Here is a 144,179-nt window from a genome sequence, read left to right as displayed (position 1 = left end):
TTTTCCCTATGACAGTGATTCTGTATGTAGGGTCCGTGGGCACATAGGGATGGCACTGTAACATTGGTTCAATAAAAAGTTTTGAGATTCTTTCAAAATATTACTATCAACATTTCTATAAAAATGGCTTGATAGTTATAAATCTGTTGAATACATCTAACAACGTACTACTTCATTAGTTTTGTGTTGTTATTTCACATAACTGAGACTATATAAGTGAAAAGAAGGCAAGGTCAAATTCCTCGATGGGACATACAGTACATGAAGTTATATACTGTGTCTGGTATGGGGTCCTTGACTGAGAAGAAATGGAGAAGTTCTGGTCAAATGCACTCACAAACGTGCACCACCTGTCCAAGAATGCATATTTTCTATGCGCAAAATAAGTTAAAAAGCAAAGAACGAACTAAAAGGAGTAATGATTCATTCATGGTAGAATGTAGAGCAAAAAACACAGGCATACACAGCCAAAGTTTTAGTGCTTAGTTTTGATTCAGCTCTTCATTTGCCACAGGGCCTAACTCCGGTTAGCTCCAGTATTAGGCTCAATTAGAACAAGATCCAATTAGAGGGCTCCTTTCCCCTGGGGCAAGGAGAGGCAGGAAATGGAGACTGAGAAATGTATAAGTCGACAACATGCGGACACAGCCAACATAAACAAACTTACTTTGTTGATCTCTGCTGTTGCTACGCAGGAGTCCTCTGGGAGTTAAAGCCCTGCTAGTCTAAGCTATGAGATAAAACAAAATAAAAAAAAGCCCTGCAGCAAAACATGAACTCTGTGAACACAAGGGCTCCGACACCATGAAGGGAACGTCTGGGCCCAGAAAATGAAAAGCCCACAGGCATTTTCCATTTACAGCTAAAAATCCAGCACTAGCTCCTAGCCAGGGTTAGTATCAGACTCTCAAAATGAACACTTACACTACGGGGGGAACAAATGAGTAGCTTTCTATTGTCGCTCTATTAAATCTGCCGGTTAATAGACATATACCTTACTACTGACAGAAATCGATAATGTACAATAAGATAAAGGGCATGGAAGAAAGAGGGAGAACAAACAAAGGTATAATTGGTGAAAGAAAAAGAAAAAAGACAAAGATCCAACTGTGTGATTCTGAGCTCAGTATTTCTGTCCTCCTATCAGTATGGTTAGAGGTGGTGATGGCGGCAATGTTGTGAGAGCTGTTTGGGCTTGCCCTTGCCTCGGGCTTCTAGTGTTCCTCCCCCGGGCGGTGTGTGAGGGAAATGGTGTGTGGTGCGAGGGTAAACCTTGACCTGCCTGCCAGGAGGCTGCACACCGAATGAAATGAGCACAAACAAAGCAGGGGAGAGAGGAGGAGGAGGGATGTGAGGCAGCAGTGGAGGAGGTATATGGCTTTACTTGTATCACCGCTACACCCCTTTTTTTTCGTTGCTGTCTGATCTGACTCTGAGTGGCAGGATACACTGTGCATCCACGGTGGGTCACACACATCTCTCTGATTGGAAATGTTCAGGTGTTGTGGGTGGCATCCTGGAAACGCTGCGAAGATGGAATGTGAAATGTTGTATTTTCCTTCATGCTCTGCCAAGTTGTGTTTCAGGGAAAGATGGAAATCCCATTATGTCACATGCCTAACTTGGCCCCACAAACTCTGAAACTCATTTGTAAAATTTAGTTCAGGTCTTAATGAGTTGCAAAGTGGCTTTTGGTCTTATAAGTCTGCAGAGGATATATTTGGTGAGGCGAGGGAATGTGCAGCGGATTTTGAGTTAACTATGTAACCCAACTATCAAGCTGGAGACCTGAAGTTATTATACCATTTTGCTTACAAAAAATGCAGTTTGAACATATGAGAATTTGTTCATCTTTATCCAGTAAGGATTAAATACATTTCAAAGGCATAATCACTGTAAACCAGCGTGTTGACAGAAAAGCGTTTGCCGTATCACCCTGCTTACCTGTGAAAAGCCCAGTGAAATCCATTACATACTTTAGAGACGACTCGTGAATGGAATAATTAGCACAGCATGCTTTCCGCCCGGCTGGAAGTCTCTCTCGATAATGAACAAAGGAAAGGAAATTAGCTTTTGTCTCATAAAGTCACAACTTCAAAGATCCCTGCCATTGCATTAATACAGCCATAGCCCGCAGCAGCATGGAAGAGAATAAAATAAGCACTCTCACTCAGACCCCATTCCTATCAAGGTCTTTCTCAGGACAAATACTGGGAGCTTGGCTCTTAAAGACCACACACACATTGGACTGGATCAAAAAGAGAAATTAGTAGAGAACAAATGTATGCAAATATGTCCAAACCAGCTCTCATAAAACAGTTAAATAGCATATTTTCTTTCTGGATTCAGACACAAAACATGGTTTGCATCAGTAAAAAAAACTTTCCAGGTGTAACACAATTCCAATGCATTCTCCATCCATGCAGCTGGATGTACACTTAATCGCATCAGGTCAACACTTGGGCCTAGGGCTTCCCAGCTGTGGCCCCAGCGACCTATACCGTCGTCTCGCCTAACTGCTGTTCCAGTCACTTCCCCTCAGGAGCGTGAGTGGTACAGTGATCTGGTGCTAGGTCATCCTGCCTGGCACTACAACAATACATCACATTAAATAAAGGCCCAAGCAGCCTAATGTTTCTGGTTGGCTGGCGCTATTCATTGTAACTGATACAGTTTAGGTCACAAATTAAATCATAATGTGGGATTTTCCAAAGTTAAACATCTGTATGTTAAATAAAAGCACATTGTGGACAAATTGGAACAAACATGTACTTAAAAATAATATGATGAGAAAATGATTGCTCATTTGTCAACTTCCTCATCAACCCACAGTCTTTTTCAGTTGTTATCACCATTGTCTTGGAGCTAAGGGAAGCAGCACTGGCGACCAGAGCAAGGCGAGGTTTGTCCGAGGCACTCTCTCCTTGCGCTATCTGCTTCTTTATCTGCCAGGATCAGTTGTTAGTGCTGGCAGTTTTCCTCTCCTGTCCTCTGGAGAGAGGTGGCTCTCAGCTGGAGTGAGGCGCCAGAGGCTATGCACTGTCTTCATTGTGTGGAGAAACACATGGAGGACTTGAGAGACTCAGTGCAGGTGCAGAGAGGAAGAGTGAGAGGGAACACACCTAAGGGGCTTGATTTTTTTTTACTCACAAAAGTCAGGCTTGTTTTTTGAGGGGCCTTTTAGGTGCAGGGACATTTGTTGTTGGGAGGACAGATTTACTGGAGGTACACTACACTGGAGGGAGGGAACAGACCCTCCGTTAGAATGCTTCCCCTCTAACTGCGAGAGGTATTTGGTTACAGATGCAGGCTGCAAGAGTAAATAACATCTTCAGCGTTGAGGACAGATGTGCTAAAACAATCTTAGTACAATTATAAGCATTACCTTGTTTTTATGCTCAGTAGGATGAGGTGTTGGACTGTGTGAGGTCATGTTTTCCTTCTTCAATCACAAGGTAGGTTATTGTGTGGACAGGACATGCTCACGCTGTTATCCTCACCTCAGACTGGGAGGTTTCCTGTGAAAGTGATCCTTTTGCTAACTGTTTGTTTAAAAGCTGACAGGCTACAAGAGTCTCAGTGACAGCATCTATTCATCTCAGGGTGTCAGACGGAGAGAAAAAGAGGGAACGAGGGAGGGATAAAGAAACAGAGAGGAGTTGGATGAGAGAGATGTGAGAGAAAGAGTAAATGGGAGGTTGGTGTGCTTTGACAATAGGCTAGATTCACCTTCAGCTTTGAAACATCTTCTGATCATGGTGGTAGCAATTTTAGAATTTCATCTGGCGAGTGACTGAATGAGTACTGATGTTTTCATCACTTTGGTTTTAATTATATGTCTCACTCAGCACAGTCTTCCTTCTACTCGGCTAATTTAGATTGAGATCCTTCCAGGCTTACCCCTATCTTTCATTTCCCTCCCCTCCTTCTCTCCTCTGCATCCCATCAGCCCCTTTGTAGAAAAAAAGAGGAAGGAAAAAAACCTTCATGTCTGTGACTTTCTTGCCCTCGAGCGTATGAAGCCCTCTTTTATTTTGATCATCGCAGCACAATGGATTCATGCCATTCTGGCAACTTTATTCAGTATCAGCCCAAATTTACATACTGCTTAACAAGTTTGTGCGTGACTGTTGATGCCTCTGATCAAAGTGCTTTTGGAAATCTTTCTCATCGGATTTTTTTCCTGTCCTTCATTTCAAATGCATGCTGCAGACAGGCATCTTTAACTCAGGGGCAAAGAAAGGTAACCTTAGTGCTGCACAAGCCCAAATGTCATCCAACAAGGAGGGCTCATGTCCTGGGGATAAAGATAATGTAATCTAAGCAGTATACAGTGTGTGACTGTGTCTTTGAGTGTGTGTGTGTGTGTGTGTGTGTGTGTGTGTGTGTGTCTATGCTAGCCTCAGTGTTTGTTGGAGGCTTGGGTTTGGGGGCGGAGGGAGACAGGGGATGACAAAAGTCAAAGCAGTCATGTGTCATTTTCGGTGCTGAAGGGCTGGGACCTGCCTTCAGGGCTGTCCTCTCTGTCAGACGCACTCACATATCTGCGCTGAACTCTCGCTGTCTCTTTTTCTTTTGCTCTCTCCATCCTTCTCTCCGTCTTTATCTAATGCACATGCATATATGCAGCTGCATTTCCATGCGCTAATAAAACAATATTGTCCTCTAAGTACAGCATGAAGTGACAGGGTAGAACACCATTTGTATAATAGAGTTAATGTAAAACAGCACATTTCAAAACATACTACATTTCTAGATGATTATAGCATCTTGATCTTCCAAAGGGGCAAGACTGTGAGGGACATGATTCGCTCCGTGACCAGTGACACAACATGTAACCACAAACACTGTCAGAGAGGAGGGCGAGTGGGAGGAGATTTTCTGACAAATATCAGGTTGTAAATTATATCATAGATATCAGATGCCACGCTACAAACCAATGGCCCATAAAATTCCAATGAGGATACAATTGGAGTCTGCTCAGAAATGTTACTGTAGTGAACCAATTGCAAGTTACCTCCTTTTATAATGATACAGTACATTCGTAAACATACATGACTATCAGTGCAAACAACCGAATTGAAAACATTAAATAACTGAGAAAGAAAAATGGATTCTAAAATACAATGAAAAGAGGGTGTGGGTGGAAAGAGAGGAATCGTGGGAATGCAAGATTGCACCTCCCTCAGGCAATCAAATTATCCTATGGGCTGATGGTTCCTCCTTATGCGTCGGCTGACATTTTCCTGTAACCCCATCCCGTGTAATGCTATGTGATGTGTGTGACTGGCTTCTGCCACGGCCCTGAGAGGCCATGGAGCCCCGGGGCCATGTGCTTTTGGCCTGCAGCATCCTGGGAATTGTTTATTTTAGCTCTGTCTGCTCCTTTTTGCCTCTGCGTCTCATTTTGCTTTCTCCTTCCTCCTCTCTCCTGTTCTCCCTGTTCCTGGCCCAGTGGTGTCTACTTTCAATTAGAGGAGGATGCACTTGTATTCTCCTGTGAGACAAAACCCCTGACAGGTGACTCTTGAAGGGTAACTTAAAACCATGCCTTTAGTCTCTGCACACAAACTGTTAGTATTCCAACACCTTTCATGGGTCACAAAGGTAAAATACTACCAAATCTGTCAGTGGTATCTGTTACTCAACCGTATACTGTATGCTGCTGTGTAACACTAAGACATCCAGACAAAAATTGTCTGTGAGGGAGAGAGAGAGAGAAAGGAAAACAGATTTAAGGACAGAGAAGATAAGATGTGTGAGATAATAGAATGATATTCAAAATGTATCCCTGGAGCTAGAAGTTAGAAGAGGACATTAAAAGAGAACATAGTTTGATCGCTTATGGATATGTAAACCAGCACACCAATATACCCAAACTTTACTTTATATTCCTGCAGAGCCCTAAAGGGCAAAAGGGAAGGCGGGCCAATCCGCTACACAATGTGTGTAACTGTCGACATGTGACAAGCAGAAAAGGGACAGTGTTGAGAGCGTAGCCTTTTATGACCCAACACACTTTGACAGCTTGGCCATCGCTGGAGGACACAAGCAATGTTGCTTTTTCATATGACAATTTAAAGCAAAACAACTCTCCCTCCATGGATTCAATTGTTCAGAGAGCCTTTGTGGCTGTGTGTTAAAGAACAGAGACGAAAACATGTCAGCAGAACCACAGATTCTGCTCGCTGTTAGCTGCAAGAGTCATACTGTCAATCTGTAGGACGAAAAGTGAGATGAAAGTGTAAGCGATATGATAGGAACACTGCTTCTATGCAACACTGCGCTCTGCTGGTAGAAGGTGATAACACCTGGAGTAATTCAGCAGCAGCGGTGAGACAGTCTTAACAGAAGACTAATGTAACCTTGGTTCCACAGGGATGCAAATGTCTGTGTGCTTTTACCCTTGAAGCAGTTGCCTTATTTGGACCTAAGGACATTCTGCACTGACAAATTTTAAACATCCCAGGAGGGGCATACTGGGAAATATGGCCACAGGGTGGCACATTAGAATGACAAAAATGTAGATCCTCAAAGTGAAATCTGCCCGTGACATGGAAATAAGCTAGAGAGAAGAGTATTGGATATTTTCATAAGAGGGTCAGACTATTGGTGTTAGATGCATCCAAATACTAAAATCAAGATGTAACACATGGAATGTTTTTCCCCCCAGTGTATGTTCGCACAACAACGTAAGAACACACTTTGCCTAAAGTGCAATTGCATGACAGATCAAGAGAAAAGGAGATGTGGGCAGTTTAAAAAAAAAAAATCTGTTGTGTGTTCACATTAATAGTGTTTGCTATGTGTATGTGCAACTGGCCTCTAAGCCGTGTGTGTGTGTGTGCATACAAACAATGCACTCAGTCGAAAGCCCGCAGCACTGTGCATTCTTGCTTGGAGAGTACATGTCCTCGGGCCTCGTTCCTCCGCCGATGACCTCTGGTGAAGCCATTATTTTCTGCATTAATGATGAGCAGCAGCCAGCGATGAGAGAGATGGACTTTGTCCCGAGGCACAGTAGCGCTGATTATGGGCAACAACAATGCCGACAAAAAAAAAAAGAAAGAAAAGAAAGCAAAAGAAAACTCTTCCCAGAAGCAGTTCAAAAGACTAGGAGTCCTAGCAGCAGCACAAAATAAGCTGCCCTTGCACTATTGACAAGATAGATCAGATAACCTCTGTAGCTAGAGGATTACCTAGGATAAACTTTATTAAAGTTTACCTTAAGCTTGTTTTGTCATCTGGTGGATTCAGCACCTCTTTGTCTGCTACCTGAGCATTATCAAACCAGTGCCTGTGACAGTAATCTTAGCAAAATTCTAACTTGAAATGCAGTAGTAGGGCAATTAGTGTAGGGATGAAATGGCTGTAAATCAAACAAACTCCATTTTTATTGCCCTCCTAGGATTTGATGACATTAGTAATATCAGATGCTTAATTGATGCTTTGACATCACCCTAAACAACAACCTATAAGACTCACAAACAAGACAAATTGCAGACAAAGTGCAATTGCTCTAGTCAAGGCATCCAGGGCACCCACTCAGGAAATCCTGGCTTGGGGAGATGATTCTAAATGAAGGACTTTACCATTCACCATTATGTCTTTGGTGAGAGTCAGAGGGAACCCTTGGGGCTCTTCAGCACAGCACGGTACAACTTTTCAAAGGGCTCCAGATTAAAGTCACTGAAAGTTCCCACTGGGGTCTGAGGCCAGGATCCCATTAAGCAGCCCTACCACACCGCCGGCCATAATTGTGTCGTTGAGAATTCAGAGCAGCGGTTGCTTGATAAGCGAATTTAGGGAGAAATAAAATACGAGAAGCAAAAAAGGGGGTCTCGTTGGGCCACCATTAGACACTTCATTCGCTCATCACTAATTTGTTTTAAATGACTGAGGGAGAGGTGAGCACTTTATAAAGCAATCTGAGCTACCTTTTTCCCCCGTCTTCCAGGTCTGTGTGACAGAATGCTGACAAATGAAAACCATTGCACTTTACAGCCACACTGCCGCTAGTAGTGTTTTAAACTGTAGTTATCTTTATCGCAGTACTTGCTTTGCAGTAGGATAATCAATATAGAGGTGGGACCCGTTCCTCTGCCTTAAAGTCCCTTTTCTCTCCTCCTCAAGAAACCAGTCACTGCACCAACAGCTAAGACCATAAGATTCAGTCTTAGGCACTATTTAGAAAAGCCATGTGGCATAACAAACTGTTTGAAATTAGTTTTAGAAATAACGTAAAACAATTTACAAACAAGTCAGCTTTTATTGAGCATTTAGTTTTCATGTTTCTGAATGTTACAAACTGGTTTATTTCAACATTTGAGATTTATCCCATCGGGCTGTTTGGTGTATGATATAAAAACATCCTGTAAGCGTAGTTTAAGAGCTAAACTCTAACTTGAGATCTATGCATTTACTTTTGAAACATCAGTCAAGTCAATAACTGAAAGGATGGGTACTTGATGTTCTTTGCAGATGGCACAACACTTTGGAATAACATGAACAGATCTCAAATTAGGATTTAGCTCTGCACAATGAAATTAGTGAGAGACGTAAACCCTCTAAAGCTTACTAATATCTGCAACCCAAATATTCTATTGTCATTCAAGTGCAATAAAGAACAGGTCTCGGTTAATTGCTTCAGGTGGATTTTTTCTGCTTCTTCTTCTCTGCCTCTTCCTCTTTTTCCTTCTCAATCTCAGCCACCAGGTTCTCAATTTCCTTGGATTCCAAGATCTGTAAATTGATAAGAAAAAGTCATTAGCAAATAAATAAATGTTTTAAAAAATACAAAAGACAATTATAATTTGCAGGAACTCACCTTCAGTGGCTGGTTTCGTCTGATAACAGCAAGTTCAATATTTTTCCCTCCTGACTGGACAACCTGTAATAACACAAATACGTTTAATAAAACATTCACGTAAATCACAAATAAACTACTGTAGCATCGGATTTAAGTTAATATTAAAGTGCTTAACTAATGTAACTATTTCAGTTACAGTTACATTAAGCTTTAGAAGTTGAACAACAGTTTAAAATATGATATTGATGAATTAAACAATACACAAACAAGGCGGTTTTATGGACTGGCAATCATATTCTGTTAGCATGTAACTCTTTGACAAAGTCATGACTATCAAATGAATAAAGTGGTACATGAAAATACTTTTGACAAGACACATTTTCTGTAACATGCTCACACATTAAAACCCTTTTAAAGAAATGTGTCATAAGCTACATAAAGTACATTTAAATTGAAAAATGACTACAACGCTATATATTAGGATTACCTTTGTGCCTGAAAAAGTGAGTTAATTCAAATGAATACACATGCTTAACCTTACCTCGAGCAAAGCTTTGATAGCCAGCTTGATTGTTTCATTGTCCCCAGCAATGGCTTCGTCTGTGTAATTCTTCTCCAGGAACTCCCTTACAGTCTTTGCACTACGGCCGATGGCATTTGCCTGTTTTATTTTTTTAAGTCAAAAAACTGATTATAAAATAATTTCATACTAACTGTTTACTTGATGTATAATGGAATCCAAAACAAAATTATGTACAAAGAGCATGCTCACTGACCTTCCAGGCGTGGTAGGTTCCTGAAGGATCTGTCTGGTACAGCCTGGGAGTTCCATCGTCGTCAAAGCCAACAATTAACGCAGAGATGCCAAATGGCCTGCGCCCATTGCTTTGAGTGTAGCGCTACAAATATGACCGATGTAAAAGACACTTTGTGATTGGTCATTATTACACACCTTAATAACAATCAAATACCGTATGGTTTCAGTTTTGTGAACTATTCTTAGAGCACAAAAACTGAAACTTACGTTATTTTATGATCTCGCCCAAGGAATATTGCCTTTCAGTAAACAATAAATAAAGATGGTAAAATTAGGTCATTTATTGATCCCAAATTGGGATTTGTTTTACCTGCTTCAGTGTAGCGATGTAGCGTGTGATGTATTCCACTGTGACTGGGTCCTCCACAGTTAGCCTGTGGCTCTGGCACTCAACGCGAGCTCTGTTTATCACGATACGGGCATCTGCTGTCAGACCTTTAATAAATAAAAAGAGGTTAAATATCTGTACAAAATACAGGTAAAATACAACAGAAGACTGAAGAGACAAAAACCTAATATCTATGTGTCCTAACGTAGTGGAAATGAGAACTTATCTTACTCCATTAGTCCACTGTGCCATGTTAAATAAGCGAGGAGTATTCAGTTATTATAAAGGTTTTGTTGTTACAGTTACCTGCAAAAGCCATGCAGACATGCTCGTCCAGGGCACATATCTTACGGACAGTCCTTTCTTCCTGCAGCTTTGCCACAGATTTCTTCTCAACACCAAGGACAACAATGTCTTTACCTCTGATTCCCACCTGCAGAAAAATAAATCAAACAGTCAAACAGATAACCAAACAATCTTCACACGGCCCTCTTTGACCACTTCCAAATCATGATTTTAGGCTTGAAGTAAAAGGGGAAAGAAAGAAAAATATGTAATGGTTTTGATGCCCACCCAACGCAATGATTACAGTGAGGTCAAAGTATTATATCTAGCCTTTTGAACCAAATCGTCTTTCCATTATTCAGATTCCCAAACTATTGAGCTGTAAGCTAAACTTTTGGGGGTTTACAAAGGTAAACAGTAAATAAAGCAGGATTCAATAGACGTATTCGACATTACATTGATTTTCCACAACTTCCTAGACAGTAAAAATTATAACTGCAAAAGTTATTTGGAAACAATAAGTAGGCATCTCAGGTATTTAAGACTAAAGTTAGACTAAATTAGTTAACAGACCTACCGTTTAATTGAGTGCCACTGAGGCCGCCAAGTGCATGTACATGGGAATTGGCAAGCATATATAAATGTGTCTTCACTTACATTTTATTGTTTAACGTTACGATATTGGAGAAGCTTAAATATTATTTAGGCCAAGAACAAACAATATAATGTTTGTGTAAACTACCCATACTTTACATTATCACAATGAAAGTGAAACTAGTGTCAGAGTGACACAGCGACAAAATGTTGGCTAGTTCTCATCTTCAGTAAATCTTAATTTTTATTGTATTAGTTACACAAGGAAGTTAAAGTTGAGCAGTACGACACTGTTGTTACAAATCACAAAACTTGAGTGAAAGAGATTTTGTTAAACAACAGAATTAGCTAACTAAATACATGAGTAACAAGCGAGCTTGCTAGTTGCTAGCTTAGCTGGCTGGCTGGCTAACTGACGTGCTAATGTTAGCTTAAGCACTTGTTTAATTTTAGGACTTACAGCTGTGGAACCTTTCTTTACAGCTTCCTGTGCATACTCCACTTGGAAGAGATGCCCGTCTGGAGAGAAGACAGTAATAGCTCTGTCGTATCTTGCCGCCATTGCACTGCAATACAAATACAATCACGAGAAAAAAAGGAGACTTCCACCAAATGATTCAGCTAGTTAGCAATTTGAGAAGCCGCCGTGTGTTGAAAACAGCGCATGCGTATGACCCCTGAACTGGGGCGATACCAACACTGGGGTTCGCCAAAGGAAAGTTGTAAATACAATTTCATAATAATGGTCACTATTTCATTTACCTTGCTGAACAATGTCTTCATCTGAAAGTTGCAATACAAAATGCAACGTTTTTATTACATGTATAGATCGTCAGGTAATGTGCAACGAGGATGCACTGCATGAATTACAATCACAAGCCTAATACACAGTTTTACAAGCTATTATTGGCCGAAACTGCGTGCACTACCATTTATAATGTATAGCAACATATTTAAATTCTGACTGTTTCCCCTTTTTGTTGAGCAGTCCATTTCCCGTGGCCTTTCAGTCTAGATCTAGACTGTTCCACTATACGGAAAATAGGTTAACGTGTAATTCAATTAAGCCAAGGTATTTATGCTTTTAATTGCAGAAATATATGTATTAAACTATTATAATTTATGAAAATGTAACGTAACCGACACTAGTATCCTTGTAGTCGAACTAAAATGATAGCATCAAATATGTTTTCAAATGTGACCAACTCCCCCCCAAAACGGACCACTGCATTACAAAATTGAATCCTATTCTGAACTGTTTGAGCTCTACCGATTTGTTAAACGTGTTAGCTTCTTTTGAATTGTATGCTCTGGTTCACTCTAACTTTGTAGTGAATCACTATGTCGGTGGCGTTTGCACCTCACAGGCAGCGTGGAAAGGGTGATATAACACCCGCTGGAATACAAAAGGTAATTCATCTTTTTTAGCGCGTCTTGGGATGGAGGCAATGGTATCAGACGGTGCTAGCCTTTGAGCTAATCTATGTAGCAGTGCCCATCCATGTCCAACTGTGAATACATCGGGAACAAATGTGCAGGGTCAAAGCGCGGTGAATATGAACCTCTCTGGAGTCGGTACGCCACGTGTCGACGATGGGCTTTAGGTTGATTTACCGGACTAACGTTTAAACGTATTTGAATAGAATGAAGGCCTGTCGTTTTGTTAGCCAAGGACAGCTAACATTAGCTAGCAATATGCGTCTATTGTTAGCTAGAAACGCACACTCGCATATAACAAAACGCCCCCATCCTCCCAATTGTTTTCCGAATAGATCAGAAAGTACAGAGCTTACAAATTAAAATTACGCCGTCTCACTCATTGTAAATGTTGTGTAATTGCGCGTAACCTTAATGAATCTCTGCATTTGCTGTTGCAGTTATTAGACGAGAACAACCAGCTGATCCAGTGTATAATGGACTTCCAGAGTAAAGGCAAAACAGCAGAATGTTCACAGTAAGTCATGAAAATCACCTCTTGCCTGCTTGTTAAAGTCATTTTAAGTTAACCTTGACTTATAACCTGTATTGATGACTCTCCACCTGCCCAGATATCAACAGATGCTCCACAGAAATCTAGTGTACCTGGCCACGATAGCAGACTCCAATCAGAACATGCAGTCTCTCCTCCCTGCTGTGAGTATTGGTCCTTGCTGTCTGTTGTGATTGAATGAACTGTGTATGCCAGTGTAACCTCTCTGCATCATAAGGTAATGTTGAGCTCTTGTTTGAGCAAGGCGCTAACATTACCTAGCAGGAATCTGTTCAGGTAAAGTACCAAACGATCAAATTACATTTGTTAAGATGCTGTCATGTTACACCTATTGAGCGTCTGACATGAGTCATTTTAAATGTATAATGCCCCACACTAAATAACATTTAAAAACTCAACTGTTTAATGCAAATGTTCACCAGTCTGACTCTTGTATCAAAGAGAACTCCATCAGATTAACACTTTGATATCAGTTTGCTTGTCGTAATGAATACAACAGAGCCTGTGAAAACTGTTTTATAATGAGTTATTCTCAGAAGAGTTTTCTAATGTTTGAACAAAAACAACCCCAGTGATGTCAAAGTTATGGAAAGAGTTCAACTTTTTAAGCTTAACAATGAGCTTAAGGCTAGTTGTATTAAAGTGCTCCTCAAGTATTAATGTTTGGTATTGAAGTATCTTGGTCCATATTTATGAATGCACCACCAGTTTGAACGTGTTGTGTGCAAAAATACAGATTAATATTATATTATTTAAACAATAATTGTATTTAACACTTTTTTGTGGTCAGTCCTTATTGATTACTTCAAGTCATCAGTTATACTCGATCATACTTGTTTGAAGAGATCTTTTATCTGCTGCTCTTCTTGATTTTTCTCTTTCCGGTGGATCAGGCTCAGATGTGTTTCAGTCAGCTGATGTGTGTTTTTTTTGTGTCTGTGTTGTGCGCCTGCAGCCGCCCACTCAAAACATGCCCATGGGCCCTGGTGGGATGAACCAAAGTGGACCCCCCACTCAGCCTCCTCATGGTCACAATATGCCCTCTGAAGGAATGGTCAGCGGTGGCCCTCCAGCCCCTCACATGCAGAACCAGATGAATGGCCAGATGCCTGGTAAGTGACCCCCCTCCCTCGTCTTTCTCTTTTTTGCTTTACCCTCTTCTCCCTCAGTCCCTGTCTCACTTGGGTTGCCTAGCAACACCATAGAACTGTGAGGGAGGTCGCTCTGCTGAAGGATGATGTCACCTTTTTGCCAGCGCTGGTTGTCTTGGACTTGTCCTTCATTTGATCGTGGTTTTCCTCCCTTTTCTCAAGTGTCGTAGTTTTGTTTCAGCATGCGTTTTGTTTGTTTGCAAACGTTAACAAATATAAAGACCTTGAGTTTTCTTTGACTGGACTGAATGCGATGGAGTTGGTTTTCCTCTCGTATGGGAGTTTGTTCACTGTTTAGTCATTCGGTGCCACGCTGTTTCCTGGATTTCCATTAAATGCTCACAACAGGGATGATACTTTCTGACACTATAATTAAGAAGATATGATTCCTTAACACTGAGGCCTGTTCTTTTTTTAGACAGGTGTAGGGTATTCATAACAGTTACTCAACGTTTGGGTGAACCCCCTAACCTCCAACATGTCTCCAAGGTCATTGTTGATATACAATCAGAGCCTCAGATGACAGTTACTTACAGAGCAACAGTGTTATGGAAATGACTACATACGTATGTGCACTAAATATTTATGTGGAGAGTCATGAATCATCTTTGATTTCCAGGGCCCAATCACATGCCCATGCAAGGTCCCGGTCCAGGCCCCAACCAGCCCCCAAACATGCCCAGTGGCTCTATGAATATGCCCCCCAGCAGCCATGGCTCGATGGGTGGTTACAACCACACTGTCCCTTCATCCCAGGGCATCCCAGCTCAGAGCCAAATGAACATGACCCAGGGCCAGCCCATGGGAAACTACGGGCCCCGGCCTAACATGAACATGCAGCCCACTCAAGGTAAAATACCCAATTAGTTTATTTCCCCTTGTTTTTACAACTTACCTGATCACCTTTCTTTTTGGTGTGTCCTACACATCATTTGCCTGCATGTGATAAGCCTTACACTGCTAGCATGTTTTTCTCCGTTAATGCAGGTTTATGGTTAGCTGTTATTGTTGTTCCATAGGTCCCATGATGCACCAGCAGCCTCCCGCTCAGCAGTATAACATGCCTCCTGGTGGCGGTGGACAGCACTACCAAGGACAACAGAACCCAATGGGCATGATGGGACAGGTCAATCAAGGGAACCATGTCATGGGGCAGAGGCCAATGCCTCCCTACAGACCCCCACAGCAAGGTATACCCGTCAAAGTGTGTCTGTGAGGTGTGCAAGTTGTGAGTGTCTGCCTTCCTTCTCCCTAACCCTCCCTCCTACAATTTTTTACTCTTGTTCTTCTCAATTTCCACTTCTGCAGCTCACAGAAATCTTCATGACTAAACATGTAACCCAAAGGTTCCAATTATAAAAATTAGTCAAGTGACCAAAAGTAAACTTCCCAACAAGAGCTAGCGACCAGGAATCCATCCTCTCCACTCTTCCCCTCACACAACCGATCCAACAACACCTTGAATCTACTTGTGTGTATGTTGTGTGTATGTGTATGTAGGACCCCCTCAGCAGTACCCAGGGCAGGAAGACTACTATGGGGACCAGTACAGTCACGCAGGACAGGGAGCCTCAGAAGGTAGGAGAACCCTCCAGTCACTTGGAGAAAAATCAACAACCAAATCAAACCCAGGTGTTGTGTTAAAACACGAATGATGCCAAGAGACTGCGACAACGTTTCAGTTTCTTCATTATTTTCTGGGAAATCAAAAGTGACTTTGGGCTCAATCAAAGAAAATAATATGGCCTCTAATTGTGAGGAAACACCCTCATGCCAGAGTGCACGTTCCAAAAGATGCTGCAGTCCTTAGATAAGTGAGCAACTACCCAGTGTCTCCAGTCTCCCCCTATTGTGGCTGTCGCTCCATCTGTTGGTGTGAAAGAAAAGTCAGGGACAGAGTCTTGTGTGAGTCGTAATGGCAAAAGTTGTGTTTAAGTAAAAGGTTAACTCTTCTGAGTGTCGTGGAAGAATGCCATGGGATATTACCAATGTTCACACAGCTGAAGCAGACTGCCATTTCATAGGTGCAAACATTTTGTGATCACTGATTTGCTGAAGAGCTAGTGACTTATAAACAACCAACAATTGTTTTTTAGAAACAGGCTACCGTTACCTTAGCTTCTAAATACAACACTTGATATACTCCCAATTTTCGCCATGTTGGTGTGACATTGCATTAGCATCCATGCTAAATAAACAACTCCTTCTCTTTCTTTGTTCAATTAACATTTATCTTATTTCTATTGTTTTTCTCTACACTGACTGCATTATTCTTTTTTTTCCTTTGAAGTCCAACCATTTGAAAACAATTCGCATGTTACTGAAACATGGCTGGTTTCTGACCTGCTGTATTCTTTGCTGCTGCTCTGAAGTTGTAAACATATTTCTCATGTGTCGTGCTGTTGCCTCTTGAAGGTAATGCCCAGTATGGCCAACAGCAGGAAGCCTACCAGCAAGGCCCCCCCCAGCAGCAGGGCTACCCTCCCCAGCAGCAGTATCCAGGGCAACAGGGCTACCCACCACAGCAGCAGGGTTACGGTGAGTTTCTCTGGAGTAGGGGCACATTTCTTGTCCTGCAGGAGGCGCTATCGGCTCTCTTTCATTTACATGGCTGTTGAATACTGATTCCTCTTCGGTAAGTTGGTGGTTACTGCCCCTTGGAAATGTAACTGTGCCAAATGCATGTCAAGACATCATCGAAAGCAAGGAATTAAAGAAGCACCTTAATGAACGGTGGGGGATTGGAGCTTGGTGGAAGGGAAATTTAATCAGTAGAATGGTGGCTGGCACCACATTTGCATTTCTCCTGGTGCTTCAGTTTGATATGACACACTGTTCTGAGGGAGTGGGAGAGCAGCTTTGGCCGATGGGTACAGGCATTGGGCAAAGTGTGTGTTGACTGCCAGCCAAACATTTTGAACTCATTGCATTTTGGATATGAAGTCAAGCAGAATGTAACCTGTAAATATCCTAAAATTAACAGAAATTTGTAAGGCAGAATATATATATATATGACAGAAGATTGTAACTTTTTATGGTAATGGATTAACTCTTATTAATTGAAAATATATGACAGTCATGGAGAATCATAACAGAAATAGGCGAGCTTAGGTACACATCCAAAACCTGATTAGATAACAGTCTGGGAATCTTAAGTTTGAAATGACTTCCGTATGTATATGTTCAACTTTAGATTACTCACATTGAGTGTGGCTTCAGATTGAACCATCATGAATAAAATAAAGGATGTTAAAAATGTATAATAATTTTGCTTGCAATGTAGCTATTTGGGCTCTTGCAGCTATTTGGTCTTTTTCCTTCATCGTCCCATTTTTCTCTGGAACTTTCCATCAGTTACTGTCTGTCTGAGCACGAGCTCCTGTTAGTAATGAGCTGGTGGAGAGGCTGTGAGGTGAGATCCATCTGGCACACGCGCATGCCTCCTCTCGCAGGCCCCCACAAGGTTATGCTCTACAGCAGAAGACATTACGAGCTCCTAACGATGCTGCGTGGGCCTCATTTGACTTCAGCCACAGTCAGGTTTTGCGTGCTCCTCCTCAGCACCTGCTTAGATGGCTACAGTGAACGTGGGCTGATGAAGTGATGTTTTATTTTTCCCTCATTCTTTTTTTTTTTAATGAAGCCTGCTTCTCTAATGAAGACCAACAGAATCTCCTTGATGTCTTCTTGCATTAGGGAGCCACCACCCGGCTCCAACCTGACTCACCCATTCTCATTTTCATTCATTACGGAGTCAGACATGGAGGCAGCCTAAACAAGTGGGTCTGACATACCCACCATTCTCTCTTTGACATCCATCAGCTTTTTTTATTGCAGCTCATTAGTAATAGTATACTGAGGGATTCCCTAGAGTTCTCAGAGTAAAAAGTAGGAAATGGAAACAGTAAATGAGCAAAACTTGGGCTGTTTTCACACTTGGTTTCTTCATTTGAGTCCAAATCAGAGTTCAGCTGTCCGTCTCATGTTAAGCTGGTAAAAACAATAACACTGTGCTTCCTTTAAAGAAACAAAGAGGCTACACTTAAGTTTATTGACTAAAGCATTTTCATGTTTACTTTGTCAAATTGAATTTTCAATGTTTGTTGTAGGTCCGACCCAAAGTGCCCCAGGACAGTATCCTAACTATCCTCAGGGGCAGGGGCAGCAGTATGGAGGCTACCGCCCTCCTCAACCTGGACCCCCACAGGGCCAGCAACAGCGCCCTTATGGCTATGACCAGGTGAGTATTCCCACAACACCAGACAGTCACAGCGACTAGTTGCTCGAAGGCCGTAGTTCGTCCCGTATTATGTGTATTTTAGACTTAGTCGTATATTTTGTGTAGCGAGACCAATGTAAGTGTTAAATATTAAAGGTAGTTTGTTTTGCATGCTCATCATATTGTGGGGTTGAACCTGTTCTTCCCAACAGAGTTGTATGTGTTACTTTTGTCTTTGCCTTGTTTATTTGAGTCTTAGTTATATATCTTGGCTAATAAGGAATGGCACTGCAGTGAAATATGAGGTCTTTAAGAGAATTCTTCCTTAAACTTGATGCAGACTGCTCCAGTGTTTAAAGGGAGATCCATTTGTTGCCCTGTATTTCCTGTGGTCTTATGTGGGGACCACAGCTATACTTTGATATCTTTATCTTTGAATATTCAGGGGCACATGAGGAAATAAAGACCCGGGGATTTGAACCCCTGACTAGCTCTGTAAGAAGCAAAGGTAATGGTTGCTGTGAAGACCTCAACGTCAAATCTAGACGTTTGACCACCTAGCTTTAATTTGCATTTGTTATGTTTCTTCTATCCCTCTTTCGTCTTTATCTTTACTCCATCTTTCTCTTTTTAAGTTTCTTTTTTCTTTTCTTTTTTTATTAACCAGGGGTCGAATTTTAAGTTATGAGGTCAGAAACACAGCATGCTTAGTCTGCAGGGAGGCAGCTAAAAGCTTACTGCTTTGGCTGTGTCCTCTACTATTTACTACACTGGTTTTAATGATGACTGTGCTTAGGGCAACTCTATGCACATAAAAATTCAAATGTTTTGTATAAATGCCTTTTTTAAAATAAGTTTGTTTTCAAAATACGTGTCCATTGTCATGTCCATCAATGCCATACACATACTTCGACCCCTGTTTTAAAAATGCATCCACTACTACTCTTACCGGTACACTGAATTTGTCCCACTTGAAAACAAGTGTCCACTATCTAATAAGGACTATCCTGGGTCCTCAGCCATGTTGCTGCAGAAGCCTGAAGTAAAAAATATAGAATTTAAGAGCTCTCAAGTTGTGAGGCCATGCTGCCACCTGCTGGTCAAAACCAGCAAATGCAGCCATAGCTCATGGTTTGCTTTAAGATATGGTTGAGACCACAGATGATTTGCACCCGTCTGATAACACTTGTACATATAAGCTTTTAATGTCTGTTTTTTAAAAGACCAGTAACATAAGTCTTTCTCATTTTCTCCACAGGGCCAGTATGGAAATTACCAGCAATGAGAGATGGTCCCAGCAACCCACACCGCTCTGCTCTGATCTGTCTGAGCTTTGACCTCTGGTCAACTGCAAAGCAGACTCAAATGATGGTTGTAGCTCGCTGAGATTCTCTCTGACATGAACATACAACACTCAAAAATACAAGATACGTTTTCCCATCTCTCTGCCTATAAAATGTATTCTTTTTATCATGTACATTGACTTGATAATGTCAAAGTCTGCGATTCACCCTCCAGTCCAGTATGTCTCACAGCAGCAATGCCTTAAAAAATGGAACTGCCTTATCCTTTAGCATTGCAGATTGTGAAACGGACTGACAACATTTTCGATATCAGAGACAATTTAAATGAACAGTTTCAATCTACTGTGGTGCATTGTTTCTCTATCCTTATCCTCGATGTTTATAAGAAGCAATAATGCCAGCAGTAGGGAACTGTGTGTGGGGGCTTGAAGATGAAATAATGCACCAGATGAACTTCCCGCTAGGCCATGGTACGTGTCTTGATGTATGTGATGATGTAAAAATATATTTTATGCTTTTTAGATCAAGCTAACTTTGTATAAGACATTGGGAACTAGTACTAAAGCTGTGTTGTTTATTTCATGAAGTGTATGTGTCAATGTTTTTTTAATGATGATGCCATCCAGCTCATTTAGTTTTTTTTTATGTTGAGTTGTATTCCTATTCAATTGGATCTGCTGCGTCAGTGACGTGTGCGCTGTATGAATTATCTGTGTAAAAATGAAACATTAAATGACTTGCACAGAAAATCTGTGAAGGAAAAATACAAACATCATCCCTGGAATTAGAAAATGAACATAAACTTGGTGGATTCTGTGTTAAGCTGTGTTTTTGAGTCTGAAAAAAGTCTATATCAAATGTTGGTCATGAACAGAATAATGGCAACAGGCCTTTATTTGACAATTGGGTGAAGAGGTGAAATGTAGCAGATGCCACTGCAAATTGTAAGTCAATGCTCTCTGAGCCTTTTTTCTTCAAATCACCACAAATATTTCTGACAATTTTGTTTTGTTAGTCTTGACAATGCTGGAATCCCTTTGAATAAACGTCTAAGTTGATGTCATTCAAATAGTGTTGTGTGTGAATAATAGAGATTGTTACTGTCAAATATGTAACATAAGATGTGAAAATAATGTTCTCAAATGGATTCCTTAGTTTCACAGTAAAGACTGGTTGTGCAGTTTTATATCACTGGCTTGATATCTGTTTTATGGTGCATACTTTATTGATCCCATATGTACAGTGGTGTGAAGAAGAGGAATTCACTGTCCTCCGATATTGTTTATATGGCTGTTTTATTATTTGGCATTCTGCACCCCATCCAAGTGGTCACATTTGTGTCATTGCAATGTATAACTGTACATTACAATAAATTGGAAGAATCTTTAATACAGCTTGACTTGTTATTTATAGCATTTGACCTTTTGTTGAGATTAACTCAAAAGTGCTTAATCATTCATCCTGACGACAACATACATAAACAAGATGTGCACGATGTGTGCTGTCATAATGTGACAGTATGATATAATTGTTTTGTCTTCATCCGGTATCTGGTAATCAGCTTCCAACTGGTAATGACCCTGCGCAGCTCAGCAGCATGTCTGCTTTGTCCAGATGCATCCAGAGAGGTCCAGAGCACATTTACACCCAAAATTACCTTCCGTGTCCCTCCTTCCCCCTCTGCTCCCTCCAGAGAGGGAGAGGGACTACCTGTCACATTGGGGGGAGTGATACAGATGGTACACCAGATGTGTGGTCGAAGCACGTGATGGGAGAGTGGTGTTGGTGTTAAGAGGGCCACAGACTGCTTGGGTTGCCTTGGTGCGGATGATGAGTGTGTGTGTGTGTGTGTGTGTGTGTGTGTGTAAAGGCAGGTGCTTGCAGCTGAAGGGAAGTGTGATTTTTTTTTTAGCATGCCTATGTATAAAAGGTATATGTGCATTTGTGTATCCCTGCACAGGTTTAGTGGCATCTCCTAGTCACCCCACCATCCTGCTGCTCCACAGCTGGCCGCCCCACCCTTCCCAGCTGCCACTGGGGCTCCCCCCGGCCCCTTTGCTTGGCAGAGCTGGCGTTTTGGGCGCTCCCCCACCAGTCCTCCCTGGCAGCTGCTGCCCTCAGCTGCGCTCTCGCAGACGGTATTGGGGTCGGACAAAGTCACTCCTCCTGTGACTGTGTCTGAGGCCATTGGGGGAGGATGAAGAGGTGGCAAGGAGACTCTTACTTCCTATGAAAGATCTCCTTTAAACGCTCATGAATTTAAATGGATGGACACAGAACTAAAAGTGAGGCATAGGAGGAATCCTGCTCAAGTAGGAATTTCTCTAATGCTTTAGTGTAGTCCTGCACAGAAAACATGACTTGGGCTGTGTTCTTCTAAATGAGTTGTTAGGAGAGATACAGGACAGCATTACTTTATGCATGTTCTGAGCATCATTTGAGAGAATGATTATCTTGTTCAATATTTTGATAATTATAATTCAGGGCACCTTTCAGAGAAGGCTCCTAACCACTGAGGAGAAAATGACATTGTGATCATAGCTGGCAGGCAAGATGTGATCTCTCTCTCTCTCTCTTTCCCTCTCTCTCTCTCTCTCTCTCTCTCTCTCTCTCTCTCTCTCCCACTAACTCTCCCTTTCACTCTCTCATACCCACACTCTCAGTGTGACAGAAAGTCTATGGGGAGGTATAAGAGGTAGTTATGGGGGGAATGCAGCAGCCTCCACAGTTTAATTGGAGATGTGTCACACTAAATAAATGGTGCAAAAACAAGCGCTGACTGGAGGCTTGAGGGAGGGGCCCTGGGGAGGCAGCCTGTTTTATTGGGCAGGAGCTTTGCACCGCTCCAGGGTGAACCGGGGCTATGCACTGCTGAGATACCCTCCAACCACCAAAGCACCAGGCCTCCAGAAGACTAGTGTAGAGGAAAAAGACAAAGACATTAATTTTACTCTGCAGAAAATCCTCTTATTGGTGCTGAGGAGAAGGTGTGGGTGAATTTGATGACCCCATTGTTTCTCGTCCAATGAGGGTCAAATCACCGTCCTCATCTGCAATTTCAATTTCTGCACACTGTTGAACAAATCCATAATTGTACAATTTCAAGCAAACGCTGTCTGCCTCACTTGCTCCTAGTTCTTATGCATGTCAATTTATGTTTTGAGAAGGCAGCAGCCAACAGCCTCCAGCCAATCCCATTTCCCTGTGTAATCCATACATGACCTCCACGTTGCCAGGAGATGTGTTTTCCAATATTCTATCAATGTTGATATAACTGTTGTCTCGCTATGCTCATGCAGTGGATGAGGGTGTATGTGCACCCTAGATTCCAGAGTTCATGTCATGAGTTTTGATTTACCTCTACAGTGTGCCGCGGTAATTGGATGTGACACCATTCTCTCTGCTCTCCCCGGGGAATTTAACAGGAATCTAACTATTATGGCCCCAGTCATGAATATGTCACGACAGCTGCAAACAAAGGCCCCGTGATTTGGATAAGACCCCTCTGTCTGTTGTCTCTGAGCTGATATATGAGATAAATGCTGCAAGGGTAAATGAGTTTTCTGTAAAGCAATTTGCAGTGTTTACAAAGAATGATTAATTGCCATTGTTTGGTAAAAAAAAACCAAGGTGGAGACATAGAGATGTTCAATATTACACATTCATTATTATGCCTGCCAGATACATACTTCCCTCACAGATATTTGTGTAAGCTATCATATCCAGTCTTCAATGACTGAAAATTATTTTTTGGACCTGACATATACAAACAGTGTGATCCCCTAGAAAGACATTGTTTTGCTTGCATCTGATGTGAAATGCTTTGTTTAAATCCCATCGTTTGTGTAGGGTTTAGTCATCAAATCAAACTGAGTGTGCTGTTTTGTATGTCTTGTAGCCTCATAAAAGTAGTCTCTGAGTGAAATAGCAGGTATGCTGATATCAGTATTCCCACAGCCTGCATAATGGCTGTAATTTGCTTTCCCTTTGGGTAATCTGTAAACATGGCTGTTTTGATGTTTTTGGCATCCTCCATTGGCTGAGCTCTCCACTCCTCCAGTGGAGCCCCAATCCCAGCCCAGGGTGACACAAATAGATCCTTCCCCAGAAGGTGCACGTAGTTCCACATGGGCACAATCAATACAGCCCAGTAACCACTGGAACTGTGGCGGTATTAAAAGCACCCCGTGAGCTGCTTCTCACCATGCCAGCGTTTTAGGGAAATAAAGCTATTGATCCTCCGGGGCCTCTGGTGGAGCATTAACCTGGGTCCACAAATTAGAACGTGCTCATCTGGACACATCTGCCTGCAATGTTCCAAAAAAGCCAGTCCCAGGGAGAGAAAAGGAGGGCTGTGAGGCCTGCTGCTTCCAATGATGAGTAGAGCGCTACTTGACGTCCTTGTCGAAGCGGGGGAGGTGTCTGGATGCCCAGGACTTCCATTAGAGGCCCAGGATGGTGGCATGGGTCGATGTGGTAAGGGTTGGTTGGGGGTACTCCATCTTAGATCAGTGTGGTTCCTTCCCCCTGATGTAGAGAGAGAGGGGGCTGACCCACAGTAAACCTAAGCTCCTCACTGGAAGGACAATGAAAAGCTGCTGCTTCAAAGCTTTAACCAGCAATACCAAAGACTTTGCACAATTTGATATCAAAATATCAAAAGACAGGAAATACACCATTTTCTGAGTGAGATTTTCATGCACATTCCCTATAAATTACACTGCAAACTGTAAATATCCATCTTGTTTGAAATATTATGTAGCAGGATTTACTGCAACAGTAAGCTGTAATTTCCATTTTTAGATAACATTTGTATTTGTCTGCAAAACCTGGAATTACACTTCCCTCCATGGACACCGTGAGGCTAGCTGAGCCATTGATTCAAATGTATCACTTGCTGTGTGTCATAGAAGTCAGTAATTATATTTGACTAGGAGATCAGATACTGGATACACAGAGATCGAAACACAAACAGTTATGACCATCTACGTGCACTGACATAGTTTTAGTAAAGACCTTTTTGATTAGTATTCCTTTATTTGAACCATCATTTCCTGACATTAACCCACCTATATGACATGTGACCCGGCCTGACCCCCTGTCTTTAACACATAATATGATTTAAATAGGAGTTTTCTACTTTCATTTTACTTGTAGACCAAATTTAAATGTCACTGGAACCCCAAGAGGAACATTTGCATGATTAGTGTTTACTGATCAAGAGAACCCATGTATCTCTCCTAACAACACATTTCACCAGCTATGCTCACACAGAGACACTTTGGAAACTTTCCTCCTTTTTTTCTCCGCCTGCCCTACCAGTGGGAAGCCTGGAAGTTCTCTGCCCCAGTTCTCCATGTCCTTGAGAGTTGTGCCTTCGGGCCGGGGCTGGTGGGGTCCCGTGGTGCACAATGTGTGCTTCTCACTCAGGCTCCCGCTGTACTCCGCCGCCCCTGCATGGCTCTGGAGAGTTGCCAAACTCTGAGGGGTTTTCCGTGCGAGGGGGGGGGGAGCGTGCATGTTACCACAGAACCATTCCAAACATCTCACTTCCTTCCCCCATGACGGTCGACCGGATATAAATCACTCTCCTGGATTGGCCGACTACAATGGGAAGCTTAGGAAGATGTTGTTATGGATAATCAGAGTAATTGCAATAAACAGTGTGGAGCGATGTGCAAATGACTGAGGATGCTGTTCTTCCACATCCTGCTTTGCAAAGGTTAAACGGTATAGTGTGTGTGATGCCAGTTCAGTGAAGTTAACAAAAGCCATGTAAGATAAAAAAACAAATTATTCAACTTTTGTTTGATTATGAAATTAACATGAGAAAGGGAAATTAAAGAGGGTGGTCATAATTTGTAGCTGTATGTGTTTGACAAATCCCTTTATATTTTATTCAGTACATATGCGGTGTGTTTTTTGTAATTAATATGGATATTGGCCGACAGCAAAGATAAAGATCCATTTTCTATATTTTGTCCTTGGATTGTGCACTCAGGGAATTCACTCCCCTTTTTCTCTTTCGTTTCCCTGGCTAAGGCATGGGGAATTGGTGGGATAAGAGGCTATTCCCTAAATAGCCCATGGCAAGAGGTATCCTGATTAGCATGCTGCCTGCTCTCTGGCAGCAGTCCTCCAGGCCACCAGCGCTATCACTTACGTGCTGTTTGTATTTGTAGTTGATAGTGTGTGCTGTTATAATTGGAATGAGCTCAGGAACCTCGTTTGCTTTTGATCCGCTGCCAGCCACTCAGAGCGCTAGTGGGCCACAGCTCTCACCTCAACACTCCCAGTGGATTATGGGAAACTGCAACGCTTATGTTCTAAAAAGCGCCTGACAGCATCTCACTCAAGGTCGAACAATACAATGGTAAACGTGGGGAGTGGAACAAAAAAAGTTGAACAGGTATTTGATGTAACACTGGAAATTAAGTCAGGAACTGGACAAATGTTCAGAACTGAATCAAAAGTATAAATAAATCTGTATTTCTATGGACTCAAGCTGAACTTTGATATGAGAGGGTGAATCTGTGCAATCAAACAAACAACAATTTTTACAGCAAACATGCAAAACTCAATACATCAATGTTATAATCATTAGGCTTTCGATCATGTTTTATTTGGCGACAGATAGGGTTTTTGGTGGTTACAGCAAGTGCTGATGAATATTCAGCAAATCTTTCTAAAGTAGTAACTTTTTCAGAAATATAAGAAAGGAGTGACTATCTACAGTGCAACCAAACAATACTTTCGTGTTTATTAGACCCCTTTTGCTCAAACAATCAGTGTCAGCACAACATCAATTTCCTGTTTCCTGTTACTGCTTCACAGTAAAGGCCACCCCATCTTATTACCAGTGGATTACGTTTACAATGAAGCAGCATGTAAGGAAAATGTGATGCAGGAACATAAGCAGGAACTTAAGAAGCTACAAAGTATCATGTAATCTATAAATAAAATATAAAATATAAAACTGGATTACATGCTACTTTGTTTCTTGTGAATTCCCAGTGCGGTAGTTTGAAACCAATGCGGTTATAGCAAACTCGGCCACAATAATATTTGTATTCATCATAATAAGATTTCATAAAAAATGGTGTTATTCTAATCACCTGCTAGATTTAAGTGATTTGAGCACCAGGAAAAGTGCTATATAAATGACATGTATTATTATTATTATTTCACCTTTAACAATGTATTTGTTCTATTCAAGTGTTCTAGTATGCTGTGACTGAAGCAGCTAATGGGATTCAATTAACATATTACTATTAATACCAATCTGTTTCCTGATGTGACAAATGGGAAATGGTGTTTTACCGCATATCTTTAACACTATCTGAACACATCTTAATTCTGTGATTCAACACGTACAACCCAAGTTTACTTTCCATTGTATCACTCACTGGGACCTCATCAAGAACTGAAATGTCAGACGTGAAGAAGAACCTCATTGATATATGCTTGAGGTCCATTTCCTCTCACTCCATGACATTTCAACAGTTTGATCTGCTAGCTCAGCACTTTTCAAGAGTGGACCAACTCCAGGGACTTATGGGAGTTTGATGCTCCCTCGCTGCCAAATGCCAGCAGGCCAAATGAAAAAAGATATCTGAAACTCCTAAGCTCAATATTTAATCAAGCGCTGGGTTACATTTGCTGTTTGATTAGGTAAGAGAATTCCACCTCCCGGAGTCTTTGATTGCTTTGAAAATATTTAGCCAAAAAAATTAATACTCGTCTTTGAACTGTGTGCTCTCACCTTTAATATTTCGGCCCCAGTTTATAATTGTCACAGTTACATTTTGTTCTTTACTTCTTTCCAACTCTTCTTCCTAGATCATTTGAACTAACACTCATGTTTGTATTATCATAATTTGTTGGATGCTGCTGTGTTTTTGTTGTTATTGCTATCCTATTCAGCAGCCTCATTATCTTCCATGTTTTTTGACCATGAGTCCATCTTGTCGCATCCTAATCATCGAGGACTGCAGAAATTCACCAGAGAATAACCCTGATGAGCTTGTTCCAGGAGGGCATTACCACTGGTTAAGTACAAGCACCTGCTAAAATATTGGCAATTAGGACATAATTAGCTGCTAATGTATTTCTAATCCGAAGCGGGCCATAGATTTGTCTTTTTTTGCGTAGACTCCCTTTTTTAATGTTCTCCGTTGTTATTGTTTTCCTCAGGTATTTGTATCCCGAGAACATTGACTAAGTGGCCTAGTTCATCATATGCAAATGGCTTATTAATTACACATGCATTATGCCCGTATTCAGAAGACATCAAAGGGCCTGCGAGTCTTCAGATGGTCCCCCTCTGTACCACACTCAGGTTACAAATGCCTGCGTGTGCACTTTTCTGCATGCCTTTTCGGGCAGAATAACTACATCCTCAATTAAAAATGTTCACAGGAACCTCTTTTTCTTGCCTCTTAATATTTGAGATACACCTCCGGTGGTCTGTGGTTGTTTGGTGCACAAATTGCAAATAATCATTTGAGCCTAGATTACATAGCGCTAGAAAGCAGCGAGACTCTGAGTGTATCTTTGTAGAACAGCAAAACAAATATTTGCTTTACTAAATGAGAAGTGCCTATAGTCGTTTGGGGTACAACCTCACTAAGTTGTAGCAGATCTTTCATTGATCAGCTCCTTGATCACAATAATAGTGCTTTAGTATTAATGCTTTAGCCTTAGCTTCAGATGTTTCTGTTCTGTGTCTGCATTTTTGCTCTGTCTTGTCCTCCCTGGTGAATTCTCTGTTAACGACCCATACAGCAGGTGTCAGAGTGTGATTTATACAACCTATAATGCCTCACATTGATTAGCAATAGAGCTCTAATGGGATGCCAGCTCTCAAACTCAGGTTAAAAAGAAAAAAACATTGTGTATCACACCTTCTTAGCGCTGTTCTATATCATTATGCGTCCTATTTTTGCATGAATATTAGCAACCCAACGCGTTCAATGAGACGGCGTAGAGGGAGTTGGTGGTGTGCAATCACCGTAACCCTGGGCAGTCCTCTGTTATCTGTCTCTGGTGGGCTGCTCTGACTGGGTGCTGCTAGCATAATTAGCACAGCACTCACTTTGATGATAAAATGGGTAATAGAGCATTCCTTCCCTCCCCTGCCTACCTGATTTTACCAGCGTTTATTGATCTAATTAAAATAATTCCGCTGTTAATGGTGTGGTTTTTTTTGTTATGGGAAGGAACTTTTGATTACAGACACTTAAAAGATGAGATGTGTGAACAGACACACTGCACACAACACATTTCCTTTAAAAGTAGATTTCTTGTGTCGGTTTCAGTTTGTTGTATTAATTTCAGCTTTTGAGCTGAAAAAAAACTTTCATCAAACATCTCTGTAAAGATATTGCAATTATACAGAAGTGTTGTGGATTACTGATATAAATGAAATACATTCATTTTTTTCTTCATGTATAGGAGTGTATAGTGTACATCAAGACCACCAGGTGGGGCTGATTCTTTCACAAATGAATCCCACTTCTGGCATTTTTTCTCGAAACACAGTGGAAAATGCATAAATGAGGTGTTATTCTATGGCATTTTTGTATGGCATCTCTGAAACTATCATTTCTCATTAGGAGACCAAACTGTTTGTGGTTGTCCTCATTACTAAAAAGATAGAGCTCTACCCCCAAAGGTAACTTCATCAACACCGGAGACAAATCTATCTTAGGTGCTCTATTTATATTTCTGACTCACTGCCACAAAGATTTATTCTGCACTCCTGTCAATCCATCTCTCTAATGGGCAATGGCATCCTTTTTAGTCTAGATGGCTTTGTGTGTGTGTGTGTGTGTGTGTGTGTGTGTGTGTGTGTGTGTGTGTGTGTGTGTGTGTGTGTGTGTGTGTGTGTTTGTGTCTGTGTGAGTGTGTGTGTTCTTTAGCACCAGTTTTTTTTTTTTGTCAGATGTGCACACAAGAACAAGTACCTCGAAGTGACGCGTCTCATCTCTAAAGAGAGTCATCTTTAGATAGAGAGCTCAGATGTCGTGTAATTAAGATGATAAAAAAAGCCCATTTGCCATTCCATGGGTTATTAATGTGGACTAATGATGCTCAGATCAACTAGAAGATGTCTGCTTGTTATGGGGTTAATCTCCTCATTCTCGCAAAAGCCATAAAGATAAATATCTTTACATAGAAATGGGCTCATGAAATCCCCAGAGAAATGCATCCCAACTTCATAAGATAGTTTGAAGGACCAAAATAGAACTGCTGTGTTGGTCAAGCTGCATATGCATTGATATAACTAAGGAAAAATAAATACATTTAAACATTTGATTCTTTCTTATACAGTATTGTTTATAAATACATAATATATTTGCACCACAAAAAAATACAGATAAGTGGTATTACTTGTATTTGTATTTACTTGTAGTAAAACAATTCTCAACATACTGATGTATCTATTCAATACAGAAAAAAACATACAACAAAGGTGCTAAGTTAAAGAGGCTATTTGCAATTGAGCTTAGTTAAATATACATTTTTTAGAATGTTTTCAAAGGTTTCAGCTGCGCAAAATGGTCAGATTTTTTTTTAACCTTCTGCAAAATGTATAATCCTGAATAAGACTCACTTAAACCCACAAAACAAAGTTTTGTTGTTGCTGAAGGTTACTGTTATCAACTTTAAATGAAACATGTTAATCACTTCTGTGGATGAATTCACAGGGGTAACCTGGGGTTCACGTGAGTGAATGGGTAGTAGATATCCTCTTATTACATCTAATGTGTAAATGTCATGCCTTCTGATGACTTTATCATGAATGCTGTGATCATTACAATGTCATTAGGTAGCAGACTTGGTTGCACGTCATTAATGCACATAAGCAATCTGAGGAGCAGCAGATAATGTTGTGTGGTGGTGGTGTTTAATGAGGGTCCATATTTGCATACTGGCCTCCACCCCCACTTGCATTCCCACCCCATTCTCATTTATAAAAATAAATCACATTAAAACATCACCAGCTAATAAAGTCGACTCCGGCCCACATCCCACGTCCCAGTGATAGCCAAGTCTCAGTGCAGGAAACACAAAGCAGTCTCTCAGGATTAGAGAAAACCTATTATAGAAAATTCTCATATGGCCCTGCAACATTCCTCATATTAACACTGTGCTGCTGAAGTAAATTATGCCAGTTATTGTGCGTGGTACAATAAAAAAAAAAGTAGAAATCTCTTACGGAACTTAAAACAAATGTTGAAAGTCGGCCTATCAAATAATGTAACCACTTAGGGAAGTCAGATTTAATTACATATCGCATCACCGCAAATAGAAGTAAAATAGGATTGCATTTGATTTTGAAGTAGTTTGTAATCTTGATTGCACATAATTGTACAGGATACCACCTGAGGCGAGATAGTTTCACTGCCATTTGTGCATTATTGAAAAGCTTTGATTCCATGAAGCAAAGATTGTGCTTTGATTATGAAAGAAATGCAATTAATAGCAACACTTGTATTTTGAAGTCACACAGCTAAGACTGTTTTATATGCTTCCCTGATACCGTGTAGTGCTGACTATGAACATCAATATCCAAACTAAAGAGGTCAAGAGCTACAACCTTGTAAGAGTATTTTGTGTTGGTGTGTCTGTCCAAGTGTTCACAAGTTTATGCCCCCAAGTCAGATCTCGCTAAATAAACAGTGTGTTTCCTGATGCTTAACGGTGTGCACGGCCCATGCACCACTGATGTCAATCCACCCAGGACTACTAGTGGCCCCACTTCGCTCACTTACTTACTCTTTGGCTCACTCCATCCTTCCTTCATGCTCAAATTGACACTTGGTGCAGAGGCAGGCAGACAGGGGGCCTCTCCGCCCTGCGCCTCCAGAGATGTGGCCCAGCTGTCAGCCGTCTAATCCAGTCCAACCTCCCCCTGAGCCAGGCAGGAACTCCAGGCTGCTCCCCCTCATCCTCACGCCTAGAGGCACAGCAAACAACTCAGCCCTCGTCAACACTGCACACAGCAGGCCGGGAGGGGACCACTTTGCTAGTCAAATCAGTCCTGGCCATTCTTCATAAATCAAGTACAATCGTGTGACGGCACCCCCTCCCCCACCCCCCATTGTCCATGAAAGACAACAGGTTAATGCTGACATCATGCTAGAAAGTATTGCATCCTTTTTATATCACATATCAGATTGACAATAAACCATTTTTAAAAATTACAATTCTTATTTTATTTTAATCATACTACATATTTTTAGCAGAGCTATTAAAGTGCTGCAGACAGTTTTAATCATTTCTGTTTCCAATCAGCACTCACCAACTGCAGAAAGAATCCCCTGGCTGTCTCCTTTCACATCATAGGTGCTACTGTTGGCATTGTTACTATGGAAACAACTGTACAGAGAAAATGGCATATTGGCAAATATAGATACAGTATTGTTAGTGAGACACTATCAAATACAATGGTGTCTTATGGTTGCTAAATATAGCTTTTTGAACTGACTTTGCAACAGTGTGTCTATATAAACATATGATTTACAATAATGGAACATGTGATAATACATGAAAACAGCATTTTAAAAATATAGATTTATTTGTTTGGTTTGAAAGTGCTCATGGCACAGTTGTGGGCATGTGTGTTTTCAGGAGTATGTCTGTACCTTTTGTTTGGTTCCCTATGGCATTCCCAATATCAGTATTCCTGTAGATGTGTTTGATGTGTTTGAAGCCAAGTAGCATACCTTGGAACATGACAGTAAACATGGCAGAGGCTCTCCCTCAGTGGAGCAGTGATGCACGTCACCCCTCAGAAGTGTGTGACGGATGTACAAACCAAACCCACCGGGCCACTTCGTCTCCTGGGATTCTACCTTACTATGATGCGCTGACTGGCTGCATGTTGCTCAATGCTACGCTTTTCAGAATAATTCCACCCTGAACCTGGAAAACAAAAGAGCAAACTAAAATGGGAGCCAAACAAAGAGGGGAAATGCAAAACATGGACTTGTGACAAGTTATGGAACCCATTTAACTTGTTATCTGACCCAGCTGCAGTGGATGTCATGATATATCTCACTGTAATGTTTTCCCAGTGTTTCATCCCTGGAAAAATCACTAGTGTATGCCTCCTGCATGCATCCCTGGGGAAATTAAGAGGCACACTATGTATCTCAAGAGGATTCCCCCAAGAATGAGAATAAAGCAGGCAGCATAAAAGAGTAGTGTTGGTGTGAGGGAGTTATTGGTCTGGCAAAAGGATTGCCAACACATCAAACTAGCACGGGTGTTGAACAAGACAGAAACTTGCACCATTTACACCTGCCAGAGAGAAAGAGAGCGCCACCCTGATATGGAAAATGTCCATAGCCACATACGCAACAGCATGAGGTGAAGTGCAAGAGTTGACACTTCATGTCAGACTGAATTTCATGAAATGACATTTACAAGATGTTCACATGACAGAGGTGATTTGAGTGTTGTTTTTAGGTTGATAAGATAAATCATTTGTACAGCAGCAATTTTATAATGTCACACATGCAAAGGGAATTCTATTATCTTGGGCAGAGACATTTGAGTGCATCAGCAATTTGACAAAATAGTCAATCATGGAATAGTCAATTTTCGCAATGTTTGTGGCATCGAATACCAACAGTGCCAACATGTTACAGCATAATGACACAAGAGAAGAAAATGGTCCCCGGACTCACCTGGGACAAACTGAACAGCAAACATACAGCAATGAATAAACATCCATTCAAAACATCTTTAAACACTGAAAGACATGCTTTCATAAAGGTAACTCTTCTTTCATTAAAGAAACAAAAGGTTTTATAAAACAATCTTTTTAGCCCTATCTTACAGTCTACATTGAGAGACCCTGTGAAGCAGTTGACAGCACTGGTGGACCCTGACTCAAAGTAAAAATGAAATGAAATAGATTTTACTCTGATGCAGCAGAATAATATACTCGAATGAAATGAAACCAAAAAATATTCAATGAAATTGTATTCTTTTATTTTTTTTTAGTATGAGTTGTGACATTTCCCCATTTTTAAACACATAACACACTTGAAATATGCTAACAATAAATATATAAAATAAGCCTGAGTGAGACAGAGATAGTGTTCTACAAGATATGAAATAATTAGTAAAACTTACATATTTTCTCCATTTAAAAATAAACACAATTACACCACTGAACTCTACTAAGCAATATAAATATAAATGATCATGTCCAAACATATCCACCGGTAAACTAACTAGTAGTTTTTCCAGATTAGTTTTTACCCAATCACAATTTAAAACAAACAAAAATAGTAATAGAGATAGTGCTGCAGGGGTCAGATGTTTCTCTTAATTCCTGCACTCATCCCCATTAGGGTAGCCAATCAACTCTGCCCAACCTGCAAAAACAGTTGCCCCTGCGTTGAAAAAAAGAATACGTTGTAGTAGCCTATTAAATAGCCAGAAGAAACCAAAAGAAATGGAGTTAATGTGACGAATTAGTCACAACACTAATCCTAAACAACTAATTAGGATACATAATCTTACATTACCTGCAGATTAGTATTATTAAAGATCATCCATTAAGTCGCATCCATTACAAAGTAAAAACAAAAGACACATGGGGAAACGAGGGGAATGATAAACTGTTAAAGAATGTAACAAGAAAAAGATAATGCTAATCAACAGTGTATCTGCAGCCGAAGGACGGAAGAGTTTACCGGAGCCCCAGAGAGGTGACACCCGGCCAGCTGTTACTCCGGAAGAGAAACATGTTGATTGTGTCACCTGTGCTTAAAGGTGCTGGGCGAAACTGCGGTAACAAACGAAGCCGGGGATATAACCATTAGTGAACAGTACGAAATTGCAAAAATAATTCAGTCAAATTAAGGAACTCTTCATTATGGGGATGGTTTGTGGCATAATTGGCATTATTGTAGTCTTACCTCATTGTCACATCCACTCCAGCAGCTAATCAGGCACGCCCACGATTTTGCATCACCAACAGGTGATGAGTGTGGCTAACATGCTACATGCTATCATCGTTGTTGATCCTCCAGCGGTGGTAATTTAAACGGTCACTAAAAAACGTTTACCTTTGAGTGTCCTGTGTGAGGACTTACTGTTGTTTTTCACTGTACCTCCCAGATGTGACGGCGGTGCCTCATTCATTTGAAAACGTTGAATTTATTGGAAGTGCGCAGTGGGAGAGCGAGGCCGAGTGGACTGTTGGTATAATGCTTTGAGATGAACGCGCAGATAAGTTGAACCTGAAGTTTAAAGTGGAAGACCTCCCTCGCAGACTGCCGGTGAGTACAACACACTCTAGATTAGAATGACAACAACGATTGCGTTGCCTATATGTTGCAGCGTTTTTTACACATCTATCTCTGCGTTGGCTGCCTCGATAAAGTCTTATTTAAGCTATTTCATGTATGTGGCCTTATAATAGTTCTTGCACCCGCCGTGGTGTCGGTCGGTCTTTCTTTTTTTTCTTTTCTTTTTTTTTAACTATTTGAGTTTTTTCTTCTTCCTTTTTGGTTACTGAGTCAATGAGCCTGCACAGGAAGGCAGTTTTATAGTTGAATCAGTTGTGTACAGGCTTCAAAGTCTTGTATAAGGGATATGCTTTTGGTTTTGGCATACGAGCTCTGTGGTGTGTTCCATTAGTGTATAGCCTACATTGACATTTTTTGATATTTATATTTTCAAGCCTAGGCTAAAGCTGTTGTTTATTTAAGTATATATCCTCTTCATACCCCCTCCCAATCCCCTTTAACAATATAATGCAGTTATATTTACTCAGATTCCATTTCAAGTACCCTTTGACTTCAGTTATGTCATTAAAGTAAAATAACTTTAGTTGAGTAAAATATTCCAATACATACTAACAATTATTCAAGTTTTATTGTTAAAAGGACCTTAACTCTATTTTCAAGGTTAATTCTTAAATTTGCCTAGAAAAGGTGAAAGAAAGAAAGCCATACAGGGCGGAGTGAAGGGATGGGGAGTAGTTGCTTGAGGAGGACGGCAGTTCATTGAGGTCAGGTTGACAGTAAAGAACAGATGAGATGGGGCGCCTGAGAAGTGTTTTGTAGATGGGATGTTATAGGAGGAGGTGGTGGTGGGTTTGTGGAGGGGAGTAGAGGGAGAAATCTAGGCCAGTGTCCAGACTCAGAGCACCAAAGGCCCTGCGTCCCTGGATGCCCCGTGTCAGCCCTCTGACAGGAGAGATGGGACTTTAACACAGAGTTTTTCACCACCAGACGCTCCCCGTCTTCTCTGAAGAATACCCCCCCTCCTCAACTCGCTCACCAGTCAGAGTTTGAGGAGAGAAATGCTCTCGTTACAATAAGGAGGGCACATGGCATGGGACCTGGGCTTTGAGTGCCGCCTCCTCCACACTCTCAGTAGAATAAGGATCTTTCCTGCAAGTCTTGTGCATTTCCAAAGTTGACCTGCAGTAAATATAATTTTTGAGACAAAAACACATTGCTTAGGTGGATGACCACACAATACATGACAGTTCTTGTTGGATATATTAAAATAACAAAGTTTTTGAGCATGAATACGACACGCTGATAGCTGAATTACAATATTCATCCTCATCCCTGCAGTCTATTCTGCTTGCTTTTACCCCACAGATAAAGCAGACTTATTGTCAGGCTTAATCAGGTGGTCTGTTACCTTGGCAATTAAAGCCTTGTTAGAGATATAAAACCTTGAGACTCAAATGGAGAGTCCCTGGCGAGTCAAACCACTGAGCAAATCCTTAAACCAAACAACCTTCCAGTGGGAACACTTCTTCTCTGAGGATAGACGTTTAATTATCTCTGCTTGTTTGGGGGGAAAAGGAAGGAACAACTGTTTCACTCCCTCTTGTTTGTCTTAAAAGCTCATGAGTATTTATTGGAATTAATTGAAGTGGCAATCAGTGTGCTATGTTTGACTTTACAATGTATATTGACCTATGATAGATAATATTGTTAACCAATTGTGAGAGAATTTACAAAGAGGGGATGATTATGCGTGGTTGTGTTCACAAGGAAAACAAAGGACTAAAATGCGAAGATTAAACTATGGTTTTATTGTGTTAGTTTAGATATTAAACTAGTTTGCACTTAATTTGCTTTAATGAATCATCCTTTTAGTATTGCTGCTAAGTGTGATCATTTATCATTTATTCCCAATTGATGCAAAACACCTACCTGAATGTTGGCTTTCCTAAACTAGGCCAACAATTTTCCCGGATGAATAGAATTTTTTTTTTTTAAATAATGCAGCATATTTGAGCAACATGAAGTGATAATTTATCATTATTTAATGACTTCCCACAGACAGTACATCACACATGGTGCAGTCAGCGACAACAGCTGCGCAGGATCTTGATGGGCTAATTCTCAGAGACTAAACTTCTCTGCCTGTTCTGTCCCACAAAACCCTTCAACCCCTTCTGTGATGTCCAGCCTGACTTTTTCCACCCTGAAAGGCCATTACTGTACCTTTCCTCTTCGTCCCACACTTTGTCTGTTTCTCCTTACCTCCGTGGCATACTCCTCTAAATGGGCCTGGCATGCATCCCACTGTCTAACGAAGGTATTGTGTGTGGGTGGTGTTTAGGGAGGTGAGACCTTCTCTGGGACACACTAATCAGCTCCAAACCAAGGCCCCGGCTGGGAGGCACTGGACAGGTGAGTGGAACCACTCGCTACCCCCCCTGGCTGCTCCTTAGCGTGAGGGTCAAATCTGCTCCATCCTTTATGGCCCAGTCACTCCTTCATCCTGGTGTCCCCAATCACCTGGCTTCCGTCCCTGGTAGCAGGTCCCTTCCTTGGGGCCCCTGAGGGAGGAAACAGTGAGCAGCTGCTCTACCATGGGGGGCCTCCTGAACGCGCCTTCTGCCACCCCGGTGTGTTTTAACCTTTTCTTTTAATTAACACTGTCCCAACTCCCAACTCCCAACTCCCCCCCCAACGAGGTCCAGAGAGAGGTTCTCGGGGCTTATGCAACTGTCAGGGAAGTGGGAGAGTCATAGGGGAGCAAGAGAGGTGGTGGGCGGGTGGTAGTGATGAAGGTGAGAGGGTAGAGGAGGAGGTGGGGATGAATAATGTGTGCATGGCCTGGGAGTGAGAGTTCTTTTAATCCTTCAGAGCCTTCTCTTTCCACATGCCTTTACAAAACTACAACACACCAGTCATTCCACGCATTTACCTATTTTCTCAACCTAAATTGGACATGTTGATAATAAGATGGATGATAAGAGCAATAGTGTTTCTTCTGAATCTCACATGGATTTTATTCAGCAATATAACCCAAAGCAGTAGCTGCTAGCTTTGGCCATGAATTATGTTAACATTTGGAGAGAAAAATATTTTCACCTGGCTTTTTTAATTTAATTTTATTCAGTGTGACATCCATTGAACCTGGTAATCAGACATCCGGTAACAGTCTGAGGTGAGTCTGGCTGAGTGTGTAAAATGTTCTGTATGATAAGGGGCTCTGTAGCACACTTAGTTAACTACCAGAATATGGAGGGGTGAGTGGGCTTGATCTCATCTTAGAGTGAAGATCTCCTAATGAGAGAGTGGTAATGAGCAAGAAAAATCATTCTCATTTCAGTAAAAAAAAAAAAAAAAGGGTTGAAAGCTTTGCTATCTTTTCTTTTAATTTTTTGTGGCGATGCCAAGTGGAAAATGTCCATCTTTCACTGAGAGATTTTTATGGTCGTCTTGGCTCACGGGAATGCACCCAGGGGATTCCCTTTCTTGGCATGGCCATACTGGTCACCATTTGCTCGAGACAGGCTGTGGAGGTCAAAGCCATTTCAGAAGGACATAAAACCCCTAGAATGATTTTTGATCACACTATGAAACCGTCCCACTGTGGTTAAACTGTATTCTTCATGCCAATAACACATCTTTGTGGAGATTGTCATGACAAGCAGTTTAAAATTGGTGAATGAGAATAACTCCACATTCCATAGGTGTATATTCTGAACATAGTAGTTATAAAGCTAGCTGGTGAGTGATTGATGTATGTTTGTCTAGGAATTCCATTATGCTCCATATCAGTTAGCTATCATTTGATTGACTTGGTGCTCCAGGTGACAATATTGTCACTAAAGTCATGGTAACACCCTACAGTTCGGGGCGTGATGTTGCAAGTCAGAGCTACGTCTAACTTCTTGTGACCTCGGTTTTATGATGGAGTAAGTAAGGAGAAAACTGCCAGGAACTTCTCCTCATGAAGACCCAGAGCAAGGGCACTGTCTCCCCAGCCCAATAGATCAGCCAGCCCTGAATGTCAAACCTCACAGCAGCCGCTGCAGTGCCAGGAGTCCCCCTCTTGCTCCCTCTCTGGCCCGTGATCTGCTGTCTGGTGACACCACTGCGCTAATGACCCGGTTTGGGAGTTGCTTCATGGGGCTCCTTGGCTTGGGGAAGATGGAAGTTTCGGATAAATCCGGCTGGAAGGTCACTGTTGATGAGCACCATTCACTCAACAGTCCCTCTACTTTACTGACATCCCTCAGTCTGCAAGGATGTTTAGACATGGAGGCCTTCAATTGAAACAGGCGTGGCTATTCTCTGAGTGGCAAATCCTGAATATTTTTCTGTCGTTTCCACACTTTTTGTTATTATATGCGCCAGTTCTTGGTGGAGAAACACACAGTTTGTATGTGAACTGCATACATATGATCCATTTTTGCTCCAGTGTTTAATTGCCCAGCAATTTGGATAACACTGAAGTTGGAAAGCAACACTCACCCTTGCTTGCCAATTCTGAACCATCTGATTGTTAGCTCTCTGTGTTGTTTTTGTTCTTCTTTTAATCAGTTTAGAGCGGAAGTAAGTCTCAGTGCTCAGAGAGGGCAATGTTTTCAGTCACTCGCTATCTTGACTTTTTTTCAGCCTCAGGAGTTTGGCTTGTTGGAGCACAATTACAGTCCCCGGGGAGCACTCCTCTAGTGATGGGGGCACTGTCTCGACCTCACTCATGCCTGGTGTGGGTGGCATCTAACTAGGGAGACACACAATAGAGAGCAAGACTGAAGATGGTGATGCTTCTGGTGGACTCTCCCAGGACTCAGCCTTATTCTCAGGGTCATGCATTCCAGCAATCTCTGTAATTATAAGCAAGTAAGAAAAAAGTTGAATCTTCTGCCTTTCTCAAAATGAACGTGCCCCTCTCCTCAAGGGAAACATTCACATCTCTGAGTTCTAGTAGCTGGATGGGTTTTAATGAGGCAAGTCAAGAGTGTGTGTGTGTGTGTGTGTGTGTGTGTGTGTGTATGTGGTTGGTGTACATGCATGTCTCTGTATATGCCCGGTTCTAACGAGTGTAATTGACCGACTGTGCTTTTAAGCCGCCGTTTTTCACCATTTGTGCGAGTATTTCTCCTAAATAGCCTTCAGTGATTATTATTTTTACACGAGACACTTCATTGGGATTAAAACTTTCTCTGAGTTTTAAAGTTCAGTTGCTACTTGGATTTTTCTTTTGGACAATGTGCTGTCGGAGCCAAATGGACAGAGGGTGAGGAGGCCACAGGTCAGGAAGATCTGCTGAAGGATCCCACCAAGCAGATTCCACAGGGAACGTTTTACCCTGCTGAGAGGCAGAGTGAAATCTCTAATGCTGTGGCACACACACTTACTGTGGCGTCTCAACGTCTAACTAAAAGCTATGGGTGGTAAAAAAAAATCCCCACATAACTGCTCAGTTTTACTACAAATACTAGGAAGCATCTGAAAACAAACTGTGCCTTTGTGTGTTTCATAGCATTTTAAGGCTTGTAGTATGTAGCAAGACAATTAGATTAATGTGACTTAATATGAAGATGCACCTTGTAGGCATACACACATTATTTCATTTCTCAATTTTGCCTTATCATATAGGTACATGCTGAATAGAAATTTCCTGGCTGGCATTGTTTTTTTTGACAAACATTTCACATTTTCTTTATTTATCTTTGTTTGATTTCCTTTCCCTCACGCTGAGAGGTGAAACTTGAAACAAAAACATTTTTGTTGATTTTCATTGTGCCTATTTGCTCCAAAAAATGTATATTTGATTCTCCTTTCCATATTTATAAAGTTACCCCTGAGGGACAAGCCGTGTCAGACAGTTTTTGGAGCATCATGCGCAGCATTCCTCACATGAGGCTTCTTCCACTTGAAGAAAAAAACAACAACTTCTGAGTGTACTGTAACTTAAGAGACTGAACTGTGCAAGCACCGAGTCAAGTCGAGCCTTTTCCCAGTTACTTTGTCACTAATGAAAGTAGCAAAGAGCCCTGGAGGACTGAAGAGCACTGTTTGTTTGTGTTTGAGAGAGCAATCGAGAGGTACGGAGGGGAGGCAAGGTGGTAAAACTTTGGGAGAGCCGCCTGACAGAGGGCTGAGACAGAGAGGGAGAACTTTAGAGCATTGTTAAGATTGAAGTTTTAAAGCAGCTGGGACCTCCTGACAGATTCCAAGCACCTACAAATAGATGTTTCATATGTGTGTGTTTACCAACTTTACTGTAGTTTGAGAAGGCTTTGAATTTACCAAAGCACATCATGTCAATCTGTGTCATACTCGGTTTTATTGATCTTTTCCACACATTTTTCTGGCAGCGTGTGTGTGGGGAAATAATTTGAAAAGCAAGAGTGCAGATAAATTTACGGAATCCAAATTGAGCAAACAGAATGGAAGTCTTGACATCATATGTAGGTCATAAGTCCTCATTTATTAAGTTTAAGTCTCACATCTGCCACTGATCAGAGACAAAAGCGGCAAAATAACAAGCCCTCTTTAAAATAATGGGCTAATTATGACTGTCGGCTAATAGATGTCTCTTTTGTAGCTTTCTAGAATTTTCTATTACGTTTATTACTTTGTGCTTCTGTAGGTGATTACCTTAGATGTCTATAACAGTATATGGCCTCATTATGAACTCCAAAGTAAAAGATTGGAATACCCTATAGAATAAGAGCAGCTTTTATTATGTACTCACATCATTAACTTTTATAGTTTTGGTTAACTTCTGGGGAGAATTTTCTTCAACAAAGTTAAATTCAGCTGCACTAAAGGCTATCAAAGGTTGTTGTTAATTTTCTTCTTCCACACCAGCCTGTGTTTTGGAGTTGCCCTATCAACTGTTTCTCTCCTTCCCTAAAGGTGTTCAGCAAAAAAAAAAACTCCTACAATTGTCTCTGTGAATCAGAGAATAAAAATGCGTTGAAAGTGGGAGAAGCTGTTGCGTGACTGTGATTTTTAGATGGGGCCCCAGGCAGAGGCTACCTCGAGATTTCGGAGGGGCAGAGTGAGGAGTCCACCGCAGGACTCCTCTCTGGATCTCATTTTCACATAGCAGGGGCAGTAGGGGGCCTGGATATCTTTGTGCAGGTGACGGTGTATTCCAATGCACCGTTGTGTGTAAGAGAGAGAGACGGGAAAACATGTTTTTTATTTATTTGTAAAAATATTTTACATAATGAGTGTTTTAATTAAATAACTTCAGAAGTTGCAGGCTTACATTTGTGAAATTGCATTTAACCAAAACTTTATTTGGAATTATTAGTACTAAAATGATATTAAAAAGACAAGAAATATAATAATAATAATAATCATCATCACCATCATCATCATCATCATCATCATCATCATAATTATATCAAAGAGATTGAGGCACTGTTTGACAAAAATAATCAATATATAATTTAATCGGAAAAAAATATATTTCCTTTATAAATACTATTTATTATAGTAAGTATTCAAATAATTAAGAGCATACAATATAGTAATCTTACTCGCAGTGAACAATAATGAAAAAAGAAAAAAATTCTGTAAACATTTCATTTAAAATTCTATACGTGCCATTGCATGTCATATATGTCAACAGTCACACAGAAAACGTATTTCTGCTTAACCATTTCTACCAGAAGGGGGACCAGTCCGTCTGCCGTAGACGGAGAGTGGCCGACCGCGAGCTGAGGCAGAGGAGACGCCAGGGTGAGCAAGCCGACTTTGGGTTTAGAGTTCGACTCCGGATCCGGGGACCAGCAGATCCAGCATTCCGCATCTTGCCATGATCCCTAGGATTTTAATCATGCCTCTCTGTCTGTGTGTGAGTGCAGGCAGGCTGACAATGATTTCCTCAGTGATTACGTACAGAGCGAGTCCCTGCGGGGTAGGGGCCCCCTCTGGAGCCATCCTGATGGCTTTGGGGGCCTTGCTTCCATTTTCCATTATTATGTGGACTACCGGAGCGACAGCGCAGTCCAAGACCTTGCAGGTTTGTGATGAGGAGGGAGCTTCCATCTTCTCTCTGCTTCTTCATCCTCTTTTAAGAGCAATTTAGACGTAGACTTAGATCAGATTCCGAACCTAATTCATGATTAGCTGACTGGAGTGAGTAAAGGAAGAGTCTATAATAGTTTTGTTGCTGTTAGGTGGATATGAAGTGAAAAGTGTTATTATCATTTTTCCTCCTTTTTTTTGGTTTTGTTGCAATTTTTTTGCACTCTCACAGGAGGCGTTTTGCTGATGTCTTTCTCACGCGGATGCATTTGAGATGAGATGCGAAAAGCGAATATTCCGCTTTTATTTCTAAACGAACATGCCTACACGCGTGTGTGTTTTCCCGGAGAATGGAAGCGCATGACGGGGATTACTGTATTCTCACACTTTTCCCGATACCCAGCTCAACTAAATAGAGTCGTCTATACCGATCGGGGTAATTGGATTTTATAACATCCACCTACTCAACACTAAATAACAGCAAACTCGTGTTTAGAGCGCACGGCAAGGGCTAAGTTGCATCTTTCTGTAATGGTAAAAAGGCAGCCGCGATTTTGGTCAGCGGAATTTAGAGAGACTACATCTTTAGACTATCCCGTGCACAAATTATCAGACACAAACTGAGCAACTTCAGCGTTTTCTATAGGATGTCGCGCCGCAAGCAAGCTAAGCCAAGATCACTGAAAGGTAAGTGATAAGCCTATGTTTGGTGGCTCTCAGAACATTTTATTTTAAGGTGATGACAAGTCTAGACGAGCATGAACTGAACTTATCGCTCACTGAAATGAAACTGTTTTTGAAAAAAAAACGCATTTCGAAGTGTTCTTCCTGTAATATTGCGCATGTAATCGACTGCATTTACGTACATGGCATCGGGGAAATGCTGTTCGGTTACAGTTCAGACTCTATTGTAATGATAGTTAAAGTGTAAGGGCAGGGCATGGATAATTTAGAGAGCAACAGCGCGACGCTGGCAAACATCTGGATGTGTTAAAGACGCTCCTGGTCGGAACTTAAGCCGTCTGATGGAATGGGGTGCAGAATCACGTGACCCCCCTGTCTGAGAAACTAAGGAGGAAACATTTTATATGTTGGGGAAAGGGAGGGCTGTGATATGTCTGTGAACAATAGTTAAAAGACAAATTAGTGGTAATGTTGAGTGCTAATTAGACACGTTCATTACAAAGTTGTAAACATCTGCATTTGTCAGTTAAAGCTTGAGAAAAACTGAACTTTTTTATTTCCCATATAAAATCTTAGTACAGCATATCAGGATATACAGAGCAGACAATGTGGATGATTGTTGTTGTTTTTCTCCTTTTCTTTGTTACTTTTTCTGTCATTTTTGAAATAGTTTGACTGCTGGTAATTCGACCGTGCAATTGTGTCTGAGGGTATGTGTGTGAGAGGGGGGAGGGAGAGGGAAATTGAGACAGAGCAACATGCATGAACACACACACGCACACATATTCACACACTACTTTTCTCCGTAGCATTTTGGTGGGGGAGCTGCTGGGGTTTGGAGGTTGAGCTCCAGTTCATCTGGCAGGCATTGTATTTTGCTCAGCAAATAATTGTCCACAATTTCACATTCCCAGCTTGTGGTCTGTGGACCCCTTTCTCTCTCCCCTTTCGTTCTCGGAAGTCTTCATCTCAAAGGAAGATTACATGGTCTGCGGTAGTACATTCATGCAGCCACCATTTTAAATCAATACCCAGGAGAGAGTGGAAATGTGAGTGCATGCACATCTCACAATTGTCACAATCTGTTTCCACACTGGTGCTGCTCTTTTCACAGTAAACAGCGCTATACATAGACCTCTTATTTTCCCAGACCAGATTGGCATTGACTGTTTTTTTGTTAGTTCGTTAGTTTGACAATTGCTATTCTCAAAAGACGCACCACTTAGATATAATCGTCTCCTGTAAGTAGACCTACATGCTACAAGTGTGTGTGTGTGTGTGTGTGTGTGTGTGTGTATATTCAGAACAACATCTGTCAAGATTTGTGTACATCTTTGTGTGCCAGAGAGAAGGAACGACAGGAGAAAATCAGCATGCAAATGAAGTCAGTGTGATGACATTGTTTGTTTTGTTATTGTCAGTAAAATTTAAATTGGAAAAATATGGTGCACAAAACACTCAGACTTTTATGTCCTCATACCCATTGCCGAAGCGGAGCAGAAATGCAGATACGTCATAGATATTTCCCTGTTTTGGATCAGACCCAAGGAAGGCCAAACAGATGTTATTTATTGTTCTTTGTCTATCTATTTCCTCTGGGACAGAATTACACTTATACAGATGTCCACAATAACTTTCCTTGTAATTAAAGAAAAAAAAGTAGCTTGACACTTGATTCTCCACTATTGCTTGCAAAAGATAGGAGTTTTTATTTTGTTTGTGGATTTTACAAATATATACATTGAGTTGATACAAAAGTGATACCTCTAAATTTGTGGCATATCCTTTTTACATGTGTCCTCATGCATGTGTGTGATCCTGTGTCTGCACATACTGTATGTTTTCACAGACAGAACACGGTTGCAGAGTTCAGGTTTCACTTTTATAGGTTGTCGTCTGCTGACTTGAGGCAGTGGTCAATGTGGACGGTGTTTTTTTTGCGCAAAAAGAACACTTTGTTCTGCGGAAGGGAAAATAAAAAGTGGTGCCGATTAAACATAGAGGGAAGGTAGGAACGGGCACCGTGTGCAGCATTTTAGGGACTGGCGTGGATAGTGGAGACATGGAGTGTATGCAGAGGAGATGAGAAAATAATGCTGTGACAGTTGGCACTCTTTTTCCCTTGTGTACCCCAACACACCCACTTCCTCCGTATTGGCTGCTTGTGGGAGTCAGAGGTTATGTTTTTGGTCCCATCGAGGAAAAGGGCAACATTACAAGTCCCGTTTCAATTAAGTCTGAGAGACAGATCCGGCTACGTTATTGCTTGGGGGAATAAATGGCACAGGACAAGACCATACATCATTCGCTTATATGCAAACACTTCACCCTAGCCACTGACATTTACTCAATCCCGAGCCTTCTACATTTCTCAACTGTAGGCACATTGTAATTTTGTTTTGATGTGCAGAGGCTTTGGGTCAGCACATTGCCTCAGTCAGACGTGAGCAGCGAGAAAGGAGGATCTCACTCCAAATCCTGCGTGTGATGACTGCCACGTTGCCTGTCCTACAGCACTTCCTGAATAATGTGAGGCTGGGTTGATATTTTCATTTGGAGCACAATTGACAGTCTTCAACCTGATGTGTTTATTGGCTGAGCAGGACGTTTCCAGATCTGTCATCCGCATATATAAATATATTTTCTCAGCCATTAAGTCAAATGTTTAGAGCTTGTCAGGAAATCAGCGCTGTGCCATGTACACCTTAAATATTTGATGTTTTTGAGGATCTGCAATTTGTCGCCACATGAGTAAGTTATGCTTGGCTAAAAAGTGAAAGGAAATATTATTTTACACTTAAAAATATAAAATCTCCATGTTTATTTATGAAATCGGTAGAAGGCCTTTAAAAAAATAAAGTTAACAAGATAGTCTGTTATGTTAAAATTCCTCTACTCTTGACTTGGTTTCCCCTTTTGTATCAGGTGAATAAAATGGCTTTTTAAATCTGATCCATCAAGAAAATATTAAATGTATAAATATCTTTTTTTTCCCATAATTTGAACGTTTTTATTTTATAGAAAAGAAACAGTCTGCGTTATGCCCAGAGATGCATAACTGCTTTCTCTCTCACTCTTTATAAGCATAGGCCTGTGAAACTAAAAGGTGTGCTGGATACTTTAAGAATAAGTATTTCTATGAATGAACTACTCAAAAACTCATTTGAATCTTTATTTAAAAAAAACCCTCAATTGAGTATGTTTAATGATAAATGTAATAAAGTCCTCTTGTTAATTTGAACAATTAAAACGCATGAACATATTACATCCAGCTCTATTTTTTCTCCCCTGTTAAAATGTCTGTTAACAGTTGCGTCATTTTTAGTTTATTGGAAGCTGCAGTATTCCAGTCTGTTCACAATTAATGATCTGTGGCATAACACCCATTAACACTTTTCTAATGTGACAGAAAAATATGGTTAGTATTATCATTAAGGAAATTATGATGGAGCCGTGGAAAAATCCCATTAGCATGGCTGTCAGTGCTCTTGACATGCCGCTCAGTGTGTTGGACTTGGTGTCGCGGGAGCTGGCCGATATCTCTTCTTACTCCATGGCATGTGTCTCTCTTGTTGTCATGGATTGTCTGCCACATGGAGAAACAGTTCTGATTCAGAGACAATGATTGATTTCCACCACTGCTGCAAAAAAATGATATGTTGCTAGGCTTATTTTATCCGTCTCATTTTCCTGTATAAATACCATTCATATTTTTTGGAAGCTAAATTTGCAATAATCGCATAATGAGATTATTGATTCATGACATTTCTTTATTGCTACTAGTTCATTTCTCTGCCCTCATGATTTGCTTATAGTACAAGAGTATATTTGTAGGATGACAAATATTATGCAACCTGATTAACATGCTCCTTTTTTATTGTAAATTATTTATGACACTAATCACCAGTTCAAATAATGCTCATTAAGAAAGTTATTCATGTGCAGTATGTGTCCTCCTCCCTCCCTCCCGGCCCTAATTGAGGAGGGTTGACCTCTTGACCTGAGCTAAATTGAGTTGTAGTCCCTGTGGCGAGTGTCTCCTTCCCGGTCAGTCAGGGCGGATTACACAGCCATTGTGTTCGGCACTGTATCGTCCAAGCTGGCTGTAACCAAGCAGATGAGTCAAGCATATCCAGGAACACACTCAGGGCTTTTTTTTGTCGGAAAAGTGCTGCGAGATACACACACACATACACACACACACACACACACATGCAGATTTACGTGGTGAGCCACAAATAAAAGCACAGGTTTGTACAGTAATTCTACATGCACGTACATATACACACTCTTCACTCCATTCTCCTACACAGCAGGAATTCATTTGATGGATTAGGAAAGGTCCAAGCTGCTGAGTTTGTCATGTTTTGCTTATTCATGTCTATTAAATCATTAGTTGTATGCAGGTGTGATGTATCACTGGCTGTGCTGGTGGAGATCAATCTGTTTTGTTTTTCTTAATTTCATATTATTTAGCTTTTTCCTAGCATCTTGTTTTATTTGCTTCTTGTTTAGCTCCCTTATCTGTACAAAATGAATTCATCCCTAAAAAGGAAATGTCCTGTCTTGGGGATTGTCACTGTCTAAATAATGACAGTAACTCTATGTTTAATTTTGTGTGTGGCCAGTGTGTTAATTAGTGGCCTTTAATGCTGTGCCACTTGTTGTGGGATTATGTCTTTGCTGCTCCGCGTTTTGAAAATCAAAGGAGCAGTGCTGAAATGCTCCCATGTGTGTTTGGTATTGTATCAACAAAACCTAGCAGCATGATTACAGTTTGTCACTGACTGAGTGATATAGTGTACCTTGTCAAACATTAATTAACTGATAGTAGTGATGCATTAACAACAATGTGAACTGAGTTATATTCACTTAAAGTCATTGTCATTAAGCAGTGAACGTGGGCTTCAGAGTTCTTTTAATTAAAACTGTCCAGCTATTTGATTTGCACTGTGCTGATTGTTGATCAAATGTCCAGCTAGTATGAGACATCACAGTAGTCTGCCCTTACTTGACAGCTCACCCTCTATGAGCGCTTCTAGGTAGCTATTAATTATCTAGAAGACAGGTGCAAATGAGAGGATTTTTTTGCACTGTGATGGAAGTTGTTAAACGAAAAAACTTTTAATAAGTTCACAGTGGTGACAAATCATCGCAAACTGCTCTAATGTTTAAGTTCTTATGGCATTGTGAAATAGAATTTTCTGCCTGAACTCCCTCATCTCACCAACAGGGACGGTAATCAAAACAAAAACCCCGGCTCCCACCACCAATCTCTGATGGAACCATGGGGGATTTATTAGGACCCCCGTCCCTAGCCCATTTAAATGATCCTAGATGCAAGGCGCTCAACAGTGCTGGAGAAACTCATTAAACTCTCAGGGCGTCAGTCACTAAGGCCTCCTTTAAAAAGGACAAGGATTCTGTGTTGGCTGATGCAGTTGTCCATGGTGGCTCCGAGGGATATAACTCCATGCCATCCAACTATGTCTATTCCATCACTTTTTAATAGATTTTGTTAATTAATTGCCAGACCTATGAAAGTTTGTTTAGCATATTTTTTGTGTACGTCAATTATAATAGTAACTAAGGGAAATGTATTTTCATTCAGAGACCTTTTCATATGCATTGAGCAAATCGTTTTTTCACACTGGTCGTTTTGAAGAAAAGCTTTTCATTCCAATTGCTTGGAATTTGGTTTTAGCTGGACCAGGCCTGACATCAAATCATAGTGCGTCCGTCATTTGCAATCTTCATAAGAAACAGCTCGACACTTTCCTCTCCATTTTTCACTGAGGTTTGACACCCTGCTTGACACTGACTCTTGCTCCCCTGAGGGGGCTTCTGCCACCATAGGATCCAGCCTTAATTATGCAAAGTACAGGATATTTTGTGCGATTTTAAAAGTGCGCCAGTTTCTGCTTTGGCAGTCAGTGCCACACTCCCCTACTGGGAGGTCCTGTCAGACTCCCCCTTCCTCTTTGCCCAGGAAAATGAAAGGCTAGAAAGAAAAGACATAATGGAGAATGCATTTCAACTGCAGGGGTGGAACGCAGAGGCGTAAGAAGTCCTCAGTGAGACCCTCATTTTACATGGAACAGGTGGGAGACTCTTTTGTTCTCTTCCCGCTGTTAAAATCCATTTCATTTCTCGTACTTGACAGGCCACAAGGAACTCTCACCAGTTCCAAAAAGACTCCAATGTAAAAGGTTCTTGCCTTTTTACTAAACAGAAGTCGTGTTTTTCAAGGCCATGCTGTTGTCAAAAAGTCAGAAGTGGTTTAGTTGCCATGCACCTAAATGAGCGGATTTCAGTGCCGGTCAAGCTGTCATTATTTTGTCAGCCATCCTGTTAAGACGAAAAAGCACTTTGCGGCCCGTTTGGTTACTATGACACGTAATGTGAATATATATTTCATGACTGTTTTTTTTTTTGGTATTAAGTTTGGATCACAGTCATCTTTAAGAAGTTCCATATTTATACTGGAATCTAAAATCGTGTTTTTGATACCCACCTAATTAATCTAACCTAGGCGGACTACACAACCTTCTTACAAATGCAGTCATCAAGGTGTTTTTACTTGGTCACTGTTGATGTTGGGAGGACGTTTCATGGGAGACGTTCATAATTCATCACGTCATTACCCAGTCCAATATGTTATTTACGTGGGTGGCTGTTTGCCTTGTTGCCAAACCTCATACATATGAAAGGCTTGTGTGGATTCCCAAACCACAGGTTGAGCTGTCGAAAGCTGTTGAAATCTCTTGGAGTTTCCATACAGAAAATCTCAACAGTAAATAATAAAAAAGAAGGAAATCTCAATGTGTCTGACTTGTTTTTCACAGTTAACTGTTTCTTTTCCTTCTTTTTCTCCCCCTTTTCTTTTCTGGCAGTAGAAGACAATGTGACAGAGGACCAGCACAGTCCTGGGCAGACTGCCATTCCAAGCGGTAATGCTCCATTTCATATTTCATCATTTTCTGCTGGAAAGTGGATCATGTTTCTGGATCTGTGTGCGTGTCTGTCCGTCTGCACATTTTTCGTTAGGTTTAGAATGATACGAACTATTTCCTGTTTTTGAGGTTTTCGTACTGTAAACGGCATGGTTGCATGTGTTTGTTTACGATAAGGGGCACATTGGTGCAGCTCTTCTGTGTTTGTGTGTTTGCATGCATGCATACATGCAGGTGCGCTTAAAGCTGTCCTTGTGTTTTTGTGTGTTCCTGCCGCTTTTTTAGACCCTTTGTTTCCCAACCGTCTGTATGATGTAGAATAGAGCTACCCAGATGAATGTGTCCTGTCTCCACGCGTGCCATTCACAGTGGCCCTCCAGGAATGGAGCGGTAATTCAGGTCAGGCTAGCAGAAAGCCCCCTATGAATGAAGCCTGCTCCTGATGCACCACACTGTATATTTTCATTTCATTTGTCTCTGGTAAAGGTTAAGTCTCAGGCGTGGTTATTTTAAACCCGATATGGATGGTTTTGCCCAGCAGGCTGGGGACCCTGAATATTCCTAGGCTGCCACATTAGTCCAGCATTTACCCATAGCTTTCTCTGCGCTCCTGTGCAAAATGCAGGAGCGTGCACCACTACAATAAGTCTGGGTTTTGTGTATTATTAGATGCATTGCATTATTCTTTGAGTATTTGTTTGTGATCTCTCGGCAGACCTACACTTAAATATGTATTGAGAGATGGATTAGAGATTCTTACATTGCTACAGAAGCCAGGCGTCTTGGAGTTTCTGATCCTTGGTGCTTTGGTGTGCTCATTGATTAGATATGCCTGTATTTTTTTTTTTTACATTTTCATTTGTCTCTGGAACAAGTAGATATCCATCTGCCGTTAAGTTACTGTGCATTGATAGGTAATGGTGGGTGGTTCTGCAGAAAGAAACAGTCTCCTTTGCCCCTCTAACCCCAGCTCAAGGGATGATGGACTGGGCATAAAAGGCAGACTTGCCTCGGAGACCTCCTGTCATCCAGAGCCAAAGTAGAGCTAATGAGTGTGCCTGATTACAACGACCCCCTCAGACACACGAATCTCCCCTCTCCCCATCCCTGCACCGCCTCTATCTCCAGAGTGAGGGGAGACAGCCGCCACATGATCGATGTCTGCCTGTGGAGAAATCAGGAGGGCGCACAAATTAATTTCTCACTTTCCTCATTTGACTTCGTCTGACTGATTTATTTTTTAACCCCCGCTCAGGATGCAGCTTGTAGAATGGTCAATGAGAAAAGTGTTGTTTGCAGGTTGTGCACTCTTAAGACGCTGGCAGCTTTCTTTTGCTGTTTTCCAATTATTCGCCTCCAACTTTCTTAATTGTAACAGCAGTAATTTAAACCTAGTTAAACCACTACCCAAACAAGCCCCTTTTTAATGTCAAATTGAGAGGCAGCGGAACAGCTTACCTGCTTTTCGTGCATTTGCCACTTTGACGGACATGGCCACAATAGCCATTAGACTTCTGACAAGCCAAGGGCTTAATCAGACATGGTGTCAAGATCAGCCTCATAAGTAGACCCCCAGTTGTGCTTTTCTGTGACTCTGCAAGTGTTCTGCAGGCCCGGCATCCTGTTTCTCATTCATGTTTGATATGTAGCAAAGGCAAAGGAGAAATGCTAACAAGAGGCCCTCTAAAAGATAGACAGTATTATGCATAGTATAGAGGGGCAGGAACAGTGCGATATCTGAGATTTAATGAGGCAGTGCGCTTTTTTTACCCAGAGTGTCGAGCAGGCTTAAGATCTGCAGCTTGGCTTTACCACTGCGCTGCCTGTGTGTAATTATAACCACATGCTCTGTGCTTTTCCTTCTCTCTTATATATACATCCCTGTCTTTTTTCTTTCTCTCTTTTTTTGCTCACGGCTATGTTAGATTGAGGTTGGCTTTTTTTTTTTTTTTTTGGAAGAGGTTGTCAGCTGTGTCAAAGAGGAGTGGACTGAGGCATAGAATAGAAGTGTTCTAGAGAGCTGAAGGAGTGTCTGGGTGGCAAGGTGCCGTAGTGTTTGGTGGTGTATAGCAGTGGTGCTGTGCCCTGCTCTGGCTGACGCTGCCCACAGATCAATGTACTGCAGGGCTCACTACAGCCGGAAGAGGAAAGGACTCTTTCACTCCACCACTTCAGAAAATCATATTCTCTATTATTCATTTCCTTTGATGTTTTACTGCACTAATGGCATAGCAAGGCGCTCCGTTCAATATTATCACTCCCTGTGAGAGCGCGAGTGAGACGGGTGAGAGAGAAATAGGAGAGCATTTGGTATGTTCAAATGTTGTTTCGCATTCAACGGCTTTGATTTCCTTTCTTCTTTGCACGCTCATATCTTTTTTTGGTGTAGACATTTTAATCGTGGATGATACCGTCTGCGTACCTGTGATTATATGTGTTGCTTCCTTCATATTGAGCTCTCCGTGTTGTCATTGTTTGTTCCGACTCCTGCATTTGGTTAGCACCTTTTCTATCTCTGTGCTCCTCTTATCTTTATCTCAGCATGCATTATAAATCTTCATAATTATAATGCTAACCCTGTGAGATATTTGTCATCACTTTGAGCTTGTAATGAATGAAATATCTTATGACAAATACTTCTACGAAACTACTTCAAATGTCAAATGCACCCTAATACTAAACAGCAATTAGTCCCTAATATGAATCAGGGGGACATGAATCAGATAACACCAACCATATGAACACAGACTCCCCCAATGCAAATTCACGAGGATCGTTAACAATCTGGCAAGTGTCAAGTGCACAGCCACGTCGTCAGATCATGACAATCTTTAATGATGGGGGATCAGTGGATGTGACGGTCTAAGTGGAGAGCCCCAAATCCCATCCACACAGAGGAGGATACACTCGGAGGCACATGTGGCATTAGAATGTAGTGTGACCTATATATGGCGGGTGCTCTGCAAAAGTTTTAGATTTTTAAATAATGAGGTGCCGGCAACCGTGTGAAGGTTATTCAATCTTAATGTCCTCCTATTTCTGACAGCCTCCCTCACTCTGATAAAGGAGCGTGCTCACCTTTGATCAGGCCCGCCAACATGTGTCGACAGAAGCTGCTTGCTGGTTAAAATAAATTCTTAATTCGAACTTGGGGGTGGGTGGTTGTAGAGTGGGTTGCCGTGGAGGGGGGCATCTTAGAATAAGGATCTCTGGGAAATTATGGAGAAATGTGGAGATGGGTGAGTTGTTAATGATGTTTTTGACACCAAGGTCTTTCATTGCACAAGGAAAGACCCTGAAGGAGCCAGACAAACTGTATCTAAAGGCCACTGAGATCTTCACCCTCAGTGGTTTCAAGCTTTTTGGGTTGACTATGGGGTTAGATTTAAATACATCTCAGTTTAAAACAGATGTAAGCCATCACATGTTGTATTAAAAAAAATTGCTCAACAACCACTACTCCACTTTTAGCAAATCAATATTTTATTTTCAAGCTTAATGTTTGACATAAAACTTCCAGCAATGTTAAAGTGGGTTAATGGTAAGAGTAACTGTTAAGGTCATAATCCTATTGAATTCTGCCTTTGCTGCCTGGCCACACTTTACCCACTTTCTTTCTTTGAATATTCCTTTACGTCCATGCTCTACTTCCTCTCCCTGTGGTCAAGTGTCTCCTCCTATCTCAGTGTGTGGGCCAGACAGTGGGGGGACGAGTAGCTTCCCTGCTAGGGACCACGAGTCCCTGGTGGGGCTGAGGGAGCAGAGAAGAGAATATCAATTAAAAGGTTATAAATATTTAAGAGCAGAAATATTCAATAATATAAGGGTGGGGGGTCCAAGGGACTCTTCAACTCACAAGATGAAAGTTGTGGCATGATAAATGTCACTATGCACCTTAACAGACAGTGTGTATATGATGGATGGACTCTGTCTCGGACAGATATTACATAGCTATAAAGATGTCAATCACCCTTCAGATATCCACTTTTTATTAGTACAAAACTAATGCGGTTTTAGTACCGTAAAGATTAAAAAGTCATCCTTTCAGTCAGATCATCATCATATTCCCCTTATGAATTATTTCTCAGTCTGAGCAACGATCATCTTACTTCGAGCTGACCGTATCAGAATATGGATCAGCAGTCCCTCTTGTATTTACCTGTCATACCAACATTGTCAAGCTGATTAAGAAAATTAACAAGGACGTCAGGCGTGATAAAAAATTCTCAATATGCCACACATCTTTCCCCCATATTCCATGTGTGATTGTCAGCCATTCCAAGCATGCTGGTATTGATCTGCTGTCCAGCCTGTAGAGACTGGTACAAGAGGATGTCCTGATCTGATGGATTACTGTATAAGGCCCAGAGGCGCAGGAACCTCAGTATTGATGTGGCTCTTTAATCCCAGGGTTGGACGTGACCTTGCCGGTGTCAAGCCCCCACCCTCCCTGCTTATTCTGCCCTAACCCTTTCAAACATGTAGTAGTTTACACTTCCAGCTCCACATCACTGTGGTGCAGCGGAGGTCACTGGGCTCGAGCAAGAGCCCTGACACAGCTTGGTTTAACTGTACAGTAAGATGCAGCTGAAACTTGTCAGATGAATTAAGAGACTAAGTGAGAAACTCAGAAGTTTTATTTTGGATCAATTTAATTTCTCTGAAAAATGTGAAAATACCCAATATGAACGAAAGATTAAAATGCATGTGCGTTCTGCACTGGTAAATGCATATTTTATTACATGCAAAACATTAAATGCTTAAATGTAGCAATCAGTTATTTATTCTGACAGGACTGAGCTGTAATATTAGAGAAATTAATGATTCATAAAGGCCATTCGAAAGAAATATCAAAGTCTTAAGCTCCTCTACAGGCACCCTGTAAAAAAAGGTGCGTATTGTGAATTCTGTGTCTGTGGATGAATCATCATTAGTTTATATTGTGTGGCTTTTGGCCTCAGTCAGAAGTGTTTCCCCCCAGAGCAAGAAAGGCCTGCATCTGTGAGGATTGGGTTGGGATTTTCATTTTCTTGAAACACCTTCTGTTCTGTTCTGCATGGTCCCACTGGGGACCACAGTGCAGATATTTTTAGAGGGCATGTTCCGAGAGCCTCAGTCGCCAAGAGGGAAGGACAATGGAGGGTGTGATGTTACATCAATACTTGGCGCAAGTGGGGGAAAGGAAAAATCCTGGGTGGCCTTGATGAGTTCTGGAACATCTTTCCTCAAGGAATTTCACAGATTAAGAGCACCCTACTAAAGGAGGATTTAAAATGGCCGCCCCTTTGTATAGACACCCAGTTTATACCCACACCTGCTTGCATTGGCGCCACACACACCTTTATCCTCAAGCACTGTTAACTGTGTGATAGGCAAAAAAAAAAACAAGCTTCCTGCTACCATTCCCCTCCGGAGTTTCAGGACAAGCTGAGGAACACTTGCATCAGTGGGGCTTAAAATGGCTGCCAGTAAAGTGCAAGGGCTCTTCTCCCCCACAAAGCCTAAACCAGGGTGACATGATTGTCTGATTGTAAGTATGGCTTTTTAATCAGTCTTATTGTGAAGTGTAATGGTCACAGCAGGGGAGAAAGAGGGCTGCAGGCCATGCTGCCTATTTATAAGATACACAGTTAAGCCACAGTTACTATGCTTCTGATGGAAGATGTTTATGGTGTGCTGTGCGTGAACAATGCAAGGTTTGATTTGTTGTCCGAATATTTAAGCATCATGTGAAGAACTTCAGATTATCTTGAAAGATGATTCCTAGTCCTGGTTCTGTCGCCCACCCCTGGCACTGCTGCAGCACAAAGCCAACAAGAGACAAAACTGCAGATGGATTGAAGAATATTGATGTGTGCGACCCGCGGCTGCCTGCAAGCAAGGCTGAATAATTTAGGGAAGTGTGTCGTGACGGCAGCCTAACACACACCAATCTCATTTTCCTGTGTCTTACTGTGCTACGCTCCATACATCCACTGTTCTGGCCTAGATGTCTGGATATTATGGCAAGGTCCGTCTCCTTTGATAGACGCTGACTGATGCAATTCAGCACTCACTGGCAGGATTTCATATTTCTTTGGTCGAGCCAAAACTGCAATCCAGGATTTATTAACTACACATATTCCCATCAGTCTAGTTTCATATACTGAAGTTTTGCTTGGGTGAAGCAGGGCAAACACAACGTAAAACCATTTCTAATAACAGAGGTGTGTGTGTGCATGTGTGTATTGGATTACTGTGTGTGTGAGCATCGTGCCACCTTGTGAGTGTGTGTGTCTGTATATCTCTCACCCTCACCTGCCCAACACTTCTGTTATGGCATGAGTGGTTGAGTTACAGCGGCCCAAATTGAACCTGCATTTTTATTACAGCTTTTATTATTGTTTTTATTAAATCCAGAGTCTAGAAATCCATTTTATTGTCACCCAGAGGAAGCTGTAGTACCTCACTGTGTGGGTCACCCCTCTGACTATGTGGTGCTGTCATTTCCTGTGGCTCGGCAGATCCAGAGTGCGCCCTCGAGAGGGCGGCGGAGGATGGTGAGACCGGGCGTCTGAGGAAGAGGCTGCTGTCTCCAGAGGAAGGAGAAGAGGGAGAGGAAGACGACGAAGAGACCGCGCTGCACAGCTGCGACAGCTGCCGGCAGGTGTTCGAGTCGCTGAGCGATCTCACCGAACACAAGATTAATCAATGCCAGCTGACAGGTAAACAACGTTCAACCCACCGAGCCTCCCCTCCACTCTGCCACTCAGCTCTTCTCCCACTCCCACTCTCACTCTATGCCTTCACCAGAAAATATGCCACACTATGTGTGTTAGTACACTGCACCAAGGGGAGCACAACACCAGACTACCAGTTTCCTTGGTAGATTTCCAACATCACAGACACACATGCAGGCCTCACACACATAGAACAGTATTTATACGTGCTGTACATCAATATCTACAGGCGTGACATGCTCCATGTGTCCTATAATACATCACTGTAGGCTACCGTGTGTATTTATAGTATGTGCGTTTTGTCCTTGCCTGTTTTCAGTGTAATATTGTACAAAGCTCTATACTAATTCTAACATTTCACTTAAGTGTAACTTGTGGCTACGAGGTCCCACAGTAACCAGACCACCAACTGGAAACAGATCCTCGCTCCAGGAAAGTCCCTCACTGGTCCCAATGTTAGCTGGCTGCAGTAGTATTACCTAGTGGGACTGAAAGAGAAGATGCCATTGGCAGACTCTGTCATTGACCTGTTGATGGATGAGTAGTGCTATAAATATCATGACAAGGTGGCAGACAGAACTAATGATGTGAACTGAAGGTTTCCATGTGCTTCTCCTGGACTTGCTGTCCTCCTTTGCACGTCCTCATGGGCCCCCATTCAGAAACACCACCTGACACACATTTCCAAATTTCGCACATGGGCATAGGCCTTACTATGTTGTTTAGAAACAGAATATGAACAGGCTTAAATGTAAAGATACTGTTTCTGATGTAGTACAGAAGTTATTCAAAGCGAATTCAAAACATTGGTTATGAGAAATCGAGGCAAGTCTCTTTTCTGTTTACATTCAAGACCAGTTTGATTTCATATTTTACAACCCGCAATCAGCAAGCCACAAATTATAGGGTAGATATCCCAGGAGTTTTACAAAGAGTTTCCATTAGTGTGTGTGTGTGTGTGTGTGTGTGTGTGTGTGTGTGTGTGTGTGTGTGTGTGTGTGTGTGTGTGTGTGTGTGTGTGTGTGTGTGTGTGTGTGTGTGTGTGTGTGTGTGTGTGTGTGTGTGTGTGTGTGTGTGTGTGTGTGTGTGTGTGTGTGTGTGTGTGTGTGTGTGTGTGTGTGTGTGTGTGTGTGTGTGTGTGTGTGTGTGTGTGTGTGTGTGTGTGTGTGTGTGTGTGTGTGTGTGTGTGTTCATTTAAGCAGTAATGCATGCTTGTCCATTGTAAGAGAGACTGTATATGCAGGCATGCATGTTAACGTGTATGTATGTCTCCGGTTTGCTCATGTGTGTGCAAATTTGATGTGACGCTCAGTCTACACAAGGTGTAAAAATCAATGCACTGTTCACTTTCACATTACTGTCATCCGACAAAAGCATTCATCTGTCTGAATGAAAGTGCAGCACCTCCTGTCACCATTTAAAAAATGTAACACCTAATTCTATCAAGCTAGCACAAAAATGTAGACGGTCTGTTTGGGAAACTGAAGAATAAAAAACACAAAGGGTATTATTAACTCTTAGGGTGAAGGGCTCTTACAGTGCTTACATTAAAATGATCTGTTTTACTTTGTTAGAATTACTTAATTCTAGAGAGCGCCAGTTATAAGAGTTGAGTGTTTGGTTCAGGATCACTTTTTTTATGCTCAGCACCGCAGTAATGTGGTCATGACTGATTCAGCCATATTTTTTCAATAATAAGCCTGGCTTTTATAAATGTCAATCTTACGGACAAATAACTCTTAATTGCTCAATGATGGAAAAAACACAGTTTGGATAAGAGCCCCTGTGGAAACTAAACAAAAGAATCTAATTGCCATTAGGGTATTGTGATTGCGCAGAAACACTCTATTAGTATTCAAACACAGTGGGAGAAAAGAAACTTCTAGATGGCATACTAAGTACTTTGAATGTGTGAGTGTGTGTTTGTGTATTCTCTGGAATATGGGAGGAGATTTCCTATGTGGCATTATGTAGACATCCATGACCAATTAATCTGCCTTACATCAAGTCTCTGCTCACAGATGGATCCTTTATTAGAACCAGTTTCTAATCAACCACCAGCACCTGCTAAACCCTGATTTTTTACGATTTCAAATGTTTTAATTTTTGGTAAACAAATTGCAGAGCTTGACTGAAACCAATCTACATGGACATTTTTCTTGCTGTTTGCTGACAGAATTCAGCTCTTTTTTCCCCCAGCCGATATCCCATAAGCATTAATACACAGTATTACCAGACCCAGACATGGCCATAGTAACGCACTGCTTCACATGTTTATTCTGGGCCTCATCTATGTTCTACTGTAAAACGCAAATGTCACCACAGAAAGTCTAAACTGATTCTAGCTGCATGTCGACCACGCCCGATGGACAGAGAGAAAAGAGAAAGATGTTGCATGTCACTGCGATCAATGGCGGCCATTGTCTCCCCCCCGCCTGGCAGAGGTATAACACCTTTCCATGCACTTAAGCCGTGACCACTGCAGTGCGCTAAGGGAGCGCATGGGTATGGATTGCCTCGTGTCCCTGATGCGATCGGTGCTATTGATCGCACTAATGCTGGACTGCGGAGGAAGGCGAGAGTCTGAGAAAGGGAGCGAGGGAGAAGGGGAGAGAGAAAGAGAGAGTGCTGCAGGAATGTGTCCCCAGAGAGCCCGTCTTGGGCTGGGGCAGGGCTTCAGGAATGCTCCCCAGGAGATCCCAGTGAAGGCTAGGGCAGGGCTGGAAGAATGCTCCTCTAGAGAGTTGAGAGTGGAGGCTGGCTGGGGCAGGGCTAGAGGAATGTTCCCCCAGAGCACCCCTTTAACTCTGGAGCAGAAGTGGAGGGGCTCCACAGGGGGAGAGCGCTTCCCCGTCCCCCCTCCGGCTCCAGGATGGCTGCGGATCAGGTTTCCGTGTGGGGATCAGCATCCTGCCGACAGGGCTTTAGGCTGCCCTGGGGAGGAGACAGGAGGCTAGAGGCACTGCTATTCCATAGGCCTTTCCAAAAACACTTCACAATTGCTTTGTCTCAGTATCTCACTGTAATGTCTGTGCACCCTAGTATTGTTACTGATCGTTCATGAAGAAAGAGAAACAGTGTCTACAGTTTGACTTTTGTTCTCAGTTGGCACAAGACGCGTTCATCTGCTTGAGATGAGATTGCAATAGCAGGCAAGGAAACATGCCCTCAGACTTACTCGCAAACCTTGCTCCTCAGCTCATTTTAACTTGTGTTTACTAGCTAGCCCACACTGTAAATAAAAATAACACTTCTAGCCGAGAGTTTATTTCGAAAGATTGCATTTTCACAAAGCCTTTCACAGTCCGTTTCCAATTCGGTGTCTCTGAAGGTATTTGAATAGGCCATTGCACACATGGGCTGTCAGCCTGGTGGCCATTCTTTCATTACGGGTCCAGCTCCCTTGAGCAACACCTTTTCTTGTGTCCTTCACTAGAGGAGGGGCATGGCTGCTCCCCCCGGAGAGCTCTGTGCCCTGCTATTTTAACCCTCTGTGAGATGACCTTTTTAATAAGTGTCTTTCTCTGTTTTCCTGCCGGCCACTGTGCGAGCAAACAGAGCATGTCTTCTGCTTCGCTCAGATAAAGGAATCAATCAGAGAGGGTGCAACTGAAAAAGAGGGAGTGATAACTGGGCCATATATGGATTTATATTATGTAGATTTCCCCTTTCTTCTTCCCTGTAGACATAGCAAAATGCACTCAGCTTCAATAAAATACATTTCAGATTTATGAGAAAAATACAAATGAAATAATAATACTCTGTGAAAAACAATAAGATCCCCCCACAATGAAGAGGTTGGTAATATGATAGAAATAGTTTAGACAAATTTCTAATATGAAGGCTTTGTCTGCGATTGTGAACCAGAGCATTTTTTAAACCCACCGATATGTTTTCCCCTTTCCATTCCAAACCACGACATGTTTGTTTGAAGTGTATGAATTCATTTACATCAAGTCGTTGGGTCAGCAGCATGGAAACATTCAGTCATACCCTCAACTATGAACAGGCTCCTGGCAGTCTATGTTTTCTACTAACCATTTCCAACGGGCTCCTATTGGTTGTACAAGGTTTTTTCAACTAACTTTGTGTATTGATCCAACAGCTGCTTTGTGGCTGCCAAGAAGAACGTGCCAAACTGCAAAGACTTTATTCGCTTCAAAAGGGCTCACATAAGAGGAAAGCGACATGAGCAAGACCTGATTAGCCGAACTCTGAGCCACTGCTGTTCATCAGAAATTCTACTGTGTTTTTGCCGGGGCGTCTTGCGACATCCTGGTACAAAGAGCAGCACACTGATTACAAGGCTTTGAAAGGAGGAGAGGCGGTCAGGGGAGAATAGCTACTTCTAGCACAACGCAGCCACTGAAAAGAGACCTCATGCTAGAGTGAGCTCTCAGAATTGGGCTTGAGTCTTTCCTGTATGTATGCGTCTGTGTGGGGGGCATGTTGTATGCGAGTGTCTATGGGAAAAAGAGCAATAGGTAGAGAGAGGCAGAGAAAGAAAGGGAGTATTAAAGTAGATGTTTAACTCCACGGCGTAGCATCCCTGTGCGTTTTCCCTCTGTGCGACAGTGCCAGCAACGTTAACAGGAGTGTCATTAGGAATTCAAAGCATATGCCCTCGTGAGGACGCCCTCTTTCTCTCTCCCCAGTGCTTGACACCGCACACATTATGCACTGTATAAAGTATTTATTGGTCTTTGTCAGACGAGGACTGCATTTTATGCAGAAAAACAATCAAAAATAAGAATAGAGGGGCCCTTGGGTTTGCTTGTGTTTGTGTGTTAATGGCAGAGTTGATGATGGCCAGCACTACATCTCCTTAATTTCTGTTATTAACCGGTTTTAAAACACTCAGTCTCCCATGTATTTGCTTGCTCAATCAGTCATCCAGAAACACGAAGACACTTGATATTGGGCACATGTGCACACATGCTCCCTCTCAGCACCTGCGTGCTTGCGCTTTGTATTTTAGACAACACATAATTCATTGCCCAAGAGGGTAAACACATGCTGTGACTTGATCCAGTTGACCTCTTTCTTAAGTAGGTAGCCACAATAGCAGGGGTGACATGGACAAAACAGAGATAATCTCATGTACTCACCTGAAGCTACAAGCAATGTGTGAAAAACTAAATCAACAACATTGTTATTTTCCCCCTCCACTACGTAGCATCCCTTTTGAAACTACTTACTTCAGTCGAATGACAAAGACCTGGTCATGGAGCAGTTGTCTCTGCATCTCTTACTCTCTTCATCTCTCCCTGGCCCTGGCTCTGCCTGCTCTTTGTTCACTCTCTTCCTCAGCCTGCAAATCTTTTTCAGCGGCACAAGCAGAAGAATGGCACATTAAATCTTAATAGGACTGCGTCTGGCCGTGTTGAATTGCAGAGCGTGTTAAGCCGGCGCTTTCCTCCCCCTTGGCACACGCTCGTGGAAGTGGAAAACAATTGAATAAAAGAAACCGCTCCCTCCCTCTGTAACACAAGTGACTTCGGCTGCCCTGCTGAAGCTATGAGAATGAACCGACTGCAGCTCACAAATGGCGTAAGCCCTTGCTTAGAGACTGTAACATAAATGGCATTAGTCCTTTTTTGAAATGCAGGGATATACACTGGAAGGTAGAGACAGGATTTACCTGACAACCCACAATGTAGCTGTTGCATATTTCCATTTCAATGACAGTTGAAAAATACTATGCCATTAAAACTCAGCACTTATATTTGAATAGCCTGTTGGTCGAGGAAACGTATAATAGAGTATTAAGTATTGAGTAGTAAGAGGACAAAATTAGCCAGGAGAGACAAAGTGAAATATATTGAGACATGGGAAGAGGAGAGATAGAAAGGGGGAAGGGTAAAAGACAAAGAAGTGAGGAGAGACACAGTCAAGGAAGGAGAAAGCCAATCTTAGCAGCAGCAGCAGCAGCAGCGATGTGAGTCCAGCCTGCTTTGTAAGGCAGTCAGAGGTGGTAATTAGCCAGTGATGAGTTGACTGGTTGTGTGTCCAGTGCACGGCACTGCTGGGTGGGGCTGTGGGAGGTAGATAAGGCCAGCCGTGGGCTTATCTCTGAGAAGGACAGGCACCAGGCCTGCCAGGCAAATCCACCCACAGACCAGCTGCATTTTATTAACAACATCATTAATGCCAGACAGGTTATGTGCGGTGGTTCGGAAGAGAGACAGGAAAAAGTAAAAAACAAATAAAGTCTCAATTCCTGCTTGGCCGGCCAGTCTAAAGTACATACGCACCGGTTGACGTGTTTTGAAAGCATGGAGCTCGTGGAGATGTTTACCAGGTAGGCAGCCAACAGAAGGGCACGGAGAGCGAGCTTGGATCTTACCTCTGGGTTTTGCTCACTCTCCTCTGGGTCCCTAGAATTCAAATGATTTTCTTTTTTCTTTTTCAAACGTGGGACTGCTCACCAGAATAATGATGAAGCAAATACAGAGAAACATAACTAGGCACAAAGAAAAGGCAAACATTTATTTGAAAAACTTTATGGACATTCAGGACTCAGTAAGGTGTGTTTAGGTTGGTTTATTTGTACCCTTTTTCAATAATCAAATGTATGAATACTCCAAAAATGCAAATATATTAGGAAGGGTTTTTTTTTTCTTTCTTTTGTTTGCAGTAATCCAATTTCTTTGATCAGATGGCACCTTAACACCTGTCTGGTGTGTTATGTTGCAAATGAGCATTAATTTGCTGTGGATTGATTTGATAAACAATTGCGTGAAATGCTTAACATGAACAAACACTTGCTTTGTAATTAACACTCGGTATTAGCATATCAAATGCCAAAGAGCTTTTCAATGGCATGATTCCCTAGGATAATTCAGACCAGGCCTCTACAGGATATAACATGGCTATGAGACAAAGAAAAGTTCACCAATCAAGATGTACCTCATTCAAAGACACCTTAAAGACACATCTATGGGCCTTTGAATCATGTCAATACTCCCCAATGAAAAGGTCATAGGATTTACTTTATGTCTGTGTGGAAATGTTCTGCACATTGATCCCCAAAGGGCTTTTTCCTTCGATGGCTTTTGCCCAACTTGCCTGTAATGGGAGGAAAGGAAGGAGGGAGATGGAGGGCGGTGGAAAGAGTGACCAGTCCGACAGGTTTATGTCTCCCACCAGGCTGAGCTCCATGGAGTGGGCCCACAGGAAGGAGCGGAGCCAGCTGTGACGGCATCCTGTTAGCCACTGTGGTTTAGAAACTTTGGGGCTACACTATCACCGACTTAACATTACGCCCCCCTTTCCTCTACCCCTCCCTGGGGTTGTTTTTGTTGGCCAGGGGGTAGTGTTAGGGTGGGGGCTACTATAGAGCTCTGTGGAACAGCCGCTCCTATACTTCAGGATACAGGGAGTCGAACCACCCACAAGGACAGGGATTCTCAAATATCATGTGAAGTAACACATTTGTTCTTTAGTGCTAATTGCCATTTTCGGACTTGAAGGTGGGTTCATAAATTTAGTTTTATGGGCAGGATGGGTGTCGTTTAAGGTCTCCAAGGCCACCAGCTGGACTATGCTTTGGCAGAGGGAACATTGTGTGTCGGTACAGAACGTAATGGTTTGACAGTAAAGCCGTGCTGTCAGGTAATACAGAGATTTCCTCTTAATGTTAAGAGCAGTGGACAGTGGGGGGTCCACACCACTGAGAATGTAAAGGTCATCTAATCTATTCCAACTCCAACCTGCCAGGCTGATCGATCATCCTGTAGGAGTCAATCGATTTGATCAGAGAGCCTCTCCTAAGAGATGGCCTCCCAACGAGTGGCTGGGATTCTGCGGAAGGCTGCGAGCGTGCCAGCTTGGTACGTGTCTCCGCGATCAACAAGACATTACAATACCTGAATAAATAGTAACACGCCACTTGTAGTATCCATTCTCTAAATACGCTACAGATTTACGACCACAAAGAACATGCAACTGTTACTATCACTTCATCATGCAATCTGGCTTAATCTATATGCATTGCGTGTGCACCAAAATCAGATCAAAAAACTGCTGGACTGACAGCCAAGAGATATTGGGCCATAGTAAACAGAGTGGTAATCTGTATATTAGGACATTATGTGCCCCCAGTCAAAGCATGATGCATCTTTCACATCATGAACTTGGTTTGTAGAACATACCCCACAAACAAAGTCAACATACAAAACCATCGTGTGATTGGATTTTAATCCAATTGCATTATTATTCAGGCCTCCCATTGGCCATTCATTACTCTCACATGGAGCCTGTGTGGGTTGTTATCACCAAATCAGGCTCAGGACTGTATTCTGGAGAGCATGCTTTCGTTTGCATCCTTTAAACCCTATGAGCCTTCCCTCTCTCCGGGCCCGCCAACGGAATACCTAATTCCAAAGTAAACTGATTGCTCTCTCCAACAAGATTACGCTGTGATGATGTTAGCCAAATGAGACCGCTATACGGATGCAACCAGGGCAGGCAAGGATGCTTACCGCAAGATGACTGATCAGCATGTTAAGAGAAACGAGGTTGGTTAAAAAAAAAAAAAGGAGGTGAAAACGAGGGATAGAAATCGAAAGAGTGTTAGAGAGTTGTGAGCGTGGGGGTAAGCAGAAATGTAATTTGCTTCTCACCTCAGGCGACTGGGCTCTGAGGCCAGTAAATATGCAAACAAGCTGAGCCTGGCCATCAATATGAAGACCCTAGATGATTACTAATCTCCACCACAGAAGTAGATTGAGGACTGTTCAGCAACGCCATGCATCATGAGAGAAAAAAAAGATAGAGGTTAGAGTCCAAACTACATCTCCATATTGGCCCACAACATTATGCGCAACTAGAGTTATGGGTATATTTGACCTTCAGTTTGAGATATACTACCCGCATTTATGATGCATACAAATCAGCAGTACTGCACCATTAAAAAAATATAGCTGTCCTAGACCTATGGATACCTGAATCTTACATAAATATAATTCTGGAACTAATTCCATAACTTCTCGGTAACTTTGAACCTTGTTCTCAACTCACCCCTGTCTTTTCATCATGGAGAACTCCTTGTCTGATATGAGCTCCTAGACGTGAGGCACAGTAGTTTACCAGCCCATTGTCATTCCCCATCCGTAATCCGGGATAAAAAAACCTATGGGACATGGTCCAGGCTGGAGTCATTAGGTGTGTGCGTGGCTTACTCAGACGGCTAGATAAACCAGATGCCTCGGGATGGCCAGGGGTCATCTCTCTGTGAGAACAAGTTGTTGATGTCCTTGTTTCTCTCTACCTCTTCTTCCCCGCAATCCTTCTTTCGCTCCTGTTCATCATTCCTTCTCTTGCTTTCTTTCGTTCTGTCTCTCCCTTGATTGTTCTGCACAGTCATCTCAAACATAGAGGTCCGTGTTGGAGCTTAGCAGTCGAAGAACCTGTCAGCTAAAGGGAAGGAGAAAAGACAGACAGGAGAACTGTCTTTGGCCCTAGGTTGAATGCCTGAGGGTGTACTACTTGTGGAGGATAGTTAGTGCAGCAGGATGTACCACAGTCCGCAGGTGAATCCTCTCATTTTGGGAGACTTAATGCGTTTGAATCCTCACTTCTGGGGGGGGGGGGGGGGACACAAGACTATCTTTATTGACGTTAAATTAAAGAGAGTCTTGTCTTTAATTTAATGTAAAGACAAGACAAGACTGTCTTTAATTTACGTAGATTATTGTTTGACTTTTTGAAAACCAACATGGAATGCAGTAAAAGTTTTCATTTTTTATTCTGTATTTCTACATACAGCAGGAGAGCGATGTAAGAGAAATATATATATTCTAAGAATGTCTTCCCAGTCCTAAACATAATTGACTATTCCTTGTATTTTAGAGAGTGTTTCCAGCATTGAGCTTTACCCTCTGCAGTGAGTGCACAAGGCTTGAGGATGTTTACCTGGCATGGTGCCTGTTGTAGCTGCCCTCCTGTTGAGGAAAAGCAGGTCAGGCTATAACTTTGTGTTTGTTTGTACATGTGAGCATTTGAGCATTTTTTGTGGGTGTGCATATGTTCGAGGATTTGTGTGTGTTTTTAAAAAGGGGGAGATCATTAGGATGTAAAAGGTCAGAGAGCACATTCTATTCAGCCAAGAAAAAAAGGCCATATGAATCTCCAATGTAAGCATTTATTTTTCCGGAGCAGATAGGATTGGTGGGTATTGGGATGTTGGGGGGTGGGTAACTGAACTCTCCAGCCAACTAACCATCCATCTTCCCCCTCTCTATCCCTCTGTTAATGTTCTCATTCAGGCATTTATCCATCCTTGCCCGTGGCCAAAGGTCCATGTCTCTTTGTGGCCCTGATAATCTAGACCAATTTCCTCTGCAATTTATTTCCCAGCCAACCACCCACCTGGTCAAGCAGCATCAGGCTTCTCAAGGTAGAACCACTCATCCCAGCAAGCCCCTTTCCACCAATCACATCCTGTTTTTACTCCTAAAGCCTCAGATCTTTTGTGTTTGAAGTTTCAGTTCACTACTGGAGTGATGCAACCTTTCCTCTTTACTTTTCTTTAAACTCTGGTGCATTCAACAGACAGTGTTTACCTCTAATGTCCTTACCCTTCTTTGTCTTTGTTTTCTGTTATTATCTCCCATTTCTATCCGTGTCTCTTTCTCTCGCCTCTCCTTTTCCTTTCTTTCTATCCCTCCCTCCCTCCATCCTGTCATGGCTCTTCAGTATTCTGCTGCTGTCTTGTGTGGAGTGATTTTGCCCAGACACGTCTGGCTCTGGGTAAAGTGCGGTCCCCAGAGAGCGCGCTCCGCAGCCCCCAGGTCGCCGGCACCATGAATACATTATGATCCCCATTTCCATCCTGTTGCCACGGCAGCACTTTTGGAGCCGCAGGGCGATTAAGACGTGTGCTGTCGATATCCTGATAGGAGCAAAAGTTGGATCTGGAAGCTGGCCTTTGATCAGATTCCACAGTCCTGCCTGCTATTGGTGGCTTCATACAGGAAGACAAAGAGGAGGTCTTTTGGTCTTCTTATTGGTTTGACAGGCTCACCTGCTGTACATAAGCAAACCATGCATCCTCAAGCTCTTTTTTCCCACCTCTCCGATTTATCTCTTTTCCTGCCTGAAACCATTTCCCTCCCTTATTCTCACTTCCGTTGCTCCTCCCCGTCACCGCAGTTCAGCTAAGGCAGCATTATACGCAGTCTCCCTCCGCTCTCTGATATTCTGCTTTCCTCACAAAGGAAGCAACTCCCTTACCTTTTATTGTTTCCTTTTTTTCTTTCGGGGATGATGTATAAAACATGGTGCCTCAGGTAGAGGATGTTGGGTAGGAAGCCATGTCCCCCTAAATGGCCAGCCGTGTGCATGCGCCTAACACTTCACTGAGCAATCTGTCAACATGTCAGCAACACATGTTTTGTAAAAAGCCTCTGGTGGGAGCCAGGGGAAAAAAGGCACTCCTGCCAGACCAGAGAGGAAATGCTTTTTTCTCCTCTATGCAGTGGATTTTCTATTGCTGGTGCTCAGTCCCATGGGCCCCCCACCACCACCCTCCCCTCCCCCACACATACACCCGTTGTCTGCACTTCAGAAATTTGAACTGGGGACCCTCGAGGGGGTTTACTGGGAGGGTGGGGGTGGGCTGCGAGGGAGGGGCTGCCTCTTTTTCAGAGCGTATGAAATTGTGAAGGTATATTGTGGCAGGTCCCCAAGCGGTCTTTTCTAATACCTGAGTTTCTGGCGAAGCTGGAAATTACCAGCGGCTCCCCCGAGGGACGGCTTTATCCACACCAGGAAGGGGAGCAGAACTCAGTGGGGAGGTTACTTAATGCATGGCTGAAATAAAAGAATTTCTGAGACAGAGGCTGAAAAGCAAGCTTTTTTCTCTTTCAACCCCCCCTAGCTCCCATTCCCTCTCCCTCTCTCTTCCTCCCCAGTAGTATAGTTTACTACTCTCTGCCTTCTCTTGAAGGGTTCTAGTTTAATAAACTTTCAGAGGATCCTGCTGGTGCAGACAGCTAGACAAATACCCTTGTGTGTTCTCTTTTGTCGGAGACACAGCTTTTTGTTATGTTCTTGCAAATTTGATTTCTCCCTCTGTCTTTCGTTTTCTCTGCCGCCCTCTCTCTCTATCCCTTTCTACATTTGTCTTCATCTCCCTCGTCCTCCTCTCCCTTTCTGTCTCCCTCTTTCGACACACACACACACACACACACACACACACACACACACACACACACACACACACACACACACACACACACACACACACACACACACACACACACACACACACACACAGTCAAACTCTGTCTCTGGTGGTTGAGTTTATTGTTTGGTCTGTTTCTTCGTTTTCCCCTCTGTGCTCCCTTTTGTTTTCTGTATGTTTTGTTGTGTTGTGCAGAGAAGCTGAGATGCAGATAGAATGCAGACAGTTTGCCCTGGGTGAAGAGTGTGCACACACACCCTTGGTATCTATTAAACAAAACACATTCATCTATTTACACATAACCAAATGTTTAAAACTCTGACTTACAGGGTATGGGTTGTTTTTCATAAATTAAATGTATGTTTTTGTGGTAGTTTACTCTTCCCTGTTTGGCCTTATCTCCTAATTATGGTATGCCAGGAGGCCACTCTCCTTTTTTATCAGCAACGGTATCCTATATCCATGGATCATTAAACTTGCCTTGTTCATAACGTAAAAAAAGAACATAAAAATCCCATGTATGAAATGCCTCTCACTCTGTATTTCTTTCCCTCTCACCTCCTCCCCCTCTACTGTTGGTAAATAATTCAACCTTTTCCCTGTTACAAGTGCTGGCCTTAATAGGGAGCAGTACCTGTAGTTGGGATAAACAAGGCAGCCGGCCTCACCAGTGAAACAGAGGGATTTGTGCTTCATGAGGGCAGAAAAATAAGTCGTTTCCTTCTGAAAGGCAGAGTAGACTAGCTGACATTAATTAAACCCTATAGGATAAAGGTTATCTGAGGCCTAGCAAAGCACAGACCGTGCATGCAGGATGTTATGTCTGCCGAATCCTAATCAAGACTTCTATAAGCGACATGTGTGGGCACAACCGATTGCGGTGTGTTTGTGATATTATGTTTCTAAATGTGTTTCTAGGCAAGCTTTTGATGTAACATGTCAGCTTCAGTTGTAGAATAAACCTGATCTTCCTGCTACTGAAAAGAACAATCCAGCTCCCTCCTCTGATACATTTCAATGTTCTACACATACTAAAAATAAAAGCCGAGGCAACTTCCTAGAGACTGCCATGTTTAGAAAACATTATGTTGCCCAATGTGCAGTGTTGTGGGAGGTGTGCCTCCTCACCAGAGATCCTCCCATGATGCACCTGTGACTGAGTCACCTGACCCAAGCATCAGCATGGCGCTCGGGTGCCATGGCTCATGTTTTACAAATTACCCAGGGGGTTGTGCACCACCGCAGTGCCCATAATTCCTCCCTGCTGTATGCATAGTGCGTGGGATTATATTCCCTATCTCCAACTCCTCCCTCAGACAATGAACAGCTGCAGAGATGACAGTCACCTCACTAATCCAAGAACGCCAAGGAAAATACAAATTAAGGGAGGGAGAAAGCATGACTCCGACCTATTGGCTTTATTTGTTTGTGCTGGATGTATGCTGGTTGAAGACCAAAAAAAAGCGGCATGGATCCTGTTTCTAGGCGAGTTTTGTGTAATGCTTATCTTAGAACACGTATATCTCTCGCTCTTTTCCTGAATCATAAACTTATTTGCATGGGAAATGTAATTAAAGGTCACCTATATTCTCTTGATATTTAATGTAGCCACAGAAAGATAGAGGAGTGACGCAGATTTTATTACCACCTTATTGTATGACGTTTCTATATTAGTGGCACAGCTACACCAGTTCTTTCACAATAATATCATAATAGTAATGTCTTCTCCTTTCATATACTGATAAAGGCTGATGTCCTCTCGTCTACAAGCCGAATGAAAAGTAATTAGCTGATATGGATGGTGCTGTCAGTGATAACTGATATTGGGGGACTATTACATTCACTCTCTGGAATGATGATCCTTGAAATGGGTTCATCACAGTGAGCTGCACATAAAGATACTCATCAGAGATCATCACGTATAAGAAGGAAAATTCCTTATTACTGCAGGAGAATTGCATAAACCTAAATGTACGGTCACATTAGCAACAAAAAAATGTCATACGCTGTAGTTTTTTATCTTTTAATACCACCTGACTTAATTCTTATTTTTGATGTAGTTGTTTCATCTTGAATGAATCCAAATGTAAAGTGAGATTGAGCTACAGATTTTTTTTCCCCTGGAAGTTTACTCTTGGATGATAATTAACACTGGGGTGTTGGTTGGCAGTCATACCGAGTTCCTTTCCTGAGACAGACATAAATAGCCTCCCAGGTGGTGATGTGTAACTAAGTAAATGGTTACTAAGCCAAGAAGTGTTGGTCCAATGCAAATAGGGAGAGGAGAAGTATCTATTGAGGTGTTGGAGTGAGAGGAGAATATTCAAGGGTAAGATGAACCTTAATAACATCTTATAGCGATTTTACAGTGACCCTAAAAGTTTTTCACTGAGTATGTGTGCATGCAAACTTTCAGCAAGACAATCCAGTGGAAAGTTTTTTTTCAGCTGATAAATAGATAAACAGGAATAAATCAATGTGAAGTGATAAATGAATAAGTAAAATGCCCTGTAGTCATTTGTCTGGTTGTATTCAGGCCTCATATTCCAGCCGTGTTCTGCAAATGAAGATGAGGGTGAGGGCAGCGGAGGAATGGCTTCATTCGTGTGTGTGTGTGTGTGTGTGTGTGTGTGTGTGTGTGTGTGTGTGTGTGTGTGTGTGTGTGTGTGTGTGTGTGTGTGTGTGTGTGTGTGTGTGTGTGTGTGTGTGTGTGTGTGTGTGTGTGTGTGTGTGTGTGTGTGTGTGTGTGTGTGTGTGTGTGTGTGTGTGTGTGTGTGTGTGTGTGTGTGTGTGTGTGTGTCGTTCCTTATACTTAGTCATTTTAAGATATGATGATGAGCTGCCTGGATACCGGCAGAAAAACAATAGAAGGGGAAACAAAGCAAACCCCTAAATCTGTCTGCCATTTGCACTCGCATACTGTACACACATGTCATGAGTATTCTGGCACCGTTACTGGGCCAGGGAAATGCTGGTCTGGGGCCTGGCCCATTCTCCAGAGACAACCCTCCGCCTCCTGCCTCTACGCCCCCTTCCCCCTTCCTGTGCAGTCTGTGGACACAGTCTGAGGCGACAAGGTTGCACAACAGCTCGCAAAACTTCCAGTTTACAAACATGATCATAAAAAACACAGCCTGCCATTAGAAATCTGTTAAAGAAGAAAAAATAATTAGGAGGACTGTGATAATTGTGTCAAGGGGGAAATAGATCAGACAAATTATGGGAAGAACCAGAAAATCTTGCCGTGGCTTTGTTACTTTGCTGTTGGTGCATTTCGACATTGATCCACCCTTCCATCTGTCATCCTTTTCCTACTCTCCTTCTTCATTTCTGTATTTCTTTCTCTCTTTCTTTCTTGGATTCGAGAGTGAAGGAGCCTTCTGGCTTTAACAGAGAGGGGATGAAGATGTTTATTCATCTGGAGGGTATTAGAGCCATGATTAAGGAGAGGAGGGAGTAGCGAGGCTGATGCGACGTCTGCATCGCTCGTTCATGGGCCGCCTGCGGGATTCTGGCCAACACACCAGGAAAACAAGAAATGAAGAAGAATGAAAAGACTTGTAGTGAAATTAGATTCTCTCGGGAAAGGACAGAAGTTTACATTTTTGACGTTTCGCTGCCTCTTTCATTCTCAGTCTCACTCCCTCTTCTCACAGCTAAGCTAATTATTAATGAATGCGGTTTCTGTTGAACCTTGGAGAGGTGTCAGCGCTGCAGTCACTGAGGGTTAAGAAATCTTGACATTTAAGACAGGGATGCATGAAAATACATCGTCTTGCTTGAGTTGATGCTTGTTTTTCTTCCCCTCCTGCTCTCCCCTCCAAGATGCATGTTTTCTTCTCCCTCCCGGCCTGTCTCCAGTTGTTTTACCACTGACAAGCTGGGATGGCATTGAGGAGATATCAAATAGAGCCACGGTGTATTAATCGAAGGGCATGGGTCAAGAGGCAGGGTCAGGCTTTTCTGATAAATGCTAATGCTAAAGCCAACACATGCATCTTGTCTGTCCATATGCATGTGAGTTGTGCTGTCCTCTGTAGAAAAAGAGGTGTTGATGTAAGACATTTTTTAAGAGCATTTGGCAACCTACCCTTTTCAAAATATTCCCAGTGAACTAAAATGTAGATCCAAGTGTCTGAAGTTATTCTCAAAAAGAGAAATATTTGTTAGTTGAATTCTAGCCTAAGTTTTATGGGTCACTGTGCAGGAGTTTGATTAAAAAGAATAAGATCCTATTTTCTGAATTTAGTGTGTGCTGTGTGCGGTTTTAAGTAATGGATAGCGCCTCTTGAAAGTTGCAGAGCAAACCCTATTTTAATGAAGCAAACATACAGTAACTCAGCATATTTCTATACGCACAACATTTTTTTTCTTCTCCAAGATCATCACATAAATCAAATTTCTGTGTGTAACTAAGAGTGGGGAAAAATAAAAAAGCATCCAAGTAAACTCCTGCGCAGTAGGAAAATATTAATAGGATCGTGACATACAATAGCACCATGCTGCAGCCTCTCTCCCTGTGGCCGACTGACTGACCGGCTAGCTGACCATCCACTAGGTCCTGCGCTTTGTCTGCCGCAGTGTTGAGGGAGCAGTACACACACACACACACACACACACACATAGAGGCTCCCCTGCCGATTGAAGCCCTGCCCAGCCCGGTCCCGCCTGGCCCAGCACTCCCTTAGAGCCAGTGCAGTGAGGCAGGCGGTGAAGGGGCATGCTGGGGGACAGATTGCCATCCTCCTTTCTCCCCCTGGGAGGCTCACTGTGGCTGATGGTCCAGCCAAGACCTGGAGAACAGCCTCCTTCCTGTTCGTGCTGTAGCTTACCTGAAGTGGTCAACTGTCCTTCCTCTTCACACCACCTGCAGCTCAGTTCTACAGGAGATGACACCATAACCACCACCGCTTTCCCACACACAAAATGCTCCACCTACATCCTAAACACATCCTCGGACCATGTTGCATCACAGCACCTTAAGGTCTTATCACTCATCGCCAAAGCTCGATATGGCTGCCAGTTTTAAACCTATGAAGAAATACTCTGTATTATATTATTGGTATTTATAGTTATAGAATCTGTAAGATACTGTTTAATTTATTCCCCGTTACTAAAATGTAGTTTTGCCACAGTAATAGTCAGCATGAAAAAATATACATTTATTTGGTATGTAAAAACACTATATCCAGCAGATACTAACAGTAGCCCTCAAACCAATCCACTGCTTTTCTAAGTAACACATTATGAAACCCATATCAACTTTCTTGAATCATTTTTTTCGGGAATTTAACAAAAAAAAGGAAGCACTCTTGACGATTTAATTTCTTGTTAACCCTTTCTCTTTGACTTTGCCCTGCCCTCATTCAATGTGTTTCTCTTACCAAAAAAGTGAGTTCACAGCAAACAGCTATAAAAGGCCAACTTAATAAACAAGACAACCTTTAAAAGTTGAATAAATTACCATTTTTATGTTAGGCCTTTGTCCAAGTGAAATGTTGATAATATTCATCAAACTGTAAAACACTGTATTTTATTAACAGCGTTTTTAAAGCCCTGGTCATCTGTTTTCTGGCAGTGTTTAAGTGTTTCTGACCTTAGTGACCTCCATGTAATAGTATGCAGTTGTTATGGAGGATATGAAATGGCAGTAAGTCATCCTGGGCATGCTTTCAAGTTCAATCACTGCGGTTATGGATTGTTACATGATGCAGATTTTCACAGGAAAAACTGAGGCGGATCTCGATTAAAGCACAAACATCCTCAGTCATTTCCGAGGCCTGGCATTATCTCAAGAAACATTACTGTCAATCGTCATCATCAAGTGTTGATTTCAGTTTGCCAATGTAGGTGAAAATACATCAGCATAGCAGGGACACATCTCCGGGATAAGTAATGGAATTCCACTTTTCATTGTGTCTCACTATCATGGAAAGAAAAAGCGTAGTAAAGGATGACTGGCCGCCCTACTTTTCCTCCTCTGGCCTTCCATTTGTCTAACTTTCCTGCTACGCCACTGGGGCACTGTGATTTCTGGGACAGTGACCAAGTGCTCCTGTCGGAGCTGGGGGACGTGGGTAATGTGGACAAAGTAGTTGACAGTTTGCTGCTTCCCCATGGTTGAGAGACAGCCATGAGAGCCAGAACAATGGACACCCAGACCAGAGAGTCAGGACAGAGCTTGATGTTCCAGCTCTTTGTGTCAGGCCCTGTGTGAAAAAAATCCCTATTGACTTCAGTTTTGGGGGGCGTGTGGAAATGTGTTGTGTACATGATGTTAGGACATACTAACTCGCTGCTAGGGCACTGATGAAACCCCGCGAAGTGAATTCTTATTTCATCCACTGTTTTTCTACCTTGTTCAGTAAAAGATAGTATAGTTGTTTGCTGCTCTTCACAGTCGTCTCACACAACCCCTCCTCTCTCATCCTGTGGCATAGTGTATTTGATTGATCTGTAGCAAGGGGGGGAGGGAGCTGACATTTCCCAGTGATGTGTAAAAACATATTGTGTATGCTTAGGAAAAAAAAGGGGGAAAGGAGAAATGGGTTGAATGCACACACACGCAGCCACACACGCATAGACTGTACTTCGTCTTTGAATTGCAGCTCTTTTAAATACCTCTAATTGTGTGTGTTAATCATTGTGCAAAAAGCCTGGCTAGCCACCTGGCACTTTTGTTGACAGCTACTGGGAATTATCAGTGTTTCATTTTGACGGGATTTGAGGTCTTAAAGCATGGATGTAGCAGGACTACTGTGAGTAAAGCCCAGCCCTGGGTCTCTTCCAGCAGCTCTGTGTCCTCTGAGCTCTCGGTCCTGAATCAACTGAGTGATTTGTTTGTCTGACTGGAATTAGTCCCAAAAAAATCGACCACCCCTCTCTCTCTCAGTCGTGGAGATTGGAGGCTTAGCTAATGTAAAAATGTCTCTCACAACCTTCTCTATTAGATCTTAAGTGGTTGTGTCACAAACAGGGCCGTACATGAAATTGTGTTGTTCAGACACACGTTGCTATTTGGGCATCAGAACAGGAAAAGTGTTGAGATGACACATGCATTGTCTCATGGGAGAGGCTCACTACTTTTCCCAGTAACTGTAAAAAGATCCCATCTCTGAATATGAAGTGGGGTCATGGTGTTACATCAGACACATTGTCAGCTTTTTGTTTATTCATTGAATCCCCAATCCCCAATGTGCCACAAATACACTCGCACAAACACATCTCTTATGACAACTACTACGTACAGATCGCTGATACAACACACATGGAAGATAAGGTTTGGCGACTCAAAACATGGCTATGCTTTGCTTCACTAGAATGGCTTTTGAACAAAGTCTAGCTTGCTATAGAAGTGGTAGATGAGTGATAGCTAAAACACTTTTCTGATAAGATAAGGTCCTGGACCTGGATAAGAGTTTGGCTTCCTAAATAGGAGAGGTTTGCTCTGTTGCTGTGAGGCAGTGATAAGCATGTTGAACTGCGTCCAGGACCTCAGATACGGAGGTCCGGGCGCCAGCAGAGTTATTCCCAAACCGTGGTCCCCGAAAGGTTTCATGAGGGTGTATTACTGGATAAAAAAAAATAGAATCACAAGTGCTGTATTTACGAGTGAGCTTTTGGCAGAAGGTGCAAACAAATATTAAAGTCTCTGATGAAAAAAGTAGATAAGTAATCATGTAAATAAAACTATTTGTTTATGTAATTTGTACTTTACTGATTACAAATAGCTTCACAATACATTAAAATAATCTAGGGTAGTCTAGGGACGGCCTTTGTCATTTATATTCAACAACTGTAACACATGTTAAGAACAATATATGTTTCTGGACTTAATTTATTGCAATTTAGATTTGTTCTATTAAGCATTTCTTGGGGGGGACTTAACAATGAAAAGTATTTCATTTTCAGTTTGAAGACATCAGGTTCAGGTAGTTGTAAAATACGTACACCACATTTAAAAATAACAACACCGAGATGTGTCTGTACAGTAATTATACATTTTGTGTGTCTGTTTCAGGTTTCTTCAAAATGTATTTGTAAAGATTTTGTTTCACCAACCAAACTGCCACATTTATTTTTGTTACACAACCAAGCAATCAGTGCTTAAATAATGTCAAACCTTTTTTCTGATGTGTCTGACTATTTAGAATTTCAAATTTAGAGACATTATTTTCCACCTTATGTATCGTAGTCCAAAGGGGAAAATGTCTTTATAGTATCACTTGTTGTTCATATATCATGGTAATTCTCAAAAACATGTCACTTCAAAGCACTCTTTGGGTGTTTTGAAAGCCGTGCCGCTGTGTGCAGTAATGGCCAACTTACCTGTTCCCAGCATTAAGGATCTTATTTGAACAGGAGTATTTACTCTGGGAAAGGGTGCTATAAATGAACGTAGAGGAAGTGGTGCACAAAGAGCAGTTCAGACTGGCTAAGAGGAAACTGAGACTTTCGTGTGAAGGAGCGAATTTTTGTGGTTACTTTTGCACTAAAAGAAAAAATAATCACTAATTTGTGTACAGCTGTTTTAAATTATCCTGACATTTGCTTGATTCCTCAAATTTGACAGGCTGTGCTTTTTAAAAAATATATTCTTTAAAAAATATTTTTATAACTTACGAGAAAATATGGCTTTGGCACATCTTATGCCATCCTTCTATAGGAGCTCCACGAATGAGGTTGTTTTGTTCCATATAGAAGACATTTACGAGAGGAGGGAGGGAGGGTAGGGACAGAACTCCCAGAGAGGGACAGGCCTTAAGATGGAGGTCTTCCTCCCAGGACGTGACAGGCTGTTGGCTGGAGGATGCTCAGGAAGGCCTTGGCAGACCAACAAAGACAGCCCTTCAGCTGCAGGGTGTAGTTTTTCAGGCCCCAGCATCCCCTTTGGCAGCGGCACAGAGAGTGCTGGCGTGCACAGGCCCCCGGCCCGAGAGACAGGGAAGTAAGGCCCGCTCTTTTATTTACTCAGGCTGCTGCTGAGACCTGGGCATTTCTTGTCTGGGTGAAGAAGGAAAAAAACAAGTCTCACTCTCTGTTTCCTCTTGAGGTCTCCTGAGGAATATTGCTCTTTCATCTACAGTTGTTCACACACTTGTTTCGGCCATTGCGCTTGTATCTGTGTATTCTATGGGTACATGTATGTCTGCACATCTATATGTTTGTAACTGAATGGGTGTGCAGTGTGTGAATTGTTGCTCTCCTGTGTGTATTACTCAGTGTGTATGTGTGTGACTGAGAAAGAGAGTAAAACTGTAGTAAGTCTCGTGATGAGGGTCATTTGTATCCAACAAGTACAGTTTCACCTCTAAATGCTATAGAACAGATGCAATATTCTTCCTCTTTTTTATCAGGCATTTTAATGGCCATGACAATTTGTATAGTGGTACCTTAAGTAATACAAACAATGGGACTTAAGTCGCTTCAGCAGCTTCTGTAATATCTCACAAACATATTATCAACATAGCGTTTGCTCATCTACACATGTTAGCTGCTATTTGAGCTCAAGCAATGTCTCTGACTCCCACATGTCCCCCACAGATACAGCTTTATGCATGTGTGTTATTAGAGCTTATGCACTGTATAAATAATATACATCAAGTAAACCCATCAAAAAAAAAATGCAATGAGGTTGTACTGACAGCTTAGTAATGTCTCAAGGCAAAGGCATCTTCATTTAAGACAGTGGAATTTAATTTAGCCTTGTATACAGGCCCATTTATTTGTTTGTTTTATGCTATTGTCTCCAAGCCAATATGTTTGACTGTAAGGCATTGGCTGGGGTCATTCTTCTTGCACTGTCTTCTTCTCCTATACCCTGGGAGGCAGCATGAGTGAGGGCAGATCCGCCCCCTCTGTGGAGGAGGGCATTGCACTGAGTCACCCATCCTCCCTCAAACCAGAGAGAGAGAGAGAGAGAAAAACATTGAGACGTGTTTGAGAGATAAAGCAAGTAAATCAGGCAAGGTTTGCTCCTTGAGTGAGATGTATGTGTGCAGAGTGGGCGCCTTGCCAGGGGTGGGAGGTTTCCGGGAGGGCCACAGTGTGGAGGTGGGCTCTCAATGTGCCGCTTTCAGCAGTTTGGAGGGGCAAGGGAATGGCCTCCGACCCCATCTGTTTCCTGAAGATAGGCCCTGATGGGGGTAAGTGCTCAGAGAGGGCATGATATCCTGACAAAGGGCAGATCTCCCAGCAAAAACAACAGAACAAGTGAGAGAGGGAGAAAGAGACTTAGATTGTCAGCTGAAGGAGAGTACAGAGGTTGGATCCTGGAAAGAGCTTGTGCTTTTCCTTTGTCCCTCTCATAAATCTTTGCAGTTTCCTCTTGTTTTTCCCATTCCAAGTATTGGCCTTTTGACACAGTTTTTTTTTCTGAAGGGGTTGAGATTAGGTTGTTTTATTTAGGTAAGGAAGTTCACAGCACTTAGAATCGGCAGCGGGAAGATATGGCCTGTAACCTTTTGAACTTGTGGAAAGTGGTGCTCTGTGTTTTCCATTCATATCACTGCACAGTGAACCGGGGGAATGGAATGTCAGCAAAGAAGCGTTTTGAAAAGGGACACGTTAAAGTCATTGTAAAAAAAAAAAAAACGGGGGCTGCTTTGTCAGTTGACTGGTGTTCCCTCATCATTTTCTGCACCTGCTTGTCCTTGAGTGAGATATTTAGCCTCTCGGTTGTCTTCCCCTATCCATTTCCCTGTCCCCTCCTTGCCCCCCTCTTCATCCCGGCGCATTCATCCGTCCTATATCAGTTGCCTTACGGCTTAGTGCAGACCACACAGACAAATATGATAATAATGCTTATTCCATAATCTGATATCTATTGACTGATGTTCTGAAATGCCCATGTTTCATGAAAATCATCTGTTTTCCAGTGGAGGCATCCTAAAGGCTTTGCATAGCTGTGGTCTAAATTGCACATTCAATCTTTTCTTTCACTCTTGAGCTGTTTTTCCATTTTTTTTTTCTTGTCTTAAGGTCATTTCAAGAGCTCTTGTTTCTTTAAAAATATTCAAGTAATTTTTCCGGAATAATAGAAATGTTTTAATTTACCTCATGCCGGGCTTACATCCTAAAGTACACCCATTGTCTTGTGTTGGCTTTAAATGTCAAAGAGATTGTGTTTTGAGTCACAGTGGGCTAAGCCATTACATGGCCACATACAAGGTTAATTGTGGTAAAAGTATTTCCACTTATTCTCTTCTCTAATTGTATTTTAAATTGCACATAAGTGTAACTTTTTAGATAACACCTAAGGAGAGGTACAGTATTGTTTCCACTGAAGAAAGTGTTACAGAAAGTGCAAATTCTAAATTCATACACCACAGCCTTATAATTACCGTGACAAATAACACCACGGTGGCCCACCCTTTCTACACCAAATGAGACAAATGAGTTGCTAATACAGTCTACACCTCTCTAACCCACTCTCTCCTTCTCTTTCCATCTTTTCCCTTCTTACCCGATACCCTCTATTCTCCTTTTTCCCTCTTCTGGTCTTCTTCTCAGACGGTGCTGATCTTGAGGATGACCCATCTTGTTCTTGGCCTGCATCATCTCCCTCCAGTAAGGACCAGACTTCTCCAGGACACTGCGAGGACTATGACTTTGGCGAAGATGAAGGGGGGCCCGGCCTGCCATACCCATGCCAGTTCTGTGACAAGTCCTTCAGCCGCTTAAGCTTCCTCAAGCGCCACGAACAGAGCCACGGGGATAAACTCCCTTTCAGCTGTACCTTTTGCAGCCGCTTGTTTAAGCACAAGCGCAGTCGAGATAGACACGTGAAGCTTCACACCGGTGATAAGAAGTACCACTGTGGAGAGTGTGACTCTGCCTTTTCCCGCAGTGACCACCTTAAAATCCACATGAAAACTCACGCCTCTAATAAACCCCACAAGTGCCCTGTGTGCCGCCGAGGCTTCCTTTCCTCCAGCTCTCTCCACGGCCACATGCAAGTACACGAAAGGGGCAAAGATGGAAGCAGCGCAAGCCTTTCTAGAGCTGACGAATGGAAGCTGAAAGAAACTCGCAAATGCAGCCGTTGTGAGGAGGGTTTTGATGTCCCAGAGGAGCTCCAGAGGCACATCGCTGAGTGCCACCCTGAATGCTCTCCATCAGAGGATGGAGGCCTTGGTGCCACCCTGCAGTGCATTTACTGCCATGAGCCCTTCAGTGATGAGGGCACCCTGCTGACTCACATTGACCAGGCCCACAGCCGAGACAGGAAAGGACACACCTGTACTATCTGCTCTGAGCACTTTCTGTCAGTAGAGGACCTCTATGCTCACATGGACATTCACCAGCTCCCAGAATCTAGTAACCATAGCAACAGCCCTTCTTTGCTGACTGTGGGCTACACGTCTGTCTCTAGCACCACTCCTGACTCCAACCTCTCTGTTGACAGCTCAACAATGGTGGAGACCGCACCACCTGTGCCCAAGGCAAGGGGGAGGAGAAAGAGGGCTGCTCAGAACACATCAGACATGGGAGGACGTTCCTCCAAGCAGCCCAAAGTCGCATACAGCTGCATCTACTGCAACAAGCAAGTATTCTCTAGTTTGGCTGTGCTTCAAATTCACTTGCGAACCATGCATCTTGACAAGCCAGAGCAGGCTCATACTTGCCAGTTTTGTTTGGAGGTTCTGCCATCTTTACTCAATCTAAATGAACATCTTAAGCAGGTCCACAATGCAGAAGACCATGCTGCCCTGTTAGCCAGCTTGCCTGATGCCCTCCTTCAGTGTAATTTCTGCCCTGAGGTATTGACTGACCTTAACGGCCTCCAGGAACACATCCGTTGCTCCCATGGCTTTCCAAGTCCTGTGGCAAAGGAGAGTAATGCCTTCTTCTGCCCTCAATGCTTCATGGGGTTCTTGACGGAGAATACCTTGGAGGAGCATGTTCGTCAGACTCACTGTGATGGGGGAAGCCTGCGCTTTGACTCCCCCTTAGCCGTAACTCCCAAGGAGTCTATAGTAGAGGTGTACTCCTGTTCGTACTGCACCAATTCCCCCATATTCAACAGTGTTCTGAAGCTCAACAAGCACATCAAGGAGAATCACAAGAACATTCCACTTGCACTGAACTACATCAACAATGGAAAGAAATCCCTGCGTACTCTCAGCCCTTCTTCTCCAATTTCTGTGGAACAAACCATGCTAAAACAAGGAAGCTCTATCTCACGCACTACCAGTGAGTTCATATGTAACCAGTGTGGAGCCAAGTATACCAGTCTAGACCTTTTCCAGACTCACCTAAAAACTCATCTGGATGGCATGCAGCCCCAACTCACCTGCCCACAGTGCAACAAAGAGTTCCCCAACCAAGAGTCCCTGTTAAAGCATGTGACAATTCACTTCACTATTACTTCCACTTATTACATCTGTGAGAGCTGTGACAAGCAGTTTACTTCAGTGGATGACTTGCAGAAGCACCTACTCGACATGCATACCTTTGTGTTCTTTCGTTGCACACTCTGTCAGGAGGTGTTTGACTCAAAGGTGTCAACCCAGCTCCACCTGGCTGTAAAGCACAGCAATGAGAAAAAGGTATATCGCTGCACTTCCTGCAACTGGGACTTCAGGCATGAGACTGACTTACAGCTACATGTCAAACACAGCCATCTTGAAAACCAGGGCCGTGCCCACCGTTGCATCTTTTGTGGCGAGTCCTTCGGCACAGAGGTGGAGCTGCAGTGCCACATCACTACCCACAGCAAGAAGTATAACTGCCGCTTCTGCAGCAAGGCCTTCCATGCCATTGTCCTTTTGGAGAAGCATTTGCGGGAGAAACACTGCGTGTTTGAGGGAAAGGCACAGAACTGTGGGGCTAACGGGTCTACTGTAGGGGATGGCCAGCCTAAAGAAGATGCTGAGCTGCATAGTCTCCTGACTAACAGCCATGGTCCAGGAGTAACAGTAGGAAATGTGGTCGATACCCATAACAGCCGTGATGGAAGTGAGGAAGAGGTGGACACTGCAGATCCCATGTTTGGGTGTGACATCTGTGGGGCATCTTACACCATGGATTCACTTCTCACTAACCACCAGTTGAGGGACCACAATATACGCCCTGGTGAGAGTGCCATGATGAAAAGGAAAGCTGATATGATAAAGGGCAACCACAAGTGCAATGTCTGCTCGCGCACCTTCTTCTCTGAGGCTGGGCTAAGGGAACATATGCAGACCCACCTTGGGCCCGTCAAACACTATATGTGCCCCATCTGTGGGGAGCGCTTCCCTTCCTTGCTCACCCTGACTGAGCACAAGGTCACCCATAGCAAGAGTCTGGACACAGGTAGCTGCCGCATTTGTAAGATGCCACTGCATAGTGAGGAGGACTTCCTGGAGCATTGCCAGATGCACCCTGACCTGAGGAACTCCCTGACAGGTTTCCGCTGTGTGGTGTGCATGCAGACAGTCACCTCTACATTGGAGCTCAAAATCCATGGTACCTTCCATATGCAAAAGACAGGCACTATGTCTGGCAACCACCCAACTATGGGTCGCAGCAATATCATTTCTCATAACCAGCAGCTACACCATACCCAAAAACCTTTCAAGTGCGCCTCTTGCCTGAAAGATTTCCGGTCCAAACAGGACCTGGTGAAGCTGGACATCAATGGCCTGCCTTACGGACTGTGTGCATCATGCGTGACAACAGCTGGGTCCAAGAGCTCTAGTCCAACAGTAAACGGAGGAAGGCAACTGCAGCAACATGGTGGAGCAACCACTCCAGCAACAACCACAGCCGCATGGATCCAGGGGGAGAGACTCAGCCCTGGAGACGGGAAAGGCAAAGTGGTATCTTCATCATCTTCATCTTCTTCTACATCCTCATTATCCGCTGCCAAGACAAGATGCACCAGCTGTAATGTGAAGTTTGAGTCTGAAGCTGAGTTACAAAACCATATCCAGACAGTGCATCGGGACCAGACTGGGGACAGCAACGGCGGGCAGCTCAAGACCCCCCAGGTGTCCCCAATGCCCAGAGCCAGTCCCTCACAAACTGAAGAGGTATTTTTTGCTATTGTTATACTGAATGAATACAACAGTTAAAACATTGAGTTTCACTTAATATTTTTGCAATTCTATGATTGAACAAAAAGTGCTACCTAGTGTGCAATTTTAATCTTTATTCAAATCGCTTTATTTATCCTTTTCCTCTTGGTCTTTTTTTCAGAAGAAGACTTACCAGTGCATCAAATGTCAGATGGTGTTCTACAGTGAATGGGACATCCAGGTCCATGTGGCCAATCACATGCTGGGTAGGAGATAACTATTTTTTAAAATATTCATTTAGGCCTCTTTAGCATTCCTTGAACAAAGTCATCAAAACAGTGCTTGTGTAATATTTAGGAAAATTTGTATTTTTTAAATTGTCGCATACATTTAACCAATACGGCTTTTAGGTGTGCAATATAATGTTAGAAGGAATACTTGATTAAGGAAAATTCACGAAATTTCACAACACGTATTTGATTCATTTAAGCACATTTTAGGCAGTGTTTTCATATTTTTTTCAAAAGCTGAATCACATTATCAGAACTGATGTGATATATGTAATAAAATATTTGACCCTGTCTCATTCAGGCTCACAAGTATCTGGATCACATCACCAAATAGGTGGAATTATTTTAATATTTTGACCATCAACTGCATCCCCAGTGTTGTGCATTTTTAAACCCACCATCTTCATTTCCCCATGCATGTGAATGGTATACTATAGTACGTGTGCATGCCTGTGGAGCAGAATCTCTCCTCTTCAAACCCCTCTGTATGGAGGTAGTTTGAAGTCGTAGAAATATACAGATTATTGAAATTTAAAAATACCAAAACAGATTTTATTGAAACTGTTAAAAAATCAAAATATTATTCCACAATTTTGATAAGAACTCCACATTGCAACTGTGAGTTATTTTGTTTGTTTATTGCTCCTCCTCACTTAAGTAGTATGTTCAGACGACTGAGATCTGAAAACAACATTTGGTAAAATACATTCATGCTCTAATGACGTCAAATCAACTGAAAAAATGGATATTTGATTTTTATTACATTGTGTATCACACATTATCTTCCAAATTTCAAATTTTCTTTCATAAGATTCCTAAACAAAGACTGCTGGTGTAATACTAACCTCGCCATTTTCAAAATGTACTTACTTTTGGTTTTCATTTGTATGCAGGCAGAATAATTTGTAGAGAACAGACAATTGGAAAACAGGTTTTTCTTGCCTGCAGTAAGTAGGCGTCTGAATTCCGGTCTCACGTTCCTTTATTCATTCATTTATTCAGCTCGTTTGGCGGCTCTTTCATTACACTGCATTATCTGTTGTCTTCAGTGGGAGAGAGACTCATTGATCTGGAACCAAACCGCCTCTCTGTTTGGGACACGCTTCTAGGCGCAGGTGAATTTAAACACGGTGGGCAATTCTATCAGGACCGGTAGGCAATTCTATCAGGGACCCACTGTTTGTGCATAAACAATCAGAAGCATGTGATTTGTGATTTTGATGCTTCGGTGTATTTGCAAAAGAGAGAGACGAGCTCAGAGTGTGTAGGTGTGTATTTTGTATTCATCTTTGCGATCTGCTCACCCACTATTCTACTGGGGGTGCCTAATACAGTACCATGCCAGCATTAGTCCTTTCTCTTGCAAAGGCAGGCACGGAGCACACTGGGAGGGTAGAAAACAAACCCCCCTACTGGTTATTTTATGTCTGTCAGCCGCACAAGCACACAGTTCCCCCATAATAGTGGAATTCAGACAGCTTAAGATAACAGGAGGATAGGTGATTGGGTTATTGTCTGATGTCTTACTTCTCTGATATGCTGTTGCTTTGTATTCTACATGATCACGGGTTTCATCAGACTCCTCAAATGGGTTTCTGTCACATGCATTTGTTTTGTGATCTCTAAAATATGGAGAAAAGAAAACTCATTGTAATGACAATTTGGTAGCGAGTTGTCAAGAAAGGACTGCATTTTGTGAAATCAACAAACAAAAAGAACAGAATTCAATAAAGAACATATATTTGACACAAGAGGTATATGGAAAAACATATGCATAAGGTCACACTACTAACATTGATCTCTCGGTTTTAAGGACCTTTGTAGTGCAGGATGAGGTTAAATTCAATCCAGCCTGTAATCACTGCAAAGCCAATTTGGGCCAAAAACACAGGAAAAAATTACTAATTTGGAAAAGCTCTAAATACCTTCTCTACTGAAAAGGGGACACTTTCTCCTTTTAATGGCCATCTGCACAGGAGAGGGGAAACAGGGGGCTAGGGTCATCTCCGCTCAGCTGTCAGCGTTATTAGCGTAGGTAATGGAGCAGACGCTGGATTCATAGGGGTGTTGTTTTCATCCATGCCCCGCTCCATGGTGTCAATTCACACTGATAACTCTATATATAGTGATGTGCCTTGACATAAGCATAGTGCTAAGTGTATGGAACAACAAAACCTGAGACTGTCTCACCCAGACAAGTCCATATTAGCTGCATTTGTAATACAATAGTCTCTCTAAACCAAGTGCACTCAGTCTCTACCCTCACCTCCTCCCATCGGTCCAAAGTGCTCGTGGCTGCCTCTTCTGTATGACTGCCAGCACATTTTGATGCACGGATATTACACTCCAACGATGGCGGTCCTGCTTCAGATATAAAGCGCAGCTCGGGTGCCCAGCTACTCAACATTTAGTATCATAATAGAGGTAAATGAAAGGGAAGGAGGTGGGCATGGGTGCAGAGGGGTGTGTTGAAGACCAACCCCAGCCAAGCCTGTGAACGGCCCCACGTGTTTTAAGATGGAGGCCGCAGCCTGCTAGGGCCCAGATGGATCAGTACACATTTGCTGTACAGCTGGTCGCTCTGTTTGGGGACCTGGTGTGATACTCCTATGGAGAAAAAAATGATATCGCCACCATCCAAGGAGCAATTTAATAGCAAGCCAGAAGACAGCTGGCCACTCTTTAGTTTAGAGTTTTTTTGGCATGGCTCACTTACAGAATTGAGGGTGTCCGATTTTTCTCTAGAGACACACAGATTTATACAGCTTTCAGCTGCTGCAGTCACTATCAAACCTTTTATTTTCGTTTTTTTTTTTAGATGAGAAAACAAATCTGTCCTGCAGTTCAATTTGCCATCTCTATCTGTATTAATTGCTCTGAAAAAAATAAACGTAATCACAGTGCTTTTTACAAAGTTGTCTGTTTTTAGGAGAACGTTTGAAGGTCTTTCATTGACACAAAAGCCTCTTTGGTTTTATCAGCATGCCATCGTGCCACCCCATTGCTTCACTTTGACCCCACTGTAAACTATGACATTTGGAGCCTCATGGGGGGCACGTTTGGCCCATTTATCGCACTGTTTCAAATGTCCCTGTGTGGATTTTCAGAGCATTAACACGTTTTGAAGCACAGGCTCTGTCTTAAAGGGTTTTAAAGGTGAAAAGGGTTTTTGCTTTTCCATTATATCTGCTTTCAATCCAATGTTCATATCACTCCTGTCCATTACGAAAAGCTACTGCCAAGGTGGCAGTGCTCAGAAGGACAATTGTAAACAAACACACCAAACCACATCCCAGAAAAGTGTTTTTGGGGTCACCTCTACAGATTTTTTTGGGTTGGTGACAGCACTGAGCTTGAAGCCAAGTAAGGGAGGAGCCTTCTCTCACAGAGAGGAGCCGGTGGCCTGGACGGCCCAGGCAGAGGGGGGCACTAGAGGGGTGCAAAGGTTCGGGGGCGGAGAGGGAAAGGCACATTTGCTGTACAGCTGGCCGCTCTGTGTGAAGCAGGCACTGTGGGCCGTTACAGAGCTGGAGAGGAGAGTGAGTGAGAGGCATTTAGCTCTCCTCTAGTTTGTCCTCCTCCTTTCTGTTCTCTTTTTCTTATTTCCCCCTCTCGCAGTCCACCATCTCTCCATTTTTCCTCTTCCTCACTATGTAGCTCTCAAATATTCATATTACCCGTCTCCAGCCTGGCAAAACATACTGTGTTGGCTGTCAGTGGGGGAACGGACAGGAGGCACACTGTAACAGCATTTGAAGCTGGAAGGCTTGTTTTGTTTTGTTGCAAAGAGCCGCAAATTATCCTTGACACATATCCTCTTGTCTTTGGCCCCTAGACTTACTTGGCCGGTGTATGATGATTACATGGTCTCCTTTACTGTCTCTGTCTTGGTGGCAAGACATTAACAACTCAATTAAGTACTTATTTGTTACTCTTCTTCTGGTACATAAACATAATTTCAGATTTTGATTTCTTGATTACGTACGTCTGTTATTGTTCCCTCAGTTTCTGGGACTCCATCATAGACGACACACACGCATGTTATCTGCTAGCAAACATGGCCAAACATTCCTCATTTGACTCCTAGGGGGCTGGATCAGAGTCAGAACTCAATAGACAACACCGCACAGGAACAGGATCAATCTTATGAAATAAATAAGAGAACAGGCCTGGACCAGCCAGTGGAAACAAAGGAATCCATGCGTGCCATATACTGAGTGTGATATCTGCCTGCTTTTATTAATTGGTGATTAATAACACCTCTCTGTTCGTTAACACAGTCACCTCCCGTGCAGCCAAGTGTGTTGCTGCTAATATGCAATTATGCGCACCTTACTGCTCGTTACATTATACCTCTCCCTGACTAATGTGGCGTCCATGAGGAGAATAGAAAACAGAGTGAGCCGCGAAAAAGAAAAAAAAACTATCAATAAGATTCTCACATTGAGGGTGTTACCTACCTGTCTGGGAGGAAAACAAGAAAAAAGGAAGTTTCTTACAAATTCCTCAATGTAACCAGGAGACTGCATTAAAAGTTTTACAGCATTGCAGAGACTGTTTTGCTCTTCCTGGTGTTTTTGTTGTAAAGCAGAGGTAATTGACATCACCATGGGGATGCTCTGTTGCTAGGCCAGACAAGCTCAGGCTGATGTGGTCCTTATCTATTGATTTTCCTGACATTTCCCCACACTTCACAGACTAGGCCAACATGTGAGAAAATATCTGATGCTCTCAGTTCATACAGCCTGTTTGTACAAACTCCGAGCGAACACTTGCTGCCCCTTGCTGCATTGCAATCGGTGGGTTGATATCACCATGGTGACTTGGGGCCCATTCCTTTCAGAGATTGGCTGACCTGAGCCAATTATTCTAAAGCATACATTACAAACTAGATACAATAATACACATTTGTATGAAGTCATAATTTGTCTCTTTGAATTTAAAGACATCATCTAATAAGGGCATGTACTTTTAGAAACCTCCTATGCAAGTCTACTCAGGGACTTGGGCGACCTGAATAAAAGGTAGGCTCTTCCTGTGCTTCTGGCTATGTTTTATTGATATACAGGAGGGATGTCTTAGACTAGACGGGATGTACCCAAAAAGTGAATGTAAGGAGCATTTATGGGTACAAGTTGGGAACCGGCCTACTTTACATATTTCAAGGGTGCTGAATCCAAAAAAACCGGTACCCGAGCGAAATTTTGAGTTTTTGACCTTCTAATTTGCATATCAAAATGGCCGCCAAACTCCCTATCTTGCTCAGTCGTTGGACCATTTTCCCCAAGTTTTTTTGTAAGTAGGCAATCAAAGATGATGAATTAAGTGTCTAGATCTATAGTCTGGGGTCAGAGCAAGGATATAGTGGAGGCTCAGTGCCTTTTTTATGTATATATATATGCAAAATACCAACTTTTAAGGTGAAATTAAGCATTATTTGTGTCATTTTTTAAGGCCGACATAAATATTCAGTCAATATCACTCTTAAATGTTCCCAGTGTATATATGATATGTGATGTATTCCATATTACATAATAACTAAGAAAAACACCATTGCAAGTTGTCTGAGAATTCATTTTTTTATGCAAACAAAGCATAATGCTCTTAATTCAAACATCGAAAAACCCAAGTGAATAGGGAAAGAAAAAACATGAAACTTCCCTTGAACAGTTCTACAGATCACATCTTGTTTCTGTATATTTTCTTTCATGTTTCTAGCTGAATTGCTTTGCTTTCATCTGTCTTCTGTAAGTTCCATAGGTCACTTGTTTTGGTAAATTGTTTTTATACCTTTCTAGTTTGCTTGTGTGCCATTTGTCTTTGGAATTTCATTTTGATTAGTATTTCTTTCTGCAGTCCTTTTCCAAGTTCTTTGGTTACCCATTGCCTTGGTATGCTTGAGGACTACAACTCCACATTTAAACAAGGACATTGGTCATCACTCTGACATGTACACATTGCAGTGCATAACAGCCCCGATTTTCGGCATTTGCACTGGCGTGTTGTGCATTGTTTTTTACAGGCACACCTGATCATTTCCAGGCAACTTTCAGGTATTGGGTTCTGTGACATAAGAATGGGCTGTAGTCCTGAATCACCATCTTTCCATCCCATGTCCAAGGGTGAAGGAAGCTCAGGTGTGGCATAGTGAGCATTTCTCCAAACCATTGCCTGGTAGTGTACTCTCAGCAGATGGAAGTGGAGCGCATCGCTTGTAGGCGGCATTGCTTCTGGTTTACCTGTCCTGGAGAAAAGTATATGCCTTGCTGCATCAACAGAGTCTGTTTTATGCACATCATATATTCTGCAGACAAAAGCCTCTGAAGATCTTTGAGTCTCCTCCGTGAGATCACCAATTCCGAGGTTGCTGAGCAATTGATGGTGCATTTTCCAGACTTTCCATGATGTACTTTTGGTGTGACTTGCAATGTATGATGTGGTATCACAACCAGTTAGTGCATGAAATGCTACAAGGCTTGGTGCTGAATCCTTTGGCAGTTTGTTAAAAACAGCATCAATTGGTATATATTGTGGCTTCCTTGTGGTACCAGACAACAGCCAGAGTTTTTTACATGCTACGTGTGGGAAATGGGAAACGAGAATCACAAGTACATCAGTGTCTCTAGATGACACGACTACTGTGTCTGACTGGCAGTGCACTGCATGTAATACCAATCGGGTATCTGCCTCTTCGTGTGTGGCTCTCAGATGAGTCAGGTTGGTTGTTGCTTTTGATGACCTAACCTCCGTCTCTTCGTCTCTGAACCCACCAGCAACTACTATCTCTTTATCATCCGGTGCCTGAGCACATAGTTCTTCAGAGAGTAGATTGGCAAGATCAGCTTTGTTGTCAGGGAGGGACAGGAAATTGGTCCAGTTTTTTGGAAGAGGCACATCACGACCCTCAACAAGTCGTCTGATTGGTTGAGCTGCTTTTGTGCGTCGTGTCCTGGTAGCACCCTTGATGGTCTCTTCTCTGTATCTGTCAAACACAACGTCTATCCTTTTATAGTAACATCCTGCTTTCAACACTGCTCTGACAAATGTGTCGGCCAGATCCCCAAATGTTACTGCTTTGTCTGGCTTTCCAAGGGCAACCACAAGTGCCTGTCCATCTATGATGAGACAAGATGACATGTCGGGAAGTTCAATAGCCTCAGGACAGACTATGTCTTCAGTTAACTTATTTACTAATACAGACTTGTTTCCAGTGCGAAGTGTCCCATTCATTTCAGCAAGGGATATGGGAACTGGCAGAAGCTCGTGTTTTAGGACAGCTGGTAAGTCAACTGGACGACCTGCCTCATAGGCCGTAACAAGGCGTTTGAGAATGTTTCGGTCAGCCTTTATGACAGTTCTGTTGTCTTTGATTTTAGGATTTTTGGCCACTTCATACAGAGATGCAAATGTTTTAGCTTTGCTCTTATGTAGGGTTGCATGGATTGGGACCTCTGGTTTATCTTTGTCCTCAGGAACAATCATCCTTTTCTCAATGAATGAATTCACTTTTTCTTGTCCTAGGTCTTTGGCAGAAAGTAATGAGCTTTGGATAGCCTCTGTGGCAACGTCTTTCGTGGCGAGATTTTGCAATGAGCCTGAGGAGACTGAATCAAACACCTTGAACCCTTTGAAGACTAAAACCAATGCCATTTCGTCTCTGTTGTCTCTCTTTTCACGGGATTTGGTAGCTTCATTGTGGACGTAGGTTTTCTCAGGTGTGTTGCTGAACATCAAATGTGTCTCTTCTGCTACATGGGACCTCATGTTGTAGGAGAGTGTCCATCTGGAAAGGGCTGAAGGTGTCTTAGTAATGCCAATGATCCCCCCTCCTTTTTTCCCTGTTCCGTTGATCCACTCCATTGCTTGGTCTGGATCGACCTGGTTGAATCGTTGATCGGACCGCTTCACAACAAAGTTGCCTCTTTGGAACTCAGATAGTACAGGTTCTGGGAGTTGGTGCATCTCAGCAATATACACTGGCCCCCATCTTGCATAGTTCAGGTGGTCATATCGCATGAAGTACGGCAACATCCAGCTGAAGGAGTGAAGATGAAGCTCCCAGAGTCCATCACGCTGAGCTCGTGTAAACTGCAACAGTGTTGAGACCATATCGATGTAGTTCCACCAGAAGACAAAGTTGACATCTTCAGATTTACTTGCGATGAAATCTTTGAGGAGACTGTCAAACTGTTCCTGCTTCAGATATGTTATCAACTGAGGAATCATTTCAGGATTTTCATCAGCAGCCATAGCAGAGATCTCATCATGGCATTCCTTGTTTGATTCTGCAGCAAACGCGAGGAATGTTGGTAACAAAAGCTGCCATAGGGCCTGCAATGCTTAATTTGCAAAAAAAACAAAAACATGAAATCTCAGACAACTTGCAATGGATTTTTTTCTTTGTTATCATATAATATGGTGTACATCATATGTCATATCAACAGGGAAAATTTCAGAGTAACTTTTATTTAATATTTATGTCGGCCTTAAAAAATGACACAAATAATGCTTAATTTCACCTTAAAAGTTGGTATTTTGCATATATATATACATAAAAAAGGCACTGAGCCTCCACTATATCCTTGTTTGACCCTTGACTATCGATCTAGAAACTTAATTTCCTCATCTTGATTGCCTACTTACAAAAAAAACTAGGAGGAAATGGTCCAATAACTGTGCAAGATGGGCAATTTGGCGGCCATTTTAATATGCAAATTAGAAGGTCAAAACCTCAAAATTTCACCCGGGTACCGGTTTTTTTGGACTCAGCACCCTTGAAATATGTAAGGTAGGCCGGTTCCCGACTTGTACCCATAAATGCTCCTTACTTCTTATAAAAGGCCTTTTTTCTGAAATCCGTCTAGACTATCTCCTTTAGAGTGTTAATGCCAACCCTTGTTCTGAAGTGAAGCCCATAAATACTGGATGATCAGAATTAACCTCTGCATTTCTCTGCCTCCCTATGGTCTCTGAGATGTCACCAAGGCCGTAGGTGCATGCGCACCCTTGGTCTGAAGGGGTTGCTTAGCAGTCTGACTGGAGGGGGGCTTATGGGAGAAGTGCAAACAGACAGCCCTGCCTTAGTAAAGGTCAGAGCTGCAACCTACACCTCTCAAATCCCAGCCTGGCCCTGATGGGACCGGGGTTCCAAGCATGCCTAGAGATGCTTGTGGTAAGGGGGAATTACAGTGAGAGTGAAGTGGTGCACTGCTGCTGAACTGCATTGCTTTTAGAGGTTGTCAGCACCAATTTTAGTGTGACAGATTTGATCTAACTTTGTGTAGTGGCTCTTACTTGGCACGTTTTTGGAATGACATGCACGCTGAGACACCAGTAGCTATCATATGCTACTGAATAGGAAAGAGTCTCAATGTCGTTCTCAAAATTGTTGTTAAGTACGCTTCATAGGGGCAGAGGTTTGTTTTAGAGTACAAACAAAATCCAAAAGAACACCCCAAAAAGTTTTAGCCCTCTTTATGGTGCACAACAGTGGTTTAACAAAGTACCATGTAAAGAATTACTATCCTCATCGAACTTTGGCTGTGTGAATGGCAGACAGGGGAGGAGAGGGGAGGGGGATAGGGTTCTGAAAGGCCCCCCAGCGTCAAAGCCTTAATAATCATGTGAGCAGCGCAGGACTTCATTACCCTCCTGTTCGACAGGCCGAGTGCCAGCCTGGATTGCTGGCTGGCTGTGGCAAGGTCAACGGCGGAGGAAAAACCAGTTACTGTGTTACTCTGGAGCGGAATGGAGAGGGGCGGCCATCTGTCAGCTCAGGCCTGCCATACCCGCAGAGCAAATGGACACGGGCGGCCAGAGGAGAGGCCACAGACACCCATAGAGCTAAACCCAGTGAGCATAACACTGAGGCATCGACACAGATCCAGCCAAAGAGCTGGGCCTTGGTACCACTAAAACACATATAACACACACACATAGCGGAGAAGATAAGGCTATCTCCAAGAAATTTGGCAGCAGGTTGTGTGTGTTTATGCGTGTTTGTTTTTAGTGTCAGCGCACTATTGGGCCCCTACTGTTTTAAGTCCAGATGGCAAACCATTTGATAAAAAGTTGATAAAAGTTTAGCTTGGCTCACCAACGGTAAATGTTTTAATCATAGGGCTTTTATGAAGACAGACTACTTGTGAATCTAAGTGCAGAAAATGTTATTGCTTTAAGACCATATTTTGAATTTCAGCAGGGACCAAAGACAAATTAGAAACTGGTGGAACAAAAATGTGTTTTTCTGACATTAAAAACACTAACATTAAATGTTCTCTCTCTCTCTCTCTCTCTCTCTCTCTCTCTCTCTCTCTCTCTCTCTCTCTCTCTCTCTCTCTCTCTCTCTCTCTCTCTCTCTCTCTCTCTCTCTCTCTCTCTCTCTCTCTCTCTCTCTCTCTCTCTCTCTCTCTCTCTCTCTCTCTCTCTCTCTCTCGCTATATGTATATATATATATATATATACTCAGACCCTTTGCTCCTAGATATCAAACTTTAGTTTTAGTCTTTCACCTTGCTGGCTTCGTTGGTCTTACCGACCCTCTCTGTGTGGACCTTTACGATGCCCTCTGGCCAAAGTGGAAGAACCCTGTGGAATGTTCCAAAGCTCTCTAATAGGTTTCAGGTGCTGCGGGCCACCGGCCAGCCCCCCACCATCACCCCACTCTGTGTGTCTTGTGTGATAGGACTCCCTGCTCTACAGTCAAAGCACCGCCATTTCTCCTCTAAAAGAGAGAGGGCAGAGCCACGAAATGGATACCCATCGTTGTTTACTGTAAAATCTCTTCTCCTTTTTGCAATAATCAGTTGTTGTTTAGTTCTACAGTTCACTTAACATTTTTGCATGTCCTCAAACTGAATTTTTTTCACATATGGTTGAACTTCAAGCGGATGCAATTTGCATCTCTTCCATCCCACAACTCAGCACAGCTAAAGTTCCTCCTTGTTTTCCTTCCCGCACTGAGTGTACCGACCCCCCGGCTTGAGCGTCAACATGCTCCGGAAAACAGGGAGATGGTCCTGGGCAATTCCCCCCACATTAATGGAAATCACACAGGAACTCCCTGGATGAAAGCTTTATTAGTTATTAAGGTTTAATGTTGATATCAGTGCTTATATGTTTACTGGAGTGCACGGTGGTGCTGATGTGGAATTGTCAGAGAGGTGCAGATTTAGTAAGGAATTAGTGTACACCCAGGATTTAATTAAGGGGATCTATTTCCATCTTGTTAGAAAGAGATAATGTGAGTGCTGCACGCATCATAGGTTACCATATTAAATGCTGCTTCCTGTAACAGCATTACATCTATTGCAGCAGTGCTTTATATTAAAGAAAGGAAATAACAATCTATATTAGACTGGAAGAATGCAAGCCCTCACTGTATAGATATATTAGAATTTGAAATAATATGTTGTTGTGTGCGTGTCTACTCATGTGCAAACTCAATTATGAGCCAAAACGCTCATGACATTTTTTAGAGTTAAAATGGTAACACTTTCACTCTCTTCATATGTCTCGTTCCATTTCCAGCATGACAGTGGAGTGTGAACACCGAAGCGACATGGCCTCTTTGTCTCTCCATTTGTCCAACCACTGCCTAGAGACGCAAACCTTAAGCCACTCACTCTCTGATTAATCTTTAACATTTATAATTACTAATTAAGTTAGTAAGATACTTTTAATGTAGTCCTCCTTCAATGGGGAGCAGAGAGGACAACAGATCATTAGCTTCAATAATGAACGCGGATGAGACAGATAATGGCCTATGATAGGTGAATACTGACAGTTATATTAAATGAGGCGCGTATATGGGAAATGCTGTAGCACTCATGGACTCAAGGGCACAGGGACACTAGGTTGTGAAGTACTCCTGTAACTCAAGAAAGGCCCTAAAGTACAAGTAAATCTTGGAGATAGTTTGTACTAATTAAAACATATAAATGTAATATAGTCATGTCTATATTAGCATGCAGTATGTATCATATAATGTATATCTGCAGTGCTAATTGTGTCAATCCCGATTTCAAGTACAGATTTTATTTATTTATTCACTCTGGTTTCATTGAGTTTTTGGGCTCCCTAATGTCTTCGGCGTATCTCATTATCACATTATTACATTAGTGTCTGCATTATACTGGTGGCTGTAAGTTGCTGCCCATTAAAAGAGTCATTTCATCTCCGTTTTTTTTTTACCTTAACGACGATGCTACTCTGGCACATTCCGCAAGCCTTCCCACTTTGGGGAAGGTGCTTATGCCATAATGATTATTATCATTAAGAAGATATTAATGTGCTTAGTGTTTGCGACCCAGCTGCTCATCATGGCCTGAGCTCCCTGCCGGGGAGTGGAAGAGAGTTGCTGCCAAAACGGACAGTGCACGGAGGCCACCGCCCACCTGTCCAGAGGTTTCAGGGTCAGTGGAGGTCACACCCACCTACCTCCCTGCCCTCTGCTGAACTGGAGGAGGGATGGCTCAGAACATAAAATTGGAAGAGATAAATTGTGGTGTGTGGGATGAAGTTAAAGAGCAGCTACTGAGCAAATTCATGTAATTTCTAACAACTCAACTCCGATTGTAAGCACCTTCCTCCTATACAATATCAGCATACATATTAATTATGGTTATGTTACTCTGCTGTGAGGAGAAATGTGTGTTTTCTCTGCAGAGATTTATGCCACATAATTATTCATTAAATTTCAATTTTGCTATTCCGGCAGAAGAAGACTACAGCCTCTTTTTTGCATTAAAACAGGGATTTTAAAAATAGATAATTAATTGATTTAATCAAAAAAGACTGCAATATTAAAGACACAGTGGCAGGATGTTGTGTTAAGTCTCCTGTTTTGAAGCCTCATAAACTCACAGATAGACTGCATTGGGCTGAAGGCAGCCTGGCCCTGCCTCTTCCAGTTGCTCAGTTTTAAATTGCTGCTTCATTAGGGCTTGGAAAAGAAACCCATGGTTACATTTAATCAAACGAATCGGTATGGCAGACCCACATAATCAATCACAATCCTTATCCAATATGCTACATTCTGTAACTACCAAGCTGGCTTGGAGAAAAGTCAATTATGGCCCCTCTCTCTGCTCCTCTGCCGGGGCTGCTGTGATATTATACTGTTTCTGCCGTTGTTTTCATTATGCAAACACGGACTGTGTGCATCCACATCCTTATCCTATATTCATCCAGTTATTTCCTAGTTTCCCTTTTTATACTGCTAGTTCTTGTATGATACACAGACTCGGGGTTTGTTAGGGAGTATGATGTGCCATATCTGGAATAATCAAATTAACTATTAATGATTTTTGCTCTCCAACCAACACTTGTGTTACACAGTGGGCTGCAGTCAGTGATGTTGTTCATATTTCATATGTTTCATGTCCGCATGGATCTGTTCTCACTGTCTTTTCTGTAAGAAACACTAAATAGTTCTACTTTCTCACCTGAGTACAGTTATATGAATGCAAAGATGCACACACTACGCACTAAGGCACACTCATGCACGTCCACCCACCCACATACAAACCCTGTAAACATGCCCACATACTGTACACACACTCATCACTCAATCCATCAATCTGTTTTCTTTGCCTCAGCTCGTCTTGTGTGTTCTTTCTCCCTACCTTTTCACTTCAGCGCTCAGCTTCGCGCACAATCAACGTGCTCCACATAATACACACAAGAAAAAACTAACACAAGCGTATACACACAAGGTAGCTAGGTTGGTGGGGGCCATGGCTGCAGCTCTTCTGCGCAGTCCCAGAGTGGCTCCCGGGGCTCGGCTGCCAGTTGTTTGCCAGCGTCTCCGGGTGGAATTCATTCAAATTAAAGCGGTGGAATGAGGCCTGAGTCCCAGAATGCCTCGTCCCTCTCCTTCATCAGCATTCCGCCGATGAGAGTAATTAAAGCAGAAATTAATTCTGCTGTAAGCAGAGGAGCCACAGAATAACTGATATTAGAGGCTGGATGATGAATGCTTGGCATCAAGGGAAGTCTCAGGGGAGGAAGGGGAAATTCACAGATCTCTTTTCTTTCTTTCTTTTTTTCTCTCTTTCTTTGCTTTTTTTTCTTTCTTTCGTTCTTTCTTTCTTTCCTATTCCACTTTTCCTCTTTTTTTTGGCTTCTTTGCCCACTGTGTTTTTATTTTTTTGTTTTGTCTACATTTCTCACATGTCTGCGTTTATGTCTACATGTCTGCTTATATGCACCCTTCTCATCTTTACATTTCTTCATCTTCTGTAGCGAGGTCTGTCCTTTCACATCGCATAAAGAATGTCACTGAGAGCCAAAGCCATTGGTTTTAAGCAAGACTGAAGACATCGCAACTAAGCCTTTTCTGCAAAGTAACAGTATTTCACATTCTGTCAGCACTGGTGCTCTCATTTTCAGTCAACAGGCATATTGGAGTGTACTGATGCTGCAAATGCAAGCGCTTTGTTGTTCGTCAACAGAAGCCAAAATGGAAAGTGCTTCCAGGTGAATTCTATAATACCAGGAGCACACTATTAAGTATCCCAGAATAAAATATAAATCAATGTAATTGTTAATCAGAATGCTAGCAACCTTGCAATGCATAATTATTGAATTAGACCATGTATATAGAGTGGCTTGGAGCGAAACATGGTGTATTATTTTCCAGACAAACTGTCTTTTTTCTCAGGCGTAGTTTGAGATTGAACCTTGAAGCTCTCCAGATGATGTGATATTCTACCCAGGATGATTCAATGATCCCCCTTGTCCCCTGACGCTTTATTTTTGGAATAGCTCATCTTTAGCAAGAGCAGTCACAAGACTGAAAGACAAACAACTGAACTCATGAAACACTGAGGGTGCATGAGGCTGTCAGTGTGACTGTTTTCCTCTCTTAGAATCAAATGGAATTGAACAAAGGTTAGGTCTTTGGGGCTTTATGGTAATGTGATATACGATGCTGCCATGGAATTTGCCAATGCATGTCTTAGCACTGTCTGACTCCAAGGAGGGAGTGAATAGTAATTACGCTGACCTCTGCCCCTCCCTCTCTTATTCTGCCCTCTGGGTAAAAAGCCCGAGGAGGTAATAAACAATAGATAGATTTGTCTTGTTTGTATTGCAGCTGGTGCACTCTTAATGACACATGAGATTGGTCTCTTTTTTGAAAATAATGCATGCCAAGATCTGCAGGTAGTTGTATTGCATATTTAATTGGTCTGTGCAAGAATATCTCAATCAGATGTAAATGAATTGAAACTCAACCTGAGAGTTACTGATGGGTATTACAAATTTAGCAGGCCGGTGTTGAGTTAAAACACAGAATGAATGATAAAGGAGAGCATAAAGGGCCAAAAATACAGAGGAGATGCTTACTGCAGGCAGGGGCTATCACAGACCTGTTGATGCAACAAGGTATGGAGGCTGAAAAGCATAGGAAAGACTTCACAGACACTCTCTGATAAGGCGAAGTATGTATAGTGTTTGCAGCTCGAAATGATGACGATTGAGAAAATAATTATGTTTTTATAGTTTGTAGTTTGTAATTATTAATAAATCATGGTTTCATTAATATATCATAAAAAACAAGATAAATACTTTGTCTGTAAAAACTCCAGGAATTACCTGGAAAACATACATTTGAATTTTAGAAAATAAGTCATTTCTAAGCAGCCATATTACAGTAATTGAAACAGACTCAATAACAATGTATGACATGATGAACCGCAATGCTCACATTTTGTATTACACAAATGGCGGATGTTTAATATTGTAGTGAAACTCAAAGGCTCAATATCCAGCCCCAATCCAGTTTTCTTTTTCCACTCTCCTTTTTTATTTAGTCCTTCTTTTGGAAAGATGACATGAAGCAGAAATAGTAATCGTACAGTAAAGGCATTTTCTGTAAATTATTTAGTAATGGTGCCTTTTATAGACACAATGTTTACCTATGGTCCTTACTAAAAGCTTGGTACCCAGCAGCAGTTTTCATAGTGTATCTGCAGTAGATCAAATTGCTAGAGTGCATGATATCGCTCTCTATCATTCAGAATGGCGATACCGTTATGAAAAGGGAGGGCATATCTTGATGTCTGCCATCCTGGAAATGGCAGCAGCATTGTTTGTTTTTCTACTGTGTTCCGCACACCAATAAAAATACACTTAAAATGAAACCTTGGTGTAACGATGACCTTAAACGCAATGACACTCTTTCCCATAACATTGTCCTGTCCAATAGTCCAGAACTCCCCAAGAGGCCTTACAGCAAGTCTAGGAGGAACCAAATGAGAGAGAAATCGATTACTTTCCTTTCTCCACTGTCTCTGCCCTGGCTGAATTACTGAAACAAGATGCTGCACTTAGAGGAGTCTTTGGAGAGGCAGAGGGAGAGAGAAAGAGATGTGAGGGAGGGAGAAACACTTTTAGGGACATGGGTGCCATTTAGACTAGGACCATCTTCTCACAGAAAGCCACTAAAAGCAGTGAATGATCCTTTTCCTGTCCCTGGCTGGGAAGCGGTTAGCCTCTTGTGGTTAAGCAAGTACAACTTACACTCAGGTTTGAGGTCAAGGCAAGATCATTAAAAATAATATTAATATCTGAACACGGAGCCTATCAATAATACACATATGACCATCAATTCATCCTTAACCTGAGCAGAGCATATCGCAGTTATGTTGTGTCCAAAAGCATGAGATCAGGCCTCATGGACCAAATCTGATGTTGTTTTTCAGACTTCCTAATGTCAAATGGGTGTTGTTTAACATCCAAACCAGGTTTTATTGTCTGAACTATGAAGATGAAAATGAATCCCGCTCGTTTGGTAGACAGAACGTGGTGCTTAAGGGACCCAATCCCTGTAAGTGCCATTAAGTGGAAATTGCCGTTCACATATTCCAGTGGTTTGATTAATTACACTCTCTCATGTGCTTTCATAAAGGCCCAATGAAATATGGGGAGCAAATTGCATTGTGTTCCTGTATCCTGTTATGTAAAAGCAGTTTAATTATTGACACATGTTTTGCCACCTGGCAGGGGGAAGGATGGTTGGACATGAATAGAAATCATACAATAGATGTTATGGACGGGTGGAGCTAGCACTTGAGATGCCATGTGTTCCTGTATCCGTGACTCATTTCATGTCCCCGTCTTCACCTCGCCTCAGGTTCTGCTGCTGAATCAGAGCAGAGAGCAGACGTGATCAGCTGGATATGTCACAGTTGTGAAGGAAGCATTTTGTGAAAGTGACTGCACTCTAAAATCCTGTTTAACTTTGTACGGCAGGACTGCTTTTTGAAAGGTCTCTTTTAATAAATACGTAGTTAAGGATGATATTTTGTGAAGGCTACACAGTCCCTCTGGGGGATAAAAAGGATCACTGCTGGCTGTCTGTGATATCTTAACATAGCTTTTTTTGATCAGAGTACGGGCTTCGACACTGCGTAGTCACTGACAAACTGATTCTTTGCACTCAAGGAAGCAGTTTTGGAAGACAACAATACAATCTGCAAGTTTAACATTAATGTCTTGATACCCTTTTTCTCCCTTTTTTCTTTGTTCCTGGATAGAGTTTTCCATGAGCAGTGCCCTCTACTGCCTCTGAAATTAACTAACATCAGAGTGTCAGGGCAGTGCTTCCCTTCTGTTGAAGCCAGTAGTACTTAGGCTCCACTCTACTCTGTATTCTACAGTGTATGTGGAGGTATTAGCTCATAAAACCCTCCTACTGTCATATGAACCCACTGCCGTCCCTGAGCTCTATATGAACAGCAGGGCTCTGATACTTAGTCCCAAGCTGTTCTTGTTTGCCCAAAACGATCAGGCCTGGTCTCGTGCTCTCTACCTGATCTAGTTGACTGGGCTGTGTAAGTTAGGTAGGCAGTCCCTGTCTCTGTCCCCCTCCTCCCTCCCAATATGCACTTGGACCCGGGCTCAGGCTGCACCTTTTGTGTTCCACAGGGATAGGGGGGCCAGATGGAGGAATTTGATTAACCAGCAGTGGAGGACCAAATGTTCAATTGGATACAGAACCAGTTGGAAGGCGGGCGGGAGTGAGGGATGAGGCAGGGTAGAGGGAGAAATCTAAAATGGCTGGTCATGTGCGCCGGCCAACACTTTCCAAAGGGGAGCCCAAACAGACACTGAGGTGTAGTAATGCAGAAGCCCTTTTCCAAGTACCAGCTGGGCCTTTTAGGAGCCTCTATCCCCACAGCAGATACTCGGCAGCCTCCGAGCAGCTTGACTTTACCATATGTGGAACTTTTTTATGCTCCACCTGGTTTCCCCAGGGGACCTGTGCCGCTGGGACGCCGGAGGCAGGTGAATTGCTCTTAATGCAAGGCACTGAATCACTGGGCCAACAACATGAGGGAAGAGCCTAGGGAGAGGAAATGGATCTGCAGAAAGCCTGGCGCCGACTGGTGCGACCTTGGAGCTAGTGCCCGCTGCGGAGCAGAAAACGAGGCCGTGCAGCGTCTCATTCTGCCTTCACTTACCACTCACCTCCACTCTAATATTCACATTTTTTATTTCTTACATAACATGGTGTATCATTTGATAAAGTGCCTTTTAAAATTGAAAGTTAATCCATTTGTAAACCAGAGCTTTCACTAAGAGCTTCCATACCAGTACCGGAGTTACTTCCTGTCTCTCCTGTTTTCATTTTAGCTGTTTCATTTATTGTCTATTGAAATAAATTGCGTATGATTGGTTTTAGGATTAGGTCGACTGCTATACAGAAATATAGTGTTTGCATTCTTTCAATGCAAATACTATCTATTGTACCTGTTTGGTGATTTTTTTTCTCTACATCTTCTGAGTGTCGTGACGGTGAGGAATGGTAGGTCAGATGAGGGAGATTTTTTCCTGGACAGTGGGGTTGTAGTCACTCTCCTTCCTGCACCTGTCTCACTGAGCCTGTGGCACAAAGCCAGAGGTCAGGGGTCACCACAGGGGGCTGTCAAGGTCAAAGGTTTATCACTCTCCGAGGGGTCCTGGATCCATCACTCAGACCCTACAGAACACACGATCTGCCCAGTTGAGTTTTTTCTTCCCCCACTTTTTCTAATCCTTCCAAATGGCTCAGGCAAAACTCCTGACAGCAGCAAGAGAAACAAACTGTGGGGTGTGGAGCTCTAAGCCATCAGCTGGAGATTTCACTTTGAAAAGATTCCCTTTTACTCAATGCCCTTTCCACCAATCAGAAGGCCCGCCAGAGTCCAGGCACCCAGAGCAGCTGCCCTCTGACCCTGCCAGCGGTTGTTGGTTTATTTTGTTTGGGCTTTTTAGAGAGAATGGGGGCTGCTTTTGACAGGTCAGGCAGCAGGACTTGGATGAGGTCTTTAGCAAGACAGCCAGAGAGGGAGAATTTCACAGCTCAAGAAAAGACTCAAGCTACCCCTAGCTAGTGTTGCAGCTCCAGTATTACGCTCATATTGCTGGGGCCCATATCATATTCAATGAGACATGTGGAATACGGCCCATTTCAGGGGGAAAAGAGGGGCCATTCATGCAAAGGCAATTCCATCAAGCATACACAAATTCCTTGATACCCCTGTTTATGCAGCTGTGCCCTCTGATCAAATTACACCATCCCTCTTGCAATATCCACTCCTCCTTCTGCCCCTTTTGCTGGTCTCCCCCCGATACCTCCTTCTGAATGTGCCAGGAGCCTCAGATGGGTCTCCTGTTCACTTGGGAAAATGGGCGAAGTTAAGAGACATGAGGGGGCACGTAACCCAGAGTAACACCTACCCGCAGCAGTAATTGGGGCATAGCCATGGTGCTTCCATGGGTCAGAGCAAGGGCCTGTCATGTGAGGGGCACGTAGGGGCAGAAAGGAGGCACATCCCCGGAGAAGTACTAACCGTCATGCTGTAGCACCAACTCTGACAGACCGCAGGGATTGGACCCGCTGGATCGAGCCTGTCAGCTGTTCCAGCAGCGCAGAGCGATCCTGGAGGCCTCCACTGGGACTGTATTACTGAAGGCTTTTCTTCTCTGTCTGTGTTTTATTTTTTTGGGTGGGGAGGGCAGGTTTGCAAGTGTGAGAGGGGGTGTTGAGGGGTATAATTGAGAGCACAGAGGGAGCTTCGTCTCTCCATCTTATGATTTGGAGGTGAAGACAAGCGCCCTCGGGGGCCCCCTGTCAGAGCTTTTGGGCGCGCTCAGTGCAGACTTCAATAAAAACACACAAAAAGAATTCCCCCACAAGGGCGCCTGGCTGAATTGCTGACGCCAATGTAAAAGATTCCGTTTTCTGTGAATCATTTAGTACGCGACCCTGAGCTCTCTACACAACGTGACAATAACAGGAAACCCCCCTCTGTCCCCCTTATCATTGCAAAATGAAAATTGCAACAAACCCAAAGAATGCTGAATTATTTCTTTCACAGATACAATTTCACACATCGATCACCCTCTCCCACTCCCCCATTTTCCTCTTTCCCTCCCAACCCTCACTCCTCTTTTCCTTTTTTTACTCTCACTGTATTCCTGTCATGACAAATGTCAAACACAGTCCGTTAGGAGAGTGTTTTTTCTTTTTGGTAACCAAGAGCTTGCCAAGTCGAATGTGCGCTGGGACAAGACTGCTGCGGAAGCATCACATCGTAGCATCAGCATCAGATATTTCTGTGAAAGTAACAGAAATGTTTGAAGGTGTTGTCACAAGCTCACAGGTTCCTGCTGTTTGTGTGCACCTGAGGGAAATAGCGCCTTCTCACCCCTTTTGTCTCCACCCTCCCCATTGTTGTTTTTAAACTTATTTCTCTGTTTAGTTGTTATCACTTTTATTGTGGTTAACATTCTCAGCATGGCTGTTTTTTTTGTGGGTTTTGACAGAGGGGGTCGGTGTTGTAGTCGAAGTTAAAATTAGAGGAGTTGCTTCTCCGTGTGACTTGGAGACATGTCATCTTCTAGAAGCGGTGGGGAGTCTGTCAGTCACAGACATGGTGTGTTTTAATCATCTCTGTCCCACTTGGAGGAGCGCTGACGGTTAGAGTGAGGGTTCCCTCCCCTGGACAATAGCAGTATGCTAGAATCTCATACACTCTGATGTCAGACATAGCAACCGGTTAAGAAATATGAAACGTTTCTTCCTCAAGTTAATCCAACAAATTCAATGGGGGAATCAAGGGACGTCTGGTGAATTTGAAGACATATCACAACTGTGTTTGAAGGTTTTTGTGATCTTTCAAAAGATATGACAGCTGGAAGAAGATTGGCAACAAAATAGCAGGAGTTTGTCACTATAGTGAGAGAATGACGCTGATAGAATAATCAAAACCCACGACATCTTAGAAGCTTAATGAGCGAGGGCTCCCCCCAAGCGAGCAATAATAATAGCGTTTTGTAATTCTATAGCTCTTTTGATAACACTCCAAGGAATTTTAAATAGACATTTCTTTGTAAAGCAAAGTAGGTTAGACTGTAAATTATATTTTCCATAATAAAGCAATGATGATAGGAAGTTTGTCTTTACAGTACATCTCTAAGACAGAAACTACACCCATTTAGATAAAATTACAAAAAGATAAATTACACATTTATGCAAATATTGTGAAACATAATTCCTAATCATAATATCCTTTTTTATTTGAAGCTGGAGTGAGCAGATTTACATTTTATGTTCACCAGAGTAATGTACGCCTCTAAATTGAGCTTTAAACAGAAGTACTTAGGAAAATATTCCTATTAGCCCCAAAGCAATTAGTCCAGCTGCCTGCCTTTGTCCACCTACCCATTGTGTTCTTTGTGGAAACCATTCTCTTATACCTCCACTTACTCCATCCTTTGAGACACCATTGGAAATCCAGGGCTCTAAGTTGAAACCACAGTTGGTTTAAGTGTAATGAAATGTGTGTCATGTCTCTGGCTCTCTCCCTCTGGCTCCCCATCACCCCTGGCCCCCTGAAAGCACTGCCTTTGACAGGAAGGCCTCAGTGGCTTCTTCTGCAGTGATCTTTAGCCCCTTCAGGTCCCATTGACTATTTCAGGACGTCCCTGCGATTTGAGGGTGGACTCAACCATTCACGCATGCTTCAGAGCATCGACTGTGGAGGAAAAATAGACAGATGGAATGGAAGCCTCGGACAGCTAAACCAGCCCTCTGGGAAATCCTACCCTGATGCCTGGCCACAAAAAAACATTTTAAAAAACTGACAGATAGCCTCTACACTGATTGTAGTTATTAGTTTTACAATATACTTAATGAAACACAACATTGGCAGTGCTTACTACACACATTGTAGACTTTAATATATGCTTTTTTTTCACTCAGCGGTTTGAACAGATTTTCTGATATGCGTGTCCTGTCTTATATTGTGCTCATAATGGAAACTATGGCAACAGAAGTCAGTTGCGGTTTCTGCAAAAGGACCCAAGCTGAGCCATTCCAGATGATGCACATTTAAATTTGAACATATATTGACTCAGTTCCTAGTATCTGTTTATTCATCATATATTCAATCTTTATGCAGATGAGAGTGAACAGATCATGCATGGAGCACTTACCTTGCATCTGTGTGTGTGAGGCTGTGTATGCGGTTTACCTGAAGCTTTTGTGTTTGTGTGACTGTGTGTATGTGTCTACATCTGTGCGTGGACGTGTGTCTGTGCATGGATATTGCAGCTTGGAGAGAGTGTGCATGTCCACTATATTAGACAGAGCGTGCGAGGGGTGCCTCAGCATGTGTGTACTGCTGTCTGTTCAGAGCTCTCGGGGCCAGCAGGGAGCGCCATTCCAATTTACCCATCAGCCAAGGAGGTAGGGGGTAAAAGCGCGGGGCATCGCTGTCGGAGATTTCACATTCGAGGGACAAGATTACCAGTCAGGAGACCCCTGTGTGGAGGTGATGAGGGAGGGAGACTGCCGGGGCACAGTGTGGGGTAGTTGGGACTGTTGGGGGACGGGGAAGTGGTGAGAGGGGGGGGAGGGCCGCACGACTCAACGCCACCCTAGAATCCATGGGCTCTCTATTTTCCGGGGAGCGTAGCTGCCAAGATGCACATCTGTTTGACACCAGGCGCTGTGGTATGGCAGTCAGGGGCTGTCTGTCCTGATTCACATCTCTTCACCATGTAGTTTATTCTAAGGATCTGGACAACTTTCTTTAGACAGCTTGGCAACAATGTGTCTTGTGGTGTAAAGTAACTAAGTACATTTACTCAACTACTGTACTTAAGTATCATTTTTTAGGTATTTGTACTTTACTTGAGTATCTCCATTCTTTGCTACTTTGAAATTCTACCCCACTACAATTCAGACGTTAATCATGTACTTTTACTCCTCTACATTTATTTAATACATTTAGTTACTTAAAACTGGATTAATAAATTTGATAATAATGATCAATATAATCAACACTTAAATAAGACTTTAGTTACACCTTGAGGCGGGAGTAAATTCACAAGCTACCCTGCAGTATACCAAGTAAATAAAATTAGCTGCACCTTTACCAGCTTTGAGAACACTTTAATGCATCTATAATTATGATCTAAACATATGAAATATGTGTTTTCTGAAATTTGCATAAAGAATACTTTTACTTTTGGTACTTTAAATATATTGTAATAATAATACTTTTGTACTTTACCTTTTAACAGTATTTACACTTTGGCATTTTTACTTTCACTTAAGTACACTATCTGAGTACTTTTTCCACCTATGTATGTAGGTTTCAGAAAAAAGAAAATACAAAAGTTACTCACTTTCATAGCAGCATATGATACATCCTTATGTCTGTTTGTGTTCCAATATACATAAACACATGTAGAGGAAAGATTTCAAACACTAGACATAATCATGGCATTGTAAAATCTTGAAAATTACCTCAGCCTGCTGTCGGCCAGGCTCACTCAGCCCGTGTTTGAGTGCTGGCCAAGTCAGCCATGGCTGCTCCAGAGGCCCTGAAGCCTGTTGGGGAGACGGGACATTCCAAACAGCATAACTCATTCTTTACACCCTCTCCGCTGCCATTAGTTAATTATATGCAGGTGTTTTCCTTTCTCAGGTTTTTTTGCTGTAGATCTAATAAAAATGTAACCATAAGTACATAAAGCCAAATACAAGGAGTAAAGGAAGGGGAAAACAGTGTGGAGGAAGTGGCTGAATGTGCTGTGTGAAGCAAATTATTGCCCCCATGTAGATTCATCAGTTCTCCCTGCTGGATTAAGGAAGGGCCTTTCTAATGAAGTTCGCCCCGTCAAAATGAAGGGACTAATTCTGATTTAGCTGAGGTAATGAACTTCCCCTCTCCTAGTGAGAGCAGCACCGTGGGGTGAGGAGAAAGGGGGGGGGGGCAGGGGCAAAGGAGAGTGGCAGCAATAGAGAGAGGGAGTGAGGCAAGACGAAGGCGAGACAGGAGAGAGACATGGAGCGAGGACAGAGCGATAGAACGGAGGGAGGAAGCTAGGTGGAGAATGGGAAAAAAATTATGCAAAACGCCTGTCTCGTATTTGCTGAGATGTATTAAATTTCCAGCGCGTGTGCCTGTGTTATATAAAATTATGCTAATGTCTCGTGGCCCGCTGCGAATGGCGGCTTGCTGGTCCTGAGCATGCGTGGCTGGCCGCTACACGGAGCGCGCTCAGTGGGACTCAGCTTTTCTATTAAGGAAAACCTCTAGACACCTGATGATGAATTCTCTCTCACCAAATGTTCCCCTTTTTTTGTGTCGAAAATATGAGCGCTTTTCTAAATGACTTTGGAGAGCCCGGCGTGGCACTCGGCGGCCTGCGTTGAGCAGGGGGGAAGGGGTATGGGGGGGGGGTCCCTCTGCAGCAGGCTAAGGGAGTCAATTAAGGCGAGCACTGATAATTATAAGCCGGCAGAACGCAGGGGCTGGCTAATTGTACAGTGTTCCATGCCGTGAGCCCAGCCAAGGGGCCTCTCCGCTACGCTCTCTTCCCTGCTCCTTTGTGTGGACCACAGACCCCATAGAGCCACATACCTCAGCCTGACAATGCCACAGTGAGGCTAGTGAAAAAAGCCAGGCATGTGCCCGTAATTAACTTTTTACATTCAGGCCATTTACTCTTTTGAGAACTGAAAGAGATTCTGGTTAGATTTAAACCTTGTTTCTTCTCTTGACTTGGCTTTCCACAAAGTTTTTCTTTCCTAGTTTTTTGTTTTTTGTATTTATTCACTTTACACAGCAACTTTCATTAAGCACAAATCCCTTAGAAAGTCAGGGCGTAACCACTTGACCTTTATTTCCTTCTAACAAAAAAACAGTTTAGAATAGGCATGTATAAAGTAAATTAGAGCATTTCAGCGCAGAGTGGTGTTTGTGTGGCTGCAGGGGGTCCGGCGCTCCTTTGCAATCCATCTCAGCAGCCTGCACTGTTTGTCCCCAATGGACCTCCATACCTGCCTGCAGCTGCAGCGCCTACACATCATTCGTTAACAAGTATTCGGCTCTTGCCTTTGTTGTTGTGGATTTCTCCCTTCTCTTTTTTTCTATTCTTCTACCTCTGTGACCTACACACTGTTCGTTTTGACCGAGTTTTAGCCATTGTGGGTTGCAGCTGTAAGAATAGCTGCTAATGTGGTCCAGACGAAGCTCAAAATGGCAGAGTATCATTCAAAGGGTAAAATAGTCCTGCTGAAACAACAGCTTCAACTGGTTTTACCTTCAATTCCTGTTGGCCGGCTGCAGGCTCAAACATTACCTTCAGTTACAGTTATGCACAAAAACCAGAGCCTGGGAACCCGACCACCCCTAAAAAATAAGATTCATAAAGTATATATTTTTGCATATTTTTTTTAAGACTAACTTTGTTTTTTAGTCCTTAGTTTTTTACTGAAGGATTTAAATGACACCTTGTGCCTGTGATAAGTGATACCAAAGATAAAAGTCTAATTTCCTCTTTGAATTTATGCCACATTTTTTATCACGTTCTTCATAAATGTTCAGGCTTCTACTCTAGTCTCTAGTCTGGGTAGTCTAGGTATGTTAAACAGAACCATTTCTCTCCAAAATTATTGCACCAAAAACGACTTCTTGCTTTATATTTTTAATTTGCTTTCTATCTAGTATCGCTAAACACATGCGCTGGGACTCTTGGCAAATAACTCAAGTGGAAATGTCTGCTCAGTACGTTTATGTAAGGGAGAAGTAGAAGTATCCTTATGTTTTTGTCCCTCATGTTTTGTGAACTTCCAAAGGTGTTCTAGTCTGCTAAACCTTTTGTAACATCCACTCAAGCGTTACGCATGTTTATCTCGACACGAAAACCTGTCAGTTTGGTGTTCCTACCTCTGGCCCGGTAGCCAGGGGAGCTGTGAGGCGGTTAATGTAGGCGCAGAGTGGCTGATCCTAGCAGGAGCCTAGCCCTGCTCTGATTAGCACCTCCAACGAGCTGCCATGCATCAGAGCTGACATTCTCCCAGAGACATGTTCCCCAAGAATCCTTTGCTCTTGCTGTGCGAGGGCGTCACCACCACTGACATGTCACAGCCAACACTTCACCCCTCCTTCTCCCTCTGGAAGGTTGGAAAACGGCATTAGGCAAGCACCGAACTTGGACCTTAACATGATGGCATCGCTAAGCTCATCTCCCCCTTTTCACTTTTTACTTGCAGACTTTGTCTTTTACGTGCCCACTTCCCTACAGGCAAACTGGAGTACAGCCTCTCCTTTCATGCTGCGGTAGTTTTCCAATCTCTCTGATTTTATAGCACTCGACCACATTTCCATCACTATTCGTGTAACACATTAACTCTTTGATAGAATGAGGTGAATTTTCCAAGGTGCTATGATTAATTCTTGTACTTTAATTTTGACATTTTGCACTTGATTCACTCTGTCCTTCTCAAACTGTGGAGGCAAGAAATAGATATTAGTAATGTTCCCCCCAGGCACCAGTTCTCCAATCAGCTATGGTCCAGGGGGAGTCCATCCCTTTGCGCTCCCACCTACCACCTTCCTACCCCCATCTGCAGCATTCTCCAGGCCTTAATGGGCCTTGTAGTACTTCAGAAATGAGTTTGTTCCTTATGAGCAGTGCTTCTACCTCAAGAGAGCACACCACACAGAGATGGAGTCAATTTATATTCACCCATAATTCCCTGGGCCTTAATCACTCTGATTTTCCCCCCATTATCTGTTAATGGATAGTTCCCGCAGAGAGAAGAGAGAAGTAAACCCACCTACTGTTTACAGGCCTGAAGCTGTCTACTCTGCTGCCATCCACAATCCCGTAGTGGGTTGTATATACAGCAGTGGGTCCGCTGAAAACCAAATCTTCCTGGTTTATTAACACACAACTCCAACATCAGGCGGAATATTGTGAAACAGATGGTAGAACGGAAAGCTAACTCTTGCTGAAGGTGATCTTCCTCATAAACAAAAGCATTTCATGCAGGTAATTCTGGCTTTATGGCAAGGTTTGGCAGTTTAGAAACTTGAATTGTATTGACCTAACTTTGACTACTACGGTTGTTCTGTGTCCTGCTTTTCCAAAACAACCCATTCCTGCCTACTTAATATTCTCAATTTGTTCTCCCTCTTGTTTACTCATTACTTTCAGCAAGGTAGTGCCTTGATTGATGTCCTTAATATCATTTGTTAGAGTGTGCTGCTTTGGCGACACCAGCAGCATGGGTCCCTCTAAGAGTGAGCTTCAGAGAACCATTCACTATGCCCCAGAGAGAATTGTAAATCTAAGTATCAGATTTTTCTCTTCTAAAGCCAAATGCTAAAAGTGGTCCTAAATTCCCCTCCAATTCAAACTGCTCCTCGGCAGAATTGTTTAAATAGGGTAAGGGGCAGTGGTGGTGGTGTTGAAAAGGAATAAACTAAGGGAGAGTTTTTAATTAAGCAATGCCCTGCGTTATACTTAACTACACACTATAATCTGAAAGTTAGACTGTCTTTAGTTACTTAAGTTTCAGTGTTTTACTCACTGTCGGCTCTGCATTTACACTGTAGGCAAACCAAGACGTCTCTATCAAATTCCCAGACATCTTTATCACTACCTTAAACGTACAATATGCTGCAGTCGTGTTGTTACATAAAGATTTCACTACACTATGCATGCCAGACCCGCAAGCCACAGTGTCCTAAACAACCTTCAACGGCACATGAACTTCAGCCCGGATAAAAACGTAAACAGTGCGGGGAAATAAAGACCATTCTTTTTGAGAGTAGTTTTTTCCTCTCTCCCTCTCCCTCTCCTGTCCTCCACATGGGAGAAATATTAGGCGTTTGTGTTTTAAGGAGCTGCGAAATACATAAACCATGAGCCACAGGAACGCGAGGCCCTGTGGATATGCAGATGGGCTTACTTTGCTGGTGTCAGGGATGCTTAGAGGGAGCAGGCACAGGAGCAGTTCTCATCTAAAGGATTTTCTTAGGAGTGCAGAGGGACAGGGTGGTGGCAGCAGAGAACACTCGGGAGACTCGGAAACAGAGAGACAGAGGAGCGAGAGAGACAGAGAAGAGCATAGAGAGAGAGAGAGCTGACAGTCTCCTGTGGCTCTGTAACTATATCCAGAGCCTACTCAGTGCATAGAGAGGGGTGGGGGCCCATGCAGGGCCGTACTGATTGGGTAGCCCTGGAGAAGGGCTGGGGGAGCGACAGGAAGTGACCTCAGCCCAATGAGGCAGCCATAGGGGCGATCGAGCTGACTTCCTCCCTTGGCTCTCACTAAGAAACAGGCTGCCAGTTTGATTCAACCCCTGTTACTCTGCCGAATACAAAGCCAGACTTACACAGGCTGCATTACAGGGGCTAACCAGAGCCATCTACTCATAACAGACACACAGTCAAACTATCGCTCGCTCAGCCGCTTTTCTCTTATGTGTCTTGATTTATCTATACATCACATAGCATTTCAGTTTAACTTTTTACTGAACCAAATGTACACACTTATACTTTAGTCATCTATCTATAGTCATTTTTGTTATTCTGTATATTCCAAATCAACAACTTATTTTGTTTCTTTCAATTGTCAAGAAATCCCATTAGAAAACCAAAACCATGAATTAACCCTCGCAGCTTTTGTCTATGCAGCCAAATACTGTAGCTCATTGCTCTGTGCTACCACCCTAGTTGTCCAAAAGTTGTTATAACGCATCACTTGGCCACACCTGTGCACTGGTTGAGATATTCCTACGTTACAATGAACATGAGCACTGTAGTTTAATTTGATTCAATCCCAGTTACACGCCACCCTTCTTGCAAACCAAATGTGTTTCATTACATGAAATGCCCAGCCCAGCAAATGCTTACTTCAGTCCTGTTTTAGTATTTGTTTGTAATGTTTGTTAAAGAATAACAGTTTTAGGAAATTACAAAGCCTTTTTAAATTTGCAACTTTATATTTGTAAATTGTTGTTAAAAGTGTATTTCTTCAGTAGGAATGAATATATTTGGGAACAAGAGACACATACAGGGTAGGGAAGTAGAGACAGATAAACACATTTTAATCCATCTTTGTCTGTATATGATGACAATAAAAAATATATAGGATTACACCAGCCCTTTTTTCTCAAATTTGATTTGTATAAATATATCTTTGCCATTTTTCCTTGGTGCACCTGCTCACAGACTAAACACACACATGCACGCACACAAGGTCAGTCAGGCAGGTGCAGAGTTATCTCCATAATGAAGCAGGCCAGGTCTCCAAAGGGACATCGTTGTGCTCTTTGGTCAAATGAGGGCTGCACATATGGCAGAAAAACAGATCTATGAACCCTGCAGAAAGCTTGACCTTAGTGTACACCCTCACACAGATAGCAGGCTGAATGGTGATCAAAGAGGGCAGTGATCCTCCTGCATGTCTGCGTGGATGCACTCGTGCCGCCCTCCTTCCCCTCTTATGGTGATGCCTGCTGCTACACTCAGATGCACATGTAGGCTACAGAATATCTCATCTGTCAAATGCATGATTGCAGAACACATCATCAACTCAGTCCCTTTCAAAGCTGCTTTGATCGGCCTTTAGCTTTCACTAGACAGTCATAGGGGAACATAGTCTGTCAGCTTGTGCTGATGCACAACTTACTTATTGTTATGTTGTAGACACCACCTTATGCAATATGCATTGCCATATGTTTATGTTATTGAGAAAAGATTTTAAAAGGACATGTGGTAATATGTTACAGGAGAAAACTCAATATGCCTACACTATTTCTTTTGGCAGTGCAGGAGATTTTTCCATTTCCCTCCCTTCCTAAGAATCAGGGGTCATTGGGTTGCAGTTGTCACTATTAGTCAGAATCATTTGAAGTAAAGACTGAGATGCTACCTTTTGTTTTTTAATAACAGCTTTTATCACGTGAGGTTATTGCTAAAAACTGGAAAATAAAACTTTATGGTAACCAACAACAAAAAGAACACAGCAGTTGCCCTACATATAAACACTACTTGAAACACAAGGTAAATTTGAGATCAACTTTTAGTGGTGTACAATTTGCCGCTCATTGCAGGTTACTATTTATATTCACTGCCTTTCAGTTTACACGCGTACATATTTTGTCAGATTTGCCTAAAGCGCCTTTGATTAACCCTCTACTTGGATCTTCAATAGCTCGAGTTGGGCACAGCTGGTTAGCGGTATATTGTGTTTGTGCTTCTGGTACCCAGGGCCTATGTAGTGGGCGCTGGGCTGTATAGAGACCTGGGGATAAACCCTAAATGAGTCCCCAGTGTACTTTACCCCACCCCCCTGCAGAAGCTGGCCTAATGTCAGGGTTGGCAGGGGTTTGATAGAGCACCAGTCCGGCCCCATGGCAGAGTGTATAGGCCTTTTATTGACGCACAGGAGATGGGCAGTTCTCTGGAAGCCTGAGTCAGCAGATTGCTATGCTGCAAGTCACAGTGCAGGTTGACAGTCTGAACGACATTCATTTAAGCTTTCAGTGGCCTGGGCTGAGGAAGTGTAATGTTTAGATAGACGTGTAGGGAATTCTAAGCCAAGCAGATAAACTGAGAATCTGTCCTGCTCTTCAAATACCAGCAAATCCCTGTATTAGAAATGTTGGCATGTGACTATGTCGTAAAGGAGAGTTGTTTTAGTGCTTTCTTCAAAGTCAATGTATGTACACTGGAGAAGTGCTAAGATAATTTTGTGACATAAACTGAAGGTTTCTGAAACTTTTTTTTAAATATTCTTTTGTCCTTGCAGTTTAGGTAATAACACACTGTCTCCATTATTCATTTTTATTTCACATTTCAAAGCTCACCTGGCTGTTTCCTTCATTAAGACTTCCTTCAAATTCTATTTTAAATTGCAGATTCTAAACATAATGATTTTACATGCAAGTTAATCAAAAAGATGACGCTCACCATGTTCAAAGTGCAAGGCCTCGTCTGAGCCGTTAGAACCCCGGCTGGTCAGCTAAATTATGCCTGATGGGAACAGATCACACATTATATTACTTCCTGTCTCATGAAAATCACAGGCAGGGGTCTTTGCCAAAAATGTGTTGAATTTAAAATTTAATGTGAAAGGGGGAAAAAAACAAGGCAGAGTGAGACCTCTGGCATTTATGCTCTGCTTATTTTTATTTCTTACAGTTTTCTATCTGTTTTGTTGTTTCTTCTCTGCAGAGGAAGGATTGAACCATGAATGCAAGCTCTGTAGTCAGTCATTCGACTCACCAGCGAAGCTTCAATGCCACCTGATTGAGCACAGCTTTGAGGGCATGGGAGGAACCTTCAAGTGTCCTGTCTGCTTTACAGGTATGTATTGTGCGTGTGTGCATTACAGTGTGTGTGTATCATTGATTCTCAGCCCAGTGGACTGAGAGGAAGGTGGAGTTGTTCGCTGTGCATGTTCACATTTATTATTTAAAATGCAGAGCTTTGCATTTCCTTGTTTTTTTTTGTGTGAAAAGGCAAATGGATTCTAAATGAGTTGGGAAAGGTCATGGCATCAGCTCTGCTAAAGCTTAGAACAGTTTGCTGCATGTGGCTTTTTATTTAGTCAAATTGCTTCCAAATCAAGGCCAAAGAAGGTTCACGAGGTGAGAGTGGGTGGGGTGGGGGATGGAGGGCGAAAGCAGGGGGTAAGACAGTGTGAGCTGAGGGGAGATGGGGGGGGGGGTGGAGGAGGGGGGAAAGAAAAGAAGATGTGCTAATTGTGGATGGCAGTGGTGCTGATAGCTGTAATGATCTCATCTGTCTCTGTGCGTGGAGGTGGAAGGACCGGACTCCTCCTGAGAGGATAGCGCCCTCCTTCAGTGTCAACAGGGTTAACTATCTCTATAATGAAATCTGCAAAGTCGTTAACTTCAGCTCTTCACTCTTTCTCCCCTTCTCAGCTCTTTACTCTTCCTCACACTTTTTGGGTCCTCAGCTCATTTCTCTCTTTGGGACTTCCTGCGTCCCTTCCTCGTCCTAATCAACCTATCGCCCCTAAAAAACTAATTTGTCTTTTCTTCATTTGTTACACCAATTAACATCATTAGCTCACATTTTTGATTTTGTGTCAATATGTATTTTTCTTACCTCTTCATCCACCTCACTACTCAGCTCCTTATTCCCTCACCTCTCTTTCTCTCCTCTCACCTCCCACTACTCCGCTCTACTTCTCTCATAGCTGTTTTGGCCTTATCTCTCTTTTAGCAGAAGCCTATTGATATATCCCCACCCCGAACCCCCCTCCACCGCTCACAGGGGTCTGGGCATTTAATATACAGAGCATGCCTCCTTCATCTGAGCCTTCATTTTCCACCGCCGGCTTTGACAGACAGGTCCCCCTTCTCCCTCCGCGTCCATATCGATCACGGCGCATGAGAGAGAAGGATGCTGGGAGGGAGAAGGGGAGGAGGGAGAGACAGAGTACACCCTCAGGACAGTGGTCACAGAGCAGACAGACAGATGGGCGAAGGCCTATGGTGGAGGGCAGGCAGGAAGGCAGGCTGTGGAGAGTTTGCATGGACTGAAAGGCCTCCCTCTGTTGGGGATGCAGGGGACAGGCAGACTGAAGTCAGAGCACTCGCAGGAAAAGGAAGAACTGAGACTTTGGCTGACAGCTGTCCCTGAATATATTTCTTCACAGCCTAACATACACTTACTTACAGTGTATTGTTAGATAAATCTAAGTTGTGTTGGCAGGCTTATTTCTTTACAATCAGTTCAATTTCACTTAAATATATAGCAGCACAACATCAGTAAAAGTAGAAACCAAACAAAGTTTAAACATTTGATAAAAGGTACCTTATATATCTTTATACATCTCTATTTTGCAAACGCACATTTTGTTAAAGGCAATGTTTACATATATGATCATCAATGCTTCAGAAAAACGTTCATGTTCAAAATGACATAGTATTTTCTAAGTTCTAATTGTTAACTTCAGGCACTCACAGCAATTAGTTAAGGATATGGAATGATTATGTTCTCGGATAAATGTTGAAAAAGTCAAGATTGCGCAAGACAGGATGTATTTTTGTTTACATTCATGCGAAACCATGATCTTTAATTAACCCTGGTGGTTTTGTTATGTTAACCTAACCACACATGACTCGGGATATGAACCCTTGGTAAACCTTTAACATTTAACTGGCAAAACATATGAGTAGTCGGAGTTGAAGTAAAAGTGTATACAGTACCTTTTGTCAGAACAATATCTATATAAAAATATACACATTTCTGAAATGTAGCAGAGTAAAGGTACTACTTTAATAGTTACTTTGACTTTTCCAGATCCTATTTTTTGAAATTCACTTCCTTGAGGTTTCAGACAGTTTCGTTTAGTCGGTGTGGATGAGATGCTGTTGATGAAAGACTTTGTGTACTAAAAACTTTATTTCGAGATTTAGAAACAAATCCCTTTTACACACAGAGACGTTATGAATATGAACATAAAAGCAACACTTTGATCAAACTAGGTGGTGCAAGTAATAATGGATGGGTCATTGTGTTCACTTGATCACCAAGGTTACTCTTTGTTCAAAAGATCATCCCCTCTTGATGCCCATATATTAGTTTGATAAACCCCCCCGCGACCCAGAAAACTTGGTGGGAGGCAGGAGGTGATTGTCATTCTTTGACATACCTGATTATCCTCAATCTGCCCCGAAGGGAATGAGAAAAGGACAAACCAAACCACAAAACAGAGCGGAGGGAAGAATGTGGAAAAGTAAGTTGTAGATGGTAGATGAGGGGAGACAAAATAGAGGAGAAAAGGAGACAAAACTTGGAGGAAGCTGAGAAGGTTGCAACTGGCAAGTTTGGATGTGAGATGAAAGCGGGGAAGAGAAGGAGGAAAAGAGAACTGTGTAGGGGAGGGAGGGTAAATGGAGAGAGGTCCATAAGCCCCTGGATGATGAGAGGGAGGCTGACTCTCCCAGGACAGATTTGACAGGTTTCAGAAGTGGGGGAGCCTGCAGCTAGAAGTGTCTGCCTGCACCCTTAGGAACAGTAGTGAGGGCTGGTGTGGAAATTGTGATTGGGAATATGTGCTTAAGACAAACAAAACAGAAGAAAGTGTTCCTGATGAAAGTTGTAAGTGTGTGTCTGTGTGTGCGCGCACTTCCTCTCTTACTTATGTCACAGCTTGAAGCACAAACTTGAAAAACTACAGGATGCAAATCTGCAAGAGTTTGGCATATACAGTGGTTTAATTGGCTTTTTGTTTAGTTGCTGTCTGCAATCTGCTGCTGCATGTTAGCGTTATGACATCTTACATCCAAAAACAACGGCGTCGGCTTAGCACTGACTCAAAATGAGTAATTATCACTTGAAGGCTCCAAATCAACTCTCACAGCTGACTTGTTTGTATTGCCTCACTTAGATCAGCCTCTGCATTGTGAACTCTTGGATTAAGCAGAAACGAACACATGTAGGCTAGACGAATAAATAAATGAAAGGAGAAAGGGGAAAAAAGGATAAACTTTTTTTTTTTTCTCCCTGCACAAACAGCTTAGTATTGGTGCAGTGCAGCCTGCAGAGAGCACCACCCTGCCAAAATAAAGATGAGCTGGGGCCTGTAGTAAAGGAGACGTCTGCCATGGGCGGCCCCTGAGATCTAATCAGAGGGCTTAATATCCCCCACAGCGAGGAGACCTTGGCCCCTCAGCCCCCTCAGCCCTGACACCCCTGACGCCCAACCCGGCTCAGCGCTCTGTTCAGCTCCGCTCTGCTCTGGCTCCACAGCCAACAAACTCCACAAAGTTCCCTCTCTCTCCGACTTTCTGTGTCTCTCTCTCTCTCCCTCCCTTATTCTCTCTCATTCTCAGCAGGGAGAGACACAATGGCCAGCCACTGATCCTGTTTGGATGTGGTTTTGGATTATTTCTTTCCTCATTTCTCTGTGTCCTCATTTTAACCCTCTTGGAAGAAATGCCTCTGTTCCTCCTCTCAATGGGCATTGTGATGACATGTTTCATATGTGACTCACGCTGCCAAATACCAATACAATGTCCCCTCATTGCCCGTTTCAGTTTATCCTTTTATTACATGTTGCTTCGAGACAAAAAAAAGAGGCTTTATTGGAATTTGTACCACTAATTAAAAGGCTGCAACAGTTTATATGAGCAAACACTGACTAACAACAATATTTTGCAATTATAAATATAACCAAGTCTTTAAATATGTCAAAACTCAACCATATGAATAATGGATAAAGTTGTTGAGATTCCATTTTCTTCTTTGCTTTAAATGCCATAAGTCCATTTACAATTTATCGTTCTTTTTGTAAGTGCCATTAGTGGGTTCAAGGCTTCGAGGCTCTGGCACTTTAAGATCTGGCACTTTACTTAGCTGGCATTTTCCACTATAAATTGATAAATGCATAGCTGATTAAATGTGTCTCGTACTGGAAGTGGGCCAAATATCCATGTAAACAGTGAGCATCAGCTAACTTGACATCTCAGTTGTGTTTGGCCCTATTGTACAGTGTTTGAAGGCCCCCCAAGTCTCAAATCCATTTTTATTTTTGCTGTATTGACTTTTTCTTCCGCTAGCCAAAGACATAATGAAGGCTTCCTGCGGCTGCTGTGACCTGCTTCTGTACAGTATATGCAGACAAAACGCAGCCAAAGAAAAAAGCTATTGTTTATCAGGGCATTTTGTCTTTCAGAGCATGTATTCCCCACAAAGAAAATTGTCATCGTTTTTGGAGCATAACAGAGGCACAATTGTGCATGATGGCCCAGGCCTTAACCTTGAGCGGTTGTTTTGTAGCAAACTGTAAAAGCTGCCATCTATCTGCAATTATGTTTGCCTTCAGATTGTTGTGGTCATTAGTTTTAGAAATGGACCATGGAGTTGTTGTTTGCTCATTATAGGAGGTTTGTTCATTTCGGGTTAACATGCTTGCATGTTCCAGAGACAGCTGTCACCCAGGCATTAGCAGTCTGAAAGCACCACCGCAGTGTGTCAGCTTTGAATCTAAACTTTTATTTCCCAGGTCAGGAGTGTGACATTCAATGAAGCCGAGTGTGTCTCAAGTGTACGCAGCTCAATAATTAATAACCGCTCTCCCAGGTGAGCTCAAATTGGGACACGTTAATGTTGCAGAGCCTCGCCACAGGGCTGCAGCGACCCCAAAGCCATCTCCAACACACACCTCACCTTTTGTGGTTGTGCGTTGTTCCTCCCTCTCCTAGTGGCCCACAGTGCATGCATTAAAAGAAAAGTTATTTTAAGCTGTAAGAAATTCAAATGAACCCCCCACATGCTAACTTTTCCACAGCATCCAGACCTTTGAGATTAGACAGCCATCCTTAAAGCACAAGGGTCTGGGATAACAAACGGCATGTTTGAAGTGCTCCTTGGAGAATACACACACACACACACACACACACACACACACACACACACACACACACACACACACACACACATACACATACACATGCATGCAAGACACATTCACTCAAGACACACAATTGCCTCCCCCTTAGTCTTTTCCAGTGTGGACTTTGGCTTAATTAAAGCACAAATGTATGGTATATGTTTTAAGTGCCAGCGAGTTGTGTGTTTATGATGGTGGATGTAGTCTGAGTTTGCATGAATAAGTAGTGCAACAACATGAATATTTATATTGTCAATATAATTAGCGATGTAGACTAATGGAGGCCATGTTTTGCACTTGAAGCCATGCCAGTTTTTTGTGGTTGTTTATTTTCTGGCTTGTTGTCCCCACAGTTGTGCTAAATAAAGAGCATCATTATTCCTAAAACATTATGAATGCGCTAGCTCTAGTGCCATGAATATGACCACTCTAGCTTCAATGTTAACATCTAAATTGTTCTCTGCTCATAACATTCTTTTTTTATTGTTGATATTGCATTCATTTGTTTGTAATTAAGTAATTTTCTTTGCCATTTGACATAGTCTGTTTTTAATTTTTACTCAGGCAGATGCAATTATGATTTTGCCTTTGTTCCCTTAATGCCGGCAACAAGGCTCTACTTTAAATTACCACAGTCAACAATGGGAAGCAAAGAGTAGCGATGTTTTACAGTGACAGTTTATGTTAATGAGGTATGAAACACTTTTAAAGTCTTGCACAACTGTTCATATTTTTCTTCTCCTCTGCCTGTGTCCTTTCCTTGTAGTATTCGTCCAGGCCAATAAGCTCCAGCAGCACATCTTCTCCGCACACGGCCAGGAGGATAAGATCTACGACTGCTCGCAGTGCCCACAGAAGTTCTTCTTCCAGACAGAGTTACAGGTGAGCCTCGGGCTGGCGGAGCAAAAGGGCCACCAGCAAAAGCTGCGACCGCTAATCACACATGACAGCTTAACAAACACTAAACACCGCTCACTGCACTCCGTCTATCCCCTCCATCCCGGCTGGGAGGAGAGACTCAGAAGGAATTATTTCAGTCCGTTTCCAAAACTCATTTGTGATGTGCAGATATGATATGATTTGCTTATTAGACCAGCAGAGCACTAAAATATCTGGAATTAGAGGATTAGTGGAATGTGCGTTTTTGAAGAGGTAATTACATACAGTGCAGAGGCAAAAACACAGTTGAGTCAATATGCCTGCATCTGCCCTCCTAATCACAAAGGATGCCTCATGGCTAAATATGAGCTTTGTCCTCTGGGAGACCGTATCTGCCCTTCAACAAAGTTAGTAGTTGGACTTATGAACTCGCAACGTTAGAGAGATAATCCATTTTCAAGCAATCTTTTCTCTGGTCCTTGGAGAACCTGAAAAAGTGAAACAGACCATAGTATATTATTTCACTGTGGTGGTGTTTTCAAGCAGCTTTGTTTTGTTTGGGGGATTCTCTATCATACACAGGGCGCTCATATACATATTTTTCTTTCTATTTACCTTAAGAAACCGATTCATTTAAATATTAGAAGTCTTAAACCGTGGTGTTCAGTCCAATCACTGAAATTAATCCTAAATTACCTTAAAGCGCATAGAGAAACCGAAGGCTCCTTACCACATCCTCCAAGTACAACATTTCTGAAACTTGGATTAGCAGCACTATGTATAAGCAGGTAGCCAGAGGAAGTATCCAGGGCTTGGCCGCTCATTGATCCGCAATGATTTTCATATTGAGATTCAGGTTGTAAACACAGAGGCGTGTGTCTGCCAGGAGGAAGGTGAATATGATCATTATCTGCTAGTCATTTGAGCTCCGCACCCATGAATAAAACAAGTCTTGATCCACCTACATGCAACTCCACCACAAAGAAGGTTATTTAACAAGACTCATCCTTCAACAAACTACCATCATGGAGTTTTTTCATTCGTGACAAGGCCTTCTAGTTATCGCATGTTCCTCTCATTGGTACCAGTGTTCTCTATAAAGAACAGGGTTGTTGGAGGTGCCTGCAAACAATCCCAAATAACCTGGGGATATTTTCCTACTTTTTTTGTTTGACATCTTTTGGAATGAAGCATTCTCCACCTCCCAGCGGTGTTGTTTCATGCATGATTATATTGTTTTACACTGAACAGAAAAGAGTAAAACATGAAAGACCTATGGCTTGTTGTGAAACGGGGGGTTATGAAAGGAGAGCAGGAATGAGCTTGGGGGATAAAAACAATCATTACACTCAACCTGTGCCATCCTCTAAAGGCAGTCCCATGTGAGTGCATGCTCACACTCACTCTTACATATGTGTAGCATATATAAATCCGAGCATGCATTTTCTTTCTTATATTCACACAGAAATACATGTCAAAGTTTATTTAGATTGTGACCAACTCAAAGATTTATTAAGTTGTATTTTGTTCCTTTATCATAAGACGCAACTTCTCTTCTTTGTAATGGTAGATTTGCCTTGTCTACGGTTAAAGCCTTCAACAAAGAGTGAAAGTTGGAGTCTTGTTGTTAGTTGTTTATTTGCAGTTGCCATTTTCTATGCCTCACATTTCAAAATGTCTCACTGACATGGGGCAGTCGTTTGTCAGTCTGTGTGAAGTGGAGCTGTCTTCCAGCAGCGAGAGAAGTGGAAGCTCTCTCTCTTTGCCAGGTCTTGAGTTTGGAGTTTCTCCCTGTTTCTCCCTGACTCTCTGGCCCACTCACAGGCTGCCTGGGCTCCTCATCTCTCACAGTAGTCGGAGGGGTCAAAGGGCCAGTGCAAGCTGGGAGAAGGAGCGGCAAGAGGGAGAGCTGCCACGGCAGGTAAAGGGAAGCAGGAACGATATTTTATTAATTTGCTGCTGAGATCCTGAAACAGACCAAAGGCTGTGACAGGTATCCAGTGCACCACTCCACATCCTCCCCCACCGCCTCCCCCCGTGAACTCTACCCTGCAAGGGGCTAGCCAATTTTCGCCAGCCTGTCGAGATGGATGATGGGAGAGCATCCGTCTAATCAGCCCTCCTAGGACCCCCCGCCCAGCCGCCCCCCTCAGACTGGTCAGATTGACTGACTCCTGGGCCTGTGTGCCCCAGAATCCAGATTCCAAAGGAGAATAATCTCTCTTGCTCTCCCTTTCTCTCCCTCTTTTCCTCTTTCTTTCACAGACAAAAAAAAAAAAAAGCACTGAGATGCATAGACCACCATTCCCCTCAAAACTCTCCAGAGGACTCCCCTCCACCATCACACACTCACACAGCCTCCACCCTGTGCATCCCTCTCCCTCACCCTATTAAAATATGGAGCAAAGTCTAGATATTTCATGAGGTGCTGATGGGGAGGGCAAGTGGGCTGGCTGTGCAGCTCTTTTTTTGACCCTCATCTACTGCCCACCCCTTGAGCAACTGGAAGACATGGCTTCACTATATCCTCTCTCCAAAATAATACCCACTGTCCTGTCATTTTTAAAGCAGCTGCCCCTTATGAGAAAAAAAAAGTCCCTGGGTTCTAGCAAAGGCCACATTGCTATGTGAAACTTGATAATAAACTTCCTTTTCCCTTTGCGGTGGCTTCAGATACAGTAGCTTTTTAACAATGTGAAAGGAACTGAGCCTCTGACAATGCTGCGAGGCTGGATTAATTAGACAGATTCATTAACTGATGGATGCGCAGTGTATTAGCCACAGCTTAAATCTGACATTTTTCTGAGTGCAGATCATTTGAGAAAAAACACAAGTTCAGCTCCTCCAGCGCGACGCGTACTGGAGGGCTGCAATCAAGAGGTTTCTCTCCCAATGATCCAAATGCCTCTAAAGACAAGACAATGAGATTGAAGTTACACAACAGTGAAGATGACATTTTCCGCACCAGATTCCCTTGGTCCTTTTAAGCTGGGCTGTCTTCTTTCCCCCTCCACCCTCCAATTTCATTATCATTCCTTGGAAGTGACACAAGATTGTAAGTCATGTGTTAAGTTGTGCCGCGATAGACGGAGGAAGGGAAGGACTCGGGTACTGTATGACTTCTCCCTCTCCTCAGACGCCCGCAGGACACGTACCTTAATTGGAGTGTCTTTTAAAAGGATTCCTTCAAAGACAATCCAGAGCTCCCTGGCCTTAATGAGTGCTGAAAGTGACAAGAGCACATCTGCATCATGTTCTACTTCCCCACACAAATGAGATTCTCCTCTCCCCGTGTGATAGCCATTATTGCCAAGCTGTGACCAATTCCACCGTTTTAATTAAGCATATTTATAGGCTTCACGGTCACCGGGTGTAAACAGCTATGCATGTCACGGCGTCCATCTTCAACAGAAAAATTAGTCGTGGAAAAGGAGGGAGTAGCAGAGAGAGAGCATGAAATGGGTTAAATGTATCTAAAGTGTGTATCCAGTATGCTTCGTTATAATGCATGGAATAACTAAAGTTCTGTGAATGATGGATCTTTGAAACTATATCTTCGGCCTTTCTTTTCCCCTTTTCATGAGATCTTATGAATGGCACACTTCAGCATGAAGCACAAAGACTTAATTCCCCAAAAGTTTACCTTCCTTTTTTTGTTTTATTTGTTAGGAATTTTAAAATATGCCCCGAAAACGCCCCAACTGCCCTGCGTCCCAAAAGTGTCTCACCAAAGCAAAGCTTCATGTGTTTGTCCCTAAGCGTCGCTCAAACACCCCATTTTCTGTGAATATCTTGATCTGCCAAGTATGACAGCTCCACACACTTTTGAAAGTTGTATATATATATATTTCTTTCCTTTTATATGACAACTTGTTTTCTTCTTCATCACCCCAGGTGCTCCGAATTCTGTCACCATTTCAAAAAGTTGCACTACAAATAAAAGAGCAACGCATTAGGAAAAAAAAAACAGCTGCTTGTGAAGCACCATCATTAATATTTAAGCTTATTTATAATTATGTACAACACTGTACACACACTGTAAATGGGGACATAAACACCCTTAGATGACTAGTGATGTATCACAATAGTGGTGTTCTAGTTTTGTAGGTGGATCAGAATTAGACAGCATGACAGACCTAATGATCCTGGGAGGATATTCTCTATTTCTCACTGCGTGTGTGTGTGTGTACATGTGTGTGTGTGCTGTATGCATTTGTCTTTGTGTCTTTCTCTCCCAGGGTCTGATATGTGCATGCAAACACATTGTCTGGAGGGAAACATGACAAAAACTCCCAGAAGCCTTTGAGCTGTTCTTTTTTTCTTTTTCCTGTGTTGCACCACTGGGGAAAGTTAAATCCAAACAAAGAGGAGACGCTTGGTGTGCTGTGCTGGAATCCATCTCTAGATCTCTCCCTCAAACATGTCTCTTTTACTTTTCTTAGTTGACTTTTCCAACAACTTTGATAAACGCCATTTTAAGCGCTTCTCAGGAAATTCACTTCAGGTTTAATTTACTGCCTGTAGTGATTTGGTTGTCAAGTGTCTATTATGCTGTTGATGTTAACAAAATGCAGCAGAGGCCAAAATAAACAGCGTTAGAACAATGAGTCCCTCTCGAATTTCATATTCACATATCGCACCACCCAAGTAATTTAACTCTTCAGTTTTGGAAAAGGATGTCAAATGACACTGGTCAATTAAAAGCTCATTTTGTGTTTCGCTCTTCAATTTCGATAGGAAAACATAGAAGCGTGAAAATGCAGGGGGAAATTTAGTCCTCAAAAATCTCCGCATTTGTGAAGTGGCATATCTAGCAGCACAGCAGAGGGAGTGGGGGCCGACGCTCTGTAGCATCCCTAGTCAAACTCTGTCCCTGACTGAAGTGGTTAAATGTGAGAGTAATTGTGTTTTGTTTCTGGGACTGACATGTGGAACCCCATGGACCCCATCTCCCTCCCAGTGACAGGCAGAGATCCTCCCCCCTCGCTCTGTCTAATTAGAGGATGTAGCCCAGGGCTCATGTCCCAGGAAGACCCATCCCCCTCCCAAGATGGCTCCCCTAAGAAAGCCCTTAATTGGGTTCTTTAGTCATAGTCTTCATTTTGGCTGGAAAGGCATCTGTGTGTTGCTATCACCTCAGAATACAGTTTGTATCACTCTCTTGTGTTTTTTTTTCTACCTCTTTTTTTTTTCCTCCTCTCACCGGCCCTCTTTCTATTGCTTTCCCTCTCTCCCTCTCACTGTCTCCCACTCTCTCCTCACTTAATGAGGCCCCATAATAACACAGCAGTTGTGCAGTTGTTTTGCTACCTCAGTCAAACAGCGGGATCACTGCATAGTGTGTTTCTAGTACCATTCACTTGTCTACTTAGACAGGGTAATGAGTATCATTTGGAGCTACAAAGCACCAGCCCACAAAAAGGGTGGTCCGTCATCTCCGGTTACACCTCAGAAGCATTTGCTCGGGGTAGTTAGACATCTAATCAAAGCTTTTCAAGCTTTGTGGATTTATTATATATTTCTTACAGCTTTCAGTGCGCAAATCACTGGACGCAAAACAACACACATGGAAGACATTGAAATCCATCATTGTTGTCAACTCCACCCTAACCTAGCGCGGTTACTGTATGACCACGACTCCCCGGACACCTCACTTCAAACAAGACAGTCTGTTACCATGGTGACCAGGATGGTAGTGGCTCAACAGTGTTTGGGGTCAACCTTCCCCACGGCCTGATAAGTGATGACTGTGGAGAATGCCGACTACTGTATTATTTATTTATTATTATTTGATTGTGTTCTTCATTGGCTAAACTAGCCAGCAGTAAGCCTGGCCTGAGGTCAAAGCAGGAAAGTATTACTCCCTCAGTGGACCGGTCAACAGTAGGGAAGGCACAAAGGGAAAACTGAGTCAATACTGGACCAGGTTCAACACACCATTAAAGATCAAGCCTGAATACCGCACTCTCGTCTTTCGCCTCAGCAGTGTGGAGCGATAAGGAAACATTTCAAACACTTAATCACAAAATTAAACAATGTGCTCTTTACTGCCTTTTACTCTCCGCAGTTTATATTTAAATCATTAAATCATATCCAAGTCTTTGCTAAAAAGTCACCTTACAGATTGGAGTCTTAAAAACAGACAACGGGTTCTTTGTTTTAGTATTATTTGATGACGTTCTCTTATGCGTTAATTAAATTCCTGAGTGATGACTACGGGTATGCACAGGTCTCAGTGGTTTTGTGCACACTCCCCGTGCTCCAGATGCAGCTATGCAGACGTACCGTATGTCAGCCATGCAGCGAAATAGAGAAACTCGGCACACACTGATAAGACTTTTAATCATAGCTTAGAGGGGGATGTTTACAGTTTTAACTGTTCCTTCAATTTTTTGATTATAGATAAACTGAATAAGACAATTTAGCTGCAGGGGTTAAAATAAATGTGCTTAACTCTTCTAATTAAATAGTTTTTTTAATGAGTAATCTTTTCTGTAACTAAAGCTTACTTGACTCACACTATCAAGTCATTGCTTTACTGTTGAACTAGAACTTCAACAGACACACAAAAATGTCATGATACTTCATGAAATAATTAACCAAATTATTTTCTGACTTTTTGTCATACGTTTTTCTTTTTATCAGAAATGTAACAGCGCTCTGGTAATAATCTGGTTTATATTTGCATTTCTTATTGCCTGGCTTTTTATACATTTTGTAGGCGTTTAGTTTTTTTTTTCTCCTATAGACATGCAGGGTACTGTGTAAGTAAAACATTGTAATTATAGTATTTTTAGGTTAACAGCTTTGTAAGTGTGAATGCAGGTATTATTAATTAATTAAACCTGCATTAATAATAATATTATAGTGTTGCTATAATTTAAAGATGCATCATTGAATTTGAGGGCTACCTAATGCGACAGGTTATGTTCAACTCAGTGGTCAGCTCTACACTGGTTCGACACAAAAAGCATACTGCTTTGATTGTGAAGCTTTGAATAGGCCACGGCTTAAGAAGTCGTTAATGCTCAATCAGCTCTCTGACAACTCGATAAAGCTGGGGTTTAATGTTACATGCTGCATAACACCAGGTAAATGTGCAGAAACAGTGTAGCCTGCTTAACATGTGCTCTGCAGGTATTAACATTATGCTAATGGCACATTGTTAGAGTTGCGATTAAGCTTTACATCTTCCCTCTGTGATGTTGGACAATGTGAAGATTGTCTTTAATACAGCGGGATCAGATGAAAGAGAGAATGTGCGTGCTAGTTCGCTGGACTTCCTTTGCAGAGCTGATGTAAGAGATGCACCTCTGTTGCCTCACTGGAGACCGGGTGCTATCGATGGAGGCCAGAGCAATGGGGAACGACATAAAGAATGATTAGTTAATAAATCAACTCCCCAGCCTACTGGCTGTTTCTCGCTCTCTGCTCTTCCCCAATCGTTCCCCATCTTTTCTCACCCTCTCACTCTCTGCAGCAACGTTTAATTCCTAAGACATGTTGCACCTGTTTGCATGGGTACACAAGACCCCTGCCGGATGTTCCCCCTCCTCTCCCACTACCCCTGAGGGCGTTGCAGCAGGGTGATGTAATCAGATGAAAGTGGTGGTTTTAACGGTGGCACAGAGCCGGTGAGATAATGGGAGAGGAAGAGGAGGCTCGCTCTGAGCCAATGCAGCCAGTCTTCATAAGGGAGAAGCGGGTGCGCATTATTGATCAGAGAGAAATTTAATTTAGTGAAGAATTGACTCCAATGGTTTACCTGAACACTGCTGGTAGCTGGGTCCTGCAGCAGGCCTGTGTGGCCAGCAGGTGGTTGAAAGGATCGAGGAGGAGATTAAGGGTTGGATAGAAGGGAAGGAAATGGATGATAAGAGGAATGGCAGAGTTTCAGGGGGAATAGGATGGCATTGAAGGAGGGTGTTAGGATGGGAGCTAAAAGGCTTAATGGAGGGCATCTAATCCTAAATTGCAGTGATTCTGGTGTGACACCATTAGTGACATCCTCTTTACCGGGGCACTGGACATTTCAGTCACTTTCTCCCACAAGATGTGAATTATGTGTTTCACTTCTAATTTGACATTTGTGGTTGGGTAACTATAAGTATTTAACTTACACAGCGCCGCTGCAGAGGTACTTGAAAAACTTGACAAGGATGAAGAATGGAAAGTGAATTTCCCCCCTCCCTCCCTTCAACACTCATACACAGAACAGTTTATAGCTACTCTGAGGAGTTCAGTATCCACAGAGATAAAGGTATCAGTTTCATTTTCTTTAACGTTTTTTTTTTTTACCCCCTCTTTTCCTTTATTTCCCTTTCGTCTGCATGGCTGCCACAGCCACTGAAGTCGTTTAACACCGTCCTTGAGAAAGCCCTCAGTGAGAAAACTCCTGGCATGTTTAAGGAAAAGGTAGAATGCAGTGTGTGTCAGACAGAGCTGGGACAAGCAGAGGGGGGAGCCATTCCCCAGAGAGGTTATTTTCCCCTCTAATAGCTGTTACGAGCCCTACATTATATCCAAGGAGCTACGTTCCTTTGGGGTCTACAGACAGACACACACACACACACACACACACATACACACACACACACACACACAACACATACACACACATACACACACACACACACCTAGACGCACTGGCACACTTACACAAAGGCATGCACACTCAGTTGAGCACAATTCTTCTCTCTCTGTTTCTCTCTTCCACACTCAGTCCTAGCCGCTTTGCTCTCCTCGTGTCAATATCCTGCCATTTGAAGTCACGTACTGCAGGGGCTTCTGGGAGTCGCCGAGGAGCCAGGCTGACGGGTAATGGGCCGCATTCATTAATAAGGTTGCCGTGCTCCTGTCCCTCCTCAGCAACACCAAGGATGTCTTCACCGGGGGGGGTAGGGGGTTGGTGGAGTGTGGGGGAGGGGGAGGAGGTGAGTTGGGACGAGAGTGAGAGAGAGAGAGTCCCGTGGGGAGTCTCCTCCCAGACTCACTTAAAGGAGCTTTATTTCAGCAAGAGAGGAGAGAGGGAAGCAGAGGAGCTGTCCGGGGCCGCCTCTTTAAAAAAGGGAGAGCAGGGCCCAGGCGAGCCACGCTAACCCTTACAGGGGTCACACTCCTGCTCCCCGTCAAACAGCTTATTACCCCACCTGTCGGGAAGTAATCGCCCTAGCTGAAAGGAAAGCTGTCGAGGTGTTTAAATGCTTTATATGGAGGCAGCTGAAAGGGTAAAGAGGGAAGGAATGAATGCAAGGGGGGGCTAATAGTCGTCTCCTAGCACTGCCTTAGGGATTCTACACCAACAGGACTGAAGGTGACTGCTTTGGTAAACCTTCTCAGTGAGGTTGCATCAATCATTTTTTTGTACCCCCCCCCCCCACCATATTATTTTAAAACTAGTTAAGCAGTACAAATGTCATTTCACAACCGTGTGTGTGTGTGTGTGTGTGTGTGTGTGTGTGTGTGTGTGTGTGTGTGTGTGTGTGTGTGTGTGTGTGTGTGTGTGTGTGTGTGTGTGTGTGTGTGTGTGTGTGTGTGTGTGTGTGTGTGTGTGTGTGTGTGTGTGTGTGTGTGTGTGTGTGTGTGTGTGTGTGTGTGTGTGTGTGTGTGTGTGTGTGTGTGTGTGTGTGTGTGTGTGTGTGTGTGTGTGTGTGTGTGTGTGTGTGTGCTGATGACTCTGTGACAGGTGTGTCTAGTCCATGCCAGTTTAGAGAGTCCAAGGCCGTGTTTTAAACAGAGCGCAGCAAGTGGGGCATGTAGTTTGCATTAAAGGGATTAGCAGTCACTTCAAAAGATGACCTGGATTCAGCCCACCAGGGACACCAGTTACACACCCCCTGGTCCACACTCCCTTTAAAGAACCTGGCACAGCTGCCCCACTACAACCACTGTCAACGGCCTTTGTGTGTGCCTGCATAAATTTGGGAGATACAGAAAAACACAGTGATATTGTCGGCTTGTTATCCTGTCACGGGGAATTGTGCCCCGTTACATATTTACAGAAGTGTGGATGATCAAATCGTCAATGGCCTCACCTGCACATAAAGTTTTTCTGAACTTCTTTTTCTGCACTGTACATTTGCAGCAGATTCAATAAATGTAGGCTCTAGATAAACAAGACTCTAAGGATGATATTCCATCAGGTGTGCCAGTGCCTTTTTATGGATTTGTTTCCATGGACACAGTCTTTGATCGGGAGGCAGAATGTTATCTGTCAGTGGTCGTGTGCCTTTGTGTTAGACCACGACTTAACTAGGCCTAATCCTAACACCAGCTGATATTGACGTACACAGCTTTGACTTCTGTGCAAGTTAATTGGATCCGGATAATGAATAACGCAACGTTCAAATGTCAAGACAATCAAAAGTCCTTGCCAATCATAACATCTATAACACATTTTAAGGTGCAGAGCAATAGTGTCCTTGGTATGGAAGATGAATACTGTTCCTATTGTACTTTTAATGAAAGGAAAGGAAGATGAAAGATGCATTTGTTGTATGTGAGCATAATGTTTCCCCCGTTTCTTTGTGTGCCCTTGCAGAACCACTCGTTGACTCAGCACAGCAGCTAACATGGCAAAGATCAGCGCTGTAGCCCGAAAACAAGGATCACATGACGCAGAGAATAATGTCTGACCGCCAATTACTGTCAGTGCAGTTTCCCACTGACTGTCTTGCACTGAACTTTCGATTCAGTTTCACCACAAGGAACCACGCCACAGCAAGAAAAAAGAAAAGCAAAGAAAATAAGAGAAAGAGGGGGGAAAGAACATAAAATAACCCTCCCGGTTCTTTACTTACCATTATTTCAAAAATAAAGAAACTTGTTTGTACATAGAATTCTTCATGTGTTGCTTAACTACAGCTATATTGCAATCTTATACAGTATTTGCCAATGTACAGTTCAAAATGTTTGTCCAAAAAAAAGATAAGGGGGAAAAAAATATCAATGACATTGTCAATCAGACCAGATGGGACCCACAGTTGTGTAAAGGAGATACAGGGTGCCACGAGAGTGTAGGAAGCTGTGGGCTCCCGCAAGTGTTGTCAGGAGGACTCTTTTCATCAGCATCACTCCTACTGCGCAGTATGTCACTATGTATCCTAACATAGTCAATCATTTCCGGTTAGAAAATCTTGATTCACCAGCATAAGCTGAGTTCTTGACTGTGTGTCCTTCGTTACGTGGCTGCCAGAGGACCAGCTGAGAACGGTGGTGCGACTAATCTGCACTGCCTGCGCTGGAGTTCAGATGAGAGGCAAAAAAATACAAATACAAGAAAGAGAGCGAAAATAACACAGAAAAACAGGACAGGATGCTGATATATGCAAACGCAGTGACACAGATTTGGAAAAGGCTAGTTCCTCTGGTTGGCTCGTGAACAGAGGCGTGAAGCTCCCATGTGGCTCTCAGAGCATGGGGAAAATCTCCGGCCCACTGACTCAACCTGTACATTTCTGTTGTCAATGTTTACTGCTCGTTGAAGCCTGGAGATTACTGGAATTATTTTCCCTTTTATGTTTTGTTATCTATACATATTTTTTTTCGCAGTAGGGGAGTAAATCCATTTGGATTTGGGGTCATGAAGACTGAACATAATTTCAGTCTGTTCTGGGGATATAATGTAATTACAAAACTCTGTCCCTGGCTCTCCTGGAGAGTGCCCGAATACTATTCTTGTTTCTTTGCAGTGTCCCATTGCTCTATGCTCAAGCTGGAAGCCACTGTGGCATCATATGAAACTTTAAACCATTCTGTTATGTAAATGTTTTGCATTCATTGAACCTGAGATGCACTTTTGTATAAAACTTTAATGTTTTGACATTTTGATTGAGAATTGTTCATATACAGTTTACAGGAAATCACCATCTCCTGCAGCAAAAGGACAGTTATCTCAGATGTTATTAAAATGTATTGTACAAATATTGAGTTCTGTATTTGGCAGACCTCGTTTTTTTGTGTTGCACATGTGATGGAAATATTAAAAACTGTATGAAGAACTGGCTTCATTGTCCTTTCATTATCTGCTGTATATAAAATACTTTTGTATCTGTGTGTGAACGTGTGTGTAAACATAATTAACCCATCAGACAAGACCTTTGACAGCACAAACACGATCATCATCAAAAGCTTACACTGCTTTTTTTCTTTTTATCAAATTGGATCCTATTTTTCTCGCTCCCTCGTGGCTCTCTCTAACAAACATCTGAGCATCTTAAGGGAGGTCTGTGTTATTAATGACTCCATTACCCATCACCCTGTGCAGTCCCATTCTACACACCCTTGCGCTAGGTCTATTTAGGGAGGCTCCAGCACTCCAGGAGACCGAGAAAAAGATTCTTCTGCCTTTGCGGGATGGGACAAAACCCACGAAACAACATCTGTCTGTCCCGGCGAATGATTCATCAACGGTGACACGCGAGCAGCATAACATTTGTTGAAGCTTTCAGTTTTGTTTTTAAAAAAGGCTCAGCGCTGCAGCTCATTGTAAGTAGGTTAAACTGTGAGTAACAAATGAATGTGAACTCTTTTTAAATATGCAAAAGATACTGTAGTTCATGATATATAAAATACTGCATAATACCAACTATGTTTGAATATTCAAGCATAAATTAAAATACTAAGAGAAACAATAATATCATCATTTTGATTTATTATGTGAAATATACATTTGACCCCTCTGGATGTTAATATTAAGGATCATTTGTTAACAAAAGAAGATCACAAAATATCTCACATCAGAGTTGTCTTACTCAGTTTTCAAATTTTAAGCGCAACATGAAATGTGAATGTTGCCTGTCATCTACTTGCTTCTAAAACGCCACTATAATGAGAATCAGATGAGTAATGGAGAGGACCTTTTACCATGACAGACTTCCACAGTGAAGACACAACCCCTCATCCAAAGGAGAGATGGTACGGCCCAACATTAACTGTCATACTGAATGCAAGCTGGGCATCCATTAAACAACTTTGCTAGCATCTCCCCGTGCCAGCCACTTTTAATAAGCTTCAAGGGCATTTGAACGGGTCCAGAACTTAGCTTTGCCAGAGATGGACTGGCCCACATCATCCATTACATTAAATTGGGTGGCGGCCTCCAGCTCATATTTATGATTTAATTAAATTCACTTGTGAGGCGTATCAGAACCACTGCGGCCTCCCTTTTAACGCCAGCCTAAGCAGCAAAACACACACACAGCTACACACACGTGCATACACAAGCGATGTGTTTCTGACACTCGCCCAAGTGTGAGACTTTGTGGGCGCTTTGGCAGGGGCGTTCTCAGGGGTTCATTTAAAGCAATATAATTACACAGCCCCCAAGTATTCTTCCATCAGAAAGCAGCAGAATGGATGGCTTGTTCAGAGATAACTTAGCTTGGCTGATCCTCTGTGGTGTCATAGCCTGATCGTAACCTCGATGCAAGTGGCACTCAACGCTGCTAAGAGCCGGGCCAGTCCTTGGTGAAACTGGGCAGTCGGGCCAGATGTTTGGGAGTAGCTGAAATACAATTGTTCTTGTCCAGGATGTGTGTGAAATCGCATTTTGGCTTTTTTCATTTGACAGCCTAATACCCGCAGTCCCCCAGAGGAAAAGTGGCAGCCTGTGTTAAGACTTTATTAAAGAATTATGACATCCAACCTGTGCAGTATGTTGCAACCCACAAGGCTGAAAATGTACCACTTTATAGGGTATGAACAACCTAAGAAATGTAGGTATGCATTCGGTGTCCCTTGTGATCCAGTGTCCTTGCTAGCACTTTTCTTTGGTGCAAAATTTTGTTTGGTGAAAACTCCACATTGTTAGGCTGCGCATTCCTCCCCTTGAAGGAGACCTCAGAGACCTCTTATGGCATTCAATATGTGCGCCCAAGCGTGAGATCCAGATCCATTTGGCCGGGAGATCCGCTGGGAGTGTCTGGGGTAACCCAATCTCTCACACCGGCATGCCATCTTTTTACTTTAGAACTGTGTCAGCAAAATGGACGTTCCAACCTCAGTATGTAGCCCTGCCACAGTGTTTATGGAGCAAGCACACTAAGGGCCTTTGCTATTGTCTTTTGTTTATATCCTGACTAATTTTGTATACACACTGTTTCTGTTTTTTTTGAAAATGTCTTTGTGGGAATGTTAAAAACTAGGGTTATCGTTAGGGTTTTTTTAAAAAGTTTGTAAAGGCTACTCCTCAAATACAGTAGTCCTCAGATTGACGTTACTTTACAGACACTTGTCCAGCAAACATTTGGATAGCAAAGACTGTTTTCTGCTTATAATTATAAAAGTATTTGTAGCAGAGAATATCACCTTCAAAGGATATCCATCTTCATTGAAGCTGTAAAACTAGAACATGTAAATAATTGCATTGTATTTTTTTGTATAGCGAAAAAGTTTCTTTCATCCCTCCATACATTTTCTAAACATCTTTCGGGTCACAGGGGACTTCCCATCTGCCCATCCCAGCATACATTGGGTAAGCCTGAACAAGTCGTCCGTCCATCACCAAACTAAAACACATATGGATGAACACATTCCCACTCTTCCCTCCTCTGTAGCCCCTCATAATGATCCCCCCTTTCTGCTGAACTTGGAGAGCTGAAGGTGAGTATCCCCCTCCAGTCATCTCCCTCTGCTCCACCAAGACAAACATTTGAAATAGACAAGGCACAGGATTTGTTTGTAGATGGGAGGTGGGAGGATTTTAAAAAATGTATTAAACACCAAGCAATAAAATATAGACCAGGTGGGGTCAAATTCACTGCAAGTCTCCAGTCTCTGCAGGCAATGTGGCCGATGTGATGATATAAGGACAAGGGAAGAGTCTAACAATAGGAGAGAAAAGGAAAAGAAAGTATCAATAATGCAGCGTACAACATACACAGCTGACAGTAAAAATGGAAAACACACTGCTTGAGAGAGGGGGAGGGCACACCGAAATTCTGGGCTGAGTTCCTCGCACGTGGCAGTACATGAATTCATCGGTTAAATGATCTGAGTTCATTGTGGCTCCTGAAACCATTTTAAGTGTTTCAGCGCCATTAGTTCAAGTCAGCACATACTGTATGCAGAACAGTCTACTTTTTCTCTAAAATTCGATGTTTTCAAAGTGTTTAGAAATCTCAGTAAACAGGCCTACTTTTTAACACTGATGAATCTTTGCTGACTTCCATCTGCCACGTATTTACTTAATGAACACGTGGCAGAAAATCTCCAGGCTTCATCGAAAATGTGGGGAAGGATGCCAAAGTAGAATAATAAACAGGGCTTTGTTTTAGATTTTATTTCATTTTCATTGTTTATGGCATTTTTTTTTTTTCAGTTAATCTTAAAGTTCAGTTTAACACACACTGTATGTTTAACGGTTATTTCCTTCTCATTGATAATGAACTAAAGCATGCTTCATAATGGAGCCCCATGGGAGAACAAGTGCCTCATTCCCTCAGTGTTCCTCTCTTTCTCGTCTCTTCTTCTTCTCCTTTTTAAAATGTAATCCTTTTTCTAGAAATCTATGATTTCCTGTTCATTCTTGTCCTGTCTCTCATCCTTCAATACCATCCACTCACCCATGTCAGTCTTCCTAGATCTCCCTGTCGTTTTTCCAACCCCCCCTCCTCTCTTTGCATCTCTTGTATTGTAAACAGCTCACAAAAGCATGACAAGGTCTCTGCTCATGTTCCCCCTGCCTCCCTCTCTGCTCTCCCAGCTATTTGTTATTGTCTCCTCGCTATCGTGTGTTTGTCTCTATCACGCGTTCTTTTTCAGTTTTTCCTCCGCGTCAGAAAAGCAAAAGTTAATTAAATATGGAACGAGATGGAGCAGCATCTCTTTAAACCATCATGTCATTAAAATGGCATCCCTGGGAGATCAGCTTAAAAGGAGTCGGAGAACAATGTCTTCTCCGTCAGATATTTATGGGCCTGGTTATGTAAACATGCTCCCTTTATTCTCTATGTATATTTCATGTAATTATCACTTTTTGTAGCGCTTCCCCCGTGGGACTTGTAGAGGCAAGAAGTTACTTGGGGAATGTCATTAGAAGAGATGATTGTTACTGAGCTGCTGTGATTCTGCATTGTGTAAAAGGCTAGATTCCAGTCCTGGTGAAACGTTTTATCTATATTTGACTTCATCATATTAAAATCATCATGTCTTGCAGAGTCAAACCCATGTCCCATGCTCTGCATTTGCCCATCTTTATTAATACATTTTTGCATCTGATCTAGATAATGGGAAATTCACAGATAATTTATAGGTTTGTAAGAACCTACATGCCTCAGTCTGCCCATGTGTTAGAAGAGGTGAAGATCTGGAGTGAACTGGATTCCTTCAGCAGCAGTGGCCAGTGGCTGGTGCTTGAAGGCCTGGGTGCCAGCTGACGGAAGCCGCTAATTAAGAGGGCTGGGGAGCCAGTGGGGTGCCTTATGAAACAGGGGCACCTGGGTTTCACAAGAGGGGGCCGGGTATCCATCACAACTCATCTGCGTTGCACGGGGGTTGGCTGTAGTCTGCTCTAGCGCAATGCCACGTAGCACTCTTTCACTCAAGCCTAATGTCAAATACGGCTTGGCCAAAAGCCTTCCTCCCCCTGTGCTCTCTCGCAGCTTGTTTGCCATCACACAGGGATGTGTTATTGCATTGTATGATGAAATTGTGTATGTCAAGGTGCATTTCATCTCTGCCGATGCACCTAAATGTAGATGCAGAAAAAAACAGCTGTGTATGGACACAGTCAAATGCACAGAGAAAAAATGTGCACACACACACACACAAACACACACACACACACACACACACACACACACACACACACACACACACACACACACACACACACACACACACACACACACACACACACACACACACACACACACAAACACACACACACACACACTGACACATCTGGACACCCACATCGTAACTTAATGTCCCTATCCTCTCTATTGTTCGTTGAATCTTCTTTGCTGAAGGGTCAAAATGTCTCTAAGTAATCTAACTAGCTCTGACTTAAGGGACAATATAAGGTCTGCCATGAGTTCTATGATTACTGTTTTACCCACCACAGGCAGATACAGCTCTCGACCATCATTGAACCTGCCTTATTGCTATCCAACCTGACCCCACAAATGCAGTAAACCTAAGTGAACCACAGTTTCAAAAGTCGACAGCAATAACCACTGCAGAATTGCTTTTAATCAACGTCTGAAATGAGGGTGACTTGAAGCGTCGCCCCATGCTGATTAAATGTAATTGTTTAATTGCCAAGTGCTGGGAACCCATCCTAAGAGGATTCCAATGGAATTATTTAATCTCTAGTCAGGAAGTACACTGCAGGAAAAAGCAGAGGGAAAAACGGAAGAATAGAAAAAGGCAAAATTGAAGCAGAAATAGTCTTTTTTTCTTTTGAGTACCTCATAAAATATTAAACTGTGGTTTACATTTAGTTAGCTGAGAAAGTGAACAGTGTATGCCGGGGGAAGGCGTTCACTAAGTGATGCTACAACTTGAAAAGAGGTCACTGTTTTGACCTGTATCTGCAGATTAAAGTGGTTTGGTCTTGTCTCAGTGTTCGTTTTATATTCCAACGTAACTTTAAAATATTTGTGTAGCATGTGCTGTTGCAAATTGTACTGGTGTGTGAAAGTGTGTTATGAGTTTGTCCTTATTCCAAATATAAATATAATATAAATATAAAAGATAAAAATACATTGGCATCATTGCACACCTTTTATTGTCCATTGGGATGTTGTTCTGTTGGAAAACACAAGCATTCAGCATTAAGTCATCCTAACAATGTGCTAAAGTGGAAACTCCAGGAGTTAAACTATTCAGAGAATCTCACGGGGAAGTTATATAGGCCCTATGTCCCTTCTGATCACGGACTGAGTCTCTGCTAATGGGACTCTATAAACTTAAGGGGCACAGGTGCGCTCAATTTGGGGTCACAGCTTTGAGATACATTGCCTAGGGTCACAGACATCTAACCCCCCCTATAAACACATTTACGTTTACACATTGAATACGATTTTTTTTTAACACACCCACTTGCAACCGCACATAATTAAAATCTCTCATCTGTATTTTTCATAGTGCTACTCATCCAAGACCAATTGAAGTTGGCATGATCCCGAACACATTCAGTCAGCAGCCACATCAGCCTGGCACACATGCCATGACATTTCAATCTATCAACAAAATCAATAGCAGTAGTCCCTCTAATATAACTGCACACAGTGCAAGCCTTCCTCCCAGTGATACTGCTCTTGCTGTCGCATTTAGATACACAGGGAGTAAACCCAGGCTTGCCATTCTGCTGATAAATGCAGTTCCATCGTCCCGAGGGAAATGTGCTTGCATCCCTTTGGTCAAAGTGTGCTTCTGTCCCCCCACCCCACCACAGGCAGAGAGGGAGGGGGAGCAGAGGCCTGTCCCTGCAGCTGTGCCCTTATTCCCCGCACCTGACCAGGGGCCCAGATGTGCACACGGGCAACAGCAACAATTTGAGCAATGTAAGTCCCCTGTGGGACCCAGGCACCTGCAAATGTAACCTCACTATCTAACATGATGGCGTAATTAGAGGTCTAATAAGTCTACATCTGGAAATAACTCATTGAATCCATCAAATCAAACCAACCCAGACTAGGGAACAATACAAAAATGGTATTGCTCTATCAGCATTTCATCTGCACATCAAACAAAAGCTACTTCCACTTGGCACTGACCCAATTAGCCATCAGGTAGACAGCATCTACATTTAAAATGCATCAGAGAAATGAAATTGTTTATTATTATGTGCATTAAGATCCTAAAGCATTACCTTTAAATAGGCACGAAAAATTTTTTTTATACATTATACTTTTTGTCTGAATGAAGTGGAAAACCTTCAGGCCTTTACTGGAATATTTAAGTTTCAACAGTTACCAAAAATATATGTAGAATAACAGCACTTGAGATAAAACATTTGTTAAAGCATTTGAAAGACTGTTACTGTTCAAGAAAGCAAGCGACAGTATGAATCAGAGAAATTGTCACTGAGAATAATTTTAAGGGAGCATGATTCCTTTTTAAAGGTCTATTATTAGGTAACATTCTGCTTTTACAATTTCAGTCAGTCAAGGTCCTAGTGCAGAAATAGAACACATATTAAACTGGCGATTCAATCACACACAATAAAGTAAAGCAGTTGATGAAAACCGGGCCCATCTCGAAAATTGACTTCACTCATGTTGTGTTGAAGACAAATGCCTAGCCACTGCACAAACGGGAAGCTGTACAGGTTAATGGTGACATCTAGTGGCAGATACATAAACATGCATCTGCTGATCACAGTAAATGGTATTTTGAAATTGTATGTAAACATTTGACTTCTCTCATTTAAGCTTCATTTCTATAAAACATATTCTAAGAATTCAACAAAACATTAAAATAACGTGTTTTTTTTTTTTTTTTTTACAGAAAAGCAACCAATAAACATTTTCAAATGTATGTGCAAAGAATTCTCATTTTGTAGACAAATCCATTATTAATAATGTGCTCCAAACATAGAGAAATATAAGGTTTCATTAAACAGTTTGATTTACATACATTTATACTTAATTGCACTTGTTCGTTTTCATCACAGTGCTTCTGTAATATTAATAACAACAATTTAAAAAACGTTCTAACAGCAGAGGGTGATAGTGATCTATTTTTAGTTTAGATGAATCAAGGCTGTCACAGTGTGGGCAACACTTATGTTTTAAAGAACACAAATCCTACATATATATATATATTTATCGAATACAAGGTACATGTTGCATAACATAAACTCAACAACATAAATAAATTGATAATATCTAACCTGTATCGCACTCAATCAAGACAAATGTCAAATCTAGAACTTTTTCCTAAATGTTAAAACTCTACTGCACTAATAATCACCATGTTTTTGTTATTGCGTCCAGATTTTTAGACAGGTAATTATTTTCATGCTGTCACACATTGTAGACGTGAACACAGTAAACACATACAATACTGTACAATATCAATGTTTTATACATTTAAACATTGAAAAACACAATTATATATTTTTGACTTTGTGACAGATTATGATGCACAGTTTATCTGCATCTGCTGAAACTGTGAAATGTATGGGTATGGGAATATTTCCATCCCTAGTTGGCACATTGTTCATCCCCATGCTTCTGTGAGTATCTGCGTGTCACTGACCAAGACGAAGGACAGATGATTGGGGAGTAGTATGCCGCTTTGGGCAGAGAATCCTGCTAAAGGCCCTGCGAAAGCTACTGTGGCAAAGTGGGTACAGGAACGGGTTAATAGCAGAGTTGAGCCACAGGAGCCAGAAGGTGACCTCGTACCAATGATGCTGGATGCACCGCCCTCTGCAGGCAGCACGGATGATCATCAGTAGGGTGTACGGTGCCCAGCAGATGGCAAACATACACACTATGATGGCCAGGGACTTAGCAATTTTCTTATCCCTGGACAGACGGCTAGGATGGGCAGCCCTGCTGGTTGAGGGATCTAGTTTACCCAAGCTGGGAGAGGAAGACTGGGAGTGGATAGAGCCTCTTACAGCCAGTTTCATCCCAACCTCCGAGTTGTGGGACAGGGGGATACCTTTCCCCTGGGCAGAAGCAGTTTCGCTCAGTTGAAGGTGGAGCTGTGCCTTCCTGCTGTGGAGCCTCCTCCTGCGAATGCTGAGGTAAATGCTGAGGTTGAAGAAAGCCACAGAGATGAAAGGAGAGAAAAACTCCAGCATAGAGGCACTCAGCAGGAAGTACCAAGAGTAATAGAACTCCGCAAAACACTCATCCTTTGGCACGCTGCTTCTGCCCACCACCAGCTCCCAGAAAATTATAGCTGGGCCATACAGGACAAAGGCTAGCACCCAGACAGCAATCATCTTGATTATGGCTTGGTGAGCCATGCCCTGTCTGGCACGGTAACTTACCTGCAGTAAATATAAGGAGAAATAACAAAATATGCTCAGTGGTACCACCAGGGGGTCCCCCAATTGTATTAGTGATTGCTGCATCCTACCATTATTGTAGAAACAGGGCAAAATAACAATGTGTTCTCCAAAAATATACTATACATAAAGTGTTGAAAGTAATAATATAATGTAGTCTAAAATTTGAAAGACATAATTATGCATGAATTTGTAAGCATGGTTTTATTGTTGCAGCAGGTTAGGATGGTTGAATCTCTCACAATGTATTGTATTTTATGAGCTGATCCCATGTTTCCATGTAAAATATTTATCCTCAAAGTAGTGGTGTAACTGTAACCGTCAGATAAATGCATGGGAGTTAAAGTCTTACATTTCCTGAAACTGAATAAGTGAACTTTCCAACATCCTGACATCATGCACCAAAGAAAAGAGTTTAAATTAGTGCTAAGTCAATGGCACACCTCTTATGCACACTTGTCTCAATTAGTGTCACATCCTATGTCCCCATCCACACTCTCCAGCTGCTCTGAATTTATACCCCTGTTCTGAAGGACAAAAAATGAACTGCAGTTCCTCTTCAAAGAAGATGGGAAATGGTTCCACTTATGTTTGTATAAATTAATTGGTATACAATAATTATTGCCCCTGCTTCATGTGGTAATGTTGCCCTCGATGGACAAGAGCAGGTCTGCTCGTCAGAATCTGAATCTTAAATACTTTAATAATCCCTGGGGAGAAATTGGTTTCCGTAACAGATGTACCATTATAAAATAAATATAAGAAAAGATAAATAAGAAAACATATAAGGTATTATAAAAGGAAAGAAGAACAATTTCAGTCTTTAATTTTGCAGATCTTCTTAACACGTTTGATTTCTCCCGAGAGCTTCTAGGGATTCATTTTAGCTCACTCTTCTAATTGTGAGATACAAAATATATTTTATGATACTGTGTTTTTTAATGGGCTGACATTAATGGTTGACCATATGCATATAATCTGACTCTGTCTT

At 42.5% G+C, this 144,179-nt stretch overlaps 4 protein-coding genes and 1 long non-coding RNA gene across 13 annotated transcripts in view; 2 read left to right on the top strand and 3 right to left on the bottom strand.

The window, feature by feature from the left end:
• Positions 1–8,249: 8,249 nt before the first annotated feature.
• Positions 8,250–21,716, bottom strand: psma8 (proteasome 20S subunit alpha 8). Its single transcript, XM_063885399.1, has 8 exons — positions 21,707–21,716; positions 11,294–11,426; positions 10,261–10,387; positions 9,937–10,061; positions 9,586–9,708; positions 9,351–9,470; positions 8,828–8,890; positions 8,250–8,742 (listed from the first exon to the last, which is right to left on the bottom strand). The coding sequence occupies exons 2-8, from the start codon at positions 11,393–11,395 to the stop codon at positions 8,647–8,649; spliced, it is 756 nt and encodes a 251-aa protein (XP_063741469.1). The 5' UTR covers positions 11,396–11,426; positions 21,707–21,716; the 3' UTR covers positions 8,250–8,646.
• ss18 (SS18 subunit of BAF chromatin remodeling complex) lies at positions 12,066–20,886 on the top strand. 5 transcript variants are annotated; one of them, XM_063885397.1, is made up of 11 exons: positions 12,066–12,243; positions 12,711–12,787; positions 12,882–12,966; positions 13,779–13,935; positions 14,594–14,824; positions 14,994–15,164; positions 15,475–15,552; positions 16,390–16,512; positions 18,084–18,214; positions 18,639–18,701; positions 19,452–20,886. In XM_063885397.1, exons 1-10 carry the CDS (start codon positions 12,175–12,177, stop codon positions 18,654–18,656), a joined length of 1,140 nt encoding a protein of 379 aa, XP_063741467.1. In that variant the 5' UTR covers positions 12,066–12,174; the 3' UTR covers positions 18,657–18,701; positions 19,452–20,886. The 5 variants fall into 5 exon arrangements, 3 of the variants coding, with proteins under 3 accessions (XP_063741467.1, XP_063741466.1, XP_063741468.1); XR_010165990.1 differs by having other exon boundaries at positions 18,084–18,701; XM_063885396.1 differs by lacking the exon at positions 18,639–18,701.
• Positions 21,717–42,788: 21,072 nt separating the features above from the next.
• Positions 42,789–134,216, top strand: LOC134865976 (zinc finger protein 521-like). Of its 5 annotated transcripts, none has more exons than XM_063885852.1 (9): positions 42,789–43,463; positions 50,357–50,410; positions 56,917–57,117; positions 80,831–84,336; positions 84,503–84,587; positions 84,913–84,945; positions 116,145–116,276; positions 122,105–122,220; positions 132,758–134,216. In XM_063885852.1, exons 1-9 carry the CDS (start codon positions 43,424–43,426, stop codon positions 132,785–132,787), a joined length of 4,197 nt encoding a protein of 1,398 aa, XP_063741922.1. In that variant the 5' UTR covers positions 42,789–43,423; the 3' UTR covers positions 132,788–134,216. The 5 variants fall into 5 exon arrangements, with proteins under 5 accessions (XP_063741922.1, XP_063741923.1, XP_063741921.1 ...); XM_063885853.1 differs by having other exon boundaries at positions 50,354–50,410; positions 84,506–84,587; XM_063885851.1 differs by having other exon boundaries at positions 50,354–50,410.
• On the bottom strand, positions 46,888–62,436 carry LOC134865977 (uncharacterized). Its single transcript, XR_010166010.1, has 3 exons — positions 62,331–62,436; positions 54,024–54,164; positions 46,888–47,046 (listed from the first exon to the last, which is right to left on the bottom strand). It is a non-coding gene; the product is annotated as an uncharacterized LOC134865977 (long non-coding RNA).
• Positions 134,217–141,315: 7,099 nt separating the features above from the next.
• Positions 141,316–144,179, bottom strand: part of LOC134866461 (histamine H3 receptor-like) — a 5,348-nt gene continuing 2,484 nt past the window's right edge. The window contains exon 3 of the mRNA XM_063886664.1: positions 141,316–143,170. Within this exon, the coding sequence (XP_063742734.1) occupies positions 142,418–143,170 (753 nt within the window). The 3' untranslated portion in view covers positions 141,316–142,417. The remainder of the gene's footprint in view (positions 143,171–144,179) is intronic.

Source organism: Eleginops maclovinus, chromosome 6 (assembly GCF_036324505.1).
Source record: "Eleginops maclovinus isolate JMC-PN-2008 ecotype Puerto Natales chromosome 6, JC_Emac_rtc_rv5, whole genome shotgun sequence".
Taxonomy (NCBI): Eukaryota; Metazoa; Chordata; class Actinopteri; order Perciformes; family Eleginopidae; genus Eleginops; species Eleginops maclovinus.
The sequence above is the reverse complement of the archived record's forward strand: the minus strand, read 5'-3'. Positions and strand labels throughout refer to the sequence as shown.

Bases quoted from the DNA above. Each gene is read 5' to 3' on its own strand.
- psma8 (XM_063885399.1), bottom strand. From the start codon at position 11,395: ATGGCGGCAAGATACGACAGAGCTATTACTGTCTTCTCTCCAGACGGG. The intron at 10,388-11,293 runs GTAAGTCCTAAA...ATTTTTCTGCAG, and splicing joins TAAAGAAAGGTTCCACAGCT to GTGGGAATCAGAGGTAAAGA. The intron at 10,062-10,260 runs GTAACTGTAACA...TATTTATTAAAG, and splicing joins TGTCTGCATGGCTTTTGCAG to GTCTGACAGCAGATGCCCGT.
- ss18 (XM_063885396.1), top strand. From the start codon at position 12,175: ATGTCGGTGGCGTTTGCACCTCACAGGCAGCGTGGAAAGGGTGATATA. The intron at 12,244-12,710 runs GTAATTCATCTT...TTGCTGTTGCAG, and splicing joins CACCCGCTGGAATACAAAAG to TTATTAGACGAGAACAACCA. The intron at 15,165-15,474 runs GTATACCCGTCA...ATGTGTATGTAG, and splicing joins CTACAGACCCCCACAGCAAG to GACCCCCTCAGCAGTACCCA.
- LOC134865976 (XM_063885851.1), top strand. From the start codon at position 43,424: ATGTCGCGCCGCAAGCAAGCTAAGCCAAGATCACTGAAAG. The intron at 43,464-50,353 runs GTAAGTGATAAG...CTTTTCTGGCAG, and splicing joins TAAGCCAAGATCACTGAAAG to TAGAAGACAATGTGACAGAG. The intron at 84,946-116,144 runs GTGGAATTATTT...TCTTCTCTGCAG, and splicing joins TGGATCACATCACCAAATAG to AGGAAGGATTGAACCATGAA.